The sequence below is a fragment of the Corvus cornix genome, chromosome 1A (assembly GCF_000738735.6).
Source record: "Corvus cornix cornix isolate S_Up_H32 chromosome 1A, ASM73873v5, whole genome shotgun sequence".
In the NCBI taxonomy this organism is placed as follows: Eukaryota; Metazoa; Chordata; class Aves; order Passeriformes; family Corvidae; genus Corvus; species Corvus cornix.
Window position 1 is genome coordinate 5,979,971 of NC_047057.1, and position 109,230 is coordinate 6,089,200.

General features: G+C 44.3%; 4 protein-coding genes and 1 long non-coding RNA gene across 10 annotated transcripts; 3 read left to right on the top strand and 2 right to left on the bottom strand.

Moving 5' to 3' along the window:
• The first annotated feature begins 10,141 nt into the window (after positions 1-10,141).
• On the top strand, positions 10,142-26,722 carry OPTN (optineurin). Of its 2 annotated transcripts, none has more exons than XM_039571212.1 (14): positions 10,142-10,403; positions 11,051-11,227; positions 12,882-13,084; positions 15,223-15,378; positions 16,369-16,445; positions 18,506-18,637; positions 19,761-19,842; positions 21,145-21,260; positions 21,917-22,066; positions 23,040-23,133; positions 23,787-23,945; positions 24,633-24,763; positions 25,506-25,585; positions 25,746-26,722. In XM_039571212.1, exons 2-14 carry the CDS (start codon positions 11,062-11,064, stop codon positions 25,865-25,867), a joined length of 1,668 nt encoding a protein of 555 aa, XP_039427146.1. In that variant the 5' UTR covers positions 10,142-10,403; positions 11,051-11,061; the 3' UTR covers positions 25,868-26,722. The 2 variants fall into 2 exon arrangements, with proteins under 2 accessions (XP_039427146.1, XP_039427145.1); XM_039571211.1 differs by having other exon boundaries at positions 10,300-10,403; positions 18,503-18,637.
• A 1,645-nt stretch (positions 26,723-28,367) lies between these two features.
• On the top strand, positions 28,368-45,176 carry MCM10 (minichromosome maintenance 10 replication initiation factor). Of its 3 annotated transcripts, none has more exons than XM_019290909.1 (20): positions 28,368-28,423; positions 29,236-29,294; positions 30,092-30,412; positions 31,193-31,297; positions 31,876-32,010; positions 32,212-32,386; positions 33,072-33,237; positions 33,751-33,918; positions 35,294-35,410; positions 36,469-36,668; positions 37,571-37,671; positions 38,686-38,787; positions 38,878-38,995; positions 39,353-39,581; positions 40,400-40,559; positions 41,221-41,339; positions 42,222-42,335; positions 43,093-43,238; positions 43,450-43,492; positions 43,841-45,176. In XM_019290909.1, the coding sequence occupies exons 2-20, from the start codon at positions 29,288-29,290 to the stop codon at positions 43,922-43,924; spliced, it is 2,610 nt and encodes an 869-aa protein (XP_019146454.1). In that variant the 5' UTR covers positions 28,368-28,423; positions 29,236-29,287; the 3' UTR covers positions 43,925-45,176. The 3 variants fall into 3 exon arrangements, with proteins under 3 accessions (XP_019146454.1, XP_019146455.1, XP_019146457.1); XM_019290910.1 differs by having other exon boundaries at positions 28,395-28,414; XM_019290912.3 differs by lacking the exon at positions 28,368-28,423 and adding an exon at positions 28,587-28,719.
• Positions 45,177-49,250: 4,074 nt separating this feature from the next.
• On the bottom strand, positions 49,251-58,318 carry PHYH (phytanoyl-CoA 2-hydroxylase). The gene is made up of 9 exons (XM_039571127.1): positions 58,176-58,318; positions 55,884-55,939; positions 55,657-55,767; positions 55,376-55,541; positions 54,710-54,791; positions 53,569-53,750; positions 52,624-52,773; positions 51,495-51,626; positions 49,251-50,278 (listed from the first exon to the last, which is right to left on the bottom strand). The coding sequence occupies exons 1-9, from the start codon at positions 58,272-58,274 to the stop codon at positions 50,225-50,227; spliced, it is 1,032 nt and encodes a 343-aa protein (XP_039427061.1). The 5' UTR covers positions 58,275-58,318; the 3' UTR covers positions 49,251-50,224.
• A 5,602-nt stretch (positions 58,319-63,920) lies between these two features.
• SEPHS1 (selenophosphate synthetase 1) lies at positions 63,921-87,885 on the bottom strand. 3 transcript variants are annotated; one of them, XM_039570981.1, is made up of 9 exons: positions 87,779-87,885; positions 84,407-84,668; positions 81,144-81,247; positions 76,555-76,662; positions 75,564-75,718; positions 74,686-74,776; positions 71,660-71,759; positions 69,903-70,115; positions 63,921-65,252 (listed from the first exon to the last, which is right to left on the bottom strand). In XM_039570981.1, exons 2-9 carry the CDS (start codon positions 84,597-84,599, stop codon positions 65,038-65,040), a joined length of 1,179 nt encoding a protein of 392 aa, XP_039426915.1. In that variant the 5' UTR covers positions 84,600-84,668; positions 87,779-87,885; the 3' UTR covers positions 63,921-65,037. The 3 variants fall into 3 exon arrangements, with proteins under 3 accessions (XP_039426915.1, XP_010406075.1, XP_019146461.1); XM_010407773.2 differs by lacking the exon at positions 87,779-87,885 and adding an exon at positions 86,987-87,293; XM_019290916.2 differs by lacking the exon at positions 87,779-87,885 and adding an exon at positions 85,328-85,905 and having other exon boundaries at positions 64,143-65,252.
• Positions 87,234-99,025, top strand: LOC109145747. Its single transcript, XR_005604484.1, has 2 exons — positions 87,234-87,318; positions 96,905-99,025. It is a non-coding gene; the product is annotated as an uncharacterized LOC109145747 (long non-coding RNA).
• The last annotated feature ends 10,205 nt before the right edge of the window (positions 99,026-109,230 follow it).

Consider the following 109,230-nt stretch of genomic DNA (forward strand, 5'->3'; position numbering starts at 1 on the left):
ATAAATTAATAGACAGAAGTTGTGATGTAATGCAATCAAGCTCAAGACTGACTTTTCTTCCTCTTCAGCACAGAGTTAAGGTCAGGTATCCTTTCTCCTTTGCACCCCCTAACCCAATGGCCAGCCAGAAAAAATCAGGTAGCTGGGGAAAAACAAAGAAATTAAAAGAGATGGCTGCAAGTGAGACAGTAAACACCATACCTAGAGAGTGGCTGGGCACATGCTCCCCAGGGAAGAGGTCACAACACCAAGCCTATCTGAGTTCAAAAAGTGCTTGGACAACAGTCTCAGACACATGGTGGGATTCTTGGTCTTGTCCTGTGCAGGGCCAGGAGCTGGACTTAATGATCCTTGTGGGTCCCTTCCAACTCCAGATATTCTATGATTCTATGACAGGAATTACTGCAAAGAAATTGCCTGGGTTCCTGTTTGGGTCTGCATCGTGTCCTGTTCACCTTGAGGGAGCTGAGCAAACAGAAGTAACCACAAGTGTTTACCTCCTGTACACTACATTATCCAATAATCTACCTAAATAAAACAATATTCCTTTAAAAAGACAGCAAAGAAACAAGTAAGTGAAAATGAGGGGGAAAATAAAGCACATATAAAGCAAGCATTAGCTTTGAGGCTACAACCTGTGTTTTAACAAGATATTTTAATAGGCTGTTTCTCTGTCCTCACACAATTCAGCATGTCTAGAAACACACTTTTTATAGCTGGTTTTCTAATGACACCAGCTTGTTCCCATCTCTGTAACTAGCTTATTGCAGCTATGATAATAATTGATCAAATTGTAAACCTGATTATAAGGTCTGCTCCCTCATCTGCTTTGTTCCGTGGCTGTCACTTTAGGAAGCCGCAGGGATTCAGAGTGGTGGCTGTCTGTGGCATCCATCCCCTCCCTGACTTGCCATTAAGGCTGCCTGATTCAAGAAGCGCAGTCTGGCTCCACTAGAGTAGCTGGTTACAGAGCCACCAACCCCACCTGGATCTGGTCCTGGCTGAAAAGAGAGGATAAAAGTTGCAGAGGGAGGGAGAAAGGCTGGCAGGAGGGATAAAATGCCTCTGTCTTGTGTTCTTGCATCCCACAGACCTCATGAGTCACACCTGTGAGATACTGACCTACCCAGAGGTGCATGCCCTTCAAACAGCCCCCTGGGTCTGATAGTTACGGTGCTGCCTAGAGCACCCGACGGCCAAAGATAAACAACGCGTTAAGTAGGAGATATCCGAGAGAGATCACTTGCCCCTGGGAACACCCGCAGGCTTTGCCCTGTGAAATCCAGTTTGAATCACCCCCAGCAGAGCTGACAGGCAGAAACACGCATTCAACCATTTGATATTTGGGTATCAGTCTGCATCTCATGAGGCAGCTGGACCTGATTTCTGCATGTCTCTCCCTTTAATATCCAGGTATTTCTTCATGTGGAGAAAATGGATGGTCCCTGTGCTGCTTGGCTCTACCGTAAGGAACTTAATGTGTTGCCAAAGACATTTTTTATCTCACTGGAAATGCTGAGATGAGTTGGGAATCCCACATTATGAGTACTGAGAAATGATGTTTTCTCAGTGAAGGGTGTAATGGGACAAGAGAAAAGTGTTCTGCCATTTCTCTGCAGCATCATTTCTGTGTGCTTCATCCCTCAGTGGGGAAACCGAGGAGCTGGGTAGCTCAGGAGCCAAGTCCTGTGCTCAGGGATGAAAGGGAAATCCCTCCTGAAGGTCGCATGCCAGCTGCAGCCTGGCTGTGTGGTCACAGGAGACAAAGAGGAAGACATTTGTTCCATGACACAATGTAGAGCCTTAGGTGCCAGGGCACCTGAACAAAACAAATGAGCCAGCCCATGCCTTGCCTTGACGCTCTGCACAGCTCGAGTTAGGAGACACTATCACAGTCACGTTGTCATACACAAACCCTAAAGTAAGACAGTTTATCTCCACTTGGGGGGAATTCACCATGCACACGTGTACCTAAGAGAGATGAGTTACATGCCCAATGTCAAATGACTTTGCAAGTCACGGGTCCTTTAATTTAATTACCAGTGCTTGAAAATGCAAATAAAAGTTTCTGTGGATGAAAACAAGGCAATTGACTGACACAAAAATCCTTACCTTTCTAAGCCAAGATGTCCCTTTAGAGCTGAAAAAATTAGAGAAATGACTGCCACAATAAGTAGATTAACCTTTCTTCTAAAGACATGAGGTATCCAACTAAGCAAGACTTTAGTTGCAGTAATTACTTGACTTTAATAAAATAAGCGTATGTATTAAGTGTATTTCATCAAAGTACACTAATTTCTATTCATACCACAAGACGTAATAATAAGAGTTAACAAATCAGAAGCATTATTTTGTGCCCTAAGAAGCTTTAGAAGCACTAAGGAATTAAGGATTTGCTAATAAAAAGTGGTGAATAAACAAAAACCACAGAACTATTTTAAGAAGCTTGAGTAAGCTACAAAAATCAATGCAGGATAAATGAGAATCCAGAGAAATCTGATTTATATTAAAAATCCCTAAAAAGAATCATGCATCATAGTCTGGGTAAAATGAAATCAGTGTGTCTTTTTTCCAGACCTGAACAGATGTGCCCAAAATGCAGATTCCACAAGAGAGGCCATTTCATGGAAAATTCGGGACAGATATAGGTGATGATTCTGGCAAAGGTGTGTCATGCCATGAAGCAGATCTCAGTGACAAGGATAAAACCAGGACGAGAGGAAACTGACAGAACATGACCAGAATATAAATATCCAGGTATATAAGCCTAACATTTTTCTCCAGTTCTACTTTTATGGTGCTACTTGAAATTGTAATAAATAAACAAAACCTTGCTGCTTCAGAAGGGGAATTCAGAGATCAGACAGCTCTTTCAAGGCATCATTAAAATTAAGGCATTCAATTTATGCTTGCACTGAAGCACATAAGCTGTTATTTACCCAGCTCTAGGTCTTTCATTTTTCAGCTGTTGGCAGTGTTGGACCCTGAGCCCCTACCCAGGCTTTGCTCACCAGCAGCACTATCTTTGATTCAAGCATTTTAGCGCTGTAACTTAAAGCACAGACCTGCAAAACACCAACCTCACTTAAGAAGTGCTGAGCGCCCTCAGCTGTCTGAAAAGCACTTTGTTTTCTGACAAAGTTTCAGTCTGAGTTTACTGCCTCAAATAGCCTCAGAAAAATTCTCCTTCTGTACTTTTTCTTGCAAACCAAATTATTCCCAGTATTCACCACACTCCAAGTGCCATAAGCAGGAACACATTCCACTAGACCAGGCTTCTTAAAGCCCCATCCAACCTGGCCTTGAATACTTCCAGCAATGAGGCATCCATAGCTTTTCTGGTTGACTTGGGCCCCTGTTTCACCACCTTCCTTGCAAAAAAATATTAGTCTGATGTGCACTCTAAACATACCCTCTTTCAGTTTAAAACTGTTTTCCTTTATCCTGTCACTACTGTGTCGGGGTCCCTTCCCCCCTGCCATGTGGTCCTGAGAGAGGGGCCCTGAAGGGAGGCACGGTGTTTCCCTGCTCCCTGGTCAGCCTCGTTCCCCATTGTTGTTTTGTGTTCCCCTGCGCGGGCAAGGACCCTCGGGTCCTGTGATTGCTGCAGTTCCTCGGCAGAGCCCCGGCCATGGGCTGGAGAAATAAACATCTCTGGAACACCTATCAAGAATTGGTCCTTATATTTCTTTTCCATGAGCCTTGTTGATTGATACGTGTGTTGCAACATCCCCATTGCAACACTACTGGTCCTGTTAAAAAGTCTCTCTCCATCTTTCTTACAAGCCCCTGTTAAGTATTGAAAAGCTTCACTAACGTCTCCCCAGAGCCTTCTCTTCTCCAGGCTGAACAACTCCAACTCTTTTAGCCTGTCTTCACAGGAGAGGTTCTCAGCCCTTTGTTAATTTTCATGGCCTTCTTCTGGACCTGTTCCAACAGGTCCAAGGCTACTTCTCCGCAGCCTTCCACCAAAACCGTGTGAGCATGTTTTGAGTCAGCACAAGTGAAACTGTTTTAGGTAAAAACTGATCCACGTAAGAAACCTCTGGCCTGGTTCTCTCTGATCTGGTTGTCCGTATGTCTCCACCTGCACTTCTTTCAATAGCAGTGCTATCTCAAACAGGCTTAAACACCTTGCACTCCAAGCCTCCTTGCAGGAGCTATATTCCCAGATATGCTAGGGTATTCCTACAGTTATCACAAAGACAAGCCAAGGCTGCAACTCGAAAATATCTCTTAAATGATATGGGGAATACTGCAATTTATGACACGTGCTTGCAAGCTTCATTTCCACCCAGTAGAAGGCACAGCATCTCAAGAGCAAGATGAGGATATGGTCGCACATCCTCTGGAGTACTGCTGAGGGTTCATGACTTGTAGACCCAGAACATGCTCTAGAAAAGAACCCAGTTACCTCCTATCAGGAGTGTGATCTGGAGTCTCTTATTGGGAAACTCTGTATTGTAACAACCTCCATAATGTTCTGGAATTGTGCTCCTAGTGGTTTGTCTTTGCTGCATTCCATCAAAAATGCCAGTGCAGCTCAGTTCACTGGGGTAGCATTATTTCCTACCTCCAGACTGTGTAAAAAGAGAAATAGTGATGAGTGCAATTACACAACCCACCAGAGTGACATTTTCCACATTTAGCAGGAAAGCAGCTTGTGGAGTCAAAGAGCTCTTCAACCAAAAATGCTAGCAAGACATTTGAGGTAAAAACAAAATAAGGGGTGTGTATGACTGAAAACATTAGAAAGAGATTTTAAAAAAGGATTTAAGTGGTAAAATTAATGAAGAACTCATTTGCCTCCAGGCTATAGTTGAGAGTTATGCCTTTAAAAATAATGTTTCTAAAACAATATAATGCTTTTTTACATTTAAAACAGTATTATATCCAAATATTTTAATTTTGACCATCTCTTTGCAGCCAGGAAGCAATGCTTTATTTCTGTCATAATGTATGATGGGAGCCTAGCTCATCCCTCCCCATGGCCCATATGGTGGTGTGGAGCTGTTCTGTTCTAATGACAAACACAGGTGCATTTCAGGATAATGAAAACAGTCTTATTTGTGAGAGATTTTTGCCACAGTACTTTCTGAATAGAGGCTTCCTCAGCTCCATCCTGGTTTAATTTCCTCTTGAAGATTTATATAAACATTAAGAAGTCACCTCTTCCAAGGGGAGTCTGCTGTTCTGGACAGTCCACTGTGTGTGATTCTTCCTCCACAAGGTGCACTATCATTGCTCCTTGGCTGAGACTTCTCCATCTGACCTGGAATCCTCACATTCCATTCCCCTCTTCCATGGCTCTCCAATTCCTTCTCAATTAAACCCTGAAATAGTCCCACTTTTACTTTTGACCATCCTTAGTCAAAAGTAAACCTCCCTCCCCCATCTCTGAGCCCTGGGCCATGTTTGCTCGTTGATCTGCCTGTGTTTTCCTGGCACGGCTGTACTTGGCAGCAGTGCCACATTCCAAGAGCTTCAGACATTTTCCCAGTCCGCTGCCTTCTTAGTGCAAATTTCACACTCAGAAAGAGCAAAAGAAAAGGGCATACATGCTTGTATTTTTAAACTCTACTGGTATTCTGGAGCTCCTGACCTGTTCAACCAATGATGATCTGGAAAGAGAATTGCTGCCATCTATTGGAAAGAAAAAACAAGGGCGGTGGTCAGTTTGTTTTTTAGCTTTTCTGCACATTTATCCATCTTATTTTTGGCACAGCAGCTGTTGAGTGAAATGTACTGCATCCTGAGTTGACACCAGTATCTGCTCAGTGGTCAGAAGACAGCCTGAACAAGGATCCTACAGTGCTATCCGTGGATGTCAGTTAATCTCTTCTGCACTGACAGACATAGAATCGCAAACCCACCAGATTTGTAGTTAACATTTTGCTCTTCTTCTCTGCAAAAGGTAGGCAGAAAATTACTTTGTCATTAGAGCTCCTAATGCAGGGCCAGGTACCTAGAGGAAATAGCGTGGAGTTCTTTCCATGGCTGCTGCTCTTGCTAGACTGAGGATAAGTGGGATATTTTTGCTAGTTTGACTCAAATCACTAAATTTATTAGAAAAAAAAAATTACAGATAATATTTTTGACTGGCAACAGAACAAGTTGGTTTCAAGAAAGAAAAGAGAGCTGCTGGTGAGGAATTCCAGCAACTTGGTACAATCAAACTGCAACTCATTTGAGGAAGAAAAAGTCTGAAAAATAAAACTGTGATATTACAATTTCCCTACATGCCAGCAGTCTCTGCATTAGATCACCTAGAAGTTGTACTAGAGCTTCTTTCCTCTCCTGTGTCATTGCACGGGAGTGTTACATAACTGCAGTTGTAAAAGAAGTTATCCATTTGGCTGTATGTGGGAGGGAAAGAGGTACACAACACACTGCATTAAACTTGCAGAACAGGCCAAAAGCACTTCGTTAGACACATTCTTTGGCACTACCTTTGCTTCATGCATCCTGCCCACAGCAGGGTTATTAGACTGAAAACAGAACCTTGGGTCACTTTTTTTCTACTGTTTTATTTCTGTCATCTTTTGGCTTCCTGGACTTCCTTTTTGATGATTTTTCCCTTGGAAGGTAAGAACAGTATCAACAGCAATAGTGATAGGTTCAATACTGGACTGATAATCAAACATCCACAATGATCTCAGATTTAACATGTCAGACCATCTGTCGGTGGCAGATAAACATTCAGATCATACACCTGACTTTCATGCTCTTTGTAGCTGTTTTACTGTAGATGATAATCTAAGGCCTGACACTGCTTAATGTAAATTTTACCAGCTGGCTCTGAGCCCTCTCCAGGCCATGGTAGCACTTAATTGTTGGAAGAAATGAATGTATTTCATTATCTTACTTCTCTCTAGGTTATGGTGACATTCATCACAGAAATAACAGCCCCTCTCCCCCACTTAATCTGCTCAAAGCCTGCAAGGAACATATCTTTATGGTGTTTTCAAATCACCTGTCAGTTGGAAATTAAGCTTAATCAGCAAATCTGAAGTCACAGCAAACACTCCAGCATTTATGCTGGCAAGAGGCCCAGGTATTAATCAAGGTTAGTAGTTCTTCCACAGACCTGCAGATAGCTCTGTGGCAGAATAAAGCAAAGCCTCTTTAGGCACCTGAGCTGCTCAGAGGAAGCGATCCAGACCAGGCTAGTGCATATTCCTTGTGTCCTCAGAGAGGAGTCAGTTTTTGGGCTATGTCTGTACATCATCTATGGGATCCTGGCCAAAATCAGGAGTTTCCAGCAGCTACTGCAGCAACAGTCAGGAAGGCAATGCTGAGACAAGAAAGACAGGAAAAGTAAAGCCAGCATAAGAGAGTCAGAGGCACGAATTCCACATAATCCATGACAGACAGAGAGATGGATAAATCATAAGCCCTGAGTGTATATATGTAGAGATATTCATGGAGAGGGGTTCTTTGTACCAAAGCTTTCCAAAGTTCAAGACCTGGCTGATTCTCAGGACTCAGCTCCCAGAAAACTGCAAAAACAGTATCTAAGCTGTTAGCCCAGACCAATGTGGTAATTCAGCACATCCTTTCAGACTCAGTTAAACTGAATTATCCCACATTTGCTACGCAGTAAGGGGGTACACAAAGACTGTTTCCATGGCTCAGCTGCCACAAGGAAATTTTTTAAGTAACTTGACTGCATCTGAGCCCTCAGACTCAGAGCTGACCAATGTCTATTTTTGCAAACAAATGTTATGGAGTGGTTTGGAGAAAGCTGGACAATTTCAAACCTCATACCTCCAAATATTTATTACCTGTGCCATACAGCACAGATAGATGGGCTACTTCTAATTCAGCCCAGAAATTCAGACCACTCGCCAGGAGAGCCAGAACAGATCTTCTTCCTACACAGAGCCCACACTTTTCATTTCTGTGTGTCACCTGTAACCTGCAGAATGGACAAAAGGATTCAACACATGAGAAACTGGAGGAAAAAAATCTGAATAAAACAGGTGGGTCCAAACAATTGCTTTATCCCTTGTATTCCCACAAGGCTGATATGCAACAGGAGTTCTATGCAAACACTTTAATCTTCCTTAAATAAACGCCATTTTTTCTTTCATGTAAATAAATCAAATTGTCTCATATTTTTATTTTACACAAGGTCTCTTTGGTTATTTATCTCCTTTCCATATCTACAGGGACTCTAATTTTTCTTCGGCTTTTAAAAAGCAAAGTGTTTCCTTCCAATTAGAATCAGATATATCACTTCTGCTTCCAGGCAACCCACCTCCATTTTACAACTGCAAGCAAGGACTGTTCTTGCATTTGGATCCCTTCAAAGAATTGTGAGATACATAAATCTTACTGACAGTGAAGCACACACTGAAAAGCTAAACTGCTCCCCCAAAACTTGGGTATTTGTGGCTTAAATAAGATCTGTTCCCAAAAATTAATTCTGGGTACTAAAACCAGACCTGGGATTACTGAGAGAAAACACCTATCAGGAGTGTAAAAAAATAGCAAATGTTTCTTTAAACTCCTCTGACAAGTAAAACTCAATTTTCTTTGCTGCACACACAGTAAGGTCTTACTGTCTGCAAGAACTTAGCTCAGAGCTCAAATAAAAAGCCATGATGAGCTGCCAGAAGTTCTGTTCCTCAGTCTCATAGAAGGTTTCTTTATTGCTCCTCTAACTCCCATACACTCCTGTCTAACATCCAGTCACAGACGCAGTGATGGGAGATGACAGTAATTCCAGGATCACACTCCCTCATGCAGAGAAGATCTCACTGTACCTACAAGGAGACAGACTCTGTTCATTAGCAGTGTAAGCAAAAAGCACATGGATTGTGGGCTCAGCATGCATAAATCTGCTATCAGACCTACTCTTTGCCATGTAGGTGGTCCCAAATGTTTGCTTGCTTTATTTCTTGGGAGATTTGTAAGCTGCACCCTGTTTAAATATTGAACCTGTAGAAGGACTGCTCCCTGCCAGTGTCCACCATCCACCATCCAAGGGGCACCTTACTTCTATCCCTCAGGCTGGGGAATCCCTGGCTGTGGCACTTGAAGGGCAGCTGGGAAGACCAGCCCGTGGAAAGGCACGATTTCATTAAACAACAGACAGTTCACATCTCCTAGGAGATGACAAAGCAGCATTTTCAAATCAAAAGAGCTTATTTTTGAGCCATGTGGTTATTTAATGAAACATTGGTATTTTTCACATTGGAAACAGACATTTTAGCTACACTGGATACAGTTTTTCACATTGTAAATGAAGGAACCAAAACATCATGGTTGGCTTTATTACTTAAGAACAGGCAGTTGAAGTATTCCCAGGCCTGCATCCTGCTAAGCACAGTCACCAAGCTCTGGGGCTCTGCAGGGTGAACAACCCCAGCTAACCTCATCCCTGGAATCTGGCATTTAAAGGCTTCCAGGGCCAGATACCACATCCAGCCACATCGTTTTACAGCCATTAATGGACTATATCCCCACAGCATGGCAAACCACTTCCTAATTGATTTGATCCTGCGGCAAAAATCACTAAAATGCCCTGCGCAATAATGTTCCCTTTTGTTCACCTCATACCCACCTCTGGATCCTGTCTTTCAGGCCTCATGCCAGGAGAAGCCATTCCTCCCCCTTGTACTGGGCAGTGGTGAGGCCACACCTCGAGCGCTGTGCTCAGTTCTGGGTCCCTCAGTTCAGGAAGGACATTGAGGTACTGGAGGGGTCCAGAGAAGGGCAGTGGAGCTGCGGAAGGGGCTGGAGCATGAGTCCTACAAGGAGCAGCTGAGGGAGCTGGGATTGTTCATCCTGGAGAAAAGGAGGCTCACGGGTGACCTTATCACTCTCTAGAACTCCCTGTCAGTAGAGTGTAGCCAGGTGCGGGTCGGGCTCTTCTCCTGGCTAACCAGTGGCAGGATGAGAGGACGTGGCCTCCAGCTGCACCAGGGGAGGCTTAGGTTGGACGTTGGAAGGAATTTCTTCACAGAAGGGGTGATTAGACGTTGGAATGGGCTGCCCAGGGGGGTGGTGGAGTCACCGTCCCTGGAGTTTTTTAAGGAAAGTCTGGACGTGGCAGTCAGTGGCATGGTCTGGTTGACACGGTGGTGTTCGGTCATAAACTGGACTCGAAGATCTCAGAGATCTTTTCCAACCTCATCGACCCGCAGGATTTTTTCCCCTGAGGGGCAGTGCTCCCCACACGACCCTGCTGCTCCACGGAGCACTTGGCTCCCGCCGCCGCTGGGCCGGCGAACCTCAGGGCGGCAGCCGGCAGAGAACGCTGGGTGCCCGGGAGGTGGGAGGCGCGAAGCTGGGAAGTCCCCGCGGAGGAGGTGGCGGAGGCGGGGACGGCGGGGGAGGGCTGGCAGTCCGTCCGTCAGCTGAGCGGGGCCGCTGCTGCCATGGGCGCGCCGTGAGGGGTGAGCGGGGACGGGGTCCCTGAGGCCAGCCCAGAGCGGGGGGCGGCGGTCGGCATGGCCGGGCTCGCCCGGTGACTCGGCGGATCCGGGGTGGGCCTGCGGGAGGGAAGGGCAAGGCGGGGAAACGCCGTTTTGTGGCTCCCGGGGGCCGCTGTGGCCCAGGGACGGAGCGGCCGTGCCTGGGCAGCAGCGGGTGCGGGCGCCGTAGCCTCCCCAGCACCGCAGCGGGGTGTGCCGGAGAACGGGAAAAGGGGACAAGAAGCGAAAATGAAAGTTAAAAATCAGCGGAAACGGGATCTCGGCGTGAAAGGGCGCCGGGGCGCTGACAGGGCCGGGCGGGCGGCGGGGCCCGTGTGCTGTCAGGGCTGGGAAGGGAGTGGGTGAGGCAGGAGTCCCGTTTCGTTCCCAGAGGGATGGGCGGCTGAGGAAGGGTAGGTTGGCCCGAAAGACGTCTTGGCGATCATGCGGTTTAGGCCCATGGAGGATTAACCTAGGCTCACGGATACTTTGGTGTAGCGGGGTCAGAGGGATTGAAGGTGCCTGTGTGCTGTGACAAGGCACGTGGCTTATGTGTTTAATGAGTGATTATGCTTTCTTTACAACTGGGCAAGAAATTGAGAGTTTTCTCTTGGCAAACCTTGAAATAGCTGCTTCAGAGATGTCCAGCAAGTTGAAGGACTGTCCTGCTGAAAATGGAGAGCATTCCAAGAGTAAAATGGAAAATGGAGTGGACAGCATGGCTGCCCCAGCCCTTAACACCTACACCCCAGAAGAGATGTTGCAGCAGATGAAAGAATTAATCACTGAGAACAATGAGTTAAAAGGTGAATGCATATGTGAGCTGGTCTTGAGATGCAAGAGCCCCAAGTCTCTTCTGAAGCATGTGTTTTGTCCTATGTGTATGAATTTTGTGCTCATTTGTCCTTGCTGGGTAGCACTCGCGTATAAACAACTCTGCAAGTGATAATGCCAGTTTGATAAGACACATCAATAGGATATTTGGTGGCACACATCAGATTGAATTGGTGTAGTAGATTAGGGGGAGAACAGCTCAGTGTAAGGGTGATTTTTTATATATAAACAGTATAGCACTGTGTATTTTAGGAAGTGATGTGAAAAATCTCTTCCTGTGATGTCTTTTCGCTCATCAACCTCTAAAAGCTTTTTTTGGTTTGTATTGTAGAACTGTTGGCTCCATTACAAACATTTTGCCAAAGCTGCATCAGGAGGGGTGGGTACTGTACCTTCCGTTCTTCAAAAAGGAATGGTGGCTATGGCAGGGTACATCTGGGAGAAACCAGTAGCTTTCCCTGAAAATCCTTAATGATTTGAGTCCTTCAGGTGAGATAGATTTGTTTCTGGATCCCAGGAATTTAGGTATCACTTATTTTTTTCTTTAAATGGTTGGAGCAAAACCCAGGGGATCTGAGAATTTTCTGTGTAGAAGACAGAGGTATCTTACTGTTTATATGACAGCATATATTTGCTGTATTGTGGTTTTACACTAGTGTTTAAATTTTTCCTGAATCATTTTTGGACCTGGTCCAAGTTCTCTGTCTCATAGGTATCTAGCAGGAAAGTTGTTTGTAGAAATACCTCTGGTATTTTGCTAAAAAGGCCTATATAATATAAGATAATGTTCTGGGACATATTTACAGCTGCTGTAACTTGTAACTTGTAGAATCATTCTCCAGACTTCATTTTTTTTCATAAGCTGAAGGATTCATGGACAGTTTATTGTATGACATCAGGACATAATGGAAGTTACTGGAAAATACAAGTATAAAGGATTTTTAAGCAACCAGCTTTGAGTTGTTTACTTTAAAAAAAGCATGTGTAAAATAATTTCATTGACTCTGCTTAAAAATCTTGTAAGCATTTTTCAATAGTAAGGCTGATACTGTTTCACACTGACTTTGTTACATACAGGGAACTGACTTGGCTGTAAGTTGCTTGGTGTATTTTTTCAGTGCTTGCAATTGAATCTTAACCAAATGTTGGAGGAGGGCATTGTTGGGAATAGTTGAGGCATTTGATTTGATAGCATGTGTATCTGTTTCCAGGCAGTAATTTACCAGTCTAGGATGTTTTCCCTGCCAAGTCTCAGTAGTTTCAGAAGCTCAGTTCAGCAGTTTCATTTGGGCTGATCATGTAAATACCACACACAGCAAGTTACCAAATACCTCTTGTGAACAATCCTTTTTGACTTCTTGGTTTAGGAAAAAGTCAAGAAGTCAGTGAGTGTGGGCATGTGATCTCAGCAGTGGATTTAAAGCTATTTATTATAGTGCTAAGGGACTATGATAAGTTTAGTTTTGGCTTGGTATTTGAGGTACGCCAGACAGAGGCTCACATTTCATACCCAATTATTGCCAACCCGTTTGATACTGAAGAATGCTGAGCTCAGTGTAGTGGAAATCTGCTGTTTCATGGACAGTATTACTGTGATTCAATGTCTTGTCTCTGGCTGCCATTTAGAAGCCATGAAGTTGCACAACCAAGCTATGAAGGACCGTTATGAGGAACTTTCCACCTGGAGAGAGAAGCAGAAAGAAGAACGAGAATTTTATGAGTTAAAGTTTAAGGAGGCAAAGCAGTGCTTGCAGGCCAAGTGCATTGAAAATGAACAGCTACAGCAGCAACTTCAGAGCTTAAAGGAAAGAGAAGAAGGAGCTGAAATGGTAAATAAGGAATTGGTTAGATTGACATGCTTATGAATTGAAAGTCTGGAGCATTCAGTCTGTGCTATGATTCTAGGATTCATCACACTGAAAGGTTTGGAGATTTGTTAACATCCTCATTTTTATCCTTAGCTCTGACAAATGGTCTTGACCTGACTTACTCTATAAAGTGAGGCCTTTCAAAATCTAGTAACAGAAAATTATCAGATAATTTACATTTTCGTTAACTTTTAATAACAATAATTAAACTTTTTTACCTAATAAATAAGAATTAGCATTTCTTGCTGATTTTTCATTTATTCTTGGATATCTCTTGACTTTATCCTTCCCTTTGCTTGTTAGATTATCTGTCTCTCACGATCATTTAATTGCTTTGTATTGTGTTCCCAAGAGCATGTTTCCAGGGAGAAGCTGACACATAAACAAGCAAAAAAAAATTATGTGCCATCTATTTTTATTTTATCAGTCTTCTTTTATGAAGTCTGAGGTCAGATTAGATCTGTGCTTCTGCTACTCCATTTGAGTCTGACTGAGCTTTCTCTCTGTGTCCTGCCTTTGGCTCTGTTACACATAATTTCTAATGTTGCAGGTGGTTGCACAGTAGCCAGGCAACATTTTGCAGGTGGTACTGAAGGCATCTGTGGGCAAAGCCGATCAAAACAAAACCTGCTTTGTGTTCCACATGGTCATGTGAAAAGTTACTTAACAAGAAGTTCCATGCAGAGCCAAACTGATGCATTCTGGTGTCCGGTACCTCCAGGACTCATGTGGATTCTCTGTTGTCTGATGAAGGATGAGTGTATTAACGTTTTTCTCAACAGAGTCACTAGTAAACTATCCTTTCCTCTCCTGACTGTTTTATGGAACTCAGTAAGAAATGTTTCAGCCTGCAAATCAAAATTGGCCAATAAACTCAGAAGATGCAAGGGGGAGGAAAGTCACGTTTAAATAGTGGGATTGTGTAAGTATTACTTACACAATCTTTACAGACTGAAAGTTCTGTTTCAGGATTGTCAGGAAAATTCAGGATTTCATAAATCATTCAGAATTTCCTAAATCTGGAATTTTTTTTTTTAAGGAAAAGTAGAGGATTTATAATCCTTCTACCTGTTGTAGAACTTGCACTTTGAATGCTTTTCCAGCCTGCTTGAGAAATCTAAAATCTCTCTTTCACTGGAACTGACTCTAAATGCATCCTCTTACAGTATAAGCACAAAATCAGAGGGAGCAAGAGGTCAGAGAGGGAGAGTGCTATTGTGGGATGAGAGACACTGTCAGCATAGAGATAATTTGGAGATTCAGCATAATCATAGCTTAGAATGTAATTCAGACTCCAGGAATTGTCCAGAATTTGCATTGATGGTATGTGGTGTAATAAAGGCATTATCAGGAGGTGGAAGGCTCAGATTACAAAATGAGGAAGAAACAAACTCACAGGGAAAGTTTCATAATGGGGAGCGGCATTCAAATGAGAGGGAAAAATGAGTCCTGCTGGTTATGTAGAAGCTTAAGAGAGGGTTTTGAGTATCCTAGAGAAAGGGAACAGGCAGAAGGCAAAGGAGATGGTCATGATTGGAAGGAGAGAAGTGTGGAAGAATCTGTGAGGAACAGAGACTTTGTAGAAGGGATCTAGGACTTTGTGTGAAAGTCAGGGAATTGAAGAGATTTATACATGGAAATGGGGTACAAAGAAGTTACATGGTGGGGAAAGGCCAAGAATGGGGCATGTGGAAAAACTCGCTGCCCACTGGTCTTTTCTCCCTTGAATCTTAGTTAGATTTGGGAAAATAGGGATATGGGTGAAAAAATGCAAGAATTGTGGAGGTTGGCTGATACCCTATGTGGTAGCAAAGGGTATGGATTTAGGCAAAAATTTACATCCTAATTATCTGTGCATTGAGAGAACCAGTCCCATGTTTTCCAGCAGGATGATCCCCAGTGTTTGATTAACTTGGTTTTATAGTTTAGACTTCTTGCTGTTGAGTGAACCAAAACATAGTTTAGAGGTCTGTACAGTGGGTTTTCCCAGGCAAGCCTGAACAGAAAAGAAGGGATGTAGAACACAGTTGTGTTCAGGTTCTGTGCTGCTTGGCTGGTGTTCCCTTTTGGTTGGCTAATGCAGAGTGTGTTTATCCCAGGAGGGCTGCATGGCTCCTGAGAAGGAAGTGAGGCAGCTGAAGTCCCAGGTGCAGCGGCTCCAGGCTGAGAAGGCAGATCTGCTCGCCATCATTTCAGAGCTGCAGGTCAAGCTGAACATCTCAGCAGAGGATTCCTTTGTGGAGATTGGGATGAACGTAAGTATAGGGAATAAAAGAAACACAGTAACCTGCAGCCAGGTTTTGTGATTCTTTGGTCTCTTACACTACCTGCTGTGGAACACTTGTGTATTACAAAATGTAGTGGTAAAGTCCTTCCTCTTTAAAGTTCTAAGTAAATTAATTTCATAGATAGTCTCTATTGCACTAGTTAAAAATGTTAAGTTTTTTCTTAGTTGGAATTTCTGGGAACATCTGTGCTATGTTTTGTTAAGGGGCAACACCTGTGCATAGACAGGGGGTATTTTCTTTTGAGAATGGGGCTTACTTCCTACTGACGGATAGGTAGAGATGCAGGCAAACAAAATTAAATGCAAAACTCTATAGAGTGTTCCCTAGAGGCATAAATATGTACTTATTTTGCAGCTCTTGTATCTGGAAAATCTTCACAGGCAAACTGAAATGTGAAAATGCAGGCCTCTGCTATCCTTCTATCCCCCATATCCTCTCTCTGGAAAGTAGAGGTGCAACAAGAAATTAAAATAATTTAATTAAAACTTCTTTGGAGTTGTCAGATAAAACTCAGGGGTGCATTCTTTTTTTTGCTAGAAGGATTCTCCTTTGGGCTACAAAGATCAAGGGGTGGGGTTTGTAGTGGGAAAGAAGAGTGGTTCTTTAGGAGGCAGGAGAGTGATTTCTAGGCTTATATTGAAAGTCACCTGCGGTGCCACTGACTTGCTGTGTGGTGCCCAGTCATCCTCACAGGGGAGAGTGGCTGTGGAAGTTGCTGATGAATGGAGAAAGGGAAATCTCATTGTTGTTCCTCTTCTCTGATCAAGCTGGAAGAGCTACAGGAAGTATTTAAATCAAGAATTTCCAAACATGAAGATGATCTGTAGGAGTTTTTTATTTATCTCTACTGCCATGATAGCAATTCTCCCTGTTTTTCTTCATTCCTTAACTCAAATAAATAAAACTCTGTCCTGCTTAGTACAAATACCAAGCTAATCGTGTTTTTTTCTCTCCTAGGAAGGGGAAATAAATAGAACTGCAAAGGAACATCAAGAGAATAGTGGTGAAATGCCCAGTAATGATGCTGTCTACATGTACGTAGGTTCTTGTGTGATGTGTGTGATTCAGACTTTTGCCTTGGGTTTTGTTTTCAATGTAAGGAGACTTCTTTCTATGAGGAATGTGCTGGAAAATCCTCTTTTTCTTTAGCTTTGCACCCCTCCATTGCAGTAGCTCTACCTTCCTAGCATGTGGAAGCTCTCTGACATTTTTCCTTCCAATTTTTCCTAGCTGACAAGAGGGAATGCATATTCTGGTCAGTTGGCCAGGCATTTATGGACATTCTGACTTGCCAACTCTTCAGGCTTTTAAGGGAGTCCAAACAGAAATGACAAAGATAGACATTGCAGGGACTTCTTCCTTCCTAATCATTGGAGACCATCTAATAGAGTATCTGTCCTCTACCAAATTATATTGATGTTGGTAAGAGTTAGAGGTCTTGTAGTGTTTCAGATCTGACCCTGTTTGTGTGGGGTTGGTATGAAGTGTATCTATGATGGGGTAGACACACAGTGCAATAATATAGTCCTTGCTTTTCAGGTCACTGGGTTTAAGATACCAGCATTCTGTTCAGGTTACTTCTCAAAATTTGATCTTTACATCAGCTCTAGGACACAAGGGACTTTCTTGCCCCTGGCTGAACCTTTACTCCTCGTGGACATAGACAACTGATACTGTTAAACTTTCCAGTTTGGGTACTGCCCAATTTAGCAGCTAGGTGGTTTTGGCTGAACTCTTATTTACTCTGTGCCTTTGCTTTTGAAAGGGAAGGATATGGAAAATGCTAAGGACATAGCAAGCCAGAAAGCTGTGCTCCATGTACAAGTTGTCGCTTCCTATGTCACTGCAAGGGAGAACAGTGTTTCAATGTAATATCATAGAAACTTGTCCCTCAGGATGCAGTTAAGAAGTTGAAAGAGGAGAGAAAAAAAAGCATTACAGTTGTGGATGAAACTGAGAGAGTTGCTGACCACAGACTGGGCTGCAAGTATTAAGCTTGTTGTTAGTTGTAGCTTGTGAGAACACTGATTATGAGAAGACATTCCCTGTGGGACTTACTTACCTTTGGAGGAGAATCTGGACCATATCTACAAGAACAGGGGACATACGTACCTCTTAAAATATTTCCAGTGTCACCACGTGTCTTTGTCCAGCGCTGAAACTTTAGACGGGTGCTGTTAACAGGTTCAAAGAAATGTGATCCACTCAAGATGGATTTATTTCTGTAAGGGTAGAACTACACTAAAAATCCCCTGATAAAAGTTATTTACTTAAAATATCCTGGCTGAACACTGTCTTTCGGGTATCGAATTTTGCTCACCAGAGGCTTCTAGTTTTCAGGAGCACACAGAAGACTCTGCTTTGCTTTGTTTTCTGAACTACAAAAGCAAAGTTTTTAACACATGCCGTTTTACAGCTGAGACTCTGAAATGCATAGTATAACTTGCCTATCTTCCATATAGTTTGGGGATTTTGACTTTCTGTTTAGATGGCCATAAAAATGGAGGTAATGGAATACAGTAGTTTATCACTTACCCTATTTTTAGGAGCTTTGTATTTGTTCTGGTTCACTTTTCAGTAGCATAATATGATTTTGAGAAGAGCTATAAAATGTGAGGAGTGAAACATTAAAGAGATTTTTTCTGAAAAAGTGATTTCTGATTACCATTTTTAGTAGGATATGCTTTCTTTTCCTGTAAAGGAGCGAGGCAGAGATAAGAAATGTTCCATGTTTTATTGTAAAAAAATGTTTGTAGGAAGAGACAGCAGCATTTTGCAGAAAGGGCTGCAAAATTGGTCAGAATAAGTGCATTGGGTTTTGTATTGTCATGACTGCTTTTGCTTTCCTTGCTTAAGTGCTAAATTGTTCCCCCAGCTGGAAGGGAATTGCCTGAGCCCTTCATTTGCACACAGAGAGGCTGTGGCTACTGGTCTTGGCTTTTGGGAATTGGGAATGAGCTGTTTGCTCAGAGCATTGGTTTTCAGCATTGTGTGAAATGGTGGCCTCTCAGACTGGATCCCAGCATTAGGGTTAATGGAGTGCTCTGCTAAAGGGATAGCTGTTTTTATTTACATCTGGTTTGGTTTGAAGCAGGAGCAAATCTGCTGATGAATCTAAGAATTTGGAGTCTGAGGAGCTAACTGTGAGCCAGCTGCTCTGCTGCCTTAGAAATGAAACTCAGAAGAGGGAAAAACTTGAGAAGGAACTGCAGGATCACAAAGAGAGGTATGAAGTAGGTGCACTGTAACATTTGGAGCTGTTTTCTTTCAGGGCTGCTCCAGTTACCAAGTCTCTGAATGATCAGCAACGAGCTGAAATATCAGTGTGATTTGGATGGGGAAATTCCTGAGCACTAAGCTGTAGTAACATTTTGTGGTTGTCCTTATAGGGATAAACCACAGGTTCTCTTCCATGGGCAAAAGAGAATTTATTTTGATTTTCTGAAGCACCACAGATCAAGGCAAATTGCCCATTTCCCCTTGGATTTGAACTATCCCCAGGTTATTCAGAAAGATATGATGACTAGTTGAGGGTGTTCTCTCCATTCACTCCTCCACAGTTTGGTTTTGTATGAATCATCTCTGTGTGGGGCCTTAACCAAATCACTGTATCTAAAACAGGATTACAGTCCTCTTCGTGATATTGGTAGGCTACATTTAGCAGTATGTGAGCTTGCAAAAGCTCCTTAGAAATGTATAAAATAAGTTTCATTCCAAACTTGTCTAAGAGAGATTTTTCACAGTGAGACCTGCATGAGGGTCTGTCTCAGCTCAGTTCTGTGGATATAAATCAGCATGACTGTTCAGGAGTGGTAAATTCCTCAAGCAGTTCCAGATCCCCACTCCACAGAGACAAAATAAGACTTCCTGGACATTATCTACTATGAAAGGTTGGTGTCACAGTAATTGCTTCTATGTGGTCTTCCTAGAAGAGGTAATGAGCCATAACCAAACAATTTTTAGAAACTTCAGCCCCTGAAAATACCACCGAAAACCAGAGGCAATATTAGTCACTGGATTCAGTGAACAGACTGACCTATTTCCAAAGAGCTGGCAGTTTTGGACTGTACCAAAAATCAGTCCCTTTGGACTGAATGTCATGACCTTCACCACACCTGCAGACTTACACATTCATTTTAATTAAATGTACACAGTGTCCTGTGTTCTTCAAGAACCCCCATGATTGTGCAGGTCTTCCTGCATGTCTGTGCTTTCCATTCTGCCTTGTGCTTTTTTGTGGCTCTCATGTTACAGAGAGAGTACATCACTTGCATGAAATCCTTGCATAGTCATGATCTCACCTGAAACATAAGCCAAATCCATCATTATTGGCTCCTTCTGTTTTCCAGACTGTCAAAGCTGGAGAAGGAAACCAGGAGCTGCCTGGAGAGTGGGACACAAACTGAACAGGAAGAAGAGAGTTCAGAAGCTGTAAGTACCTGTCCGCAGCCAAGATATAACAACATACAGCTGACCTGTTGGGGTCAGCAACCTCAGGGTCTAGATTTTCTCTTGCACTCATGGAGCAAGGGGCAATTGTCCTGCACAGGAAATGGAAGTGAACGTTGAACTCTCCACTATGTATCTTAGAGATGGTTCCAAATTACACCAGCCACTACAAAGGGGTGGGGTTGGTGGCCAAGTATTAGGGAGACTTGGCATAACTGCAGTTATACCTCATTGCCCTGGCCATGCCCAGTAAACAGAGAGAAATACAGTAATTTCTACCTCCAGAAATCATCTAGACTAGGTGAATTTCCTCACTGCTGCCTAGGTCAGCTTTTGGATCAGAATCCACTGGCAGTACACTGTAAAACAGACTTTAAATGTGGAGCTCATATGGCACCTGCTTTAGGTTTGTTCATTTTTTTAGTGGGATTACACTGGCAGGGCATAACTGTCTTGGATTGAGACACAGTTCCAGGCAAAAACTTAGTCCTGATGTTTTCAGTTAAGGGTTTGAAAGAATGCTGGGGTTGGGATTCAGCTCCAGTCAGATGCTTAAACTTCTGTGCTTGCAGCTGTAAGCTTCTGTGTGAGATGAGCATACAATCCCATAGCCTTGGAGATCTTCGTTGGTTCAGTGCAACTGCATAATACAGGCAACGAAGAGTGCCTGTATGTGAGGTGTATGGGTTTCTGAAGTGCTGCATGGGACTTGGAAATATGCTATGGGACCTGTTGGAGAACTGTGCCCTTCTGAAGGTCAGGGCAAGTGTTTCAAGGCAGGGCTGGATTGGTTAAACAAGACCAGTCTGCAGCTGGGCCAAGGGATGCCCTTCCTAGGGAAAGCAGATGATGACTCAGTTAATTAATGCTTCCCAGTGCTCTTATCTCAACTTTGCTTGAGATAAGGTACACCTTATCAGTTATACCCTGAGCCCAAAGCTCCTCACTGAAGTGCTGATACTGAGGTCAGCACTTGTGCTTGTGCTGGCAGCCGTTTCCATCTACACTGTTGGGTTTCTCCTGAGGCTGTTGTCAGCAGAACTCATGTTACCTGCCCCTGTGGTAAAATGCAGGTCTTTAGTGGGACAGTGTGGGGGGGCAGTGTGGAATAATTGTAAAGCCTTGTAGATGAGACCTTATTACTGAGTGTAGAGTGGAACTGTGCAGGCTGGCTTAGGCTGTTTTCTCTGGATAAAGAGTAACACTTCCTGCTTATCTTTCTTAGCCTGCAGCTTTACTATCTTGAATTGTCCATATGTAATTTTCATTATTTTTCTCTAAAAGGTTGGCAGTGAAGTAGAAACCCTGAACCTGCAAGTTTGTGCTCTGTTTAAAGAGCTCCAGGAAGCCCATGAGAAGTTAACAGAAGCAGAATTGATTCAGAAGAAACTTCAAGAAAAGTAAGGCTCCGAAGAGCAAAAGTTCTGTCATGACACCCAGTACATCCTTGCATGGCAACTCCCACCTGGGGAAACTTACCAGCTCTACAAGTATCAACTTAAATAACTGTTTCGTAGAAGTGCTGTAAAAGAATGCTCCTTCTTTGGAGAGATGCTGAAATACAGCAATTGTCAGAAAATCTGAGCTGCCAACCTAGTTCTACAAATAGAACCTCAGTGCCTTGAATTACAAGATTCGGGTTTTAACCTTTCATGATGTAAAGGCAAATCTTTTCTGTTTTCTCCTTCCTAGAATCAATCCTTATTCTGGCTTTAGGGAAAAAAGCCAAGGGAACTGGTTATGACCTTTTCACTTGAGCTGTCTGGGGTTTTGAAGGAAGTTATGTAGGTTATAAAAGACCCTCACTTTTTTTGCTTAGTCTCCTGTCGAATTCCAGTTCTTTGAGATTCATAATAGTAAGAAAGTAAGTGTTGGTTTTGGTAGCTGTGCTTTCTGATGGTTGTGTATAAACTGATTTTTGTCTTTCTGTGTTCTTCATCAAAATAAGCCTTTAAAGTGGACCACACAAATATTCTTTTTACTATATGCCTAGTGGGAAGAATCCATCAGGAGAGGGTGAACAGGAGAGATCAACCCTTTTTTCCTGTTCTGTCAGGTGCCAGGTACTGGAAAGGAAAAGCTTGGCTGCTGCATCAGAATTGGAGGAGAAGCAGCAGCTAATATATACCATCAAGAAGCTGGAACTTCAGGTGGAGAGTATGCAGGCAGAGGTCAAGCTGGAACAAGCCAAGACACATGAAGAAAAGTGAGTGTGACTTGGTTTTGTATTCCAGGGAGGTATTGTCAGTGAGGACGTGAAATCCAAGGGAATCTGGTCAAAAGGGGAATTGAATCTGAAGTACTACTTTTGTGTCCTGCACCCTTTGAAACTATGTTATGTTTGTAGATTATGAAGTAGAAGTCTGTATTATTTCATCTACTGAACCTCTCACTTAGGAATACTTGAGCTGTCAACTCTGACTTGTATCTTCCTTTAATCATAAAGTCAAAGGTGGAATAGAGCTGGGTGTAACATACAAGTGGAGGAAGCAGAGAAGTGACAACAGCTGTGCCACGGACTAGCAGGGGTAAATGCGGACACATCCTGGAGGGCAGGGACAAGTCAGGTGGTGACAGTGCTGGGAAAGTGACATTAATGAAGAGGTCTGCAATCCCTACAATATGTTTGCACTAGGAGAGTCAAGTGTGTGGTGAAGCTGAGGTAAAGAGAGGCTGTTTGCTTTGGCTCCCTGCTCCCTTTCATGTGTAGTCCATGTAAGGAGTGAAAATGTTGGTCCAAGCTGTTCAGAGAAGTTGAACTTCCTGAAGGACACATCTTCTAGCTGCTGCAGAAGCTGCTTGTTATCTTTGGAGTCTGTGTCTTGTTTTTCTGATGAATTCTCCTTTACCTGAAGTCTGAGTCAAGACTTGGATGTCTTCCTTAGAGGGGTGTTACATTTTTAACAGAATTTGTGAGCTTCAAATAAAAATACTGAGTAATGGATTCTTCAATATGAAATGCAGATGATCACTAAGGACATTCATTGTCACTCAATCCATGGATAGAGCAGCACACAACTCATTGGAAGAGAGATGTTGAGAAATGGAGCATAACTTTTTCTCACCAGAAATGCAAATTGATTTGCAAGAAGCCACTAGTGGCTTTTTTTAAAGTTCTAACATTATTTAGATTTCAAAGAATTGTTTCAAACCTTCATCTCTTTTCTTGTCATAAACAGGGCAAGATACAATAACCTCCAGGATTCATATAGCAAACTCCTTCCAGAACTCACTGAGGCAATGAAAAAAATTGATGAAATGAAACTCAAAGAGGTAAATTCATCACAAGAAGAAATCATAATTAATTAGGGGTGAGCGGGAAGGGATGGGACAACATCTCTAGGATCAAATTTGGGCAGGAAACCATTGTCATCCCTTCTACATAATAACATGCAACACAGCAGCACTGCTCTGATAAACATAGATCCTGTGCTGTCAGTTACAGAGAACTTTATTCACACATTAGTCCTTCCATGGTGTAAGGTCTAATCTGCAGTTCAGCATAGAGTCCAGTCCTTAGACAGAAGTGATAGACACATCAGTGTTCCTGCAGCATCATTTAAAAAATTGTGGTAAATATATAAACATTTTTGTATTCTTAAATAGAATGCCTGCCACAATGAAGTCTTGTTAATAACTGAGCCACCATGGAAGTGCCAGATTGTTCTGTGTAATTTCAGAAACTAGGAAAACATCTTTTACAATGTCCACTAGGGAGTTGTCTTTTAACTTGATACAATGTAGTTTGAAAGCTCAAAACTAATCTTTAAGGTAAAAATATCAGTCACCACTGCTGTCTTAGTCCAAGCTCCTTTGGTGACCAAAACTGGAACCTTTTCGAAGGACAGGAGGCGTAAGAAGCAAACATTCACTTTGAGGAGGGTCGTATTTGGAGTTCGTCTCATAATCACAGTTGTTCTTTGCAGCTGAACAAAGTGGATAAAGATGTGGTGGAACAACTGACAGCAAAGGTGGAGTTGGCAGAACAAGCCCTTGCTGCAAAGCAGCTCCAGATAGATGAAATGAAGCAGCTAATTGCTAAGCAAGAGGAGGACCTTGAAACTATGTCTGTGCTCCGTGCTCAGGTATCAGCTCTTCTTCACAAACTGGCTACTTCCCCGATCCAATATTCAGAAACCAGGAAGTATTTAATGGCTCACTCTGGAATACTGAATACGTTTTCTCAACTTCAAAGCATGATTCCCCTTACTTGGCTTGCCTTGCAGATCCCTGCAGAGCCTTTACCCACTATATTCTTGGGCTCTGTAGGAGGAGCTGTGTATGCTGGAGTCTGGCACAACAAACAGAAGTTGGGAGTAGATGTGTATTTAGAACCACTGGCTTAAGAATCACTGCATATGTTTTAGGGATGATTTTACTCAAACCAGCATGTGTTAAGTGACTAAAAAGGGTTTGCCTCACATTTAAGGCACAGAACTGGCATCTTGGCCTGCTTCCACTATCTGAGCCACAGATTTGTCAGTGTAATAAGTCAAGTCACCTCCTCACTGCTTGTCTGTGCCTTGTTTCTGTTTCTGTACAGCAGGGGCAATAGCTGTGTCCCAGGTAAGACACTCGGAGTACCTTTTACAGAGTCCAGAAACAATTACGTCTCCTTCACCTTGTGAGAAGTGCAGGTCTTGGCTTTGCAGTGTGTGGGTGTTTTGAGTAGATGCAGGTTATGATACAGATTTGTAATTTTGACATGTAATATACGAATATACTTTAGTCAAAGTTACACATTTTCAGCCTGATTTCATTTCTCTGATCAGATGGAGGTTTATTGTTCTGATTTCCATGCTGAGAGGGCAGCGAGAGAGAAGATCCATGAGGAGAAGGAGCAGTTGGCTGTCCAGCTGGCATACCTGCTAAAAGAACAGCAAAACCTTGAGGATCTTAGCCGGTGAGAACAGACTTTGGCTGAACTGCCTTTGCACTGTCCTGTTACTCTCTCTATTGGAGTTGACCAACACTGTCTTGCGAGCATCTCAGTAGAAAGGCAAATAACTTTTCATACATTTCTTGCATAATTTGAATTTAAAAGGAGGAAAAAAGTGAATTGGCTGACTTCTCATTTTAATTTTCTGGTAGAATCTCTGTAAAGTGTGTTAGTTCTTAGTTGGGCGCCTTAGTAAGTTTTCATTTGGGATGATTCATGCTTGGTAAATTCTCCCTGTTGATCCATGTGAGTTTCTTTGGGTTCTGGGCATCAATTTTAGCAGTGAATCTGCAGCTAATCTTGCTGCTTGTGTGCCAGGGATATCTGCTGCTTCTACAGGAGGCAGTGGTGAGTACACAGTTCTGAGTACTGTGGTAGTTGAATCAAGCTACATTTCACATTAACTGTACACTAAGCCCTTTTTCTGGTATAACTTGTTATATAGCTTTAAGCAAATTTGCAGTTTTCCCTGAACAGCTGAGAGTCCTTGGAGCTTTCCAGAGAAGTGTGCCCTAGGTCCCTAGGTGTGTGGCTGCCCAAATCCCGCTGCTGCTGTCAGTTGCATGACCCTGATTTCAGCAGGCCTCTGATCTCACAAAGCAGTGGCATTTCTAGGTCCTCTTTCTGAGCATCAGTTGTGAACTAAATGCATGACCAGCTGACAGGAGTCTGTTTTCAGAGCCCTTGACTTGTTTATTCTCCACAGAACCTCTCTGGCAGAGATGCAGAGTCGCCACGGAGCCAGGATGCCGGATCGGGAGCACTCGCCTCACCTTGTCCAAAGAGGTACTGCAAGCACCTTCTCCAGCTCTCGGGGTCAGGTTCAGGTTAAACCAGCTTTGCTTGGCTGCAGGCAGCTTCCCTCTGGCTGTTCTGGCAGCTGGGTGGCTGCAGAGAGCAAAATCAGGTAATACAACAGGTAATCATTCATCTTGTCTGCTTGCAGGAACCAATAGTCAAGACTGGCAAGAGCAGCAGAATATTTCAGTTTATTCATGTCCTAAATGTGAAGAAATTCTACCTGATTTGGACACTCTGCAGATTCACGTTATGGACTGCATTAACTGAGTGATGCCCTCCAATTCTTCATTTTCTGGAATTTCACCTGCCAAACACTTTGGGTTTCTTTCTTTCTTACTCAAACAATGCTCAGCTCTTATGTCCTGTGAAGGAGTTTTTCAGGGGTTTTCTCATTAATCCAGTGGGAAAAGGGTTATTCTTCCCCTGCCCTGTAGTCACTAATCTTGTTGTAATCTGCTTTAGGGAAGGTGTTTTCATAGATTAACAACATGGATATGCTACAGAACTCGCAGTGTGTCTGCTGCTACGAAATCTTTCAGGAACATTCCCCTGAAGTGCTCTGCTCTATGGCTGCCCTGCAGAACGGGGCTCAATCACTGAAGTTGGAGGAGAGATGAGATATTTGCTGATCAACTCAAAGTACTGTGAGACTGTAAATACTTCATCTCTCATACACTATATACCAGGAAATTAATACATGAAAAAAGCTGTTCGAGAAGCTTTCAGCAAAATGGAATAGTGCTGTATTCATCGAACATTTGAAGTGAGCCCTGCTCTTCCTCCAGATGGCCATTTTATTGCTGCCCTTGTGACCATACTAATCTGATGTTAAATTTTCGATGGCTTATGTAACTTCTTGCTTTAGCCAGATGTGGGTAAGGTTTAAAATGGATCAGCTAGGTCTGATATATGTAGCTCCTGGTATTCTCAAGTCACTTGGTTTTATAGAACTGTTAATTTTTATGATGTTGTCTTAATTTTTCTTTATTATAATAAAAGCATTTGAACTTGTACAGTATTGTGGTAGAAAGATGGATGTAACTGAGATGGATGTAACCTAATTTAAAAAGAGTATAGTGGATTTTCACATATCAAAATAAATCTATTACAATTATAAATTTATCTATGCCTGTGAATACTTGGGAGACTGAAACAGGATTGCAAATTCCTATGTCTGAAAAACTTGTGTATAAAGAACTGTTGCGGATTAGTTCTGTTCTGGCCCTCCCAGGTGCTTTTATCTCGACAAAAGGGAGACAATCTGGTTTTTGCCCTTGTAATTTGTGTAAGTTTTTTACTTTGTCACTGTTCTAATTATCACTTGTAGATTCTGGATTCTTATTTTCAATTACAGCTCGTATATAGCTTCATCCATAATTTCAGGTAACACAAGAGCTGACTATTGTGAAGAGGTATTCATCAGCCTGGTTGCAACCTTCTTCATCAATTACAGGTAGTCCCAGCAGATGCAATCTCTTACTGGCTTTTAATTGTTTCCTTGTGACACTAGGATTTATGGGCTTTTTTTACCCTGAATCCAATTTTATTATGGGAGCTTTGTGACAGTTATGGATTCTGCAATGGTCAAAATCTGATGGAAATTCTACTAGGCCAGAAGCAAACTAACAGAATGATAATAGAGCTGATTTCATCTGAGAAGTATTAACCTTAATGAAAACCCAGAAAATCAGTGTGAAAGGCCGAAGAAGGAATAACTTACACATTCATCAAGTCGAAATAAATAATTTGAGGAGGTTTCAGAGAGAAGAGATCTTAGCACAGGAATACTGAGAGGAAAACATGGGCTTTAGGTGAAGTAGGTCTTGTTAGAAAGATAAGAGTAGGTCTAATAGTACAAATCAGGAGGGGCAAGGAACTCCAAAGAGTAAAGTCACAATACACTGAAACCTGTTCATGCTACAGGGACGATTATTTTTCTGTTGTCATTAGTAACTGCAGTGCAGCAATGAGCTTGAACATCCTCAGAAATATTTTTCACAGAAGTATTTATAGTTGTACCAAAGAAATACTGAACCAAACTACAAAATTCTGTCCACTGCCTGTGACAATAACTGGGATTGAATTTGCTGGTGTAACACAAGCGTTGACATTATTTAGGTTATCCAGATGGGGACAGCACCTACTGTGACCCCTCCCTGAGACCACTACGCCCAGACACGGGCAACTCTGAAGCTAAATGAGCTTACCCAGAGCCTGTATCAGGAATAATGTGTCCAGCAGGACCAGGGATGTGATTCTTCCCACTGTGCTGGGCACTGGTGTGGCCACATCTTGAATCCTGTGTCCAGTTCTGGCCCCTCAGTTCAAGAAGGACATTGAGGTGCTGGAGCATGTTCAGAGACAGGCAACAGAGCTGGTGAAGGGGCTGGAGCACAAGTCTGATGAGGAACAGCTGGGGGGGGCTCAGCCTGGAGAAAAGGAAGCTACGGGGAGACCTTTTCACTCTCTACAACTCCCTGACAGGAGGGTGCAGCCAGGTGGGGGTCGGGCTCTGCTCCCAGACAACCAGCGACAGGACGAAAGGATACGGGCTCCAGCTGCACCAGAGAAGGTTTAGGTTGGACATTGGGAGGAATTTCTTCACAGAAAGGGTGATCCCAACCTCATCAATCAACACCCCGCCATCGCCCCCCCGCCTCAGCGGATACCCGCACCCTCCCCTCCGCCCGCCCACAGCCAAGATGGCGCCGGGCAGCGCCACTGCCGCCAGCACGAAAGATGGCGCGTGCGCGCATGCGCGGAGGGGGCGGGGCCGGCCCGAATTCTGGCGGGCAGCTGGAAGCGCGCGCGGCGGTGAGCGGGGTGCGTGAGGGGACCGGGACACACGGAGCGGGCTTGGGGGATGGAGCCGGGGCCGAGGGGTCGGGGAGCCGCGGGGGAGGGAGCCCCGGGGGTGGTCAGGGTTCCACTGGGTGGCGGAGGCGGCGAACGGAGAGAGGAACCTTGAGGGGAAAAAGCGCGGGGTCCGCGGTGGTCACTGGCCTTGCCTGCTCGTGCGAATTCTGCAGTTTTGCTGAGAATGAATGTTCTGGAGAAAGAGAGAACTACCAAAAGTGGAGTTTATGGGCGAAACAAAAGTCTCTGCAGCAGGGAGACGTGTAAGCACAGTTAGAGTTTGTGACTCATTTGGCCTCAGTGGATATCCCATCTTTCTTATCCAAGTTTCCCTGGGCCATTCATATCCGCCCGTGCGGATTGTTTTTCACAGGGCCATCTCCATGAAATGGAGAAGCTGTGAGAAACGCAGAATGTACACTTTTGAGAGTAACAACTGTTAGACTTTAGTAACTAGTTAAATTGTAATTATGGGGCAGGATGGTGAGGTGGAAATGGTTATTTCCATGAGAACATGGTAGGCATTTCTTAAATTCTGTGTCTGTAATGGGCTTTTTTCTAAAAGTAGTGTCCTTATGCTGCAGCGAGTTTAGCATGGGTCAGACTTTTGATGTAGAAAACATATGCGAAGGTTTTAAATTTAGTGGAGTCCTCATCTGCAGCTGTAAGCAAAACCAAGCTGGTGGACTGCAAGTTGTCAAATAAGGAGCCTGAACACAATTTATATTTCTAGACGACTTATATGTACTTTAACAGTATCACTTTTGTTCTCCCCACAGCAGAGGATATTTTGCCTTGAGGGGCTCTTGCAGGAGCCATTCTGGTGAAACCATGGACGGTAAGGGAGAAAATTCTCTTACTTTCAGTAGGAAGCTTGTCTTCTTGTCAGCATGTTAGTTAATAAGCTCAAGTGTTCAGAAAACCTGGTAAGGCTTTTAGCAAAAGAATTTACATTCCACTGAGTTTATTTGCACAGTCCTTTGAGATTGCCTTTTGTCTTCCTTCTCGTCACTTTCCTGTGAAGCTGCTCTGTGCCTTCCCTGGTTTGGTGTTTTCCTCAGTAGAAAGGGCTAAATCACTTTCTTGGTTTGTTCAGAATTTCAGTTTTGTTATGTCTGCCCCATTCCTCTCTCTGTACTTGTTTTTCTCTATTATTTGTCCCTTTGTCCCTATTTCTTTGTTCTCCGTGTTTTTCCATGAGCAAACCATATCTGAGAATATACTTTGTTACCTGCCTTGCATCTCCCTCTTCTCTTTCCATTGGCAAAAGCCACATGGGTGTCTCTGTTGGCTACATCTTTAACAGGCTCCAGGCTTTTCTGTGTAACACCAACTGCTGTTCAAGGAGCTGCCAGGAGGAAAAAGGAGGGAAAGCCAGTGCTGAGTAGCTGGCAAGTTTTCTGCTGACTTGCCAGCTTGTGTCACAACCTGAGAGCAACCACATTTCCATCTGACCTCACATCAGAATCTGCTCTAGCTGCCTTTAGCTAAAGCTGAAGTGGTTTTTTTAAATGCCACTTGCTGCTCTGATTTCAGTTGTCATTAGCTTGGAATCAGGGTGTCTTGGATGTTTTATTCCTTGGGAGCTTTCCTCTAACTGGACAGAAATAACTCTGAGTTTAATTTTTGCTTTAGCTGATGATGACTTGGATTTGTTGGCTTCCCTCCTGGAAGAAAATGAAGCAACTGAGGAGAGGAATTCCCCTGAGGAGGAAGATGCTCCAAAGGATGAGGGGGGAGAACCAGATGAATATGATGAGCTCTTTGATGCAGAAGATGATGCGTCGTACACTGAGGAGGTTGATGCTGAGGACAGCATGATTGATGAGCAGAAGGAGAACCTGGCTACGCTGTTTGGAGATGTAGATGACCTGCTGGAAGAGGAGGAGGCAGAGAAAACTGTCCCCACTTCAGCTCCCAGTCAGGCGAAGGAAAAAACCAATGAAGAATTGCAAGGTTTCTGTAACAGCATGTTTGATCTGTTTTATTGGATATAATCTGTCTCTAGAGAGCTAACAGGCAGGAGGTAGGGCCTGCTGCTTCTTGATGATGTCTGGAGAGGAAATACTAAAGGCATTGTGAAAGTTTCTAAGTTCAGTTTTCAATGCTCAGTGGCCAAACTCACCAAACTTGTTTTACCAAAAGAAAGAGAGAACTTTAGTAAGCCAGGGAGACTAACATAGCTGTGCTGAGCAGGATGGGGAAGGTTGCCTGTGTACCTGTACATTGTCTGATGAAGAGTGATGTTGGCTCAGTGTTTAGGGCATCAGATATCATCCTGGCATCTTTCACCAGCACACCAGTCCCTTCCCCCTCAGGGCTTATTGACAGGAGGTTCTGCCATACCATTCAGTGTGGAAGCAGAGCTGGCCACAGCGTTCCTGTGTCCAGGCCGTGTATTTGATTATATCAGAAGCACTTACTTATTCTAAGGAGTGCAATCAACAGCCATTTAAATTGTCTTATGGTGAGTAGAAAAGTTCTATTCAACATGGGAAGGAACATACCACAATTAAGTAAAATATTTTTATGAGAGGAGCCAGCTCCAGGCTGTATGGAAAACTTTGCCTTCACTGTGTAGAATCAAGTAAATCTGCATTGCGACTCAAGTCTTCATTTTCTAAGTTTCCATGATGCAGTAAAACTGCCAGACTTCCAGGGATCTCATAAATCCCTATTTGCAATGGCTTCCTGCTGTCTTCATTATTATCCTTTTTCTTCTCCTTTCATTCCTAGCTGAGCTGAGAAAATTGCAAGAACAGATGAAGACATTACAGGAGCAGTTGCAGAAGACTGCTCTTGGGCAGCAATCCAGTTCAGGCCCTGAGAAGAAAACCCCTGGTAATGAGACTAATTAAATGGATTTATGATTTATTGGCTTACCAACATGAATTTATAGGCAGGACAAAATAATCCTGAAGTGGGCACTAAGTAGCAAGGAGGACTGGTGATCTGTGCATTCCCACGCAGGTTGTTTCTTACAGCTACAGATTAAATCAGTTTGGGTCTCTGTATCATGGATTAATTTTACACTGGACAGCTTTCATGACTAAGTGCTCCAGACTCTTCTGGAGTGTCCCTTCTTACTGGCAGATGTTGGTACACCCAGTATATGCAGCTGTGTTTGTTGCTCTAGCATGTTGGATGTAGTAATGAAACTTTATGGAAAAATTGCAAAGCAGAGGGATGTTTCTACTTTCCACAGCTGTGATGTTGCAGTGACATCTGAAGTTTTAAATTGTCATGGGGAAGAGTCTTTGGGGCGTTTTCAGCTGTTGCATTCCAGCTGACAACTTGGCTGAAGGGTTTCCATGTGGGGCACTGACTTAGACTTGTTATTGAGGAATTACATAGTTTGGAGCAGTACTTAGTCTGAGTCCGGATCCCGAGGTCTCACAGTTTTTTGTTTCCTTGGCCAGGTAAATCTCTCTGTCCACTCTTAAAGGAAAGGAAAGTTCAGAAGCTGCAAGAGTCACCAAGCTTCTCAGCCCAGCTGGGCAATCCTTTACTGCCAGCCAAGCAAGGAATGCAGAAATCAAAAGCATCCTCAGCAGGTACCATTTTCAGTCTGCCTTTCACTGAAACACACCAAGCTTCTGTCAAAAGCTTATAGTTCCCAGCAGTGGTGTGGACACATCCAGGACAGTGTTATACTACTCAGTACACCAGGAGTGGTCTGATCACAGTGGCAGAGATCTTATTAATTATTGTATTCTTTGTAATGGGAACTATACCCTTTTCTTTTTCTGCTAAAGAGAACAAGATTCCTCCTCCACGGCAAATCCTCAGTCTGGCGTTCCAGCCTCTCCAGTCTGCTGTAGGGAATACACCCAGTAAGGTGACCAGAGAGAAGATTTCTCTTGTGCCTGCATGCTCCAGTGTAACCACTCAGCCAGTGTCTGTGGAAGCCTTCTCAGGACTGAGATTAAGGTCAGCAGCCCACTCTGAACTCTGTCTGGGGACAACCCCTCCAGTAATGGCAGAGAAAACACAATGTATATGTGTGGTTTGACCATGTCAGATTAGTCACTTGTCATCAGGGGATGTAACACAAAGCCACAGCAATGGCTGGTTGATCAGTAATTAGGTAACACTGACTTTTGGCTTTTCACCTCTGCTCTTTTCTAACAAAAGCTCTAATTTTATTAGCGCTGCCTTCTCTGGGATATCCTCAGTGGTGGAGCAGGGAAGCAGTAGCTATGTGCAAAGCCCAGCTGAGCTCCAGTTGAGACAGTTTTTGCTCCACACAGAAGCCTCAGGAGCCACTCACCATCCCTATACTCAGTGTGGCCACAAGAGGACTCTGAATCCTCACAGTGTCCTCACCAGAACCTGTACTGTATTCCCAGCTCAGTCAGCCATTCTTGGTTAGTCTGAAATGAGCAGAGTTAATGCAGGCTTGGAGCTGAGTTGCAGTGCAGCTCTTTGGACAAAAACCAGTGTCATCAGTAGCTTTCTCATATGGGGGGTTTTGTTTCAAGTGACCTCAGGGTGAAGTAAGGCACAGAGGTGTTTTGCAGCAAGATGCAGTGTCCCCACGAAAGTGCTGGTTGGTTTTGATTGTCCATTTGTGTCTATGGATGTGTTCTCTTTTACCTGCTTTCACTGGATCTAGAAAACCCCGGGTGTCTTCAGCCGAAATGGACAGGAAAATGGCTAACAGGAAGCTCATCCGACTGTCTCAGCTGAAGAACAAACTTGCTACTGAAAATCTGGAGGAAATAGACTGGGTAACATTTGGAGTCATAGTGAAGAAGGTCACTCCTCAGAGCGCAAATAATGTAAGTAACTTCGTTGTATCCCTTGCTCAGTTCGAGTGAATTGCTAGTGGTCTTGCCTGAGAAACTTTCCTAGGTCTTCAACTTAATCAGCCAGCTCCATGTAGTTAATGAAAAACTTCTTTATTAAAGATCTTGGCTTGTCTGGTTTCATCTAGTATTGTACGTGTCCTATAGAAAGTCATTGATGAAACAGATCTGGATGTGCTGTGGTTTTGTGCGTTCAGTGGGGTGAAAACTTCTATTCAACAAGCAAGTGTGCTGCCCAGCTTTAATGCCAGAAAATTTGGTGGTAGCAGTACTGTTGTGCTGTTTTGGCCTTTAAGAACCCCAGGACCGGCAGCATGGGGTGGAGATACTGTATCTAACCTCTACTGAGGTTACAAAGTGTGTTTTTCTAAATCAATATGCCTTGAAGGGGGTGAAATCAGAATAGTTCCTCGAAAGAAACAACCAGAGAGGATGCGGTCAGTGTCACTGCAGCAAAGCTGAAAGGAAAGGGAATGTCTGTTCCAGGGCAGGACCTTCAGCATCTGGCGGCTGAACGACCTGCGGGACCTCAATGAGTGCGTCTCTCTTTTCCTGTTTGGTGAAGTCCACAAGGAGCACTGGAAGACCGACCAAGGCACAGTCATTGGCCTGCTCAATGCCAACCCTATGAAACCTAAAGAAGGCTCAGACGAGGTGAGAGGATTTTTCATTCAGCTGTAGATAAAAACCTATAGCTGAACCTTTCCTTGTTTAGCTGAGATTTAGCTTTATAACACATCTTAAGGTTGAAATTGCAGCAGTCTGCCCAACAGTTTGAATTGCATTCAGGTAGTTGCATGGTGTGTATTTGCTCCTGGCCTCCTGGAAAACTGAACTTCAAGAAGTCCTATTAAGCATTTGAACACAGAGTTTATTCCAGTGTTTAACCTGCTCCAGGTAGCACTTGGCTCCTCCACAAATACAGGGAGTGTATTTTCATTTCAGTTTATTCAGCTACTTCAGTGCAACCCCTATTTCAGGCTAGAGGTCTTTCAAAGCTGAAAAATGTGGAGAAGCTCATTTCTCCCTTCTAATTCAAGCATGAGATACAATTGCAAAATGCTTCTGCTTCAAAAATCACAACTGAGAAGCAGCAATATTTGATTTATTAAACAAATAATGTATTATGTAAATATATGTTGGTTGATACATAGTAGTTCACTTGTTTAATTATTTATAAATGCAGAACATGATGAATTACTTCTCTGCATCAAAACATTTAAGACACCTTCATTTTGCTAATAAATTAATATATTTTTAATTGCACTGGAATGGAACCTGTTTCCAGTTACTTCTTTCAAGGGGAGTTTCAGGCTAGTAGCTGATCGTGTAGTGTTCTGCATTTTAAATTCTCCAAATAGAAAAATTAAGGATCTCATTAATTGTCTTTTAAGCTATGTAATTGCTTAAATTAGCATGAATAAGCAGTGGATAGTCCCGTTGGTGAGCAGAAAGGCAAACCACATTTAATAGGAGGGCTGAATTTAACTGTCAAGAATGGCTCTTCTTAGCTAAAATGTTCACATTTATTACTACATTAAAACTGACTTCTGAAATTGTCCCTTGGCTATAGACATGGTTCCTGGTGTATTTGGTTGTGTGAAGCAGATGCTCTTCTTGCACAGGACTCAGTTTTGACTGCACCAAGACATTTGGAGAGGGACAGAGTCCTGTTACAGCTCTTCCTCCCATCCCCTGCTGGATGTGGAGGTCATGATGGCATCAGAGCCAAGCAGCTGTACAGGACCATTTACAGCAGAATTAGATCTGCCTTAGGTGTTTTTTGGTTTCCTGAGGCTCTGAGCATAGAACTCAAATGTCTTTCATCTCTTTGTGAGAAATAAATTCACTTTTTTCTTTTTAACTGAGCCATTTCTCAATCTGAATAGGACATGTGGCTTTCTTAAGCTAGGCCTGCATTTTAAGACTATGCTGTTAGTACCAGAGGTACTGAATCAGATCAGACATACCAGTGACATCTAGAAAGAGGCCCATCCAGGCCTTAAGGTGTGTTCTGATTTCTGTCTAGGTGTGTTTGTCTGTTGACCATCCCCAGAAGATCCTCCTCATGGGAGAAGCTCTGGATATGGGTACCTGCAAAGCCAGGAAGAAGAATGGTGATCCTTGTGCACAGATTGTGAATCTGGTTTGTATCTCAGTAGTCAGGGCATTCCTAAACCGTTGGTGAAAATCTGGCTGCTGATTTTGTACTGATACTCTGACTTTTGTTTCTGGGTCTTGACTTGCCACTAAACTAAAGTGGGTGGAGAAAGTGAGAAATGAAACCCAGAGGAGCTGTTTCTGTGCTGTCACTGTGCAGCAACAGGGGATTTCCCTAAATCCAAGGCTGGTGCTGCAGTGAAAGGAGATGGCCTTGACCCATGATTGCCACACCCTTTCGCTCTCCTTTGCTCCAGTGCAAGCTTCCATGCACTGCACTAGAGAACTCATCCAGAGAAAAAAACCAGGAGATTTTTTGGGGGGGAATGGCTGTTTTTTGGAATGGTTTTAACCCAATGAGCTCCCTGGTCTAGTGTGCCTGCAAGCTGTTTAGAATACTTGTTCCTGAATGTGGGGCACTGGAGATGAGGGAAAAAGGTGTCGGGATCCTTCTTTTAGGACATTACTAACTTGTACTAGTTTAAAGGACTTGTGGATTACGTTACTTCATGGCTATGGTGATGCTGTCATACCTGAAAGGAACCCTGTCTCAGTCAGAAGGGTTGTAGTTAGTAGGGTATCACTTAGAAGGAGGAGAAAAAATGAAGGAATGAAGAACTGACGAGGAGCTGAAAGTGTGTGAAGTGGGAGGAAGACAAATACAGAAGGTACCTGTAGCCAGTCAAGGCTGTGCTTGCAGACCCAGTCCAGGAGGAGGCTCTGCATACAGTACATAAAATTGAGTACAGTCAAGAATACAGAATGTGGGCAAGAGGTCCTGGGTGGGATATGAGATGACTTCAAGGAATAGCCTTAAAATTCTTGGATGCACAAGGTTGTTTCCAGTGATTAGTATAGGCAGTTTTAGCTTTTTTTTTTGATTGCTCAAGTGTGGGCATATTTTTGCTTAGTTGGCCAAATGCTGGAGTACCACAGTAGAGATGTTACTTCAGTTTAGCTGTAGAAGGATGCATGTGGGTGAGAGGAATGAAGTAAATTGTAATTGCTGGTGTTCTGTAACAGGCTTCTCCCATTTCTTTTCAGAATGACTGTGAATATTGTCAGTATCACATACAATCCCAGTACAAGAAGCTCAGCTCGAAGCGGGCAGAGCTGCAGTCCACCTTTTCTGGTGGCCGCATTCCTAAAAAATTCGGTCGGAAAAATCCCACTTTGAAGGAGAGGCTGTGTCAGGACGGGTTTTACTATGGAGGAGTCTCTTCAGCAGCATATGCAGCCTCAGTGTAAGATAAACCATTTATTTCCCTTGCTTTTGAACAGAATTTCCCTTACGTGTGCAAGGGAGCCTGAAGCTGTAGCTAAGGGAGTCTATTCAGTTAGAGAACCCTTTGCCTTGACTACATTCACCAAGTAGAAATAAATGCCCCACCTTTGGCATGATCCTACTGTCCACATGGGGTAACAGAGCTGCTGTTTGATAGGAAAATTTTAAGTTGGTAGTAAGATGTGGTAAGGAGTGTTTTTACCTCTACCATATTACTGTGGTGTGAAGCCAGGGAGCTTTGTGTTTCAGTAGATTAATAAACTTTGAGATCATGAGATCCCAAGCATTCAAGTCTCCAAGACTGTAACTGTATTTTGTTATGGCTCACTGCATTTAATCCCAGAATCAGTGTATTCTGTATTTCCTCATGTCTTCCTTGGCTGAAACAATAGTGTCACTATGGGTTAATGAGGAAACAGGAGTGACCAAGATCAGTATGCATCTCATAGGTCCTTTATCCAAATCCCATGAAGACTGCTGTGCAAAGATGAGTCACAGCTGGATCCAGCTGTGCTTGGACACAGCTTTTATTCCTTTACCAGTGCCCTCTGATTGATACGTGGTGTGACTCCCCAGTAATGAAGCAATTCCAATCCTGGAACTACCTGTGAACAAAGTTGTAATCTATGTTTAGTTTTCCTTTAATGCATAGGAAATACATATCTCAACAAAGCGAGAAATGGGAGATCCTAAACATTATGCTGGAATTTAGGTTTAGATTCTCATCCTTCCCAAAAGCAGACAGATGGCCCTTTGGGGTGGCTGGAGTTTTGTTGTAGCACTGGGCTGGTATAAAGGCTTCCTCTCCTTGCTCCAAGCATGGGAATACTCTGATATTCTGGATTTGTTTCCTCTTTCTAGTGCAGCAGCTGCTGTGCCGAAAAGGAAGATTCAAACCACTCTCTCCAACCTGGTCGTGAGAGGAACTGATGCAATTGTCCAGGAAACCAGGCAGAAAATTGGTACCCAATTACCCAAGTAGTCTCTTCACTCTTTAGATGTTTCCAGCTCGATGTCTAGTGGTGTCCCAGGGCCTTCTACTCACTGAATGAACCTGGCAGTCACTTTGCTGCAGAAGTGGTCATTTGCAGGCAGCTTTCTCAGTTGGTCAAAACTCCTCTTCCCTCTTGAGATCACAGTTTCAAGGCAAATGTAACTAAGCAACTGTGTAGCTCCATGCATCTTTTTTTTCATCAGTGCCCCTAAATTAAGTCTCCTGTTCTGTATTTGGACAGTGACAGAAGATCTTTGCCAGATTAATGGGAATTGGAGGTTTTAAGAACTTGGAACCAGAATACTTATTTTATTTGATTAAAATAAATTAGTTCTGTCAACCTTGAAAGCTGCTAAGGAATACTAAGTATAAATCAGTCAGGTCTGCAATGCAGGGGACCTCCTGACAACCCACCCTGTTTCTAGTGCTTTTCTTTTGTGTCCAAGCATGTTCCTTTTGTAGTCCCTGGGATGTCACTAGTCTTCTTTGCCTCTGTTTTATTTCTGTAAAGCACTTAATATTACACCTTTGTGCTCCTTGGAGAGCAGGTGACAGATTATTCAAACTGTGTTCTAAATGCCACTTAAGTGTCTTACTTACATCTTCCAGTTCCATCAGTTGCCTACATTTCAGACAACATAGTATATGTCCATAGCAGCTTTTAGCTGCTCTTAATTCTCCAGGGATGAAGTGTGGAGGCTTCAGGACTGTAAAGCATCCTAAAAATGGGAATGGTGGGAGTAACACAGACAGCCAAGGCTGATGAGGAACTGAGTGATGAAGTTTCTGAAGGGGTAGAAATGTCTGTGACAAAGGACAAGACCTTGGGCAACCAAATATAATGTAAAGGTTGGTCTTGCTTTGAGAATGCTCAGGTGACCTGCAACCGTTTCTTCCAACTTAGAAAATTCTACATCTCTAAAGCCAGGCCTGCTTCTCTTCCTCACTCCAAACATGTTGTATTTCTTCCTCTTCCACTCAGGTGCAGCAAAGAGACCCATGCAGTGTTCTGAAGAATTCAGGGAACTGCTGGCACAGCCAACTTTTGGAGCACGAAACCTCTACAAACACTGGACCAAAACAGGTATTGTCCTTTTGCCTAAAGGAAGACCCACTCACTCTACCTCCTTCTGAAAAAAGTGGCTTTTTATTTTGGTTTGTTCTTTTTTCCCAGATACTGAAAAGAAGCAAGGGGCCAATTTCCAGTCTATCTCTGCTTCAGCATTGCTCAAGCAACAGAAACAGAAGTTGCTGGAGGCCAGAAAAAAGAGATCTGAAGAGATTCAGAGGCGGTAAGACACACTGGCTTGCACAGGAAGGGTTCTGTTATTGTAGCCCTAAGGATAACTGTGTTTTCACTTCTTACTTCCCAGCTTTGTGTGATGCCTCTCTGATTTTAGCTTTGACAACAATTGGTCAAAGTCACTCCTTCTGGTGACTTCTTCAAGTCACTCTTGATTTCAGCAACCCAGTGACTTCTTACCAGTCTTGTTTTCCTTTCCTGAATGCCCAAATTGCTGTATGTTTCTTGTAGTAATTAAAGGCCAAATAGTGAAAAATCATAGCCTGCATCCCCTCATATTTGTTTCTTAAACCTTTCTTTCTCTGACTTGTGTCCCTAATTGAATGAATTATTCTTGTCTTACAAGGTTTCTCCAGAGCACAGGTACAGCCAGCACTCCTGCTCTCCCATCCTCCTCCAGACAGACTTCCCTCCATTCCCCAGTGCCTGGGGCGGAGTTTCCCAAAGCTGCAAAAATGTCAACTCCTCAAAGGCCCAAGCTAGGTACAGGCTTCTCAGAAGGAGAAGATATCCTCTTCTTTGACAAGTCTCCACCTCCAAGGCCAAAGCTAGACAGCTTGGCAGAAGCCAAAAAGGTACCAGCTCTTTGGATCTTTCAAGTATTAAAGAGAGGTTAAGGGAAATTTGGTTTGGTAGAAGAGGAGTATTTGGTCAGATATGGCCCAGCTCAGTTCTGGTGTTAGTGAAGTTTGTGATTTGTGGGATCACACTGGCCTATATTCCAGCATACAGGAAACCTGTGTTAGTGCCAAAGTCCATGCCTTTAGTCAATCCCTTGAGGTAAGGGATTTGTGCTGAAAACCCCTAGAATGCTAAATTCTGCTGTTCTTTGGCATTGCTAGTGCAGTGTATTGCAGGTGTTTTCTGTTTGATGGATAGGTAAGTAACTGGTTTAACTGTGTTGTGTCATGAGTCTGGATAATTTTGTTTTCTAGGCAAAACAGAATGCATCTTTTTTTGGCAAAAATATGTTCATTTGTTTGTCAAAGAAACTTTTCTCTTCCAGCTAGAATGAGGAAGCGTAAGCATTCTGGGAGTATAAGAAGGAATAGTTGTAAGCAATTTTCTATTCATTGCAAATTATTAGCAATTTATGTGGAAATCTCAAGTGATTTGATTTCTCTGAAAAACAGATAAAGCACAGCTGCAGAGATACCAGGCCTGGTAACACCCATGGAGGAATGATTTTATGATTTGGGAAGTCACAAGAGGTTGGGTGATGTGGTGAATTAGATGTATGGCAGAGCTGGGAATTTAGCTGGGCTTCTCTCCATGCTCAGGCCAGTGGATGTTCTCTCTTCCAGTTGACAGCCTTCCTCTGCTACTTCTGGAAGTAGGAGCATGGGAGCCAGACAGGTCACCAACATTTCCCCTGCTCTTTCCTGTTTTCTAGCTGGCTGCAATACAGCGACTACGAGCAAAAGGCCAGATTCTTCCTAAAACAGACCCGAACAGTGTCAAGAGGAAACGGACTGATGTCGAGGATGTCCTAGAAATAGTTGAAAGAGTTGAGAAAAATGTTGCTCAGCCACAAGGTGCAGAAGCAGACAATGGTATGTACTGTTAGCTTCTAGAATAGAAAAAATGTGCTTCTGTCCTACTGAACAGAGCAGTAGTTGCTGGGTTAAGGACTTAATTGCTGTGCTAAAGCGAGGCCAAATTAGGTCTGTTTGGGACTTCAAGGGTTTGCTGGAAAGACTAAAAAAATCTCTAACCCTGTGGAGAAAGTGTGAGATGTAATCTCTGATAGCTCCCTGTGCTCATCTCTGTTCCCTTTCTTCTGGAACTTGAGCATCTGCAGTGCATGGCTGACTTCACCAAGGGAAACCAAGAACTAATCCCACCAGGGAAGGTATCTGAATTTTTTGTGGGAACTTGAGTTTGCCTGCTGGTGATTTACTGTGTGATCTTGGATGAATTGTTTAATTCCCTTTAAAGTTTCTTCATCAGCCAGTGACGGAACACTGCTTGCACTCCTGGGAGTAATGTGAAAATTCGTAGTACAGTGCTTTGAGAAAAGATGCAATGTTATTTTAAAAAAACACTTTTTCTGAAGCCATATTTGAGCTTGTTTTCATGTTCCCTAACTATGAAAGGCTGCTGTTTGACCTGAACATCTGCCTGAGAGACCTGAGACTTCCAAAATCTCCTGCAGTGATTAAGTTTAGGCATCACAGCCTTGTTTTGTAGGACTGAGCCTTTTTGTCTCCCTAGAAATGGATGAACTGGAACCTGCCCAAAAGAAGCAGCGCCAGCAGCTGGCCTATCTGGAGTCAGAAGAGTTCCAGAAAATTCTGAAGGCCAAGTCCAAGCACACAGATGTCCTGAAAGAGGTATGGCCTCCATCCAGCTGTGACTGAGGGCTTAGAACTAGGGAGCTGACTGGACTCCTCATTATTTCAGCAAGAAGCAGGCACCCAAACATGTCATGGGCTCCAGATTGCCCCAAGGAGTAGGGCTGGGTGTCTCTGGGCACACAGGGCACAATGCCTGCAAGTCAGCACTGTTGCCATAGCCATGATAAGGTCAAGTTGCCAGCTGCCATCAGATTTTTCTGTTGTGTTTGGAAGAATCAGTGACGTTTCCTCGATTGGTGGATAATCAAAGAAATCCCTCTGCCTTAAAATCAAATGAGATGCGTGCCTATTTTGTCCCTCATTACTTGGCCACATAAAGCCAGCTTCCACCTTCATATGTGACTCATGTCAGCTGTGAAATGCCAGCAGGTGCCCTGAAGAGCTGAGAGGTTGAATTTCTGACACTGAGGTCTCTGCTAAGCACATTCCCAGGGTTACAGCACCCTCCAATGGCATAGGGCTTGTCTTGGACGCTTATTGGCATGAAGTCATAATTGTTTTAAGATCTTCTGGGGAGTAATATTTTGGCTAAGAACCTACTCCATTAATTACTTTAATTACATTACATCTGCCTATCTGACTTCTCTCTGCACTGTCCTTGTGGGTTATGTGCTTATTTCAGTACTTCCTGCTGTTGTTAAACCTTCCCACTCAAACATCTCAAAGGTGGCTCGTTTCAGTGCTGGTGAACTGCAGCACGTGTACAATACGGATTGTTTGAAGCAAGAGAGATGTGGTCTTTCTCTGCTCCCAGACTGGAGTCTGCTTCAAACAGGCCTGGTAATTTACCCTAAGGCCATTTATGGAGTGGCTTCTCCCCTCTTTGTGTCCTCACAACCCCTTTTGTGTGCCCCACAGGCTGAGGCTGAACTGCAGGAGCAATACTTTCAGCCACTGGTGAAAAAGGAAGAACTGGAAGAGAAGATGAGGAACATTAAAGCAGTGAAATGCCGAGTTGTGACATGTAAAACGGTGAGTGAAGGGGAGCCAAGGTAACAGCAGGGGAGTGGAACATGGATTCTACAAAATGGTGCTGGACTATCCTGCAGACTCCCATCTGTCACTCTCTTGGCTGTGGTCCAGTGCAGGGATTGATGGAGACAGTTTTGTCCCTGATGCCTGTTGCTGAGAGCAGCCTGTGCACAGAGTGACTGAGACATGGCAAGGCAGGCTTTAGTGCTGTGCTGTACATCTCAACTCAGTGCTTGTGCCAGTGGTTCCGTGGGTATTGCTGTCCTGAATTTCTCAGTTTTTTCCATGAAGTGCTTTGTACCAGGACTCTTAGTTCGTCATATTTTGTGACAAAATAAGCAAAGTCCTTGAAAACATTAGCCCTGGGTGGGAATCCTCTATCTGCATTTCCAGGGACTTTGCCATCAGGAAGATGGGTGGAGCTTTATGACTGTCCCAAATGTACTGAGAGGAAGGGAAGCATTACCTCCTACTTTCAAAGTTTCAGCCCCTGCTGAACTTTCCCTCTTGCTGCCTTCCCTACCTGTTTTGGGATTGCACAGGGGTACACTTGTGCCTTGTGAAGTGGTGGGAGCAGGACCACAGGGTGGTGGCAAGGGGAGGATGGCACTAGAAGGAGCAGTGGCAAAGTCTAGGGCTGTGATCCAACCACTGGGCTCCTCAGAATGGGAGAGGACAGGGATGCTTTCCTCTGAACATTCAGCTGTTGCCAGCCCTCAGAACAGGTCTTACATGCTCTCTCTCTCCTCCCTGACAGTGTAATTACACCTATTTCAAGCCTCTGGAGACCTGTGTGCAGGATAACCACGACTACCTCTGGCATGATGCCATCAAGAGATTTTTCAAATGTCCTTGTGGAAGTAGAGCTATTTCCCTTGACAGGCTCCCAAAAAAGCCCTGCAGGTAAGAAATGAGCCTCATGAAACAGTAACTGGGACTTTAGTATTGTCCCTTCACAAGTCACTTGTTGTGAGTCACATAACCATGCCCTAGAAGGGGAATGTTAGCCCTTGTGCCAAGGAGCATGGGCTGGGTGTGGGGCTGCTTTAGGATCCCCTCACACTGTGCAGCAAACACACCACAGTGGTCCTTACCTGCCATCTTCATCTTTCAGTAACTGTGGCCTCTTCAAGTGGGAGCGAGATGGGATGCTAAAGGTAAGTGTGAGCCAGCAGTTTCTGAGCACCTCAGCACTCCGGCTGCTTCCCGTGGTGCTTTTGTCCCCCTCTTTGGTTCTGTGCCCTTATGAGCTCCCAGCAAAGCCAAGCAGCTCTGTATTTTGTCAGGTGCCTACAGGCTGTGTTTTAATGGACTTCCACTTTTTTATTTAATCGTGGAGAAATGGCTTTTGAACAAAGCTGTAAAAATTTAGAATGTCAAGATCCTTAGAGGGTCTGTTCGTATTTTATCGGGTAATTTATCCCTACCACAACTTCTGTCAGGTAAGTGTTTGGGAGACACCTACCACACGTTTAACTTCTTTTCTCCATGGTTCATGTTTCCAGGAGAAAAAGGGTCCAAAGATTGGTGGAGAAACACTTTTACCAAGAGGAGAGGAACAACCAAAATTTCTCAATAGTCTTAAGTGACCTGGAGTTGATTTTTTTCACAACGTAAGGATGGATTTCTGTGTCTGAAACACACATTTATATTGGACTGCCAAGAAGATTGAGGTTTTAGGGATGAATCAGTAGGGGAGTCAGTTTTTGATGGAAAGGACATCTGCCAGGTGTCCACCGGGCCACTGCATGGATATTGAACTTTGGGGTTTTTTTTTTTTCAATTTGACTGAAAAAGGCTCCATGTGAAATGCACACTCATGCCTGTTCTTTCCAACTAACAACACAAGAGTGACCTCACCAGACTTTTAAGTGACAAAACATCATGAATGGGAATGACTGTAGATTCCATAAGCACTTACGAAATTTACTGTGATGGGTTCATGCCAACCTGTCAGGTTCTTCAGCTCTTGGACAAAAAGGGGTGTGACAGGGTTGTAGGCAGAGAGCATTCTCCATTGGCTTCAAAATTACTCACTCTGAAGCCTTAGGAACAGATGTCAAACAGGTGTCCCGAGTTTTTCCTTGGTTTACCTGTTACAAAACCCTTCCATGGCTTTGGCACTGCAAGCCAGCTGTGTTTATGCTGCAAACTCTGAGCTCCTATCTCCCAGCACCATCCACACTACAGTGCTCTTGTGGCTACAGACCTCCAGCTTCCACTTGGAAAAACATTTTAATGAACCTGGCACCATTTTGTGAGTGGTTCTAAAGAGCTGAGTGATTATATGTAGAAGCTTTTACCCTTTTTCTGGCATTTTAAAAAGGAACAGTAGCTGTCTCAGACCAAGCAGGATGAGATCTTCTTCTAAGAGGTGGCTTCTGAGAAATGCTGCCTCCATACAGGCATTTTTCTGAAAGCACATCTGTGTAGGGATGCCTGGGGCATTTAACCAGCTTTTCCTGGACCTGCCCCTAGCTCATGCCCAGTAGGATCGCAGGATTTTTTTAAAGTGCCTAAAACCCCTCTAACCTCAGTGATTCAATCAAAGTGCCACTAAGCATCTCATGTGTCCCAGTGGTCTTGTCGATGCCTCTTGTTTGCTTGCAGAGGGGCTGGAAGAGAAATAAATCATTTGAAGCAACTGGACAGATTCACCTCAGCATTCTTCAGCCCTCATCTCTTACTGGTGCTTTTATTGGTGCAACTTGGCCTGTAGCATTTGGTACCAATTGCTGAGTGGGGTGTCACTGCTAGGGGACAAAATCAGTAACTGTGACATTGCTTGGCAACATCTCGTGGCATTCCTCCTTCAGAATAAAGAGAGTACAGAATAAAACACTCCCTGGGTCTGCATGCTATTTCTCTGCAGAAGAGGATGAGTTGCTTCCTCAACATCTTTCTTTGCCCACAAAAGGACTGGTTTGTGGTCTGTAATTTCAGCTTTTACAGACTTTGCTCATTCAGACTTCACAGGAGTTTCTCACCTGGCGTCCACAAAACCACCATGAAATTCCACGTTGGTATCAGTCTTCAGCCAGCATGTTGAAAGCTTCACACCTTTTCCAGTTCCTGTCTCTTGGGCCCAAGGATTCTGCAGAAACAAAATTGTCAAAGGAGGGTTAATGCTTTATTTTCATCAATGTCCCCAGGACTGGGATATGTAAGACATGTATCTCTGTGGGAGTGAGAGCAATGCTTGTATGCAAAAATAGGGTAAAGAAACCAAACCAGTCGCTTTGCTTAAGCTCTAGCAGTAAACAAGGAGGGGGGAGAGATGGATGTATTGGAAGTTATGTGCCTCACTATTTTTTGAGATTCCTTTCTTGTGCCAGAGATTGCACTACTACCCTGATTCCTGAATACTTGGCTCTAACAAAAGGGAAGCTGGGATCAGGACGGTCACAGCAGCTGGTTTGCCCGGAGCTGTCTCCAAAATGGGTTTGGCCCAAACATCCTGCAGGCCCAGCAGTTATTGGAATTTTTGGGTGACTCTCAGCTGCAGCATCCCGATGTTTTCCTCAGACCCAGCACAGGCCTCTCAGGGTTCGCTGTGGTTATTCAGCCACACAAGCCACAACAGAATTTTTGAACCACAGAAATAATCCAGTGCAGCCACTGATGTTGGTTTTGTTACAGTTTAATCTTTACTTCAAAAATGAAATCCATGTTCTCCATCAGCTATACCAATGACTTCCCATGTAAGCTCATACTGAAACTGATTCACTGGTTGATTTTGCACAGAAAAAGGATATTAAAAATCCTAAACACATAATCACACATGGAATTTTATATTAATATGATTTTACCTAACTATATTATTAATAACCTTACATTAATAGAGTATCAGCCTAAAAGTATATCAAGAGAGACACTAGAAAAAATAAGTAATGCACAACTCATCATAATCTTTGATTACCTAAATTAGCTGTAGCAATCTGATTTTGTAGGTCAGGTTTTCTTTGAAGTCCATCAGCTGTTCAGCCTTGCTGCACCTATTTTGTATTAGCATGAAATGCTTTTGTAATGCAGAATTTGGGGCAAGTTCCTTACACAGGGGGCAAAAAGCACATGAATCTGGCTCAGAAGCTGATGCTTAGGCACAGGTTTTCCATCCTGGTCTTTAGAGGTCACTTTAAAGATTGATTCTTTTTCCTTGCACTGCCTTTGCCCATTTCTTCCAAACAGCCTGCATTTAAAAACCCCACAAAACAACAACAAACCCAGAAAACACCATCTTTGAATGCAGTGTTTTCTACTTATTCCTGGTATGAGCCAATCTGGCCATAAAAACACCCATTAACTTATTCACTGTCTCTTCGAAGTCTCAAACAGAAAAGTACAGACACTAAATTAAATTAAAAACTACAAGCTCCAGTGCACAAAACCCTGCTTGGTATAAGCCAAAAGGCTCATTGGATTGATGTGGTGAGCAGAGAAGGCACACAGATGGGTGTTTTATAAACCATGTCCTCTTCTTGCAAATCCAGTTAGAGAAGAATTGAATAACAGGCTCTCCTACCTCAATACCTGCTGGCACAAGCTCATCCTACCTGGGTTGATTTGCACTGAAAAGATAGCAAAGAACGTGGATGAAATCAGTTTTGGCAGCCCAGAGGTGGGAATGGTGATGAGTAGAGCTGGAGGAGAAATTTGCAGAGCTCCTGGGCTGATTTCCAGGGATGTGAAGGGGCTGTCTGTGGAGCAAGGGCGCTTCTCCAGTACAGGCAGGTAGCAAGAAGCCTTATCAGCAGAAGGCCAAAATTACTTGTGAGTTACAAGATAAGGTAGTGATTTAAGATTAGCACAAGGTCTGCAGCAGAAGCTGTTTTATATTTTGCATGTCCAAATTCAATTACTTCTTTCTCCAGCTGCTCTTGGATCATGTTCTTCACATCACTGTAGTAGCACTCTAAGCTGGCGAGGTGACAGCTGTGTGAGGACATTGGGCATCACTCACTGCCACTTTGATTACAAATGACTGCTGGAAAAGGATCTCCCGCATCCCAGATCCGCTTATAGAGTCAAATCTACTCTGAAAAAACTGTAATGAAGTTAATTAAACTTCCTTTCTCCCCCCCCCCATTTCTCTTGCATAAAGTAAGACTTTGATCTACAGTACTAGAAGCCAAAGCCAGGATTCAAAATCCTTCCTTTGGCACCTCTCCAAGTGTCTTCACATCAAAGCGCTGAGTGTGCAAACGCTGTCAGCAAGGTCAGGAGTCAGACTAAATCTGACATTTCTGAGCTGTTCGTCTGGAAAATAGCACAAAAATTCTAACCAAAAGATCTTCTCCGTGTTTTTTGTCTTTTACCAAGCTCCAGGAACCCTTTGTTTTCAACACATGTGAAATGTCAAGGCAAAAAAAATGAGTGTCTGAAACACTGGGGCTTCATGCAACTGCAGATGGCCGAATAATCAGCAAGGTGTCTAATTTTTACATGCTCCTTTTTTAAACTTGGGATACTGCTATAAAAAAAAAATAGTCCAAGGATGGCTAACATGATTAACCTAAACTGCAGGAACATTAAGTTAGTTGGACAGAAAGTTTTAGATGTAATATCAATTTAGGAGCACACATGTACCTCCAACGTGAACCTGAACATCTACAGCAAACCAAACTATAAGAAACATATCCCACTAATCCAGGGCTAAACTAAAACACATTATTACCAAAATAACTTCAAATATTTTGCTTTTAATTTGATTCAATTCAAGCAACTTTTCTAATAGGATAAGTGCTGCTTCACAAAAACACACAGCAAACCAAGTATGTCAACAGCTTCTGCATTTCACTGTCTCTGAAGCTCTGCCTAATGGATCTAGAAGTTTATTTCTCAGTTATTGCTACAGAGGAGGTATCCAGCAGCACCACACACATCCATGCTGGGAGATTCCAGCTTCATCCAACTGTGTTCTGCCCAGCAGAGCAAGCACAGCATGCCCCAGAGGGCAGCTACCAAACACGGTGTAGGGAGGAGTGAGGATGTTAAGTCTCTCATCAAGTGGGACAACTGCTGAGTTTAGATGATCTCTGAGGTCTTTGATGGGTTTTTTCTTCTGAAAGAGGGAATTTTAAGCCTAAATCCATAGGCAGAGGTACATAAATTTTTAAAAACAAAGCTAAACTTCCTTTTCTTTCTTAGCTATAGGAAGAGAAATTCAGTCTTGAAACTGGGAATGTGATACGTGTAGCTCTTCTCTTTGGCCACAGCTCCCTCTGCAGTCAAGCTAGCTTCACCAGTGATGCCACACAGGGAAGTCCCTCCATGAATCCTGTGCTGTGAACCAGACAATACACCAAGTTCTCACAAAAATCCTATGGAAAGCACCAGCTAGGCTGTGAGCCAGAGCTCAGCAAAGTCAGCAGAGGGATCTCTAACTCACTGGAAATCATTCACTTGGGCCCATGCTCTCCACAGGAGCTGCATCAGTGCCAGGGTTACAGAGGGCATGGAAGATTTGCAGGAACCAAAACACCCGAAATCACTGGGTGATTGCAGGGCTGGGGATCTGTTCTAAGCGACCCCTTATCAGCCTTCTTGGTGTTGTGGTCAAACCCGAGGCTGCTGCAAGGACATGTCTGTCTCCAGGTGGGAACCACAGCCCAGACACCACTCCAGCACCAACGGTGTAGGACCAATAAATTGTGCCCAAACCTCAACTTGTTTAAAAAACAAATGAGCAAACAAGAAAACCTAGAGATGCTGCAGGAGGAGGGAGAATCACAAAACAGGGCAGAAGGTGCCACAAGAGCCCATCGGTGCAGCCTTTGGTCCTGTTTTGACACCTTTTTTGGGTGGATGGGGTGGGAGTGGAAACAAGCTGAGGGTGGATGCTTTGCTCTGGGGTGTTCAGTATCACCCCCACCGCCAGTTTCTGAGCAGCAGAAATGACACAACACAGCCCTCGAGTGCAGTTTTGCTCTGATTTATTCTTTATTTCAAAAAATAGATTCTGAAGGCAAGAGAATCTTTCAGAAAGCAAGGAAAAACATTGTGAAAGGCAGGAGGATCATTTCAGTGTGCCTCACTCCACCCTGCCACCCCTGCATCCTGAGAAGCATCCAAACACCTCCTTGACATGGCTGCAGCAAAAGGCACCTTTCCCCAGACCTGCCAGACTCAAAGGATTCCCTCACTTCACACAGCCTTGGATCAGTTGTGCAAGGCCAGTGGGAGGCTGCTTTGTTGGCCCAGTAGCTCCCAACGCTGTCAGACTCGTATTTCACCTGTGCCAGAGCTGCTTGGTCAGGTACAGTGCCACACCAAGCCATGCTTGAGGAACTCAACCAGCAATCATATTCCTGTCCATAAATCCCATTTTTCTCTGTGAGTGGTTTCTGCTTTCTCTTTATCCACTTCCTTACACTGTTGATTCTGCTGGTGCCAACACCCACCTCTTCATCAGCTACACTAGTAAGACCCCATGTCACTGATTTTTTTTTTTTTTTTTTTTTGCATAGGAAAGGAAGTTGGGAATGCTGAAAATTCTTGCATAAGATCTTTATATATATATATATATATATATATAAGATATAGCATCATTCTAAAGGTGTGTCATGTTAGAAACTTTTAAGAAACAAGAATGAAAACACCAAGAAAATGAAGGTGTTCTTTCAAGACCTTGATTCTTCGATTGTCTAAGACATCCACAGCAAATCTGTTTTTCTAGATTATGTTTCCTTTTGCACATCAGCTGTCCAACCTCAGTGCAATTACTCTGAATTAGCATCAAACAATTTTGCAATGCAGCATTTGGCTAAGTTACCATTACAGAGGTCAACAAAGCACAAGGAATTCTGCCTGCCCAGGCAGGGTCTGTGTTCTTCCCTCAGAGGAGCTCATTCTCAGGCCCATGTGTTCCATTCTGCTCTTCACAGGGTCTTCTACAAATTAATTCTTTCCCCTTGCACAAGCCGTGCTCGGAAGTTCCAAATATCCTTCAAAACAAAAATGAGACAAAGGAAAAAAGCACCTTGAGGGCCAGAAAAAACAGTGACCAGGATTCCAGTTTACAGAGATGGAAATAGAGGACTACTTAGTTCTTATCATCTTGTGAAGGTGAAATAAGAGCTGAGCACTCCTCTGGGAGAAAACTCCAACTCTGCTAAAAAAAATTAAAGCTACACAAAAGCACAGAGACTTCTCTGGGGTTTGTATGGACAACTTCGTTTCCACTCAGGAGAAGGAGGGAGCCTCACTACACATCCCTTTGGATTTCACCTAAATAACCCCAGAACTGAAAGCCAAGCAAGCTGTGACTCTACACACATACAAGATCAGCTTGCAAAACACAGCTGGGCATCCCACCACACCCAGGCACACTGGGGGGAAACGAAGCAGAACAACACAAAAACGCCAAGGATGAAAAAGAAAGTCCTCCCCTCCAGAAAGCCCCAGATATTGTAAAACATGTACATTTCAATAGAAAATTGCTGCCTGTTACATCTAGATGTTACTGCCTTGATACTGGCTGTGCACAAGCTTGGGAACTGCTGCAGATAAAGACATTCAGAACATTTTCACCCCAGTAACAAGGTTTATTTTTCTTTCAGTGGCTGAATCCCTTAAGAATTTACATTTGCTTTCTATTTTACTCAGTGGTCTCAGTTATTCAGCAAGACTCTGTTAGTCACTTTTTTTTTTTTGAGGCAGATGTGTATCGCTGCTGACAAACCTGCTGTAGCCTCAAGTCTAAACAACTGATGTGGATTTAACCAAAAAAATTCCATTTGTTACTGCAATCAGATGTGGCTACTTGTTTTAAAAGGAAAATCCACCCACCATTAGGAGGGGAAACTAAGAACAGTGGACATACAAACTCGACAAGAACTGAATTTGTTCCAACTTCTTACACTTGAATTTGGGACAAATGACCACATCTTTTTATTTACAAGCAGAGCTTCAGGAGGGACTTCTGGAGCTTAAGGAATATGAAGAGGCTGCCAGAGAGCAAGGCATTATGAGGAAAAAGGCCACAAAAAAGCCTGCCAGTCATCCTCTGAACATCAGGTCTTTTATCCTGCCAAGCACCTCTGCTTGGTACAGCCTGATCTGCCAAACTGGGCATAGCAAAGAGCACCAATCTGCCACACTAGAGACTTGGGAAAGGGAACTGACCTGATTTCTAACAAAGGGCACTCAGCCAGGTCTCACCTTGAGCTCCACAGAAGTTGCATTGTATTTCTTGAGAACCATTTCCTCTAGCTCCTTCTCCAGGTGCTCCTGAGTCGTGTTCTTGACATCAATGTAGTGACACTCTGAGCTGGCAAAGTGGCAGCTGATGCTCTGTGTGAGGAAACTGGGCATCACTCACTGTCACATCGACAACAAACAACTGCTGGGAAAAAACCTCGTGCATTCCAAATTGGGGACACACCACTCCTTCCTTACAGATCATGTCAGCAAATTCCTTCCTCCTTTCCAAGAGCTCTGGAGAGTGTCCCCTTGGAGAAATACTCTTGCTGCTGACATGCTCTTCTTCCTTCCCTTCTCTCCCTCACTCCCTCAGTATGAGCTGTACTACTTGTTCTCAGAATATCAGCAACTGGAGTGGAAATAGGGAAAGTCAGGGCTGGAGCAGACTTGTGTGTTCATTAAGTTCCTGTATCCAGAGGGTCACAGCAGCCCACTTATTCTGAATCCACCAATAAAATACCACAGTGGCTGAAAGAACAGCCCACACAATAGGCAAACCAAAATAAAAACAGAGCAGCCCGTGTTGGCAGTGCCTGGATGAAAACCTTCTGAGACAGGACCAGGCCTCCAAAGGCCTCCAAACTGCCTGTTTCAGTTAAATAATCATGACATGTAAACAAATCTTTTATAGAAAAATGGGTTGTGCAATCATATACATAAATATTATTTACTGAATGATTGAGACTCCTGTTATCCAGAGATGGGACACCAAGAAGACAGGGAAGAAAGTTAGAGAAGGTCCTGATATCTGAGACAGCTGAAAGGGAACTATTGGAAAAACAAGTACAACCAGCCAGGCTTTGAACATAGATTCAACATCTGATTTCTACTCCTGTTCTGTTTTTCTCATGGAGCTGCACAGCATGCTCTTCTCGCAGAAAACAGATGTTTAAAAATAAAATAATAAAAAACCAAGAGACTGCAGAAGTACATTAGGAAGATAAAAACTCATTAAAGCATTCATCCATGTATTAATAAACTTGGAAAGGATTCAAAGGGAGTGGGGGATAAAAATAGAAAAGGGATAGTTTTGGTTTTTTTTTTAAATCAAGAATATAAAAAACTATATCAAGAGATGTTTTCCTACCTTTCGGAAACCTGATGTCCTGTTTATCCCAGAGCCATGAATGAGCAGGGGATGGAAGAACACTGTGTCTCCCTTCTCCATGACTAGGTGAACCTTGGGAATCTTCTCATCCTCATCAAGAAGCCCATGGAAAAGTTTGTTGGTTTTACCCTAGGAAAGAAAAAGGCTGAATTGAAATCACTCGGCTAAAATTAGAACAAGTGCTGATTCTCAGTGCACAGTAGGGCAGTAGGGACAGCTATGGATCTGCTTTCCCCTGGAGAGAGGATTCCATATGCCAAGCTAAAAATCTGACTATTGCTTACTAGTGAGTCTACTTCAAGCCTGAGGTACAGAAAAATGATACTTCCTGTATTTTCTGCACCTGGATTTGGACAATTAGGAACATTTCTCAGCTGGAGAGAACTGAGAAGAGCACTGGGGAATCCCACAAGGGTGGCCTGATTCAACTGCTGGAGTTCAGCCTTCTGCTCCCAATATAACCATTGCCAGTGACAGTCCAGGCCATGAAACACCCACTCTGAAGAGGAAGATACCACTGGGTATTTTATTCCATCCAGTTGTTTACTGTCAAGATTTCTCCTCTTTGGGACAGTACACATGCTACCAGGCAGGAACAAGTTGACAGGAGGAGACAGAGCCCTCAGACTTGGCAAGGGCAGTGGAAAACCATGGCATGTGTTTATGCTGTCATGCCACGATGTGCTGGACATTTTCTAGGTGAAGGTGGGAACAGAGGCAAACCAACCCACATCACATGGAGTGAGGTCACCCAAGACACTCTCTCCCCAAATCAATGTCAGTATTTGCATAAACAGAAAAAAAAAAAAAATCACTGAAAACCTCAGCTTTGACCTGCACATCCTCCCCCCAACAGTGAGTCCTTCCCAGCCAAAATACATCCCCTTCTTGCATGCCCTTCCCAAGCCCTCCAAGACACTCTACCTCCCACACCGGATAACCATGAGGCTTTAGGGTTGTCTTGTGTGTCCCTGGCTGCACGACCAGGCAGCCGTTGTCCTCGTGAGCCCTCTCCATGGCGGTCCAGGCGCACACGATGCGGGACGCAGGCCGGAACGGGAAATAGTGCAGGTCCTGATGCATGGGGTGCAGGAAAGTCTGTTTGTCTGCAACACAGGTTCAGAAACCTTCAGCCTCACCAAACGTGACACAGCCTTCTCCTTCCTGGAAACCACTGGAGCATCCTAAGGAGCTGCTGCTTCCCACTGGAGACACTCGATGTAGTCAGTGCCTGCTCCAGCCCAGCCATGGAAGCCAAGCAGGTGAGCTGCCACCCCACCCCAAAATGGACCACGGTGGTGGCTCTTGGGTCACAGAGTGAAAGCCAGGAGGCTGCTTAGCTCTGTGACCCCTCAGAAGGCTCCATTTGCTGGCCTTCAGCACAAACCCCTCGTTTTCACCATTAATTTTGGATGCTCCCCAGTTTTGAGAACTTTATCCAGCACGGTGTTGCACAAACCCCCCCCAGCTCAAAGACCTTCCAACAGCTGTGCTGTCTGCAGGCACTGATGTAGTGCTGTGATGCAAGCCGAATCAACCCTGTCTGTGCTGCACCCAACTCATATTTATTTAGCTTTCTCTTTAAAAAAAGAAAAAAAAATCTCAATTTATGGACTGCAGCCTCCACAGACAGTCTCTACCTTAGAGGCTCTCTTCCACAAAGTCCAAACAAAAATAAATATTCTTGAAGTTCTGTTTATTTCTTTTCCTCCCATGGAAATGGAAACATCCTCCACACCAAAACAGCCTTTTATATATGATTTATATACTTAATTTTGCCATTGATTTTGCTCCTTAAATAGATACAGTTAGGATATTGCCACTTGCTTTGTTTGCCATACTATTTAGACTTTTTGCAGCCTCAAAAACTCTCCTGAGTTTTCTCATGTTATCTCATTAAGCCAAGGTAAAAAGAAAACAAACTATCACCAAAATGGCTTTGCAAATTTTCAGTGTTATTTGGGTTTAATTTTTTTTGTTTTTGCAGCTTTTCTAAAATACTAAGTTCAAATCTGGCATACACAAAATAATTTATCTATTTTTGTCTAGTCCAAGTTTTCCTTACCAGAATCTGGAAGTTTATTTATCAGCATGGTGTGCATTGCCATGATGTTTGGCCCTGTGAAGCACTCAACGTATTTGAGTACCTACAGGGAAGAAAACACCAGGAAAAAAGAATTAGGAACATGAAAAACAAGAGGAAACACTGCTGAGGAAGCACTGGGAGCTGGATGTTTGGCGGAGGACAAGAGTACAGGAGGAGGAGGTCGGGGAGGATGGAGGGATGCAGGACAGGAGGCACGACCTGGCATGGCACACAAATGGGCATGATGGGAGGAGGCCAAGAGGGAAGATGGTGCTGCAGGCTGCTGGGGTGGGTGGAAGAGATGGGGAGAGTACTCCCACAGAGCTATGGCCATCTGCCACAAGATGAACACTGACTGCAAGGCTGGACCTGCCCAGGGAGAGACGTCTGCCTGGATAAAACACGTTCAGAACATGTTGCTGATCTGTCCCTCTAGCCTGGCATGGTTTGGCCAAGTCACATTCCTGACTGGCTCCACACCAGGGGCAGAGCAGCACTGCTTTAAGTCTTCTGCCCTGACTTCCACCTATCCCATGTTCATGCAGAACACTCTTAAAAGATGGCTTGATCTTCCTTCTACTTGTGTGCTTATGGGAGTGACCTGCAGGATCAGATACATTCACACAGGCTCTTACTTTGTTTTACCTCTGGCAGAGTGCAGTATCTGAACAGCTCTTCATCTTCCTGGAAGTCCTGCACTTTATTAACCACTTTTTCAGACTGACCAAACTGGGATTTCAGGGACTCATCTTTCATAATCATAAGTCCTGGTGGCTTCACCTCTCTTTTACAGATCCTCATGAACTCCTTGCTGCAAAGAGGGAATATCCACGTTGGGAGAATCCAGTGATCTCCAGCTTCCCAGAGCTCCCTTGGGATGCTGCTGCACACAGGCCCCCCCAGCACCTCAGGCAAGTGCCCCGTACCTGAAGCGCTCGATGTCCTCGTCAGACACGAGCTTCTTGATGAGCAGGTACCCATTGTCCTCATAGAACTGCCTCTGCTCTGTGGTCAGGAGATTGTTGTCCAGGGTGTAGCTGGGACACAGAGAGACACATTAACGGTGTCTAGTGGTCAACACATGTGCTAGGGGGAAGAATTGAGCTCTGAAGGTAGCTTTGCTTTTATCTCTACCAAGGAAGATGGAGCTTACCAAAACCTCCCTGAATGAGGAACAACACAGAGTTGGGCTGAAGTAGGAACACTTATCTGGGATGGGAGTTAAGGAATACACAATCAAGCAAAGTAGATTAGAACATTCTCTACAGGCATGAGTCCTCGATCCTACAGTGCTGATCATCCTCAAGGCAGGTGCTGTGCTGGACACTCAATCCATGTTCTTGTTCATTTTACTTCTAAAAAAATAAATAATGAAAAATATTCTAAAAATGAAAAAAAAACTCTAAAACAATACAGCAATAGGAGTAAACCTGAGGCTTCACTCCCATGTGGTGGTGCAAACTCTCACATTCTCTCCAGTTACGGCAGAGATCAGGTCCTTCCCAAATGACAGGGATTGCAGGAACAGACGAGAGCTTTGGGCTTGTCTTCCAATTCATCTCAACAGGTTTAAAAAAACATTTTTCTCTTATGCAGAGACACATTCTCATCAACAGGGCAATTGAATCCCACTTGCTAAAGCAGCCTCACAGGCATTTGGTGCATGGTATTGAAGTGTCATCCATGACAAAAAAAAGCATTTTCATGCTGATCTTCTGGTCTGCACATGCATGTTTGCTTCAGGGTTTTATGAAAACCACTGACTTTACTGCTCATAAAACCACGAATGCTTCGGGAATGAGAAATAGGTCTCATCACAGCAGTTGTGTCTGTGGTCCCCACACCAGGAAGCTTAAACATTATCTTGTCAAGAGTCACATATGGTGGGAGAAGAACAACAACACATGCAAAAATGTGTGGCAAAAATGATGAGCCAGAGGGAGGAAAAGGTGCTGGGAAAGAATGGAAGACAGAGAGAAGGAGGAGAACATGGGGAAACTGGCTGGCAAGTGCCACAGCAAATCCCAGAGCAAGGAATCCCCCAACTGAGGGCACTAGTGCTCCACACACCACATTTCAGGCCCAATTTTAGTGAAAACGGGACTCCTGACTATTTAGGCTCCTAAACGTTCACAGACAGCTGATGGAGACACAGGCACCGGCTGGACCCCAGCTGTGAGACCCTCCGCAGCACCTCCACCTCCCCCACTGGGGAACAGCAGACAAGACCACCCAGTGCTGGACTCCATCTTGGCACCTTCCTCCCAGGCTCTGTAATGCCTCCTCCTCTCACTGTTTTTTCTCTTGACACTTTGCAACACTCAGAGGACAAGTCTGGGTTGCTTGGAAAACTGAAACCAAGACGCACAGAGATTAAAACAAAACCAGTTAACTGATGTATCATTTGATGTATCAAATAAATCTATTCTTATTAGATTCTGTCATTTACTTTATTCACACACCTTTCTTGCTCCAGCCCAGCTTAGTTGTGCTTCTGTCCAAAGCTATTTGCATCATGACCCAGATTTAAAAACAAACAGGTTGTGCAGCACCTATCCCTACTTCCTGTATCCTTACAACCAGGGTGTTTTTCCTATCATTTATTCCTAATTTTGTGTTCCTACTTGTGTTATGGCAGTCTGAGTCAACAACTATCCATCTGCCTTCATATTTTTAATCGATTTGAGGACTCCTACATCCTGTTTGATCACATCTTCTATTTATTATAATTCAGAGGTAACTTGTCAGATCCTGCTCTGTGAAACAGCAGCTTTTTTTTTTAAAGCAATACATGACAGCAGTTTTAAAAATATTCTCAGCAAGCAGTCTCCACTAAACTTTTGGAACCATGGGACACATCAATGCAAAAACTTCTTTCTACCCAGGTTTCCTTTGCCTGATGTTGGCAGCCTCCAACATTTCCACCTCAGTTCCCATTCACAAACCAAACCTTGATGTTTTTCCTGCTGCTGCTCTACCAGTCGAGTCTGTACCTTTCAACGAAGTCTGTGACTTGCCGTGCAGTTTTTAAGTCATGTAATTTGTTGCCCCCAACCCCTTGAATCTCTAGAAGGACAACTGACTGCAGGAAAGCCCCTGGCTCAGCGCTAGGGGGTCTGTGCTGGGGCGCTGCCAAGAGGCACATCCCAGCTCTTCACAGGTTGTGGGGCTGAAGCTCAGGGAGAGGTTTTTGGGTAAGTCGGGTGCTGACCCCAAAATCCCAGTCGGGGCTGCCAGGGAAGTGCTGCCCTCGGCACCAGGACACATGACAGGACTCATCCTGTGTGTCTTTCCCAGGCCGGTGTCCCTGTAGGACAAACCACGGACCCACAAGGGCGCGGGCAGCGAGGGACAAAGCGCGCCGGGCTGAGGGAAGCAGAGCCTCGACCCACGGGGGCCAACGTGCTGCTGCCGCCCCTTCCCGATCCCACACCAGAAAGGATACAGGAGCCGGGGCTGCTCCCAGCCGCGGCGAGAGGTGCCGCAGGATGGTGTCCAGCCGGGCCGCCGAGCGCTCCCCGAGCCTCTCCCCCAGCCGCTCCATGGCGCCCGGGCGGCCTCAGCGCTGACCCGGCCTGGGCGGAGCCGGGACCGCCGCATGCTCAGAGCCCGAGCGCCCTCAGAGCCCCGGGTCAGCCGGGAGCCGTGGGACGGCGGTGGGAAGGGCCTGAGGGAAGCCAGGGCGGACCCAAGCGCCTTCAGAGCCGGATCCAGCCGGGAGCCGCGGTCCGGCGGGTGGGCAGGGCGTGAGGAGGCCGTGACGGGCCCCAGCACCCTCCGAGAGCCGGGAGGCGCGGGCCGGCAGCAGCTCCAGTGGGAAGGGCCTGAGGGAGGCCAGGCCTGGCGTGCGGAGAGCTCGGAATTCTCCGACCAGAATTCTTTATGCTCGTCCTCCCGCTTCCCTTCTTTCCCCGTTCTCTGCCAGCAGTGACTGCGGATTTAATCAGCCTCCTGTGGAGAGCAGCGCTTGGCACAGAGCACGGCTGAGGCCGGCATGGATCGATGCCTTATCTCATGTCTCTGGGGAGACCATCAGGGTTCGCCTCATCCCTCCATGAATCTGTTTGGAGAGATTTTTGCGGCCCTAGTGTGAAAACAGATCTAACACCTGCCAGGCTGTCCATAAAACCCTCGTTCAAGAGCAATCCGGGCCCTGCTCCCAAACAGGCACCATCACAAATCTCCTGTAGCTCCAGGCAGTCTCATGATGACAGGATGTGCACCAAAACTCTGCTTACATCTACTTTAGGATGAACTCCCATTATGCAACAGGCTTTGCTGGAATCCAGTGTGACATGTTGGTGGATCAAAAACTTAGCTGTCAATACAATAAGCTTCATGTCAGTGCCGCAGATGAACAGAAGCCTAGACATGGGTAGGAAGGGCTCCTGTAGGTAACCTGTATCCTGGAAGCTGGTTCTCTTTAAAACTCAGTGGCAAAACTCCCAGTGATTTAAGTAAACCATGGCAGGTTTACAAACTGGTTTGGTCTGTAGTGCAGTTGTGTTTATGGCTCTTACATGCTTGGTGGAGTCACTCCCTTCAGGGGCGTAACAAAACAGGCTGTTCACAGAAGTGGGACAAACAAGGTCAGGAACCCAGGAAAAAACCCTCTCTAAACGATTTTGTGTAGTCACAGAGGCGAGAGTACAGGCACTGTGAAGGTACAGCAGCAGCAGCAGCAGTGACAGCACCCAGCCCTTCAGTGCCAGCAAAATTAGACCTTTGACTCCTGAGTCATAGGTAAACAGAAAGTAAAAGTCCCTCAAATCAAGTTTGAGTGAGGGGGAACAGAATGGAAAAAAAAAAAAAAAGCAGCAACTAGAGTAATAGCTTTATTATTGAACTCCTAATTATAACTGCACTGAAAGGCCTATATATAACTCAGATCTATTGCTTTCACAATCCAAACTGAAACAGGAACCTCAATAAATCTCATCTGTTTCAAACTTCAGGTAAAAGCCCCATCAAAAAGATGAAGCAAAGCAATACTACTCATGCCTATTCTGGCATGGAGCTGTTTGCAATGTAGATATTTCTTCCACAGGTATGTGTTTGACAGCATCTTATGCAAAGGTGTCTTTCATACCTGGAAAAAATGAACAAAAAGTAATGATTTGTCTGTACTGATTAAAGAGTTTGAGAACTAAGATGCTTTTATACATACATAATACATGCTTACATAAATATATAGAATCATAGAACACTCTGAGTTGGAAGGGACCCACAAGAACCATCAGTCAGCTCCTGACCCTGCACAAGACAAGCCCAGGAATCCCACCCTGTGCCTGAGAGTGTTGTCCAAAGGCTCCTTGAACTCTATCAGCCTTGGTGCTGTGACCACTTCCCTGGGGAGCCTTTTCCAGTGCCCAGCCATCCTCTGGATGAAGAACCTTTTCCTGATACATGCGTTTTTAAACAAGAAGAGCCTCAAAAAAACTCTAATATCTCTGTGCATTAAATACAATTATTCCTTTTTACTTACAGCCTCTCTGGCAATCTCGATACGAGTAACTCCCATGTCACAGGACCACCCTATTGTGTTCCATGACACCCCAAAGAATTCAGGACTCCTCGTCCACCTTGGCAGTGGGTGGCTGAAGTCACTGCCCTGTATTTATACCTTCCTGCTCATGGATGAAACTTTAACAAAAGATCATTCTCTGGCTTTGCTGGCCCGAGACACGGGGGCTGCTTGTGGTGTAGCCGCATCCCCGAGGACTAGAAGTGTGTGGACACATGAAAAAAACCCCATCCTTTGCATCTAAACAGTCCAGAGTAAATAATTTTCAAGTCCACTGATAAGCATCACTGAAATACAGGCTGAATCTCATGAACCCAGGAAAAGAAACAAGGGAGAAATTTTCTTTGTTAAGGAAACTGATGGTGGCATTAATCATTGTATTAAAATGGATGGCATTTAAGAGAGGCTGTGTCTTCGCAAAGTACTTTTACAGCTATGTCTGTCAGTTTCCTGAATTTTATAGAACATTTTTATACAGATGGTTTGCATTTGGCTTTTCGTTTTAATGTTTTCTGTTCATTAAATCACAAAACTAATAAAAACTAAACGATTGAGATTCCTCCAGCAGCATAGGAACGTTCCTAATGCACAGTGTTATAATTTAATAAGCATCTCAATTGACTATTAAAATCCACATTATGATCGGAACTGTAATTCCAAAGATGAGGTCTTCTGAAAGCTTAATTTACTGTGGTGGGAAGTGGCAGCTGCTCCAACTCAGCAAAATTAGCTTTTTTAACTGAGATGCCAGGGAAAACAGATGTTGATGAGACAATAACAAGAACAACAAAATCCACCACCAACGCACAGGTTCATTTCTCATCACCAGAAGAGTCAAGAAGGGCTTCTATGGATACATAGAAGGAAAAAGGAGGGAAAGGGAGATATGGATTCAACAGAGAACAAAATCAGGGGCATAGTGACAAAGGTCATGGAGAAGGCCAAGGGTCTCAATGACTTCTCTGCTTTGGGCTTTACTTTAGTTCCTGGCCTCTGCTGAATTCCAAGCTTTGGGCAACCCCTATCCTAAGGAGGAGCTACTGCCAGGCTTCTCTCCAGCTGTTCCAAACTTCTGTGCTGGGGGTGCCCACCCACTCCTTATAGACACAGATCCCTTTGGAAGTTCCAGAGACAGCTGGATCCACCAGTGCTCTGAGCAGAGAGCATAAAAACTCCCAATCATAGTAGGCTCTTGCAGTGCCAGCCAGCCTCAGCAGCCAGCGAGCCAGGAAGAAGTCTCCTTCATGGAGATGTTCCTATTGATGTCCACAGCTCCCTGAAGGGATCCCATTCTCCCTCATGACCACCCAGCCGGAAAAAAAACCTACCAAAAGGCTGAACAAGAGGGTATTTTGTTACCTTTCCCCTTTTCAAGCACCAGTCACAGGGGTTGAAATCACATCCCATGGTCAGGATGCAGATGTGAACCCGGGTGACTCTTCCCAACTGTTCACCCGACTTTCATTGAAAAATCACTGAGGCAGTAAATATCAGCCACTGTGCCCATCCACTCCCCCATGGTCACTCAGGTTTGCTGCCCTCACTGTAGCTGTCACATTAATTTTCATTATTTCCTAGTTAGAAAAGGTTCAGTCCTGAATTTAGAGCAAAACATGAAATCAAAATAATACCTAACAAAAAGGACCGAACTGTTCTGGCTTTATATACCGCCACAGATTTTATTTTTCCCTGATGCAGCGGAGGAAAGCAAAAGACTGAGAAAAACAACAGGTTAAAGAGCAAGAACTTGTTACAAACTTTCCAAGAATATATGCTACTTATCAAATGTATTGATTAGGCTAGTGAATATTCCAGTTATTAAATTCTTTCTTTTTAAAGAAATATTTTTTTTCTCCACTCTTTTCTCAACTTGGAGTTTTACAGGCAGGGACAGGAGCTGGTGCACGCAGAGGTTCCTGTGTATGCAAAGTACATTATGTTTGTATAAATGACTGGATATGGCTACTAAAAACAACTGTTCACTGTTGCTTTCTCGCAGCTTTTTGACACCAGCATCTCAAAAACCCCTTCATTTAAGAGGAATCTATAAGCGTCTTGCTTAAAGATGAAGGATTTAGGACTTGCCAGTCCCTTACAACATATCCTCCTACAGCTCGCTGTGATCTACAATCTCTGATTTAGCAAAACAAATCATAAAACTTCGTAAACAAAGGTGATGCTCACAGAGGACTTCCCAATTCATTACCCACTCAGCGGCGCACCAGGAAGCCCTTTGGGATGTAAATTCCAGCCATCAGGAAGCATCAGGAGAGGCTTTGAAGGCAGTTCACCCGAGGGGTTTTCCTTGTAGCTGCCTCCAGCCTCCAGCTGCCTCCGCGACAAGAAATCTTCCTCCGAAAATCCAGAGATAAGCAGCCTCCTTCAGACACCCTCCCTTGGAGATGAACCTTCTGCCATTCAGGGCACGTCTAGGGAAGGACAAGTGTTGGCTTCACACCTGGCTGATGAACCAATTATCATAACAAGTGAAAAAACGCAACAGCATCGACCGACCAGGACCTTCTTCTGCCGGAGGGGCACTGACACACATCTAGGGCCAGTTTCAAATACAGCAGGTCTTTGTAACAAGCACTTCCATGCAGAAGAAGTACTCATCTGTTCTGCACCCATTTGATCCACTTAGGGTTTTTTAAAACTAAAATAACCTATATAAATACAGTCTTGCTCACGACCACAGAGAAAATGAACAGAACAAACATCACAAAACAGCAGGGGGAAAAAAAAGAATTAAATCAGTATTTTTTGCACAACTGGTTTTTGTTACTTTATTTTCAGAACTGCCATGAAAAAACTAACACTTTTTTTTTTACCTCAAAGCAGTAAAAAACTTGGTTACTGCTTTGAGGTTTTGTGGTGAACCCACAACTATCAGAACTTCTTTTCCAGGAAAAGGAGAATGAGGGCCTGTGTGGTTTAAGCTACTCACAAGGGGGGAATTAAAAAAAAAAAATTTCTATCTTTGCAAAAGGTGTCTGCTGAGAACCTTACTGAGTGGAAAAAAGATGAGCCAAGTTTTGCCAGAGATGCCACTAGGAGGAAGACTGGAATTTTAAACCTTGCATGATGCACAAGACTGGAGATGAACCAGTGACTCATTTTTCATAAACAGAAGCCTTTGTATTTCTTGCCACAGTAACGATTATCCAAGATTTTCTTCCTGCTGGTCTGAATATCAAGGAACGAATTCCAGAACCTGGGAGAAGCTTCACGAGTTTGTTCAGTGCCGTTCAGGACGGCTGGGAGTGTCTAGGCAGAGCAGGGTCAGCGTTTAGGCTGCTGCAAGGGGCAGCTCCCCATGCTGGTTGGGAAGAGCGGGGCTCCAGCATCCCTTCCACAAGCCCTGGTCTTGCTGACAGCAGGCACAGGAACACTTGCAGAGGAAACAATTCAGAATGTTGCAGACTTGGTGCTGGTAAGTAAAATAAACAAATCAAGTGGGTAATACACTTGGAGATAACCTACTTGCCCTCAGCTTTACTCAAGGTTACCACTGGACATCACAGCTTGGAGAACTGATTAAAGGAGTGATCACAATTATCAACATAATCACACATGCAATAAAACGTAAAAAAAATTAGGATTTCTCCTCTTTCCAGTGAATAATTCAGCTAGGAATCAAAAAAGTTGATGCACTTATACAAGAGCAATAAAAAAAATTAAATATTTATTTTGAATAACAAGCTTAAGTTCAAGCTGCATTGTTGGCAATGTCGGTTTTAAACACAGATCACAAAAGCGTGCAGAAAATTGTATTTGAGCAAAGAACAAAATAATACTAAGAATTATACTAAACAGCTGCTGATTTTTAAAGAAACAAAAAAGGCTTGTAATCACTATACAAAATATAAAATGTATTAAACACTACCATCCACAGAACAGAGGTTTATTTTAGTTTGATTATATTTAAAAATTATTTGTGTAGTTATTTATATAGTGAATTGTAAATGAATATTATACAGTAACCTTTTGGTCTGCAAAACCTTTGTTGCACTATAGCACATCCAATCACGTTGCAAAAAAAAAAAAAATTTATTTGTCCTTACTATCAATAAAGAAAACAATCATTGATAATACAGTAAATATTGTCAGATCTACAAATAATGAAATTCAAAATGACTCCTTCGACTCTGAAGCGCTTTCCATGCAAAAAGTCAGCACTTGCTGTTTAAACTGAGTGCACTACCAAGCAATGTCCAGGGTTGTAGATGCTCTTGGTAAGACTAAACCTTACAAAAAAACTTAAAAAAAAAAAAAAACTTAAAAAAAAAAAAATCAAAGATTGAATGCAATCATGCAACCTCTTACTACAGGGTAACCCACTGTGTCGCTTGTCAATTTATTGCCTTTCTGGAATATCACTCAAGGCATCAAAATTAGACTCATGATAAATACACACATAATGAAAGGACACAAACTGCTATTCGACACTACTACTGGTAATGTCTGTGCTACGTGAAAGCACCTTTAAAAAGAGCCTATGCGGCAAGAGATAAGTGTCTAAAGATTCAAAATGAATCAACAGTATTGGATAACAATATAATTCTCAACTCAGAAGCTGCCTCAAGATTAGGTGCATCTTCAGTTAATGTAACAGGAAAAAAAGGCAATGGATTTTATTTTATTATTTGTATCCACTCATAAACTGACCTAAGGCCACCAGATGTGCAGACACAACAAGTTTTCTTTTCTTTTTACAGTTCTTTAAATTGTAGGATGATAAAGGAATAGATCTATTCAAAAACAAACAGCTATTTCATCTCTATTAAGAGGTGGCACCGGGTGTGGGGTTCACGTTCTGAGTGGCCACCTGTGGTGCCACTTCAATGATCCGGGGTTTGTCTATAATCCTGGCCGTGCGGTTGCCCTTCTCTACAATGCCAATAATCCACGCCTGGTGGCCTTCGCCGTATTTTGGGGACTTGATCTCGGCGCAGAAACGCGCTGCCTGTTCTCGTGGTAAGCAGATGAGGAGGCCTCCTGCAAAGAAAGAGAGCAGAGCATCAAAACATCTGACTGCAAAGCATTTCAGCCTTGGTCTGCCAGATCTCTACTTGGACAAGCACTTGGTGACTTCAGTGGAGTCTGATGAACTCCAAAGACTCCAAGAAAAGACACAGTGGAAGTCTGAGCTCTTGCTCTACAGCAAGATGTCTGTGCCTGAATGCAGTGTCTAGTTTCAGATAAATGAAGCCAAATACACACAAAAGATGTTGGCAAAAGGACATGGTACTGATGCCAACAAATGACATACTGAAACAACACCAGCATTGTAACCTTCCTCAGAGGACTGCGGAGTGCCTCTACACAGAAACGTTTTGGATAAAGGTCATATGCAGATACCTGTAACCACATATTGGTGGCAGCTGATTCTGTGAGTAATCCTGTTGCCTGCAATGAAATCATTCATCAAAGCAGGGACCACTGCCCTGCTGAGAATGCAAGAGGCAGAACATGAAACACAGGCTTGATCCAGTGCTCCCTGTGACAGTGCTTGTGACCCCTTTGTCTGATAATTTTCTAACCTTTTTAGTCTTTCCTGTAAGTTTTTTTTCTCAGACATGATTGAAAATACTTCATTTACTAATGAACGCTTTCAGAAGTGGCAAGGTAATCAGTTAGCAAGTTCACCATTCCACAGTTAAACCTAAAAGCACTTCCATTTTTAGAATCCCAGAGCACTGAAAAAGGTAGGTTAGCAAGTGAATTGAAAATGTTTGGAGAACACAGGGAGAGAGTAGATTCACACAGCCCGGAATCTGGGCACATGCTGAGCCTCACTTACTCTTACAGAGTAATTTGACCCAAAGCTTTCTCATCCTCCCAAGTCCTGCCACCAGCTCTGAGCCAGCCCTGGGGCAAAGGGCCACCTGCTGAGCAGGCCATCCTGGGCTCGGTGCCACCTCCTCCTCCTCCACTCACAACTCCTCAGCACCGTGGGCACCTTGATGTTTGCTTTTCCAAGCACACAGTCCCCTCGGTGGTGACTAAAGACACTTTTCATTTAGGGCTATGAGGAAGAAGCAGCTACTGAACATGAGGAGTTCATTAAAAGGGTAAGTGGAAGTGTGAAAGTGATTTTTTTAGATTCTGTATGAAGAAAAGTGTGCCAGCCAGAAAATGCCTACATCTCTGATATTTCTAAGTAACATCCAGGTATTTCCATCAAACACAACAACAAAAAACCCATAAGCTTGAATGACAGCACCTGTAACTACTCCAGATGTAACAGAGAAATCAATTGCAAAGGAATTATGTGACATTCCAATGGAAGGCTCTAAATCCAATTGAAGAGAAACTTATGGTGCCAGTGAGTCAGGGGAGAAGTTTGCAAGTGGCAGTGCAGAGAAGGTGCTAACTAACCAGAAGAGAGGTGTGCAAGTATGGTGAAAAAGGAAATAAGAAAGAGCAGAAAAGTAATCTTTACTCATTTTTTTTTACACACATTCTCTTCCTGCAATTTTGTATCACTTGTATACCTACCCCTTTATCACTCTCTGGCAAGATCAAAAACATGTACAAAATCCCAGTTTCCAGTGAAAAAATTACTTCCCACCTGCTGGCTACATCCCAGTCTGATCAATAACGCTATGGGCTACTCTCAACCAGCAGCAGGCTTCCTGTATGCAGGGATTATAGTTATTTCTCTGCTACACTGACCAGTCTCTCTTTAACCCTTTGGGTAAGTCCTTAAGATTCTCCACCACGTTTTTTAGGCTAGTCTGTTTTCTTGGCATTCCCAGCTGCTCTGCTTTTTGGGAATTGAAAGGATACAGACATTTGGTGGCTGTCCTGGCTTATCTTTGTAAGGACAAAAGGGGTTTATTTTTTGCTAAGAGGCTTTGAACATTGCTGGTTTTAACAAGTATATTTCAAGCAGGGAAGTGGACAGAGAACACTTCAAAAGCAGGCGACACAAAGCTCTGTAATTAAGAGCAGAGATACAAATAGTTCATGGATCAAAACCAAGTCCTTGTTCCTGCTAATGGCTTTCTCCCACAATGACTTATAACAGGATGACATCATTAGCCTTGCCTCTTGTCAGGCACTGACACAGCCCTTCTTTTCCACCTATCTGCCTATTTCCACCAAATCTCCACAAACACCAAGTTGACTCTTATAGTGTAGTAGAGGTATCTGACATCCAAAAGTTATTTTGTGTGTTAAAACACAAAGATGTGTTAAAAGTTAGGACTGAAAAATACACACATGTATTAATGTCCCAAACAGAGTAACTCTGTGACTTATCTCTGCAAGAAGCCAGTCTAACAATTCATTCTTTTGAAACCGAATGCCTGACTGCAACTCAAACCATTACCAGAGTTCCCTAAAAGAGAGCACAGAATCATGTAGAAGTGCAATTTTAGGAGACTACACCACTAGTAAGAGTGCCTGAAGGATGGAACAGATGACATAATACATCTTTTCAACACTGACTTTTGTCAACAGGTGCCCAGCAAATGCACATGGGGAAAAAACTCCACAATATCCTTAAAATCCATTCAAATAGTTTTCCAGTAAATTTCTTACTGCCTGCCCACTCTGCTGAAAAACATCTGTTCCCAGATGAAGAAGCTACAGACAGAGCATGTCTAGAAGTTTAAGCCAATAGAGAAGGAGTGTCTGTGTTAAGTAAGCAGAGCCCTGAGCAGCCCCAGCAGGCCTCCCCACAGCTGGGTATCAGGCACAGCAAGGCAGGCCCTGGCCTTCACATAAATCCAGCGCAGGACAGGAGGTGTGCAAACAGCCTGGTGTGAGTGCTAAGGAGCTGTGCCAGCGCAGCCTGCCCAGCGCGCACTGCTGACACACCAGGCCCTGCAGTGCAAGCCCAAAGCCAGAGCCCAGTCAGTGTGTACACATGGCTATGGATCTTTTGGATATCTGGCAGACACTGTCCTTTGACAAATCCCTGTGGCCACCTCTAATGCGAGAAACACAATGCTGTGATCAAATCAGCCAGGGTGTTTTGAGGCACTCACAGTTCACCACCTACCAGATCTGTCTCACTGTTTTTCCCATTATCATCCATCTCTGCCCAACACAAGCTGCTCAGCATTTCAGAGACCTCTTGCTCTCAGTCCCAAAAGAGATTCTGAAGTCAAGCACTTCCCACTTCCCAGCAATGCATCCATCTGCACCATTTTACATTCCTTCAGTGAAAAGAGAACTGGGTATACCCCAGGGCGCAGGATGGGCAGCTCTGAAGACATAAGCACTCAGTTTGCAGCTAAACCATTCCACACCAACTGCTATCCAAACCTCTGCTACAGCCACTCACCTGGAACAGCACCTTGCACTTCCAGCTCCATGTCATGCTATTTTTTGGGCTTTTTCCAAATAATAAATGCTACTGGCACTCCAGCTATGTGGGCTCCTGGGTAGTAAGAATCTGACTGGTGCTACCAACCTTATTGACACAGCTTGCCAAGCTACCACCAGATATTTCTGCTCCCTTCTGACTGACGCTGGACTTGGAAAGGGTTCACATCCCATATCCAGTTACACATCGTCTGAGCCACACAGTCTCTGAAGGACAGAGTGTCTGCTCAAGTACAGATGGCCAAGGAACAGCTCAGCACATCAGTGTAAGTTATGTATTCACTAGGGGAAAAGCATATGGCTCTCACTGTGATGCTTTTTTCTGGATCTTCGGACTGTTTTGCTTCAAGGGGCCCCCTCTATTGTGAACTGCAGAGAACTTGGATAATACTTCTGGAGAGCTGGAAGATGGCAGGGAAATGAGATAAGAGGAAAAGACAGATTTGTTGCTACATCTCTCCATTTCCCAAAGAGAAAGAAAAGTCAGACTAAATTAGAAAAAACAAAATAGAACAGGATAGAAGATTCAAGGGGAAAGTGAAGTAGAAAGAATTCCAGCAGAAGACAGTGATCATGCTCATCAGAGAAGAGCCTACTCTTAATAAGGCAACTTAAAAACCATCAGAAGTTCTCATCACCTGATGACTCTGTAAATGTTTTTGTCCACAGCCAAGTTTTCAGTACAGTCTGTTGTACTCACTGTCACTGCAAGTGGCAACTTTATTGAAGTAATAAATGGGTCAGAAAACAACATTTATTTTTTTGCTGCTCGTACGGTCCCTTAAAGTCAGATATCATAAAAGGGAGAAAAGCTGTAAGCTGTATTCTTGGATATCTGTATGCTGGGGACAGAGAAGGCCTCAGTTGCCAACACTGGCCCACCCAACACTATATTTTGTAGTGACAAACCAAACACCATCCTTTGTCAGGCAAAACTACTGCCAGTGGCTTTGCTTTTGAGAAAACAGTGCCAGATGTGGTGGAATTTCCAGATATTCACTGTTCTGCAGTTAACAGAGAAAAATTAGGCTTCAAAAGAATTCAGAATCATCACTAACTGCAAACTGGAGGGTTGCAGGGTTTCTGTAACAGTGTTCCATTGGGGAGTGGAAGGCATTCAGGACAGGATGGTGGTTTGGAAGTCAGGCTGAAGGAGTCAGTTGTGAACAGCTGTGTGGCTGCTGCTCATTAGCCTGGCCAGGTGCCAAACCAACTGTGACTCTAAACGCACAGCACGCGATTTATAGGTTTGAAATGGAATTCTGAGGTGCAGGTGTAGGGAAAGAAGAGGGTGGCACAGCTGTCACCTACCTGAAGTCTCTGGACAAGTCCCATGCATGAGGCCGAACATGTTGCCACAGGCCTTACTGACAGCAGCCATCTTAGCCAGGACGGGGAGGTTGTGAATAACAAAGGACACCTCGTTTCGCTGCTGCTTGGCAAGGTTTTGTGCATGCCCCAGGATCCCGAATCCTGTGATGTCTGTAGCTGCATGTGCATTGAAAGTGTGCATGAGTCCAGCAGCTACAAGAGAGGGAGGGGGAAAAAAACCACCAAATCAGAAAATACTGAATTATCAGGAAAATGCTTCAACAATATTGTGCACAGTCTGAATGAAGTTGCATACCTTTAATGCAAACCAGGTTGGGTTAAATTAATAAAATAAATAAAATCGTGCTTGAAGAGAACTGGAATTCACCAACAGTGCACGTAACACTTAAAAAATTCCATTTGTATTTAAGATATTAAATCATGCTGAAAATCCGTCATGGAAGTTGAATTTATGAGCATGGTCTATTAGCCATGTGCTACTCATTTATATTGGCAGTCTAAGAAACAGGGATTTGCTTCAGATCCAAACTTCCCAGAGCTGAGGCCAGGGAGGTTCTGAGCTCAGCTTTGCTTCACTAAAGGCAGGGACCAGACACAGCTCAGTCTTCTCACACCTCTTCCCCTGCCACTCTGCAATGGTGGCATCAGAACTTGAGATGTGGACACTCAAAGTTTAAGAGCTGAAGAACAAAGCCTGCGGCTGTGGGGGAAGGGCCCCAGCCTTCCCACCTATACATTCATGAAATTCCTGTGCATTTGCAGCTCCTGGGTGGGCAAAGAGCACCCCTGCATGCAGGACGATAGCACCAGCTAAGAGTACTTAAGTGTTGTTAAAGGTGTCTGACAAGAGTAGAGAAAAACAAAACAAAGAACGCTTTGCCTTTCTTTGGTGCTTCCCAATAGAAGAGCAGGACTGAGTGCTTTTCCATAAGACAATGATGGTCATTTATCTTTCCTGGAAGGCTTTGACAAAGAATGAAAAACCAGGGCTATGACGTAAGAAATGAAAACTGAATAAATGGGGAAAAGAGATATTTAACTATCCCCATTCCTTCAACTCAGAAGTAAGTAAGGAAACATTTAATTCAATTCCCCACTCTGCCAAAAGATACTTTGGACAAAGAAGGGAAATCATGGATTAAAATTTCTAGGGTAAAAGCAGAACCTTTCCTCTACCAAATTAAAAGAAAAAAAATCAAAACAAAAAACCCACTACAGGAACAGGAAAAAGACAAACAAACAGAAAAGTAGGCATATTCCACATACCTATTCCACACTGTGGAAAGCACAGTACAAGACCGAATTAGAAGAAAGTAAAAAAATTTTAAACATTAAAATTTAAATTGAAGCTTACATAAGTTTAGAGCTTTTCCTTTATTTATTCTATTTCAAATTCTTTTAAGTTTATCACTGTCAGGCCTTCTCTATGTAGAGAGATAAGGAACAAATCCAGTATATTTCCCTTTTAAACGTCCTCTAACTCACTGTGATGTTACTTGCAGCACTCACATGAGTCATAATCATATCCAGCAGCTTTGTGTTTTTGCTGTATAATTACAAGAGGGCGTTTGATTTTAATTTGCTTGTTTCACAAACACTGAACAGCAGAAAGATGGGGCATAATGAAAGGGACAAAGTGGCTGTGTCACAATTCCCCAAGGCAGTGAAATTAAATTGAGTATGGAATTGAAAAAAACTCACAATCCCTCCCCTCCAACACACACATCTCTTCTTACCTGTCCTGTTCAGCCGTGCCATATTCATCATTGCTTCCTGGTATGCTAGTTCTACATCCTCCTGCGTTACCACGAGTTTGATTTTATTCCACTTTTCAGGCTAATGGATGAAATAAAGATGTTTCTTTTAGATTTTCAGCTGTATATTTTAAAGCACACCCTGACCACTTAAAAAAACCCCAACCCTTAATCCAAAATGTACCTTTTTTTTTAAACTCAGTTAAAGAGGAGCAAAATGTTCCACAGTCAGAGGTGTGTGCCTTAGTCTGCTGTACCCCAGCAAAGTTTATTTAAAGAGCTATTAGGCACTAAGCACCTCAAATCCTGCTTTCAGCAGCTGAGTGGAGTGGAATAAACTACCCCAGGGAAAGCATTCCTTCAAGGCAACTGTCTGGATTGAACTCCCACAGCCAAATTAAAATAACTTTGTTGCTGGATGTTGAGATTTTTAATTTCTGGCTTCTTGGGATTTTAAGAGATTGTTCTTGATTTCATACCTGGACACTTTGACCAGGAAAGGTCACTGATACCCACCAGTCCTGGGCAGAGGAATGTATGCTAAGGCAGAATATAATCACTCTAGCTCAGGATTAGGTTTCATAAGCCTCCCTTACAATTTAATACCAGCATCTTCCAACCATTCTCCAGTGTTTGGTATGGACTCATCTCTTCATCACATTCCCATAAATGCTCTTTGTCCCAGAAGGGTTTCACAACAATTTAGGAAACAGTACCTTTATAAAGGGCAATTGTTTCATTCGAAGCTGAAGCGATTCCAGATCCAGAATGAAACAAAGCAACTATTTTATTTTTAAAAGCCACACTACAAACTGATTCAACTTATTTTTTTACAATGAAAATAAAACTACAGAGAACTGAAATAGCCACAATACCTACACTGCCATTCCATAGAGTAAATGTATAGAACAAACTTCTTACTAAACAAAAGGTGCAAGAACTACTAAGAAGTGGTAGGTGATGCTGCACTGGGGAAGGATCTTGTCTTAAGTGAGTGCTGACTTCAACAGGTGTAAGAGAGAATCCCAAAATGGCAAAAGGGGGAAAGACTGGTCAGCCAAAATAAATAAATCGTTAAAGAGCAAGGAACAATGGCAGTGGGACCAGAGTTTCTGAGATTAGGTTGAACTGGATCTACCAATCAAAGAAAAGCATTTTTGTTTACACAAATGAGTGACCAAGTCAAAAAATAAGATGTGGCTGTTACAGAGATGACAGAATAGTGATTATTCTTACTCTGGAAATGACTGAAAAAACCCTGAGCATTTATTCTGCCTTAGGTTTCAAAAACACAGTTCTGAGGCTGATCACAGGATGGAAACTGGTCAGATGATGGCAATGGAAATCACAAATGATGTGAAAGCAGAACTAAAGGCTGAGGGTAGAAGAGCCACAAACACAGGTAAGATACTAATTGGAGGCAAATTCCTCTCCACTACAGCAATCAGATACTCGGGTTAGTCAACAGGGAATTAAGGCAGAAAAGTTTGCAAAAACTCCCAAACAGGTTATAAAAGCAAGCTTAGATTTCCAAATGGGAAGGGTCTGTAGACAACAGCAAGGGCTAGAAAACCCTCTCTGAAGGGGCACATCACAGCACCCCTTTTCATGCCTTTAAGGATACATATCTCTACACTCCAGTTTTCCTTTCTTGCCTATGCATAAACTTGCTATACTATACCTTCTCCCACACACTTTTTAATATAAAGTCCATTTCCCCACCAAAATTTGATTTACAGGTGGATTCATGATAGGTAATTAATTCTAGTTTCACTTTCCCTACTCTTTCACAACATCCTTAAAGCTTAAGAAAAGGTAGCACAGCTACTAAGAAATTTTCCTACCACAACCAAAGATATATTCTGTTTACACATAATAGCAGTATTGATTTCCTGGCTGTCCTCATTTTTCAGACCAGAAGGTTTTTGTTTGACAGTCAAGGAAATTAGTAGTATTTGAAATATGTGGAAATTCAGAATAGCCTTAATTTGCAAGTCTGCTTATCAGTACAGCAAGAAGATATGTTAAGAAGTTACATTATGGCTAGAAAACGTACTATGGAATTGGGGTCTTGTTGTTTCACTTCATTTTCATATCAAGGTTATCTGAGGCCCTGATCCTTATATCTGTGGAAAACACAGGATTCTGAAGAGGTCAGAATAGCTCAGCCAGACCCCATGAAGAAGGAGAAAAATATTTTTCTCTTGTTGCTCACACTTCAGACTCCAATGAAGGTTTAAACTGGTTCTCTCCCACTTTGCTAACACTAGCTGTGTAATTAGAATTCATCTGACAATGCAGTGGCCAACAGCCAAACCAAAGTAGATTCCAGCTCACTCCTCTGCCAGTCTATTGGCTCAGGAGTCCCAAAAGTAGAAAAGATGCATCTTTTTAGAGTATAAACTGAGCAGTTATAATTCGGAAGACACGTACTGGGAGCCAGACAACATAAGCAGATGCCAATTTTGCAGTCACTTTTCAGTTCAGTAGTTACATTTTTGCCTGAAGTAACAGATGGAAGTATGTCTACATCCATAATGCTGCTAGAAATATTCTTACTGAATGCACAGGGCAATACATGTGAAACGCAGATAAACTTCCATGTACACAAGCAGAAAGCCCAAGAACACAGAGAGAGCATTCTTGGCCTAATTGCCATTAATGAGCGTTGCCAATTACTTTGGCAGGTGGAATAGGGCATAATGTTGCCCAGGGTGATAGTCTGTTGTTCTGTTAGTAAACAATTTTGGTTATTACAGCACTGCCTGAGAAATAACTAAGAATTAGGTGCAACTAAGATGGACTCACTAAGCACAAAACTGTAAACTGCCTCGATTCCAAAGGAGTTTTGCACACAAGCAGGGAAGGGCAGAACATATCAAGGAGGAAGGAGGAGAGGTGACAGATCACTCCCATCTGAGCTGAACTTTGTCATGTTGAGGGAATGAGGAAGGTCATCTTTAACTAACATGTCTCTTCCCTATTTCTTTTTTTTGCAGTGTACTCACAATATCTAGCCACTGGTGGACAGCCACAGCCACTTGTGTTCCCAAGGGTTTAGTTAATACAAGCACATCTCCTGGCACTGCGTTGTCTGGCCTGGAAACAAAGAATTCATATATTAATTATATAGCAAGATTCAAACACGTTATTAGGAATAAGTGCTGATAATTAGATTTTCACAGACCCATGCATCTTATTGCACAGTTAAAAAACTGACTAATTGCAGAATTACCCTTTGGGATTCATTGCCATGCAATATTATTGATGAATATACTGCAAACTTGTTTTAAAAGTGCTAATCCTTCTTTCTTGGAAAAAAAACAATGCTTGCAGTCACACACACACCAAATTACATATCTTCTTTCAATTTTTTGAGATGATAAGGGAAAAAATTGACCTTTTTTATCCAGGGCATAAGATATCCAGCATTAAGATCATGCTCAAATTCATTTGTACAGAGTAACATGCCACAGTGGGATATTCAATATCAGCTACTGTCAAACGGACAGAATGCTCTAAAGACAGCAGTTCTGTAGTTCTCTACAGCCATTAACAGGGTAATTGGGACATGGTTTAGAAAGGCATGTATAAGTGTGGCAGAAATTTATGTTCAAAACAGTCTCCACTACCTTTAAAGATTAGAAGCTTAATTCTCCTGTCAAAAGGAGAGTGGGATCAAAAAGTACTGGGGCGTGGGGAGAAGTAAAAGGACATCCTATTTAAAAAAAGCAAATATGTACAAAGTGCTAAGGACAAACACAAGCAGGAGTAGGTACTGCTTTATTCATCAGGAGACACACCACAAGATCACAACACAGTGCTTAACAGATTTCTACTGTATCCCTCAGACCAGTGCCTTTGATTGTTCAGTGATTTAACTTACATTATAAATTCATTAGGCTGACAGACTGTCGTGGCCACTCCTCCTAAAACAATCCAGGGATTTAACACTGTTTGGCCACCAGTAACAGATGTTCCTGCCTCTTCTGCTGCATCTTTGAAACCCTGGATAATTAGAGGCATCACTTTGTCTCTTTCCTAGAGATCAAAACAGAAGTCAGAGTTCCATACACAGCAGTGCTAGTCATTGCAAGAGTGGTCCAGGGCTTTAACCACTCCAACCAAATGCCCTCATGGCAAATAGTTCATGACAGAAAAGCAACCCTTAGGAAGAGTCTGGCCTCCTGAAAACTGCATGTTAACCCATAAAGTTAAGGTTTTACAGCTCTGTGTAGAAGAGGTGCAAAGACACTCACTCTTACACCGAAGCAACATTCTTCAAAAGGTCATATAAGAGTAATCAGAGTTCTGGAAACTCAGAACAACTATCCTGCTGCTGTAACCAGGTACGGCCACAGCAGTGCAGTGCTAAAAGGCAACATTTAATCAAGATGCATTTGGGTTCCATCAACCATCAAAGTTTCAGCTTACATCCTTCTAAGAATAACATCCCTTTTTTGCTACTGCAAAACAACCATACATGCTGGCCACTTCCACAAAAAAAAAAATAAAAAGAAAAGAAAGAATAAAAAGAAATATAAAAATAATAAAAAGAAAGCAAAACCAACCCATAATTATCTATCCAGATTGATACATGAATTGGCAATCAAATGCTGGCCTTTGACAGAAGGAGGGACCCCTTTTGGTGAGGATGAAGGCAGCAGATTACAATGCCACAGAAAACTGAACTGTTAGCACATGACCTCAGAATGTTCATGAGGCTAAATCCATACTATGAACTGAGCCATTCAATAAGACCATCTCTTCCTTAAATGGCTTCAAACTTTGAGAAGAAAATACACTAAAGGTAAATACATTCTGAGCACATTTCACTGCTTAAGTCTTCCTTCAAGATAAAGTGCCAAAAATCTTACCCTATCTGTCATTTTATTGCTGATTCCAAGAAGCATCAACATGTTGTCGCATTCTGTGACCCCCATGGCATAAAGGTCACTTAGGACATTGGCACATGCTATCCGTCCCTGAAAAACAAAGAGAGGCAAGAAAAAAAATCTGCAGGACTGTTGGTGAATGTTTAAACAAAGCTTCCAGTATGTGTTTGCACTCTGACACAGCTTCTTACTCCACAGCATTAAGAAACCCAGCCAGAGACGTGGCATGATCCATTCTGTGCTATGTGCCCATGCAGAAGTGCAGGTATCCTTCCTTTTACAGCTATGGAGAGAATTCATCCCAGCTCTCTTGGTCAACACACTCTCCCCACTGACTCCATAGGAATCCCAGAGTTAAGACTGAATGCCCAGTCTGAGAGGCTGAAGTTAAGAACCACAGTCTTTTCTTTGATAACAAGCTCTGTTTACTTAATGTGGTATGTTGTTATTAACTTTATTTCAGCACAAAACTGTACATCCTGATGGAGATGGCCATAGCATAGAATTCACAACTGCTAGGAAGCTAATCCAAAAAGAACATATTGCTGTAACTCTTCTGCATCGGAATATGCAGGAGACAGGTCCTTGATGAGAAAGATGTTTGTTCCCTGCACTACTCTGGAGGCCATGTCTGCACTCCTCTTCCCAGAGGATATGGCTGTGCTGCCAGCACACACCCACACTGGGGTGCTTCCTTTGCTGCCTGGGGATGACAGCATGTGTAGGGAACGAAGGAGCTCAGGGCTCCCAGGAACTGGATTTGCCACCACTGAGGGAAGCTGTGTGCCCCCACCGCTCACATAGTGAGAGAGATGTATCTATCTGTCACTTTTCAGGTGACAAGATCAGGCTGAATTTTGCTACAGTACCAACAATTTTACTGACTGTTGTGTGTGTAAGTATCTCCACTAACAAAACTTATACAAGAGACAAAACTGTTTGTCTGCTGCTGTCTGTCTAAGAAGTCAGGAAGCTGACAGGACTGAGAAGCAATCGCTTGCATCACATGAGGTTAGTTACACTAATTTTACTAAATTAATGGATCTGAGTCAGGGTTTCTGAGGTATGGATCCAGCACAAATGAGACATCAAGTTTCCTGATCAAGATGCAGAACTTCCTCATACAGGGTGTGCCCTAAGGGACAGCAAGGTATTTTAAAATATAGGACAAATTCTGTTGTGTTACTCTGGAAGACTCCATGCATTCTATGAAAGCTGTTTTAGGTTTACAGTTGCAGAATGGTAACCAACACCTGGCTTTATGATTTTAAATCTGTGCTTTTCATTATGTTCAAAGGGAACACCACCATGGTAAAAATAACAACATGCTTATTTGATACAATTTGTAAAAAGGTAGTATTTTCAGGCAGTTACTTCACCTGCTGATGACATGAAACAACATCTCCAAGTCACAAATAAATATAACAACAGTTTTTCATAAATTCAAGAGTTTTCAGCGGCATCAGGGGAATCCCTGATATTTGGAACTGAAATATGTTTTAATCATATAAATCTTAAACTATTAAGAAAAAAGTGAGTTGTATACTGCACTGTTTGATGGATATTGGCTGTTAAATTTCTATATGCCTGCCATTTCCCTTCTGTGGAAGGGAACTATCAAGCCATTCTCTGTTATCTTCAGTATTTACCAAGCAAACTGCTGGTTTGTGCCCTGTTAGGAATAACAGATAAGTTTTTAAAACCATACTGACAACACATCTGATAGTCAGAGGTCAGTCTAATAATGCTTTTGCCAGCTGCCAAAACCACTATGGAAACAAATTCAGGGAAGTGCAATTCCCAAGTCTGAAGGAGCAGAGAGAACAACACAGGGCTTGTGAACATCAACAAACACAACAGGGCTCACAAACAGGAGTCAGCCTGGCCAGGTGCTGCAGGCCACCTGCCTGCTTGTGTAGTGCCCCTGAAACACAAAGATCTGTGTGCAATACTAAGAACTATTTGTAAGGGCAAAGGATGAAGAATCAGACACCCATCTCCAATCCTGAGTGAAGGTCCTTAAAACAGCAACAAACAGGTTCCTGGATGGAAGGGGAAAGATGCACTCTCTCAAACCAGCCAGCTCCTGCTCCTGTACTCAAACAGGTGTCTCCACAGTGCCACAACAGAGGCCAGTACCAGCCCTATTCCCAGTGGATTGATACCTATTAAAAAACCTTTTTGCGATTGCTTGTAACTTTTCTAATAAACCATTTAAGCTGAATAAATCCTGTGCTTGGTATGGATTTTACAGGTGTACATCCTAGGGATAATTTTGCACACAGACTAAATGTTTTCAAGGACAAAGCCAAAGTGAAGGAGAAAGGGGAAAAGAAAGAAGAACGATTTTGCATATAACTGCAGAACTTAGTTTTAAAATAGGCAGTGCTAGAGTGAGAGAAAGCTGTTTTCTGAAGCAGAAATCAGAAGTTCAGCTGAGTCCACAGGCAGTTTTGCCTTCCTCAGCTGTTTCCTAATCCCTTCTGTCACAGCACCCAGCTTGGAGTTCATTTGCACTTTTGGCTTTCCCTCTTTGCTTCCTCTCCTCCAATTAGGAAGAGAGATCAGATGAGGAGCTGCAGGTAAACCCTGTGCAGAGGGAAAGGAAGAGGCTCTAAATCGGGAAACAGCCACTCAAAACCAGAGTAGAAGTGCCTGGGTAAGGAAACTGAGAGGAAGGGCAAGAAGGAGAGTGTGCACTGCACATGAGTGATACTGGTAACAGGGTAGTAACAATAGGCATGGTCAGGGGACACCTGGACTTAAACCAGGGAAAGAAGCAGCTGGAGAAGCAGGGTAGCAGTAGCCTGTCTTGAGCAGAGGAGGCCAGAGCACACCCCTTTATACAGCCTGGACACCAACTCAAAATTCCCAAGTCTCACAATTCCTCTGCTTGTAACAACCATCCATAAACCCCATGGCAAACTGTATTTGACTGTCCTCTAACCAATGGTGGTCCACACAAGTAAAAGGTAATCTATACTGTCCCTCGGGGTACTCTGGCCCTCGAGAGAGAGGTCTGAGCAGAGGGTCCAGGAGCAGTAATCCTGCTGGATCATCATTGGTGGTATCAGCAAGAAGGCTCGTGACAAAATCCCCATTTTCAGTTAGCTCTTAGGAAGAAATACACATATATAAACACATCAGGAAGTGGCCAGCCACCAGATTAAAATAAATGCCCTCAAGAATGAAAAGTGAAGGACTTGAAAGTTAGACAGCACCAAGGTTACAGCTGCTGGTGCATGCATCACAGCACAGACTGTAACTATGATGCAACCACTGAAGCTGGACTAAGGCCAAATTTACATTCCACTCCTACCACACTTGACCTAAACGTCACCTGGTCACAGGCCCATCTATCTACTCCTGTGGCGTCTCCAAACAAAGCAACCCTCCCACTTCACCACAGTCTTTAAAACTCAAGTTAGTCCCTCAAGTTTTTATTATAAGGTGAGAAAAGAGTTTCTCAGATGCTGAACTTGAACACAGATCTCCAAACTTTTTTTTTCCTCTGGTCCCTGACAAGTTCCCACAAGATATTAAAGCAACCCACTTAAAACAGGAGAGCTCAACAACTCCATACTCGAGGCCAGCCTGAGATTTTTGGCTGCTCAGTTTGCAGAAAGAGAGCTCTCCTGGAAGAGAAATCACAGGAGCTAGGCTTACATATGTGCACAACACCTGGTCAAGCATGTTGATAAAAAAAAAGAAAAAAGATGGTCCCAATCTCAAACTGTGTCTAAAACCTACCAGACAGGTCTCACAGGGCAAACAGACAGCAGCACATAAAACATTCAGACACACCAACAGCAGTAAAAGCAATGGAGTCACATCCAAATCACAGAAAACATGAATTCTAGCACCTTTCATTTAACATTTCCTTATAGCTTTATTAAGTCTTTTTTAAAAGCTCATTTGTTTCCCATGACCTGTTCAAGTCAATAGTGATCACTCCCACACAGGCAGGAATCTCTGCTGAAACAGACTAAATGAGACAGAACACAGAAGGAACCAAGGCCAAAGTGCACACACCTTCCAACCAGTCATTTCAACGTGTCCGTGTTCAAGGGGAGGTAGCACCACAGGAAAGCTGGTGTTCACAAGGCACTCTGAAATTGCCAGGCACTATTGCCAGTTACAGACATTTAGGTATTTCCAGTTCTAACATGTTACCTGGTTATTTCAGTACCTCTAAAAAGGCCAATTACAGTGCGGTTCTGCTTGTAAGTGGAATTTACTCTCTGCTACTTTACAGGCTGCTCTTTTTTCCCTTTTGGGCTCTTCAAACCAAATCCCACAGAACAAGAAATGAAGGGAAATTTGAATTAAAGGTGGCAGTTCTCCCAGCTTTCACCTACATAGAAAGCAGCACTGCGGCATTCCTGGCCAACATGGGAGATTCCAGGATGAAATGATGCCTTTCCCTCTACATGTCTATTAAGGAAAGACTCTGAATGCAATTAATCACACAATTAGCACTGCATATCTAGAAGAAACGGTCAGAACAGCCATCAGATTGGCAAGAAGCTCAAATCAGCAACAGAGCCAAGAACTAAGTTTAGCCAACTTACCATCATATAAGGGTCATCCACAATAGGATAAATATAATCTGTCGTCTGGACTAATGACAAACCTCCATGTCTTAATGGAATAACGCAAGTGTCCATCCCAATTCCTGCAAAGACAGAAATCCATGAGTGAGGCGAGTAACTGTGCCCTTAATTATCTGTTGCTCTTAACAAGACAGCTTATAAAACACGCCTGTGAAATACAACTCGTAAGATTGCGTAAACAGACACGGCAAATTCTTTCATCAGAGAAAGCACACAGCACAAGTAAGAGAAAAAAGCAAAGAAAGAAAACTCCTGGTTGGAACTGAACATAAGTGCAAATGGCTGAAGGCAAGAACTAAACTACAATGTTCTTTATTATTTTGCAGCAGCATAACAGCACATCAAGAACATCTGTGCTTTTATGTAAGTACATTTAAAGTTAAGAGGAACTAAGTACATTGATATTGTCAAAAGCAAATAGGTTTTCCTGTCACTCCGATCTCAACAAAAACACAGTGACAGTTGTGAAAGGACACAGCATCTCATAAAGGACATTCCCTCACTTCAGAAGGAACAAGAACTCCACAAGTCACAGGCCAGGCCCTTGGTGAAAGATGGTTCACCCACCTGGAGCTTTTGCAACTGCGTTAACCTTGCCTTGCAAAGCTGGAAGGTTGCAGACCACCTGACAGACACAGAACTCCTTGGAGAAAACCACAACTGAGCACAACCTTTTCCCTGACAGTGGATATTTCAAACAGAACAAGCGATATGAGAACCTCCCAGTATTTGCTATGATGGAAGAGCCCACACCAAAGGGGCAGGTGACAAATCACAACATGCTGGCTCAGCCACACTTCTCTCTATGGATAACCTTGTGCCTTGCAGCAATGGCAGGAAGCTTACCTCCTTCCTGGGCTGGCAGCAAGCTGCCTGGAATTACTCTGCATGCTCCACAGGGCAAGAGTCTTCAAAACAGCCCATTTTTAGGGAGCGGATGTCACATAGGAACCTGTCCCCATGTATTAATGAAACACACTACCCTAGCAAGAGCTACAAGCCAGTGTTTAGCAGTGTTCTGTACAAGGATGGAGCAAGCTGCTGTCATCTGAGGGACAGAGGTCTGCCAGGCAATTGGTATATAGGTGGAGAGGCTCTTGCTTCTCCTGCCTGGAGAGGCAGGAGATCTTGCCTTGGAAGAGAACAGACACTGACAAGCTCCCAAGCAGTAATTTAGGGCTGTTCAATCTCCACAGAAGCTCCCAAGCCACTATGCCTGATGTCCAGTGCCTCCAGGGAAGGGCACATGAGCAGTCATGGATGTGGCCCAGGTCCAGGAGCTGTTTTGCCCTCAGTTCACCTAGTCATGCCATAATGTTGCAAGACCAACTTCACTTGGGCATTTTTCCACAATTTCATCAAAAGCGCTGCTTGACAGACAGGCCAAGGGGCTATGATGATGGTCCTTCTGAGGCTGCGTTAATGTTCCACCAAAACAGGTCTGAATAACAAGTGAATTTGTTCGGAGCCGTGACTGATTTCAGGTCCATAACAGCTCTGAGGATAAACATAAGATTTGCAGTTTCTTACTTACAGCCATATTTAAGTTTGCTCTGGGTAACATCCATTGCAGAACTAAAAAGGGAAGAGCTTGAGCCTGCTGCTGGCAACCTCCCTCTGACTGCATTTCAAAAGCATGATGCCTAGGCACAGGTGGCAAAGTTACCTGTCTATACCTTTTAAGCATGAGATATCAAAGACAAATCACACCAAACTTATCCAAAGACACATTTGCAGAAGCGATACTCATCACAAAAGCATATTTTAGAAGAGACCTGAACTCTTCACCTTCTATTACTAGCAGATTTTCTGTTACATAGTATCACACCTACAAACTGATGGCATAAGTCTACTTTTAGACCTTTTTATATAGCTGTAAAAGAAAAATCTACTAGCAGTACCATTATTGTTTACAGCCTGTAAGTTTGTAAGAGAAAGAAAAATTTAAACCAAATTATTGCTGATTTTAGAAAATTGCCAAATTGAAATGCTGCTGTGAACAGCTTATTTAATTTAGAAAAATACATATAAATAGCAATTTGGGGATGAAAAAAGATGGAAGTGTCCTCCATCAGGGAATATTAAATTATAGTGTCACCCCAGCTTCATACACAATTGCTGCTCAGATATTTCATACAAAGATCCCCACTGTTTAAGCAAGAACATGGGTGCCTTACTAATCTCTCATTATATTCAATCTCTACCAGAATAATGGGTTGCAACCTGTTAGGTTGCTAATAGACAATTAGCAATGTTTATATAATTTTAAATGAGATTATTGGACACTAAATTGATAATGAAATAACTTCAGAATAAATGCTCCATTGATACTCCTAAATTGAGAGGAAAAAAAACCATTCTGCACTGCAAAGAGATTGAATATGCAGGGCTGAGTAAATAGACAAACAGAATTAAAAGTGTCATTAAGTACATTATCTACATTAATTTATCTATATCAATATTAGGTACAGTAGCTGGTATCAAAATACCTACATTTGCCCTGTTCCCCATGTAGGTGGCTTGTGCAGGTTGTTTTCCCTTATTGCTTGCATCATTGTGCAAATATCAAAGAGAAAGTGAAGCTGGCAAGAACACAGAGGTCTTGGAAAGGCAGCCTTTCCCAGGCAGCTTCTACAGGTGAGCAAAAGAGTTAGAGTGGGGAACAATGAAAGGACTCAAAGGAATAATGACAATTGTGAAACAATTCACTCCCAGTCAGCTGAAGCAAGGAACTTCTCTTGCTCATTTTCTGTGACCCAGGAACAGAGGGAAGGGGAGGGAGAGGGGAAATTCACCTGGGAGTCATCTAATAGCGTAAAATTCATTCATCCATTGCATCAAATTCCAAATGCAATGCATGAACATAGAAGTCTAGAAATTAACTGAGAAATCAACTGACAGGACTTCTGGTTGCACAGCATCTACTGGGGAAAGGGAGGAGCAAACTAACACCTAAGGATGTGCCCATCACAATGGCCGTTCCTGAGTCTTTTGCCTTTGTAGTTGAGTGCACTGCAGGATGTTAAATAATTAAAATATAATTCTTGTATCCCAGATGCCAACAAATGACAGCATGAGATTCATTCTTCAGCTTTCTGGATGCTGTGCATGCATTATACAACATACAATTTTCAAACTGGTTAAACAAACCACAAATGTGATTGTGCCACTAAGCAAACCAAGCAGAAAGACCACCAATGTCCAGAGCAGCAACTACTTACCCAACCTGGGCATAACTGCCCCCAAGAATTGTTCATCTTCCTGAAAATGGTTTTCTTGTAGAGATTCGAGCAGTTTCTGTAAGACATCCTGTGGCACTTTGCAGCCTGTGCCTTTCAGTTCAGTGAATCGGGTCAGACGGAAGCTCTTGTCCAGTTCGTAACTTTCCGGGTTAAACGACTCCCGAACAGACATGGCTCTCTCCCACAGACTGCCGGCCTCTCCTACCCCAGAGCAACGGGATCAGTTTCTCTGCTGATCAGTCTTATTAAAAAATAAAAAAAATAATAATAATAAAAAAATTTGGAACATTAGAAATTCCTAGGACCTGCAAGGCAACATGTTTTCCACATGGAGCAAGTTGAAAGAGAAAGCACTCAATGCTGTTGTTCACCTGTTAAGACAGGTGTGCACATCTCACACAATTCATTTCCCTACAACTACAAAGGGATGACTCCTCATCCTACCTTCTGACACTTAAAACTATAACTATGCCAGATGAATCACAGAATAAACTTCTTTTCCAAATATGCTGCATCAGGTTTTCATTAAAAAAAGAATCTAACACACTTACCGACCTCATTTAACACAGAGGTAATGAAAGAAGTAATAGTTCCCAGAGCACAGAGGCCAATTTCCAAAAGGCAACCGGGGCCCTGATCCTGCAACATGCTCAGCAGAGACATCTGTTTGTACTCAGCTCAGTGTGGGGTCATAATTTTAGCCATTAACATATTAATCTCAAAAATAAGATGCTTTTCAAATAATGGCTCTGCTTCAGTCCTGAAGTAAGCTGAAGCTCCATAATACACCTGTTCTCCCTAGGGGAAAACACAGTCCTGGTGCTCTGTTAGTAGAGGTAGCAGAAGAACAAAGAGGCTGTATTTAAGCAGTCTGGTTCACCTACAAGCATGTCACCTTACCTTTTAGCATGTTCGAAGACATAAGAATGCTGAAAAGTTTCTTGCCTCTTCAGCCCTTTTTTAGTCAACTAATGATACAGAGAATCAGAGAATTGCCCATTAAAATGGTAGTGTAAAAAGACACTGATGCAATTCATTTAATAAAATTCTTAACAATGCTTGTCTAATTTTAGAAGTTTTTCCACTCTGACTCACATCCACCACACTCCAAAACTAATAAGAGGCCTAACCGAGACACTGACTTCTAAACAGGAATGGCTGTGATGAAATACAATTCATCTTTCTCAGAGACGTTTTCAGGAATTACTAAAAGCAACCTGTCTAGTGGTAGTTTCTTAGAAAGCAAGGATACTGTGTAACAGCAACAAGAACGGAGCTCAGTAGGATCACTGACAAAACCTGATACCGATGGCCACGTCCTAAAGAGGTTAAGCAGAAACGAAGACGGCAATGACTGGTATTTGCCAAGTTCAACTTTGCTAAATGAAGGAAAGAAGTAAATCTACAGACTGTGCTGTATCTCCCCTACACAGCACTTATTAACAAGTACATCTGTTCCATAAACCTTTAAGTCAATTTATTGACTATAATTTGTAGGAACCGAAGTTTTAAGTTCCCTAAGAACTTTTGATGTGGAGCCCAACTCCCCTTCACTGTGCTTTCCCTCCTTCTCTGGGAGGTGTGGCACTTATTTAAAACAAATCTTCCAAAGCCTAGGCTCGGGCAGTAATCCAAACTCCAGTTACAAGAACGTGTCTTGGATGAGCAATGAATTCAGTTCCTAACTGCTGTCTTCCAATGCAAGGCACTAAGCACTTGCAATCAAAAAAAAAAAAAAAAAAAAAAAAAAAGTATCTGGAAAACAACCTGTCAACAGAAATAGGAGACAAAAGCTTTTCAAGGAGAGGGGGAATTTTTTTCTTCATTCTTTTTTAACACTTCATTCTAATTAATTCCAGAGAATTATAAAAAGCAGCTTTCCCCACAAGGGAAACATCTTCCTTCATCTAACCAGTAATTGCAACAAGCTTAGCACCCCCTGCCTACTTACACAGGGATGGATGCAGAGGCCACAGCCTACCAGGAACTTTTTGCAGCCTTAAGGACTGTAAGGACACAGTTCCCCCGTTTGAAAACAAATAGTGACACAAACAAGATTTCATTTAATGGAAAACATCCGCAGTGCAAGAACACAGTCAGTTTTCTAATGAAGATCTGATTAAAGCTTCATGCAACTGTGTATTTCACAGACTGCCACGGGAGCAACATTCCCCGCAAGACCAAGTTTTGGTGACCTTGGTGGGCACAGCACCGAGTGCGGCAGAGTTCACGAAGAGTCTGAACAACTCTCAGGCACAAGGTGTGATTCTTGGGGCTGCCCTGTGCAGAGCCAGTGGCTGGACTGATGGACCTTGTGAGTCCCTTCCATCTCCGAACATTCTGTGATTCTGGCAGTCCATGCGGCATGCGATGTGAGCGATAAGCATCCCTCCCCAGCAGCAGCAAACACCTCCTAACCCAGACGTTTCTTACTTTAAAAGAGCGGCGTAATAAATATTAAAAGCTAAGGTTTAACCCTTGCCTTCCTAAACAGCAGAGAGGGGAGAGCACAGGAGCAAAAAGAGGGGGAGGGAGGAAAAACTGGAGCCAGGTACATACCCCAAACAAACCCCAGCGCACCCACCGCCAGCCCGACCGCCCGAGACACACAAGGCGAGGCGCTGCAACCACCATCGATCCGGGGAATGCGGCGGGGAGCGCTGCGGGCAGACATGGCTCCGGGACACCTTAAATTTCCAGCCGCTGCCTTTAGAGGCAAACCCGGGGCCTTCGCTGCCGCTCTTTGTGCGGCCGGAGAGGCGGCGGGGGAAGAGGACGAGGAGGAAGAAGCTGCGCGCGGAGCGGCGGTGGCAGCGGCCCCTTCCCGAGGAGCGGCGGGGACGGAGCCCGCGAGTGCCCGACCCCGGTGTCCCCCGTGTCCCCACGTGCAGGTACGGTGTCACCGGGGCGGGGTTCACCCCTCGCTGGCGCGGGCGGCCGGTGGGATGTTGGGAGCAGCCCCCCCCCCCTCCCCGCCGACACTCCGTAATGGGGAGGGAGGGAAGCGGGTGGGGGGGAGGAATGGGGGGGGAAGGAGGGAAAAGGGAAAAAAAATGTCGGCGGGCGAAAAATTTAACCCGTCCGCTGCCGGCGTCCAAATTTTTTTAAAGCGGCCGCATCGCGGTGAGGCGCTGCCCCCCCATCCCCGCTCCTTCCTCCGCCCTTCCCCCGGGGCCGGGCCGAGGGAGGGCGGCGGGGCCCGGGCCAGGCGGGCACCCCGCGTCCCGGCCGCGCCGCGCCGCCCCCCGCGCCCAGCCCGGCGGGAACGGCGGAGGCGAATTCCCCTTTAAATCTCCCCGCCTTGCACCCCCCCCCTCCTCCTCCTCCTCCCTCCTCAGGTCTCCCTCTCACCGGCTCTCGCCGCCTCCTCGCCCTCCGCCTCCTCCCGCGAACGGGACTCCCAGCGCGGTCCCACAATGCACCGGGCGCGACGGGCTCCCTCAGCGCCGCCTGAATAGAAAATGCCGCCGCCGCCGCCGGGCACGGGGGGGTTAAACCCCCCCTTTTCCTCCCTTTCCCTGCTTTTCCCTCCCTTTCCCTCCCGCCTCCCCGCTCCGCGCTTCCCGCCCCCTCCCGCTCCCCCTCACACCGCATCCCACGCGCGTTCCCGCGCGGGCGCGCGCGCCGTTTGCAGCGCGACATGTCGCGACACCGCCCCCCCCGCCCCTCAGTTCAGCACGTGTGGACAGCCAGGGTGTGTGTGGCGGGGGTCTGGTTCCTTCACGCAATCACAGAATCATCAAGGTTGGAAGAGACCTTTAAGATCATCCAGTCCAACCCAGCACTGCCACTGTAACCCCTTAAATACTAAACTTGATCAACCAGCGCCAGATCCAGGCACCGCTTGAACTTTTAACTCCAGGGACGGGGACTCCACCACCTGCCCGGGCAACCTGTCCCAATGCCTGACCACCCTAACTGTGAAAAATATTTCATTAATATCTAATCTTGAAAAAAGTTAATTCAAGAGCTGATTTTTTTTTAGCAATATATTATTGAACATTTATTAGTAGAACAAAAGCATATCACAGCGCTGGGGCGCTTGGCAATATTGCAAGATGCGCCCTCCATTCATTTAACTGTGGACTTAAGTACTCTCTTAAACTGTTACATATTCATTAAGCCCAGAAAGCAATTTACACTTCACTCAACTTTCCCCACTCTCCGGTCTCTGCTCCCTTCCGCCAGCACGCCGCCGTCTCGGTGCTCGGGATCGCTTCAGAACTGCAGACAGGCCCCCTCTCTCCGGTGCCTCCGCAGTCTCCAGCCTCATTTGTAGCTGAGAGTTTCCTTGGGAGGCGTGAGTTCTGATGAGATAACAATCTTCCTGGGATGCATGCGGTTTGTCTTCTTTGTTCCTCTAAGATGTCTTGGTTCCTGGCTCCGTAGTTTCTCAACTCAAGAGACGTTTATTACCATGTGTTTATTAATACATTTCTTAACATATTACAACTATTTCGAAGTTACAATTTACCTTAATCTCGTTTCTACTTAACTACATTTTACCTTAACACTATTTCTACACAATCCATCATCACTTCTAAATGTTTGAATCATATATGTGAAAGACAACATTTATCATTCACTCATTTATCACAATCCCCCCTCTTCTTTTTGTCAATTATGTTGGCTTGAGCTACGATCTTTAATTACACTTCACTGTTACGTTTGAAATTTCTACTGATTAACCTGGCTTCTTCAAGGGGCTCTCCAGTGCTGGAGAGTTAACACTATTTCTACACAGTACACTAGCACTTGTAAATGTTAAAATCCTATATGCGAAAGACAACATTTATCATTCACTCATTTATCACAGTCCCCCCTCTTCTTTTTGTCAATTATGTTGGCTTGAGCTACGATCTTTAATTACACTTCACTGTTACGTTTGAAATTTCTACTGATTAACCTGGCTTCTTCAAGGGGCTCTCCAGTGCTGGTTTGTTTCTTCAGTATCATTATCCTTCGTGGTGTTCCAGAAGTAGCTTGTTCCGAGTCCATAGGCATGGTGATTACCTGCATACCTTGGACGACAATTGTGATTAGCCAGATGAAGCAGGGAATTAAACAAGGAAGGAATATCAGCCCAGTGGTCACACACAAGAAGAAAAAAAAATAGTTTTTTCCACCATGCGGTTCCTAAGAATTATCCCACCAGCTAGTTTCAAGTATTGTTTCCCATTTTTGAACTGGTACATGAGCAATCTTTCGTGTGTCAGTGGCAATATTGAGTATAGCTAGACCATTATCAGTTATTTGCAGGCACCAATCAGAGGAATTAAATTTCTCACCTACTCCGCCTTCCTCTGCTAGCAAATAGTCAAGGGCTAAACGGTTTTGATAAGTCATTGCACTGGTTTGGGATAACTGTTCAGTTATTTATTCTAAAGCTGAGGCAGTTTTGTTGCTAATGATTTCCACCACTGCTTGGAGTCTTATTATCTTATTTAGCATATAAATGGGGGTCCTATACCCCCATCATCCATCTTGAGCCCAGGTGGCTGGGCCATGATATTCTATTACTCATTTCAGGTGGCCACTCATCGTTTTTCCACCTTTGGGTGCCTCCTATATTACCACTCCATTCTCGGATACTTTCTGCTGAGCTTCGCTTTTGTCTTTGTAAATCTTCATAAACTGGAATGCCTAAATTTTTCCCTACTGCCTTTGGCAATAGAAAAAATCTTGGCTGAATGGTTCCAATTGTACAAACTCCTCTCCAATCTGCGGGAAGTTTAGTCTAAGCTTTTCTCCCACAAATCTTAAAGAGCCCATCGGGGGCATCCCTCGGCTTGTTAACACTGCTACTGCGGCACCAGTAATTATGTAACTCTGCCATGCCTGCAAAGGGACTAATAAAATCATCATTGCTACTGTTACACCAGAATAAGGTAATGTTTTTCCGGGTGCTACATTTTTCATTTGGTTGTTTATTCAGTTTCCAATAGCCATTAGGGGTTTTTGGTGACCCCCAATGGTGGGTCACATTTGTGAATAGAGTTCTTCTACACGGGGTTGCTCTTACCCAGGTTTTATACATTGATTTATCTCCCCTCCTGATGCACCCCTTACTCCTGAATTTCGCATCCATCTTTCAGGACGGTGTTCTCTAGATATTTTGGTTTTGTTACAAAAAAGAATTTCGGAGATACTTAGGCTAATTCCCTTCCAGGGCCATAGCTCTGTTGTTACGGCACCTCCACATATCCAACAGTCACTGACATTTAGCTCTTGTGCTATTCGTTCCATTAAATCTATAAACAGACTTTCGCCTACTGGGGGGAGAGATGGTGTTTCTTTTAGCTGCTCTTTAACTTTCTTGTAGAGGGAGTCTGAAAGAGTTGGGGGTGACGGAGTCTGTTTCAAGGAGCTTCTGAGAGTCTGCACTCGCTGCTTTATTAGCTCCTTTTTAATTTTGTCTTGTGCACCTCCACTGTCTGAAATGCCCCACATTCCTGCATTGACAAAACAAACATACTGTCCCTTCGGACATGGTGGTCCAGGCTGGTGTCCCCGTGAGGATTTTAACTTGGCTACCCATAGGGAGTGTTCCCCATAATTACGAGTCTCTAGGGATGCTTTGCAATAACATTCATTATTTACTGTTGTGTGCCAGGTTAGATAAGAAGCACGACTGCCCCATCGTATAAAGGAGTTACACTTGGTGCAGGGATTTTCTGGATTTGCGTTGCTTGGGGTTACCCATGCAAGGATGCCTGCGATAATTACGATTGCCGCGGTTGTAATCAGAGGCCCGGTGTGGCATACACCCCTCGTCTCACGCCCTCCGAGGCTGCTGCTCGTGGCCGGGCTATACCTAAGGCAGGGGCAGAGGCCAACCCGGTCTTGCCCTCTTTACACTGCTTGTTCCACTTCCATGCAAACCGTACTGCACATAAGTGTAATTCTTGTTCTCACTTTTCTTCAGGAATTTCCCAAATTTCAGGTACTCCCACCTAATACTGTCCCCACCCAGCTCTGTGGGTCCCGCGTGCCCCCACAGACGCGCAGGTGGGTTCAGTGTTACAGTCAGTACCAAAGAGTCCAGAAGGGCGTTTGTGTGCGTTCCACCAGGAGCATTTATTGCTGCTACACTGTCCAAGGGTGCAGAGGCAAATACCAGCATGACCCCAAAACTCACAGTTCTATCTGGGGTAAAGGTGGGAGCAGGGAACGGGGAGCAATGGGGAGCTCTGGGGGAGTGAGGAGGGGTAGAGTCTGACAGCCAACCGGGGAATCCAAACTGGGATAGATTAATGTAACAGAACAAGCATCCCGGGAGAAGCCTTTTTCATCACCCTAACATAAAGTGGTTCTTGTGGTACTGGGGACTTGTCTTACTGAGAGCTCTTTGTCCCTTGTAGTGTGTGTTCACCGGCCACCACACCCACGCACACAAAATTTGTTCTACCTCAGCATTTCCCTGACTTTTTTGTTCTTTATTATTTCCGCAGTTCAGAAAGTGGGGATGTCTCTTTGTGGAAGAGCAATACCACTTATTTGGGCATTTAAAACATTTGCACAATACCCATGCTTGATGAAAAAGAAAGCCGCATAGGTTGGGTCTTTTGGTTGGCAATAATTTATTTTAGTCCTTTGAGAGTTTGCATTATTCTTATGCTGTATAATTAGAATAATTCTAAGTGTCTTACTGACCGTCAGGCCAATGTTCTTTTATCCAGGCTTGTATAATTTCTCACTCTTTTTTGCTTATTTCACACTCAGCAGAGAGTGTTAGTTTCTGCTCACAAATCAGGGTGACAACCTTTGCTAGGTGTTGAAGGTCACAGAATGCAGTCAGGTGGTTGTATCTACGGCACTGCAGACATTGAGGTTGCCGCTTACAGGAAATACAATACCAATTTTGCTTACAGTGTTCACACTTACATTCAACCCAGCCACAGTATGTACTGTTAGGATGAATTAAACAAGGTATTTGGAATGGCGCTGGTGGGGGCTGTAATAATGCTTTCAAGTCAGGATATAAAGTGATTTTTTATTTATACAAATCACAAGCTAATGCAAACACATTAGGACCCTCTGTCTGATACAGTCCTGATCCTCTGGTTTGAAGTGGAATTGTTCCTCCCCAAGGGGGATAACGCAGGGGTCTTAGGACTTGCCTGGATGGTATCTGTAACCACTGATACAGGTCTGGTTTTATTTCTTTATCATTTACAACCCTTAAATTTTTCTGTGGATCATTCGTGTTTTCCTGGTTCATTGCCCCCCTGTCTGCACTTAAGAGTTAATTTTATATCACCTGGTGTAGATATTAGGGTCCACTCCTTAGGTTCTTCCACAGGTCCTTCGATTCTGTTGGTGTAGATCCACCCTCGTTCTTTGGTTCGGATTGCTGCCTCGGTTGTCAGCAACAGCTGGAATGGACCTTCCCACTGTGGAGCCAGAGTATGCTCCTTCCACGTTTTAACCATTACCCATTACCCAGGGTGAATATTATGGATTTTGAAGTCTAATGGTGCAGTTTAAGAAATCATTCCTTTCTCTCACAAATTTTCCAGGGTTTGGGCAATTTTGGTGATATATTTTTAACACTTGCCTCCCCTTCCTCATAAGTAGCGGTTTTATGTTGAGTGGTCAGAAAGGGCAGCCCAAACATCATTTCATAGGGGGACACTCCCAGGTCTGATCTGGGTTGTGTCCTGACTCTTAATAGGGCTAAAGGTAAACACTTTATCCAGGACGTCTGTGTTTCAATCATTAATTTGGTTAAGGTGTTTTTAGAGTTTGATTCATTCGTTCTACCCGACCCGAATTTTGAGGGTGCCACGGGGGATGAAAGTCCCACTCCATTGCCAGGGCCCATGTGGTTTGTTGTAACACCTTTGATGTAAAATGTGTTCCTCTATCTGAGTCTATTTTGTTAACCATTCCATACCTGGGAATAATTTGTTCCAGGAGAGTTTTGCATACTACATTGGCTGTAGCCTTAACAGCTGGGACAGCTTCTATTCAATGAGTTAAATGGTCTATTATTACTAATAAAAATTTCCATTTCTGTACTTGGGGAAGTTCAGTAAAGCCTACTTGGATGCTTTGAAATGGTCACAGGGCTAACTCGTGCCCTCCTGGTGTGTTTTTTCTCATAGTTTTTAAATTTATCTTCTGATATGTTACACAATTTTTAGTCACTTGTTTGGCTAATCCAAAAATCTCAATGCATCTATAATTCCTCAAAAAATGATCACATAAGGCTTGAGTTCCCCAATGAGTTTTTGGATGCATGTCTTCTAATATTTTTCTGGCTAGGGGCTTATTAAGTAACTGCCTCCCATCAGGGAGTTTCCATTTTCCAGACTGGTCTTGCTCCTCCCCTAACTTATGGAGTTCTTTTTCCTCGGCTTCGCTAAATTTTGGGATTTCTGGTTCTTCTTTGCTTGGAGCTAGGATTAATATAACTTTTTCACCTCCATTTGCTGCTGCATCCCTAGCCTCTTGATCTGCTAAATTATTCCCTCTTATCTCTTGGGTCCTCCCCTTTTGGTGTCCTTTAATATGTACCACAGCTATTTCTTTAGGCAATCTTAACACTTCTAAGATTTCTAAAATAAGTCCTTCATGAATCAGCCCCTTACCTCTTGAATTTAATAACCCTCCTTCTTCCCAGATTTTCCCAAAAGTGTGTACTATTCCATATGTGTATTTTGAATCTGTAAAGATTGTCCCTACTTTTCCTTCTAATAACTTCAAGGCTCTGTTAAAGGCATACAGTTCACAAGACTGGGCTGGCCAGTGACTAGGCACTTTTCCCTTCTCTTTGTCTCATTGTTCTCCCATCTACCACTGCATACCCAGACATTTGCTGCCCTTGCTGGCACCGGGAAGACCCATCAATAAATAACTTTTCTCCATCCGGTAGTTCACATTCACACACGGGTAGTGTGTGAATATTTTAGTTTGATAATCTATTAGTTCTAAGCAATCACGAGTAACATTCCCCTCTGGTTCCCCATACAAAAACTGGGCAGGATTCACATGGCTACTGGTGGAGATGGTTAAATTTGGAGTTTCCAGGAGCATAGTTTCATACTTTAGCATCCTCGAATCTGTGAGCCACATCTTGGCTTCTTGGTTTAATACTGATTGTGGGACATGTGGGGTATGTACTGCCAGGGTTCCGCTAAACGTGAGCTTCCAAGCTTCTTCTACTAACAGTGCTACAGCCCATATAGCTTGTACACAGACTGGCCACCCTCTGGCCACGGGATCTAATAATATAGACAGAAATGCTACTGGCTTCTTGGACCCCATCCCCCCCATTCCTGTGTGAGTACTCCATAGGCTACCCCGTCATTTGAATCAGCAAACAACTGAAAGGGTCTGGCTACATCTGGTAAACTATCAGCTTCCCTTTTACTATTTCTAGCTTTTCATCGTCTTCCTGTGTCCAACAGATATTATCCTCGCTGATCAGCTTTTTATGCAAAAGTTTTACCACTTTGCTATATTCATCAATCCACTGCCTACAGTACCCCAGTAATCCTAATAGCTTCCTAACTTCCTTTTTGGTTTGCGTGGAGGGAGGGATCATATACCCTGCACCCTTCCAGGATCTAACTTCTTACTTTCCTGGCTTAGCCAATGTCTTAAATATTTTACTTCTTGTTCTACAAACTGTAGCTTTTTCTTTGAAACCCATAGCCCTTTTTTCCCCAGAAAATTTAACAGATTAATAGTGGTGTTCCGAACTGTTTCCTCATTTGACCCTGATAATAATAAATTGTCTAGGTATTGTAAGTTAAGTACCTCTTCACTTCGTTCAAAAGATGTAAGAAGAGCCTCTAAAACTTGCCCAAACAGATTCGGAGATTCTGTAAATCCCTGGGGCAATCGAGTCCACAGTAATTGTTGCTTTCTTCTTGTATCAGGATCTTCCCATTCAAATGCAAAGAAGTCCTTGCTACTTTCTGCTAATGGGCAAGCCCAAAATGCATCTTTTAAATCTATCGAACTGTACCATGTGTGACAGGGAGGGATATGGTTCAGGAGGGTCAACATTTATCATTCACTCATTTATCACAAATCTGAATCTCCCCTGTCTCAGTTTAATGCCATTTCCCCTAATCACAGAATTGATTAGAAATCGATTGGAAAAGACCTCTGAGATCATAGAATCCAACCTATAACCAAGCACCACCTTGTCAACCAGACCATGGCACTGAGTGCCACCTCCAGGCTTTCCTTAAACCATGCTCCAGAGATGGTGACGCCACCACCTCCCTGGGAACCTGTTCCAATGTCTATTCATCCTTTACGTGAAGAAATTCTTCCTCACCGCTGCCCAAATACTGCTGTTTCCCCTGAGAAACATGAGTCTGCCTGTGGAATTTCTTCCTCTGACATGTTCTCCTTCAATATGAAAACATTGGGATTGGGAACAATTCGGGCGGGAAATTTAACCAGAGCTGAAGAGACCCGGCACTCTCCAGAGCCAGGTCCTCCACCAGTGCTGAATTTTGCCCAGAAACTGGATGAAAAGTCACATTTGATCCATGTCACACTAAAATGTGTGAGGAAAGGAAACTGAGGGGGTCAAATGGACCTGACAATGGGCAAAATTTGGCAAATGTTAAATTTTTCTGAGTGCAGAGCCAAGGCGGTACCCTGGGGAGACAGAGGTGTCATCTCCTCAGGTGTCATCTCCAAGGGGTTTGGTCAGTGTGTGGCCGAGGGAAGGCTGCAGGTACCACAGCAGGAACACTGCAATGTGGCTGAGTGCATAAACTGGTGGCTTTTTTTACCCAGAATTTGCTTTTGAGCATGCTTCAGGAAAAATGTTTTGCAGCAGGTGGTGATGGTTTCAGCATAACTCTAGGAAGCTGTGCTGTTTTCCAGTCCCAACAGCCAGGATTGTCACAGACTATTTGCTCGAATCAACCCTTTTCCATCACTGATTTGCACAGCATCCCGTTGTTTTCTTATGCATTTAATATATAAATCACTGGAATCTAGCGTGTCTATAACAAGTCTGATTTCCAGTGTCTTTCCAGTTCATTTTTCTCCCTGAAAGTGCTTTTTGCACTTCTAAAGTCCCTTTTCCCAAATGATTAAAGCCAGAATTCAGATGAGTCTCTTGTTTTACATGCAAGACAAGTTTTCCCCAGAAAGGAGGGAATTTCTGTGTCAGGGATAGCACAGGGCCCAGTTTACATTTCCAAATAGATAAAACAGGCACTTTGCTTCATGTAATTTGCAGCTAAGTATCTAATTAAGTAATTGCCTGTTAATTCAAAGATTGCTTTTCGTGCAACTGGCTTTGAAAAAGTCCTGCCTAAAAACAAGCAGAAAGAGAAAAAATTAAAATGTTGCTTTTCTTGCCTGATTTTAATTACTCTTTTTATCTCCCAGCGAACGTAGTGCCCCAGGACTGTGGGGCAGAGGACCAGAGGTGCATGAGAGCTCTTGGAACTGAGCACATTTAGGAAGTCACTAATATTTGTATAATTAATTGATTTCCAGGCTCCTCCATGTTTCTCTCCAAAAGCATTTCAAGCTCGACACACAGAAGCTGTTTCTCCATGAGCAGCTGTGGGGCATTTGGCTGATGGTTTTGACAGTAGAGATGAATCGAGGACACGGCATCTGCAGTCCTGACCTGGAATTTGAACCTTTGGTGCCTCTCCCTCCTCCCAGGTGGAGAGAAGGTGGAAGATCTCACAATCTTCTGATTGCCATCAATCTGAGCTGATTTGCTGAGCATTGGCCTCATATCATGTCTAGGTGTTCCTTGAGAGATGATTTCAATCTGAAAAAAACCCCTGTAAGTATCTTGAGAGCTGGAAATCAGATGCTCTGATCTAACATTTCTTCAGCATTTAGCCATCACCTCTACAAGCAGCACCTCATTAAAAAAAAAAAAAATGAAGCATAAGGAAAAGCATGAGAATGTTGCTGATTTTGAGCCCTGACTTACATGTTTTTCCTTTCTGATATTTTTGGAGGGAAGAGGGAATTGCATCATATTTTTATCCTCTTTTTTTCCCCCCCAGCATCTGTGAGGAGTAGACATTTCTTTAACAGAGGAAAAAAAAAAAAAAAAATAGAGATTTCCAGGTGGTAACATGGCTGAAAGAAAACATGAATACATGGAAATTCGTACTCATTAGTACCAGTACATATGTGACTCTGTAGAGCTGAAGCTAACCAGGACCAGTGTATAGGGATGAGAACTGCACATAATTGAAATCCTGATTAATTAAAAACAATGTCTTGGCACAGACAATGATGGAGCATCCTTGGGTGGATCTGCAGGTGTTCCAGTGGACATGTGCACCAGGGCCTGCTACCTGTGCTGGGGTGAGGCTTTGTGTGGGCAGGCAAGGGGCAGGAAAGTGGCTTTGCCAAGAAAACCAAGCCAAGAGGAGCAGTGAGCCACCTCTTCACTGCAGCTTCAGGTGTGTTGCTGCACCCAGCACACACGTGCCCCATGCTTCTCCAGGGGCTCCATGCTTGGAACAGCTGCTGGAGTATGTGTGGGATCAGGAAGGGAATCCAGTGCACACAGGGGAGTGTCCTTTTTGTGCAGGACAATAAACAAAACCCTGAAAGGGTAGTCGTGGGTCCAGCAGCCCTGGGGGGGGCCCACATTTCTGGAACCACCAGCTTCACGGAATGTTTTCCTGGAGTTAAATAATGGTTTTCTAGAGATAAAAATTGACCACATTTCCTTTCCTCCCCCCATGCCAAAGGCTTTTTTTTCACCTGTGTGCAAAATACCCAGCAGAAACTCCATTATTGGAGTGATTGGGTCCAATGCCATGAGAAGGGACTGCTCCACACACCTTAGAAAGTGCAAAAAGCAGAAAGAAAAGAAGGTAGAGCCCTCGGTGCTGTGCCCGATTGCTCATCAAAGCCAGCTGCCTCCTGTGCTGAGCTGAGGACGTGACAGATGTCTGTAACCTTTACAGGTGCAGGGCCTGCATTTCATCAGTCTTTTTTCCATGGATGACCTGGAGTGTGGATTATTAGCAGCTCAGATTTCTTTGGCCGAGGTGCTGTGTTGTGTACACATCTGGGTTAAATCTAAACAATATTTCTGATCCATGTAGGCTTCTGACTTGGTTCTGCATCTTTGGTGTTTAAAAAATGATCAGTTTGAGCTCTCCCTGTTCTGTTTCTTAAATGTCAGAAGAAACTTTTTTTTTTTTTTTTAATAAAACAATTCAGCCTTCCCCTGCAATGTTCATAACCAAGAAATTGTGGCATCACAAGAGCATGAGGAAATACCGGCTGATTAAAACCAGGGTAAGAAATGACAGCAAAAGTGTTTGTCTTTTTTTCCCCTCATTTTAGAATTCACAATGAAGTGGCTGGTAAAAGGGGACCAGTTGGTTCAGCTCCGCTTGGGCTGAATATGAGGTTTAATGCACTGAAACTACTTCCACTGGCAAACTTTAGTGTCATAATTTAATTTCTCATGTAAAGCACATCTCACAGCATTACTTTTTCCCCACATCTCTCTGTTTTGACAAAGCAGAGCGTGTTTGGGCTATTGTTGGCTTTCTTTGCCTCTTTTTTTGTCTTTTTCTTGCCTCTCATTAATATACAAGTGTCATTAAATAATAATGATGCTGGTAGTGACCTTTGCTGTGCCTTGGTGTTTGCTCATTTTTGCTTCGAGCAGCAGATGTTCTTGGTCTTTGTTTTCTGATGCCAGATGGGGACTTTGCCCCTTTAACCTTTGATAAGGTGCTTTAATAGTCTCTGACATGAGATTTTATCAAAAGCCAAGTAAATCATACCTGCCTGGCAGCTTCTTTTAAACTTTCCCATCGTGGTTTACAGCAGTCCAAGGAAGGGCAGTTTCCTCTGTGTTTTTGCAGGCTGTATTTATCCCCTGCACCTGTTGGAGTGAAAGCTTCTCTGGACTCAGCCCAGAGGAAAGCCAAAGCAGAGGGGTTAAATTAAAACCTTTGGACAAGCTGAGATACATGAAGTCACACCAAAGTGAAAGAGAAATATAGATTTTTAACTTTTAGGAGAAATATATGCTAAGTGCCTTAAGCATTAAAAAGCTGTAGCAGAGACTTTAAACACAGTTCTTGCTGCAGCAGTGTTACCTTTTCACAGAATTCTTTACTTTAGACAAAGTATAGATAGAATTATACTGTTCACATTTTTTAGATGGAGTGTTCACATAAACAATAAGAGCTGATAGAAACTGTATACACAAATCTGTGTAATACCTATTTAACACTTGTGTAAGACTTACAACTGTTAAAATTAGACCAGGATAGGTTAAGAAAAACTAGAATCGTGTGTTAATCTTATTGGTCAGTTAGCAAATATAATCCACACTTCTGTAAGAAAAAAATAATTAGAAAAAGCTAGAATTAGAAGAAGAAGCTGTTTTCTGCCTGCTGTTTGCTGTTGCTGCTTTGCTTTATCATGTAACCCCCTTGAACTCTGCCTTCAAGAAAGCTATGAGACTATGAAATAAAGAACTTAGCAGAACAGCAGCCTCCTCTGCTCTCTTACCCTGGTCTGAGAAGGAAGGGTATCCCATCAAAAGCTCAACATGCATCCAGGTGTGCATCCTCCGTGGAGGGAGCACGCACGGGCAGGGATCCTGGTGCTCCGCTCCTGGGTGATGCTCCAGCACCAGCCCCTTACCAACCTCCACCGTGTACCAGTCAAACAGGGTGATGCTGCCTATGAGTGATCAATGGGGTCTGACTAGACTCACCTGGACCCCATTTTCCATCGATTTTTGATGTGAGATGGGGAAGGTGGTGTGCACACAGCTGCTGCTGGGGTTTTGGTCCTTGTTCCCTTGCTGTGTGCCCAGCCAGAGGCCACGGGCTGCTTTTGCAGCAGAAGTTAAACACCACTGTGCTATAATCCTTCTTCTGAAGAGGTACCCTCACAACATCTGTCTCTTCCTCATCCCTTTTGCAGTGTTTCATACTTTGCTCCTGCACTTGGCCACCCCAAAAGCCCCAAGGGAAAGTCCACTTTGCAGTTTCTACTTGTTTATTTGTCCAGGCATCTACATGACTTGTACAAACAGCCACCAGCACTGGGTTGGGGTGGTGAGGGCTGTCCCCAGGGTGGGGAGGCTGAGCTGTACCTCAGGTGGAAGTGTGCCTGGCTCTGGGAAGCCTTGTGGGCAGTTTGGGTAGGTGGCATTTTGTGGCTGAGATGTGCCTGTGTGCTCTCCCATGGCCTCTTGTAGCATTAGGGGTGGCTTCTGCTGAACCTCCATGGATTTACCTATGTCTCTCCAAAACTGCACTTGATTTGGTATTCCCACCCTGCCTTTGCTCTCTCGGCCTGTCACATCCTCGCTGTGTCACACCTGGGGAACATTTCATTGACCCCTTTCTTCTGCAAGCCTGGGGCTGCAGCTGCTCTTTGTTACTAGCCACCACACGGAAAATGAAACAATCACAAGGGGCTTGGTGATGCAGCAGCTTCTGCCACACTCCCCTCAGTGCCAGTGCCCAGCCTTTGTGGGAACCACCTTCTTCCCGCTCCAGACCTGGAAGTTCACCTGTGCTGGCAATGTCTGCTTTGGGGACAAGCCTCGTGCCTTGCATTGCCCACTAGAATGCTCCTTGTGTCCTTCTCCCTTTGCAGGGCTTCGTGTCCCTAAGCCACATCCCACCACACTGAGCCTGGACATCTCCAAATATTTGCTTCCTTTGGCAGGGACGTGCCCTGGGCAGAGCTGCTCCTGCAGTGTGGATGGCGGGGGCACAACCCCATCATCACCACCATGGACTTTGGCCCCAAGCACAGCTTGTGCTTTTCTGTGCCAAGATTTTTCCCAAGGCTGGAGCCTATAAATAATCCGGGAGTCTCTCCTCCTGCCCAGCTCCACACTCTGCTACCTTGCTTTGTTTCAGAGCAAGCCGTGTGATCCCGCCAGCCAGACCTGCAGCCGCCCAATACAGGCTCCCTTGGGATGAGCCCCGAATACTGACTTCCCAAATTGCTGTCTGGAGTGATGGGTGCAGCCGAGCTGAGCCAGCAATCCTATTCCAGCTGCTGGCACTCGCCAAAACATCTGCCTCGCCTGTGCTGTGCTTGTTGATGGAGCTGTGAGCAGCTCCCGGCATGTCATTTGGGAATATAAATTGAGTTCCTCCGAGCTGGAACCACCTGCTTCGGATAATTTCTCTGGCAAGGAGTCTTCTGTCTTATTCTCCATCCAGGATTTTCCTGCTTTACGCTGCTGCCAGCCCTATGCAGTAGCTGGGGGGGTTGGTACTGATGAGTGGGGGTTTAGGTGGATCCATGGGGGAAATGTCCTGCTGCCAAAGCACAGCAGAGGGTGAATGTGCTGTTTAAACCATACAGTTGTAGAATCACAGACTGGTTTGAGTTGGAAAGGACCTTAAAAGTTCATCCCCCCGGCAAAGACAGGGACAGCTTTCAATATTTCAGGTTGCTCACAGCCAACCTGGCCTTGAACACTTCCAGGGATGGGGTATCCACAGTTTTTTGTGATGTCAGGCACTTGTTGATGCTGAACTGAAGCTGGTTGGATGCACAAGCAGAGAAACAAACAGCTCCCAGGGAAAACAGGCGGCTGTTCCAAGGAGCAAAATGACCTCTGCAAACCTGCCTGTTCTGCCTGCTGGAAACCAGGGCCATGGGAGTGAGGGACACTGTTGCTCCCAGTTTCCCTATTCCCTCCCTAGGGTGACATGCAGCCAGCCCTCTAGGTCTGTGCCTGCCCCTTCTCCTTCTCCTGCCCCAGCAGTATCCATTAGATGAATATGTAATTAGGATCCGCTAAATGCACCCGAGCTGTTGTCTGTCAAAACAGAGCTGAATCCCACCAGGAATTGTGCCAACCAGGCACTTAAAACTTGAGCAAATGGGGAAAAGTGGTTTATATGGGAAACAGGTGTAACATCAGCAAAGCGCTCTCACGGCTGCAGGTGAGGTGCCCTGGAAGAGATCAGGTGTGCCCAATGCCACCTCTCATCTCCTCAGGAATAACCACTGTGCAATGGTGTGTTTTCCCCGTTGGAAAAGTAAAACTAAACCAAACCCAAGCCCCTAAGCAGGGGTTGGGTGGTTTGATCTCCTTGAAGGGTTGGATGTGAGTGCGTTGCCATAACAGTCTCACAGCAGAGGAGGCACTGAAACATCTCTCCTGCACCCAGTCCAGCTAGTAGAGAGAGTAAGGATTGCTGGCACAGGCAGTGGCTCCCTCAAGAAACTCCTGGAAAGCCCCTGATTTACATGCACCAAGAGATGCAAAGGCTGTTTCACTGGAATGATGGATCCTTAAAGCTGCCAGGAGGTGAGACCCCTCTGGTGGGACTGGCTGGGATGTGGGGGGTGGATGGAGGAGGCTGTCAGGGTTCCACACATCTCCGTACCCCCAAATGCAACCCTGCACTCAGCAGGTGCACCTGGCAGTAGGGGGAAGTGCTGTAACGGTGCTTTAGGTGCTTTCCTAAAGGGCTTTTCCCCCCAGCATTTAAAAGAAAAAAAACACCAAAACACTCAGGGAGAGCAACAATCACACATTAATTCTTTCCATTTCTCCATTTCTTTCCCATTCCCTGCATTCCACTGCTCCTCCTTCCCTCCCTGCAGCCAGTTTTGAGTGTGTTTTCCCAGGATTTGTGCCTTTGCAGGACCTCACGCTTGGACAACGGGATAAGGCTGTGGAAAGGGGCAAATGCTGGGAGCGGCCTGGGGATCCCTGGGGAGAGACATCCCTCCAGGTGAAGTACTCCCCTGTGCAGACGGGAAGGCAAAGCGGCTGATGGGCAGCGCCTGGGGGAAGCAAAGACCAGCAAAGAGCCCCCGTGCCGGCTGCTTTGATTTTCAGAAAGGCAATTAACACTCGCCCGATGCAACTCCATTCCAGAGAGCAAAGCAGCAGGAAATAGCTGCTCTTCCCAAATGCAAAGCATTGCCCCAAGCCCTGTCTGATGCCAGCTTGAGTGATGCCTGTGGAGCCCAAGGAGTCACATCAGAGCCAAGTCTGAGCGTTGTTTTTAACTCAGTTTTTGATTTAATCCAAGCTGCAGAGCCACACCTTGCTATGACCAATATTCTTAGCACTATCCATGTATCTAGAGTGTAGATATGTGACTGATGAGTCAAGGAATAGATGTGGGCTCCATAAAAAGGAGTTTCTCCACTTTAGGGCTGGTTTGATCAGGGTGGCTCTGCAAAAGCTGCTGTGAATGTGGGAGCATGAGGAGTGGAGGCAGGATGGGTGGACTGCAGCAGAGGAATACAAGGAGCTGTGGCACGTCCACTTGTGCCACTGAAACTGCCACCAAACATTGGCTTCACGTGCACCTTCTGACACTCAGCAGATCCCACTGGGGACAGAGCAGTGAACCCCTCCCATTCTTACCAGTTTGGACAAAACCTATAGGCACTGGAATGTTTCTCGTTCATAGAATTGCAGAATGGTTTGTTTTGGAAGGAGCCTTTAGACGTCACCTGGTTCCAATCCCCCTGCCATGAACAGGGACATCTTCAACTAAATCAGGTTGTTCAGAGCCCCAACAAACCTGACCTTGAATATTTCCAGGGATGGGGCATGTACCACCTCTCTGGGCAACCTCTTCTAGTGTTTCATCACTCTCATTGTAAAAAATACCTCCTTGCTGTTGAGTCTACCATCCCCAGGGTGATCTTTGTGGTGCACAGCACAGGTGGTCAGGGTGATCTGGCACTGCTGGTGATGCCATCTTGCATTGCACCCTCAGCATCCCACCCGGGGGGGCACCGTTGGCATGACTGGGATGGGGAGGATTTGCTCCAAGGGAATTCCCACTGCCAGGAGATGCCTGCAATGCTCACAAGAGTCCAAATACCTCCTTGAGTGAGTTGACTGCTCCTAGAAGCAAATACTGTGTGCAGTTTTGGGCACCACAATATGAGAAAGATACTAAGCTATTAGAGAGTGTGCAAAGGAGTGCCACAAGAAGGGTCTGGAGGAGGAAGCCTTATGGGGAGTGGCTGAAGTCACTTGGTTTGTTCAGCCTGGAGGAGACTGAGGAGAGACCTCATTGTGGTCTTCAACATCCTCATGAGGGGAAGAGGAGGGGCAGACACTGATCTGTCTAGTGCCCAGTTACAGGACCTGAGGGAATGGCCTGAAGTTCTGTCAGGGGAGGTTTAGGTTGGATATTAGAAAAAGGTTTTTCACCCACAGGGTGGTTGGGCACTGGAACAGCTCCCCAGTGCAGTGGTCACAGCACTGAGCCTGACAGAGTTCAAGAAGCATTTGGACAATGCCCTCAGGCAGAAGGTGTGACTCTTGGGGTGTCCTGTGCAGGACCAGGAGCAGGACTTGATCATCCTTGTGGGTCCCTTCCAACTCAGCATGTTCTGTCATAATATTTTAGAGGTGATATTGAACAGGGGACGATATTCCAGTGAGTTATAGACTGAGGAGGCAGAGTTCGGGGTAGAAAATTGCTTTTAAGTTCAGCCATTTAAAATATCAGCATTAGTTTTGCTTCTAAAACTTCCCTAGTGTGAGCAAGAATCACCTCACCCACCCACATTCACTAAATATTTAGTCATTTTTAACAAGTTAAACAAAGCCCTTTGATTGGATTTATGCTAATGGCTCCTCCGTAGGCATTTCTGATTAATTTACATTTCATTTTAAAATTGCCTGTGTACACTGCTGATTCTCACCAACACCATTAGCAGATAAAAGGAACAAGTAACGGGTCACAGGCGCCACAAGATGGCAATAGTTGAAGAGCAATTTGTTTCTGGAGGAAGAGATCTGGGGTTCAGCAGCGAACCCTCTCTGGGAGGGCACCTCTGCTGTGCATTAACCTTGGCACTCACAGAGGGGTCTGTGGCCCACCAAAGCAAAGTGGTTTGTGCGTGGGGTGGGTGGGTTCACCCCCCTCCACCCCCCCTCCTCCTCGGAGGACGGAGAAGATGGGAGAGCTGCTCAAGGTCGGCCCAGCAGTGTTCTGCTTCACGGTTTCAACGACTGAAACCTGCAGCACGAAGCAGAGAGGGTTTGCACGCCCGGACATGGAGCCCCTGAGCCCTGGCTCTGCGTGCCAAGGTTGGATTTTGCTGGGTCAGAGCCTCTTGGGAGTGTTGCTGTGCCAGCATCCTGTGTGCATCTACAGCACCTGATTTGCCAGGTCAGGAGAAGCAGTCTCTGCCCCGCAGCACCCCAGATCCAGCATGGAGGGGCTACAATGGATTTTATCCCTGACTCTGTGACAGGGATAAAATCTGGGTGAGACAGGCTTCCACCTGATTACTCTTCAAATGGCGTTAGATGCTGTATGACCTACAAACCACAGCATTCAGGGCTTCCATGGGGCTTTTGATACAGTCATTCCCCATCACTTTGGCCTCTAGATGGAGAGATATGAATTTGATGGAGGGGCTCTTATAGGTGGAAAAGGAATTGGCTGGATGGCCATTTCCAAAGGGTTCGGTCAAACATTTCATGTCCACATGGAAACCAGTAAAGGGTGGTGTTCCTTAAGGACTCGTACCAAAATCATTTAATATTGTCATCAGCAACACAGATAGTGGTTTCTAGAGCACCCTCAGCAGGTTTGCAGATGACACCAGGCTGAGTGGTGCAGCTGATGTGCTGGAGGGAAGGGAAGCCATCCAGAGGGACTTGCACAGGCTTGAGGAGTGGGTCCTCACAAGGTTCAACAAGGCCAAGTGCAAGGTCTGGCATCTGAGTCACAGCAATCCCCAGGGACACCGTCCCACTGGGGTGGATGCTGGGGGCCTGCATAAGGCAGAAATCTCCAATGCTCCAAGGCCTCCCCAAAAGGACTTTAAATGAGAGGTGGGGGATGGTGCATCATGCTCAGTGAAAGGCAGCAAAGGAGCCACGTGGGAGCTCATTTGTAACGCATGTTAAATGTAACATCTGTGTTAATGCACTGGGGTTTGGCACTCTCTGCTGTCCAGGTGATGAAACTGGGAACACGATGCCCTGACAAGCAGAGGATCCAGGAGATGGAGGTCTTGCAGCAGCACCCTTGACTCCATCTCTGTGAGATGCAGCACATCCACTGCCATTCCTTGGGGGCTGGCAGCAGCACCTGGTTTTTCAGGGTGGCCATGGGCTGCTCAGGAGCCTCTGTCTGTGTTTTAGTCCCCGGTGAAGGAGTGAGGGCAGCAGGACCTCCAAGCAGGATGGGACTACATGGTGTCAGATCACATGTGGTACCCGGGACCAGAGGGACAGGAAGGACAAATCCACAGCGAGTCATTGGGTGTCACTGATGCTGTTCTGTTGTGGTGGTTGTGCAAATTTTATGCAGGCAAAGGTGGCTTCTAACCCTGAGGCAAACCCCATTCCCTGCAGGGTGTCCAGCCCAGTCTTGGCTCTCCTCACAGCATCAGTCCAGGGCACATGGAGATGCAGGAAGCAGATATCCCACTGGTGCTGCCAGCATCAGGCCAAGGAGGTGGAGGTTCAGCTTTGAGGTCTGAGCCATCACCAGAAAAAGTCAAGAAAACAAAGGGTGGATGATGTCAGCATTCTTACCAGCCAAAAAGTGAGGCAGGGCCCACCACAGCTGCGTCAGGAGGCAGGGATGCAGCAGCAGGGAGAGCTGGGCTCTGAGTGCCTGTGCAGGAGCTCAGGGAAAGGGAAATCAGGAGGGAGCAGAGGCCCAGCTAAGACCAGAGCAGTTTACACACATCCCCTGTGCCGTGATGAATGGAGACATGAGATACAGTTGGTGAATCCTGAAATCTCTTGGGATTAAATGATTACATTAATCTTTGCTTTCTCTAAGCTGCAGTAATGGCAATAGCCACATGCTGGTTCCAGTCCAGATCCATCCCCGCTAACTTCCCGGTGACTCGTTGTGGAGCTGGCATGGGCTCACACTGTCCTGACATGCAAATGTCCCCCTCATCCCTCCCCAGCCCACACCCATTTCACCTGATGTCTCCAGGGCAGTGCTGGGCGTGGGGCAAAAGCGGAGCAGGGATCCTGTGGTGTGGGAGCATTGCTGCCAGTGAGGTTTTTTTAAAATCTCCTGGACTGATTTCCCTTGCTGAAGTGCACATGCAGTCCATATAATTTGCTGAACCATCCTGGGGAAGGAAAGGTCCTCCAGGCCACCTGAGGGTCAGTGGATGGCAGAAGTATGTGGGCTGGCTTTTTCCATCCACCCCAACCTGTCCAGGCATCACCTGAAAAAGACATTTCTCGTGAGTGTGCTGGTGATGGACACGACCAGGAGACATCCCTGGCAATGGTGATGGTTGCCACCCCAAGCTCCCCTGTGGCTGGGCTCCAGCAGGACCCATGGGCCACCATGGTTCTCCCACCTGTGACGGCTCTTGCTGTGCAGAGCTGGATGAAGCCCTTCACCCCATGCTGGTTGGTAGCTTCAGGGGCAACTGTGGTGTTGTGAACACTTTAACATGAAGTTATGTTGGATTCCTCTACACCTCTGAGGACCTGGGTGGAGGAAGGAGCCAGTGCTGAAACACAAGGGGTATGCTCCCCCCATTTCCAAATTCCCCCACTATTAGCTATTTTCTGCCCCTGTTAGCAGCTGGGCATAACGACATATGCATGGACGGTGGAGAAAAAGCAGATGAAATTATTTCAGTCTTTTTTAAAACCCAGAATTGATGTTTACACACTGGAGCTAAATTATTTATACACATAATGTTATACGTTTCACATCGGCGGCTTTTATTAGCAGTCGGCGGATGAGAAATCATACCTGACCTACTTGTACAAACCCCTCTCGTGCCTCTCTGTGATGACAGTGTGGTGGGAAGGGGTGAAGGTGCTCACCCCAGCCCAGCTGTGGGGATGCTCAAGCAGTGGGAGAGCCAGTGGAGGGAGAAGAGATATCTCAGCACCTCCTACAAGGCATCTTGCTGCTTTAGATTTGGGGGAAAACATGCACAAGGGGGTTATTTTTGAAAAGTCTTGCAAAACACTGGCTGCATCAGTTTCTCTAGGAGGATGTGGCCCCATGGGTGTTTTTCCCTAGGACTGTGCCCCCTCCCTTCCCCAGCAGAGATGCGCTTCCCAGCGAGGCCTCAGCAGAGGGTAGGCTTTTTGGGGAGAAGGTTTCTCTAGAGGAGGGGTGGCTGCATCAGGACCACCCATCCCCAAACCACTCTGATGTGACAGAATGTGTTTCCCCTGAAAGACTCACCCAGCCGTTTCTAAACCAGCATGTCACAGGCACTTGAGATGACTTTCTTCTTGTCTCGCAATTAATGCATTTTTTATAAAGCCCAGGCTCTAGTTTCCTTTCATGTTACCAGGAGGATATCCTTTCCCCTCTTCAGCTTCAGAAGGATTTTTTTCACCCAAAGTATTAATCTCCAGTGTCCTGTACACAGGACAGAGGGATGCACTGGCAGAATGGGCCAGCAAGGAAGCATGAGCGTGGCTGGAGCTCAGGTCTGGGTGCTGGCTGTGTCACCTGCTCCATCCCAAAGCTGTTCCAACAGGTCACCCGGCAGCCTGGCAGCAGCACGTGCTGGTGGCTCTGCAGCACAGATGAGATTTAGTGCCTTGCAGATCGCAGCACACAGGAACATTTCTTGCTCATAATTGCGCCTTAAACACAATTTAAGGTGCTCCACTTAAATGTTACAAGCAACAGTGTATTAACCTGCTTCCTGTTTAAAAAAACCCAAGCCAAACAAAGCCACGCTTTAACATCCTGGCCTGCATCAGCAATAGTGTGACCAGCAGGACCAGGGCAGTGATTGTCCCCCTGAACTTGGCACTGGTGAGGCCACACCTTGAGTCCTGGTGACACTTCTGAGCTCTCCACTACAGCAAAGACATTGAGGTGCTGGAGGGTGTCCAG

Excerpts from the sequence above, each read along its gene's own strand:
- OPTN (XM_039571211.1), top strand. The coding sequence starts at position 11,062 with ATGTCCAGCAAGTTGAAGGACTGTCCTGCTGAAAATGGAGAGCATTCC. Across the intron at positions 13,085-15,222 it reads GAGAAGAAGGAGCTGAAATG|GAGGGCTGCATGGCTCCTGA; the intron begins GTAAATAAGGAA and ends TGTTTATCCCAG. Across the intron at positions 22,067-23,039 it reads GCCAAGACACATGAAGAAAA|GGCAAGATACAATAACCTCC; the intron begins GTGAGTGTGACT and ends TGTCATAAACAG.
- MCM10 (XM_019290909.1), top strand. Across the intron at positions 30,413-31,192 it reads AACCAATGAAGAATTGCAAG|CTGAGCTGAGAAAATTGCAA; the intron begins GTTTCTGTAACA and ends TTTCATTCCTAG. Across the intron at positions 35,411-36,468 it reads GTGCACAGATTGTGAATCTG|AATGACTGTGAATATTGTCA; the intron begins GTTTGTATCTCA and ends ATTTCTTTTCAG.
- SEPHS1 (XM_039570981.1), bottom strand. The coding sequence starts at position 84,599 with ATGTCTGTTCGGGAGTCGTTTAACCCGGAAAGTTACGAACTGGACAAG. Across the intron at positions 81,248-84,406 it reads GGCAGTTATGCCCAGGTTGG|GAATTGGGATGGACACTTGC; the intron begins GTAAGTAGTTGC and ends CTGTCTTTGCAG. Across the intron at positions 75,719-76,554 it reads GCAATAAAATGACAGATAGG|GAAAGAGACAAAGTGATGCC; the intron begins GTAAGATTTTTG and ends TTTGATCTCTAG.
- PHYH (XM_039571127.1), bottom strand. The coding sequence starts at position 58,274 with ATGGAGCGGCTGGGGGAGAGGCTCGGGGAGCGCTCGGCGGCCCGGCTG. Across the intron at positions 55,768-55,883 it reads CCTCATTCAGGGAGGTTTTG|CTACACCCTGGACAACAATC; the intron begins GTAAGCTCCATC and ends TCTGTGTCCCAG. Across the intron at positions 54,792-55,375 it reads GATACTGCACTCTGCCAGAG|GTACTCAAATACGTTGAGTG; the intron begins GTAAAACAAAGT and ends TCTTCCCTGTAG.